General features: G+C 40.3%; 12 protein-coding genes and 1 long non-coding RNA gene across 18 annotated transcripts; 6 read left to right on the top strand and 7 right to left on the bottom strand.

The window, feature by feature from the left end:
- Nucleotides 1-128: 128 nt before the first annotated feature.
- Nucleotides 129-762, bottom strand: LOC134674382 (coiled-coil domain-containing protein 86). The gene is made up of 2 exons (XM_063532450.1): nucleotides 533-762; nucleotides 129-435 (listed from the first exon to the last, which is right to left on the bottom strand). Exons 1-2 carry the CDS (start codon nucleotides 721-723, stop codon nucleotides 135-137), a joined length of 492 nt encoding a protein of 163 aa, XP_063388520.1. The 5' UTR covers nucleotides 724-762; the 3' UTR covers nucleotides 129-134.
- A 19,025-nt stretch (nucleotides 763-19,787) lies between these two features.
- Nucleotides 19,788-26,900, bottom strand: LOC134674610 (uncharacterized). Its single transcript, XR_010099639.1, has 3 exons — nucleotides 26,427-26,900; nucleotides 23,898-24,086; nucleotides 19,788-20,582 (listed from the first exon to the last, which is right to left on the bottom strand). It is a non-coding gene; the product is annotated as an uncharacterized LOC134674610 (long non-coding RNA).
- A 308-nt stretch (nucleotides 26,901-27,208) lies between these two features.
- Nucleotides 27,209-29,745, top strand: LOC134674711 (actin-related protein 2/3 complex subunit 3). The gene is made up of 5 exons (XM_063532833.1): nucleotides 27,209-27,395; nucleotides 27,473-27,649; nucleotides 27,966-28,161; nucleotides 28,755-28,816; nucleotides 29,472-29,745. The coding sequence occupies exons 1-5, from the start codon at nucleotides 27,390-27,392 to the stop codon at nucleotides 29,565-29,567; spliced, it is 537 nt and encodes a 178-aa protein (XP_063388903.1). The 5' UTR covers nucleotides 27,209-27,389; the 3' UTR covers nucleotides 29,568-29,745.
- An 82-nt stretch (nucleotides 29,746-29,827) lies between these two features.
- On the bottom strand, nucleotides 29,828-32,884 carry LOC134674710 (short-chain specific acyl-CoA dehydrogenase, mitochondrial). Its single transcript, XM_063532832.1, has 5 exons — nucleotides 32,747-32,884; nucleotides 32,240-32,617; nucleotides 31,566-31,981; nucleotides 30,864-31,106; nucleotides 29,828-30,108 (listed from the first exon to the last, which is right to left on the bottom strand). Exons 1-5 carry the CDS (start codon nucleotides 32,781-32,783, stop codon nucleotides 29,965-29,967), a joined length of 1,218 nt encoding a protein of 405 aa, XP_063388902.1. The 5' UTR covers nucleotides 32,784-32,884; the 3' UTR covers nucleotides 29,828-29,964.
- A 357-nt stretch (nucleotides 32,885-33,241) lies between these two features.
- On the top strand, nucleotides 33,242-41,303 carry LOC134674403 (polymerase delta-interacting protein 2). The gene is made up of 6 exons (XM_063532473.1): nucleotides 33,242-33,411; nucleotides 33,483-33,762; nucleotides 35,718-35,895; nucleotides 37,536-37,699; nucleotides 38,460-38,665; nucleotides 39,042-41,303. The coding sequence occupies exons 1-6, from the start codon at nucleotides 33,323-33,325 to the stop codon at nucleotides 39,154-39,156; spliced, it is 1,032 nt and encodes a 343-aa protein (XP_063388543.1). The 5' UTR covers nucleotides 33,242-33,322; the 3' UTR covers nucleotides 39,157-41,303.
- Nucleotides 41,304-42,761: 1,458 nt separating this feature from the next.
- Nucleotides 42,762-64,017, bottom strand: LOC134674395 (5'-AMP-activated protein kinase catalytic subunit alpha-2). Its single transcript, XM_063532464.1, has 8 exons — nucleotides 63,598-64,017; nucleotides 62,553-62,662; nucleotides 61,802-61,997; nucleotides 50,199-50,498; nucleotides 48,169-48,364; nucleotides 46,229-46,355; nucleotides 45,374-45,493; nucleotides 42,762-43,870 (listed from the first exon to the last, which is right to left on the bottom strand). Exons 1-8 carry the CDS (start codon nucleotides 63,853-63,855, stop codon nucleotides 43,606-43,608), a joined length of 1,572 nt encoding a protein of 523 aa, XP_063388534.1. The 5' UTR covers nucleotides 63,856-64,017; the 3' UTR covers nucleotides 42,762-43,605.
- Nucleotides 64,018-64,437: 420 nt separating this feature from the next.
- LOC134674361 (zinc finger protein 569-like) lies at nucleotides 64,438-77,641 on the top strand. Of its 3 annotated transcripts, none has more exons than XM_063532418.1 (10): nucleotides 64,438-64,735; nucleotides 65,651-65,776; nucleotides 67,614-67,689; nucleotides 68,376-68,470; nucleotides 70,033-70,122; nucleotides 70,310-70,428; nucleotides 71,131-71,282; nucleotides 71,987-72,162; nucleotides 72,575-72,625; nucleotides 72,993-77,641. In XM_063532418.1, exons 1-10 carry the CDS (start codon nucleotides 64,700-64,702, stop codon nucleotides 73,056-73,058), a joined length of 987 nt encoding a protein of 328 aa, XP_063388488.1. In that variant the 5' UTR covers nucleotides 64,438-64,699; the 3' UTR covers nucleotides 73,059-77,641. The 3 variants fall into 3 exon arrangements, with proteins under 3 accessions (XP_063388488.1, XP_063388487.1, XP_063388486.1); XM_063532417.1 differs by having other exon boundaries at nucleotides 67,605-67,689; XM_063532416.1 differs by having other exon boundaries at nucleotides 67,566-67,689.
- A 27-nt stretch (nucleotides 77,642-77,668) lies between these two features.
- LOC134674340 (glutamate receptor 3-like) lies at nucleotides 77,669-97,935 on the bottom strand. The gene is made up of 12 exons (XM_063532388.1): nucleotides 97,758-97,935; nucleotides 97,286-97,437; nucleotides 96,313-96,547; nucleotides 95,193-95,376; nucleotides 94,585-94,760; nucleotides 93,596-93,816; nucleotides 93,173-93,281; nucleotides 80,739-80,917; nucleotides 80,123-80,227; nucleotides 79,425-79,591; nucleotides 78,272-78,471; nucleotides 77,669-77,747 (listed from the first exon to the last, which is right to left on the bottom strand). Exons 1-12 carry the CDS (start codon nucleotides 97,909-97,911, stop codon nucleotides 77,671-77,673), a joined length of 1,959 nt encoding a protein of 652 aa, XP_063388458.1. The 5' UTR covers nucleotides 97,912-97,935; the 3' UTR covers nucleotides 77,669-77,670.
- LOC134674375 (large ribosomal subunit protein uL1) lies at nucleotides 89,490-91,920 on the bottom strand. The gene is made up of 5 exons (XM_063532440.1): nucleotides 91,790-91,920; nucleotides 91,446-91,601; nucleotides 90,852-91,007; nucleotides 90,306-90,471; nucleotides 89,490-89,684 (listed from the first exon to the last, which is right to left on the bottom strand). The coding sequence occupies exons 1-5, from the start codon at nucleotides 91,792-91,794 to the stop codon at nucleotides 89,514-89,516; spliced, it is 654 nt and encodes a 217-aa protein (XP_063388510.1). The 5' UTR covers nucleotides 91,795-91,920; the 3' UTR covers nucleotides 89,490-89,513.
- A 936-nt stretch (nucleotides 97,936-98,871) lies between the features above and the next one.
- LOC134674633 (farnesol dehydrogenase-like) lies at nucleotides 98,872-106,893 on the top strand. Of its 3 annotated transcripts, XM_063532753.1 has the most exons (7): nucleotides 98,872-98,947; nucleotides 100,946-101,081; nucleotides 101,640-101,805; nucleotides 102,074-102,215; nucleotides 102,595-102,724; nucleotides 105,743-105,880; nucleotides 106,471-106,893. In XM_063532753.1, exons 2-7 carry the CDS (start codon nucleotides 100,950-100,952, stop codon nucleotides 106,513-106,515), a joined length of 753 nt encoding a protein of 250 aa, XP_063388823.1. In that variant the 5' UTR covers nucleotides 98,872-98,947; nucleotides 100,946-100,949; the 3' UTR covers nucleotides 106,516-106,893. The 3 variants fall into 3 exon arrangements, with proteins under 3 accessions (XP_063388823.1, XP_063388822.1, XP_063388824.1); XM_063532752.1 differs by lacking the exons at nucleotides 98,872-98,947; nucleotides 100,946-101,081 and adding an exon at nucleotides 100,782-100,928; XM_063532754.1 differs by lacking the exons at nucleotides 98,872-98,947; nucleotides 100,946-101,081 and adding an exon at nucleotides 101,260-101,393.
- LOC134674818 (uncharacterized) lies at nucleotides 99,635-100,737 on the top strand. Its single transcript, XM_063532969.1, has 3 exons — nucleotides 99,635-99,723; nucleotides 100,178-100,673; nucleotides 100,723-100,737. The coding sequence occupies exons 1-3, from the start codon at nucleotides 99,677-99,679 to the stop codon at nucleotides 100,735-100,737; spliced, it is 558 nt and encodes a 185-aa protein (XP_063389039.1). The 5' UTR covers nucleotides 99,635-99,676.
- A 10-nt stretch (nucleotides 106,894-106,903) lies between the features above and the next one.
- Nucleotides 106,904-120,505, bottom strand: LOC134674632 (putative tricarboxylate transport protein, mitochondrial). Its single transcript, XM_063532751.1, has 5 exons — nucleotides 120,213-120,505; nucleotides 115,633-115,759; nucleotides 111,254-111,477; nucleotides 109,771-109,935; nucleotides 106,904-108,832 (listed from the first exon to the last, which is right to left on the bottom strand). The coding sequence occupies exons 1-5, from the start codon at nucleotides 120,409-120,411 to the stop codon at nucleotides 108,594-108,596; spliced, it is 954 nt and encodes a 317-aa protein (XP_063388821.1). The 5' UTR covers nucleotides 120,412-120,505; the 3' UTR covers nucleotides 106,904-108,593.
- A 222-nt stretch (nucleotides 120,506-120,727) lies between these two features.
- On the top strand, nucleotides 120,728-135,235 carry LOC134674903 (SWI/SNF-related matrix-associated actin-dependent regulator of chromatin subfamily B member 1-A). Of its 2 annotated transcripts, XM_063533058.1 has the most exons (8): nucleotides 120,728-120,957; nucleotides 121,116-121,306; nucleotides 121,798-121,960; nucleotides 122,400-122,547; nucleotides 123,611-123,822; nucleotides 124,346-124,522; nucleotides 125,170-125,308; nucleotides 133,064-135,235. In XM_063533058.1, exons 1-8 carry the CDS (start codon nucleotides 120,877-120,879, stop codon nucleotides 133,153-133,155), a joined length of 1,203 nt encoding a protein of 400 aa, XP_063389128.1. In that variant the 5' UTR covers nucleotides 120,728-120,876; the 3' UTR covers nucleotides 133,156-135,235. The 2 variants fall into 2 exon arrangements, with proteins under 2 accessions (XP_063389128.1, XP_063389130.1); XM_063533060.1 differs by lacking the exon at nucleotides 133,064-135,235 and having other exon boundaries at nucleotides 125,170-125,353.
- Nucleotides 135,236-140,696: the final 5,461 nt, after the last annotated feature.

Raw genomic sequence — 140,696 nt, 5'->3', positions numbered from 1 at the left:
ATAAGGCACAAGGCAGTTGAGACACTTTGTACAGATCTGGGACTAGGCAGTTGACGGGTACAAAAATTGAAGACCCTCCGGCAGTTGACAGGACTGGTACGGATATGGCACTAGGCGTCCCAAGGGTTAAATATCTATTTATTAGCCTCAACTTCTTTATTAGTATCCCGTTTTTGGATGAACCTCAGCTGCTTCTTACGCATTCTCTTCAGTTTGGCAGAATTAGTGATAACTTGAACAACCTCAGCCTTTGCCTTGTTTTCGGCTGACCGCTTGATGTTCTCTCTTCTCCTTTCTTTCCTAGCTTGTTCTTTTTGTTTTAGTTCTTCTAAAACTTGCCGGGATAATTCTTTAGTCCTCTTTAGTTCTAACCTAAGGGCAGTCTTCTTTTTAAAATCTTGCGTAAGCCCTTTAGTCTTATTCACTGTAGCAAACCTGAAAGGATTCATATGGGTTATTTTTATTTTGTTAACTATTACAGGAAACATATAAATATACTAGACTAGATTATACATATATAAAGGTATTTTACCTCTCTTTCTGCGTTTTCCAAAAGCGTCCAGATTTAGGACGTCCCCTAATAGTTTCTTCATTTTGTTTCTTCTCTTTTTTTGACGAAGACTTAGAAGTTTGAGTTACAGCTGTGTCTTCAGGTTCCTTTTCTTGATTTTGTTTTAAACTGTTTACTATATTGAGGACTTGGTCCTCTACAGTTTGTGCCATTTTCAACACAAAATACACTTACTACTTGCGCAAATCGCTAACTGTAATTTCAATGAACTCACGAGAAATAAACACACGTGCAGAGTCCGGTTAATACACGACCAAATAATGTACAGCCCAATAATAGGCGTCCACTTTTTTGGATGCGTATTATTGGGTTGTACACTACTGCCCTGTTCAAAGAGTGGCTTCGTATTATTGGCACGGACCGAGCTTGTACACCCTGATAACGCTCAACCCAATAATACACGACCCAATAATACGAATCCATTTAGTGGACGCCGAATATTGGTCGCATATTATTGGCCCGTACCGATAATGTTCGACCCGGGATTGCTCAACCCAAGAATGTACAGCCCAATAATTGGCGTCCACTTTTCGCTCCACACCACAGACTATAAATATTTGACACATAGAGTGATATTCTAGGGATGGGGCGACGATTTTTAAGTTTACGATTCAGTAATGTTGCCATGCGCAAAAAATAAGCAGATAATGGTAAGGTTAAGTAGCTAACATATTATCGCACCGCACCGCGATCTTGGTGCGTCGCGCCCATAAGTAAGAGCGAGAAAGAGATATATTTTTCTTCAGCCCGCTCCAGACTATGCGCGTGAATCGCGGGCGAAGCCGCGAACGCGAGTGTGGAGTCGATTTCGCTGTCTGCGAACATCGACGCCACACTTGCGTTCGCGGCTTCGCGCCGCAATTCGCGCACGAGTGTGGAGGGGGCTTTCCAGACGGAAACAATTGTTCGATCCATGAAATGTATACTTGGTCAAGCAGATCTGGTCAGTAGAAAAAGGCGGCAAATTTGAAAAATTTAGGCGCGTAGGGATCTCTTCCCATAGAAAATTTGAATTTCGCGCCTTTTTTTATTGATAAGATTTGCAAAACCAGCTATAATTAGAATAGAATGACAGAGAAAGGTGCCTGCAATTTGCACGCACCGCGACCCTTCGCACCGGTAAGTGAGGGCGAGAAAAAGATATCTGTTTCTCGCTCTCATTCATGAGTGCGACGCACCAGGGTCGCGGTGCGGTGCGATAGTGTGTTAGCTACTTTAAATGAGTATAGTTTTCCTGGTTCTTAGGCCCCGTTCGCACGACAGCTTTTTCAACGCGCGTTAAAAAAAGCGTTTGAATGACACAAATGGATAACCATTTATGTATTCACACGACAACGGTGACGCTTTTATTCAGTGTTGTTGGATTTTTGACTTTAAGCTTTGGTCGTTAAGTCGAATTTAGAGTGCGACCAGATTCAAGCGCTTTTTTAACGCGCGTTGAAAAAGCTGTCGTGCGAATGGGGGCTTACTGACTGTCAAATTGGTTTGACCAGAGATACATATGTTTGACGAACTATAATTAAGTCTTCGTCACACAGGCGCGTTTTACGGGTGGCGCGCGAGCGGGGCGTGAGCGTTTTATATGTAAAGTAGCTATAGGTGGTCAAGCAAATCTTGTCAGTAAAAAAAGGCGTGAAATTAAAATTTTCTATGGGACGATATCCCTTCGCGCCTACATTTTTCCAATTTGCCGCCTTTTTCTACTAACAAAGAAAAGAGATATACGTTTCTCGCTCTCACTTATGGGTGCGACACTCCAAGGTCACGGTGCGGTGCGATAGTCTGTTAAGCCCCCCATTCACACTCTACCTTGTAGTTCGCCTCGTAATCCGCCTCGTTGGGTAGGATCGTGTATGGGGGTTGCGGACTACGAGCCGTCCTACAAACTCAAGTAGGATGCCATAGTACTGGTGATGGACGGCAAAACAGAGGGCCTACCGCGAACCACGTTCGACGTGTTGCCCCTCCGTCGCGCGTGTAAATTCGTACGTAAGTGTGACAGGGCAGGGGTGCTGCCTAGCACGTCCAACGTGGTTCGCGGTAGGCCCTTAGTACCGTGTGAAAAGCGCCCTCCAGACTATGCGCGTGAATCGCGGGCGAAGCCGCGAACGCGAGTGTGGAGTCTAGTTCGCTGATATGCGAAATCGACTCCAGACTCGCGTTCGCGGCTTCGCGCCGCGATTCGCGCACGAGTGTGGAGCGGGCTTAAGCTATTTCTTGCTCCGTAGTCCTGTGAGGCGGACTACAAAGTAGGATGGTGTGTGAGCTATATCTTACACCGTAGTCCTGCGAGGCGGACGACAAGGTAGGAGTGTGAATAAGGGGCTTTAGTTACGCGGCGCGCCCCGCTCACGCGCCGCCCGGAAAACGCGCCTGTGTGACGAAGCCTTTACAGAGAATTCTTATTAATAGTTTTTAACAGAAGTAGACCGTTGGATCTGACCTAAGTTTCTGAGTTACACACTCTCTTTTTGTATTATTTAACGAAGACTTCCTTATTCCTTCGGGACTGATCGAATCGGTCGATTTGATCAGTAATGAAATTGGCGTCAATCTCCAATTTTAGATTTATGGTGATATTAGAGCCCTCTTAATTGAATAAACGGGTATGTCCTTAAACCACGTCCAAGACCACCGGTGGACAGGCAGCAGCGTCCCTCAAATTCGGTGTACTCGACTGCGATCGCCAACCCGCCTGCCAAGCGTGGCGATTATGGCATTCACCCCCCAAAAAAGGGGGAGGCCTATGTTCAGCAGTGGACGTCTTATGGCTGAGATGACGATGATGATGATGAAATTGAATAAATGCCCCAGAACGAAAATACTAACCTCACAAATTGGTATTCTTGCGTCCGCACCTCATTTTATCGGTAATATCGGTCATTATCGGTCATTATCGGTGGTTGAATTCGGTGAGCCAAATTGGTATTTGCGTCCGCACCTCCTGATTCGATCGGGCAATTGAATCAGATTGGCGAAAAATTGACTAATCTGGATATGCCTTTAATTGACAAGAGTTTAAAGGATATCATACAAATACGACGGAATTAAAATAAAAGGTAACTTGCTTATACTGTTGTGTATTGCTATTGAATATAGTTCGTTTTTTTTAGCATTAGAAAGAACTCCACAGAAGCAAGCGTGCAGTCTTTATCGGGCTCTTTAATTGTTAATAATTATTATGTGTTGGATTGCTCATGATAAAATTAATCTTGATTGAATTTCTTTCAGATCAAAAATCAAGCCTCAACATCGCAATCCCTCAACTCAAAAAAAGATTCCGATTGTTGACGCCAGAGATATAATTATTTCCAAAAAGCGTGCACAAATAACAGATGCACGTGAAATATTAGCTGAACTAGCTCACAGATTAATAATATGTGTCTACAGATTAGTATAGCCGCCCGTCATACTTTTTTTTTCTATTTATTTTTAGAGCTTGTCACTGAGGTGAACATGTCGCTCCATAAAAAACTACAAATTTATACATTCTTACAACTAACTTATTCTATATACTAAAGCCTTTCGTACAAGCTGCAATAGCATCCGACGAAGGAGCAGCCAGGACACTATTGCAGCCCCCAACATAGCATTATGGCTTACGCCCGTCATACTGGGTCATACTGAACAACTTTTTCTATCGGACCAACCCCGAAATCCCAAAAAAAATATTGGCCTTTGTAGCGATGCTACATAATTTCCTATACCAAACAGGTACTTTCTCATACAATGTGACCTGTACAACATGACTGTCGCATTTCCAACAAAATAACATACACCAGAGTATGACACTTATGTAAAACTATAATGTACCTTCTCAGCTGTAGGTTGATTAGCATATCCTGCCTCCTGGTTAACTGGTTTCGAAGAAACAAGTCTAAAGAGTATGCCACTTGAACGGAACTTGTCACCCAGATTGCGCGGAGGTTGGTGAACCAAACCTGGCTTCATGCATATCAAAATGATCCTCCTAGTCTACCCTAACTGCTCAAATAGGTCACATCCTAATTTAATTAGTATTTTAGAATCATTTTCGGAATTTTTATGAAACATAAATAGTGAATATGAAGGTGTCAAAAGGTTGGAGTTTTGACAGGAGAACTGTCAGAGAGTAGACTATGCGTTTAGTTACCGCATCGGAAAGAAGGTATTCTGAATGAAACAAGGTAGAAAACGTACGATAAAAATATAATTATTAGTAATTATTATTAACCACTTAAAGTATTACAAGTATTAATGAGCATTGATATTTTTTCGAGAATCATTCGATTTAAAAAAGATTTAAGTTGGTTTGACGTTTAATGTGTTGATGTGAACCGAAACGCAACGTGTCCGGGAGGAGATGATTTCGAACTGTCACTTCACTTGGGGGGTTGGAATGGCTCGCTAGCATTGATATCGCTCCTAATCATGTAAAGGTTGAAATAAACCATTTTCGTCTCCTTCCGCCGCCTGGCTCGGCCGGGGAGAGATTGGGATGTTAAGTTGCGCGTATCGCCGAGTGTGTGTTGTGCGCGAAAAGTGCACAAGCTACCGCGTGCGTTCCACGTCATCGGCGAGCGCAAGCATGGCCGATGGCCGTGTTTCCCCGAGCGTCGTTGCGCGCCCTCGCCTTCGTTGAGCGTCATGTTGGCGCCACCATCAAGCCGTAGGGCACGGCTTTGACCCGCGAGCCGTGTGTCGGACAGCCTTGCCGCGGTCCGACGACCCCAAGGTCTCATCGCGCGGATCCTTCTTGCGGAACTTCCGAGCGCCGCGGGTTGTTCTCGCCCGGGCTTGCCAAAGCCGGAGCTTGAGGAACGCCCGTCGCCCACCGTCAGCGATCCGCCTGCTGCGTTAAATACCAGCGGGCCTGTGGATGATAGCTACGTTCGGTACCCGTGAGTGCACTAGACTTTTATCCCAGGTTTTGGCCAAAACCCCGCGTCTCGTCCTTCTCGCGATCGTAGATTAAGGTTTACTATAGTGTCACCACATAACCGCCGACAGTTTAGAGAAACCGATTGTATTCTGAGCAGCGCCCGCCCTAAAGCGGAGTGCATTGTAGTAGTTAGCGAATTGTATTAAATTGCATGTCATATATTTGGTTTTATCTTTTCGATATCCTGTCAAGTTCCCATTAACCAGGTTAGAGTAACAAGAGGACCCTTGTACTCCAATAGTCCAATGTTTTGCTGCGGATCTTATCCGAGGCATCACCTCCATTAATTATTTAAACATTTAAAACCTTATTATTTCTTATTCACTACAACACACTTTAGAATCTAATTATTTTTTATTCACGACACCTTCCCATAGAAAACGTCGACATCCACTCGATCAAAATGTATGAAACGGCCAAAAAAGCTTAAGTGATTACGAAGGTGGTCCCATTATAAATGTCATAACTGAAAAATTTGAATTTGATTAGCCTAGTAGCTAATCAGGTAGCGGTGATTGCTAAAGGGGCTTATACATAGAACACGGACCTAATGTAAAGCGCCCTCCAGACTATGCGCGTGAATCGCGGGCGAAGCCGCGAACGCGAGTGTGGAGTCTAGTTCGCTGATATGCGAAATCGACTCCAGACTCGGCTTCGCGCCGCGATTCGCGCACGAGTGTGGAGCGGGCTTAACGATGCATTTTTACAAATCGGTCGTTACAGCCGGTCGCAACGACGGACTCTAAGCCCCCATTCGCACGAGAGCTTTTTCAACGCGCGTTAAAAAGCGCTTGAATCTGTCCGCACTCTAAATTCGATTTAATGACCAAGGCTTAGGTAAGTCGAAAATCTAACAACGCGTGATAAATAGACCGTAGTTCTGTAGAAAGCGACCAACTTTTTATATTTGTCAAAGTGACTTACACCCTAACTCAGTAGCTTTGGTCTCTTTCTGCATTGATAAAAAAATTGAGTTGGTCGTTTTCTGCATAACTACGGTTTAGCGCCACCGCTGTCGTGTGAATAAATACACATGTATCTATTGGTGTCATTCAAACGCTTTTTTAACGCGCGTTGTAAAAGCGCCCGTGGGAATGGGGGCTAAAGGCGTATCCTGACCAGATCCTGACTAGTAAATTTTTCGCCAATCTGATTAAATTGCCCAATCGAATCAGGAGGTGCGGATGCAAACACCAACTTGGTTCGCCGAATTCAACCGCCGATATTGACCGATATTACCGATAAAATGAGGTGCGGACGGTTGAATACCAATTTGTGAGGACTGACGCCACACTGTGGGCTGAAATTAGGCTGTCATTGACATAGAAACCGAAGTTATTATGTTTTCTTGATTGAAATCGGTTTTGCTAGGCATTGTTATAGTAACCTATGAATTTTAGACGATTAGGTATGAAAGTTGTGGAATAAGAGTTACGAATTAAAAAAAAAAACGGGGTGCACTCCTGGGGGCCGATTTTTTAAATTCGACTACTCGATTTCGTGTATTAAATTTCGTTCAATAATATCTCTACTACTAGGCATTTAAATTCTACTAATAGAATTGAAAACGAGTGGTCAATACCACTCGATTCCCAATTTCTATCGCTAGTATTTCAAAAATTAGCATTACGCCGTTTTCCACCGATTTCCGAACGATCGAACGATCGAATTTCAAAAATCGGCCCCCTGGAGTGCCGACAGAAGTGAAAACTCAATGACTAGTCCAAAATGTCTGCAGCACTACCTATGTATAATTGACCCATCCAGGGGCGTAGCTAGAGGATATGGCGCCCGGGGCAGACACCAAATTTGCGCCCCCGCCCCCCCCCCCCCCCAAACGAAATGAACTTAAGGTGGCCACTGACAAGCCTTCCAACAGTCCAAATAGCGTGGCTGCAATCCAAAATCGGTCCGTGAATGTCAAAAACGTACAACGTTTAATATTAGGATGCCGTCCATTTGGATGAATCCATTGTAACGGCATCCATTTGGAAGGCTCGTCAGTGGCCTGCTTAACGAAACGAAAGGGTTATTTTTTGCTTTAATAAGTTTACTTTTAATGTAGACAAATACAGTGTAGGTACCTATGTTTTTTTAGTACATCGGTGGCCAACAAGCTTACGACCCACCTGATGGTAAGCGGTCACCGCATCCTATGGACGTCTACACTCCACTACACTACACTACACATGCGCGTTGCCGACCGTTTTAAAACGTATAAACTTCTTTTTTGGAGATCTCTATTCATAGGTACGCGGTTTTGGACTGATTTGAAGGACCCAAGGTGGCATCCAGGTGCTCCTGTCCAAAGGTGACAGCAGTACTCAATATATGGGATCAGTCTACCCCAGAGTAAAGTATGGCGGTGGCCTCCCTTTATTGAGCACACCGAGTTTTTTTTGATACGAGCGCAGCCTACCCAGCAAGGTGGCTACGAAATTATTGGACGTCACTGATGGAGATGTCAACACCGATCGAGGCTCCCAATTAGGGTTTGCACGACGGATCTGAAATGTATGAGAAGATCCGTGGATCCGGATCCAGATCCGGATAATTTCATACATTTCGGATCCGGATTGCAAACCTTACTCCCAATACTCCCTGACATGGGAAGGGTTGTGCCTTGAAAAATGAGGTTTTCTTAGCGGTAAACGCGCAAATTTGAGTCATGGTAGGATTGAATCGGATTAAATTGTCCTGATCCCACACCGAAACTCTGGATAGAATGCCTCGATACCTGACACAGTTATTTCTACTATTATTTTATGGGGTCACTTCCCCATCGCTATTTCAGTTCAGTCCAGTTCAGTTATCAGTGCAAATACCACGAACAATTATTAGAAGGCAGAAAAGCAAAGCAAAGCTTCACTCCAGAATTTCTTAACAAAAGTTATGTCTCGAAAACTACGAAAAATCGGCTAACATCTGGTACATGGGGTATATTCTGATAACCCACGACGAGGATTCTAAAAAAAAATTATGGGCGTCAAGGTTTGGACCAGCCTGTAGGTATACAGGGTGGCTAAAAAATAACTGCATTTTCGTTGCCAGGCAGGTTTTTGGATTATACTGAGCAACTTTTACTATTAGTCCAACCCCTAAGTCGCGAAAAAAATTTGGCTGTTTCCTACATTTTGGCTGGTCCATTTTCTATGGGAGGGTAAACTTTTTTTTCGCGATTTCGGGGTTAGTCCCGTAGTAAAAGTTGCTCAGTCCCAAAACCCAAAACCTCCCTGGCAACGGGAATTTAGTTATTTTTTAGCCATCCTTGTATAGTACTGTCGTCCGCATATCGATGAATGTCGTCGATATACAACATGTCACAGATATGCAGCAACTATTGAAGCAGCCGGCCTAGCCAAGGTTACAATCGCTATCGCTTCGACAACGAAAAGCATTATGTCTCTCTATCACTCTTCCTTATTAGTGTGACAGTGACAGTTGCGTTTCGATCGCTACAGAGCGTAAGCGATTGACATCTTGGCTACGCGGCCAGGTTCCGTCTACTACGGCTCATATGCGCCTGCCGGACAAAGGGCTAGCGATCCATTTGCATAGGTAGTCTCTTGGAGAGTCCATAAGATGGTAACTTCGACAGGAGACCCCTAACGGAAAAGACGCGCTAACACGGGACACAACTCTGAAGCACTCGGCCCGCTCGCCTTATAAAACGAAAGCATAGCAACTCCCGCCTTGATGGAAGTTTCTTGCATAGAGTATTCGCACTGCGGGATGGTGGGCGGTAGGGCGCTACCGTCGTCTGTCAAGGTCGAGTTCGAGGCAAAAAGAGTAAGAGTAAAAGATCGGCTTTCTCTTTTGCGCTGTGGGCCAGAATACCATCCGCATTTCACACTTCACAGTGGTGGTAAATATGACTGACAAAAGTTTCCCTGCTGCCTTTTAGCAAGGCGGAGAGGTACAGGTCTTTTGCTCATTTTGGCGCCCCCCCTTGGACGGCGCCCGGGGCACGTGCCCCCTCCAACCCCCCCCTAGTTACGCCTCTGGACCCATCCTCCTTACTATTGAAAAACTTTAGTTCCGAAATTGCTGGCTAGTGAGCTTAAATTTGTAGCATAGAAATTGTAAAGTTACCTTGCAGACCTCGCATCTAAATATATTTGGTCATGATATTCTGAGTTTTCACTTTTATTAGCGATTTTATCAAGATGCAGCTTTATTGAATTATATTTGAATAAAGTTAGAATGTAACTGAGATTCTCGTATTTCAGCCCGTACAAGATTAGAACATTGAGCTTCAAGTTTTCACTTCAAAAAAATGTATGGAGCAGGAACAAAAAATCATTATTACTTAGTCAAGAAACAAAACAAACCGTAATATCTTCGCAGGTGGTTATACTACGAATTATTTGTGATTTTTTGGCATACTACATATTATTATATCCGTCACGGGTGCGGCTTTTTTTAAAATCATTAATTGTTTCTATGGGAAAAGCACAAAAACCAAAGTCAACATAATATATATTAAGATTTTTTTTGACTGAAATGGGTCTTGCCCAGTATGTTTATGCTAAGTTGTAAGTTTCAGACGATTTGAGTCGAAAATACTAGTTATGATTTTTTTTCAAACAAAATGTATTTAGCCGGTACAAAAAATCAAAATATCTCACAACAGTTGACTTTGGTTTTCGTGCTTTTTCCATAGAAACAATTAATGTTTTTTTTTAAAAAGCTGCACCCGTGACGGATATATGTAATATGCCAAAAAATCACAAATAATTCGTAGTATAACCATCTGCGAGAATATTACGGTTTGTTTTGCGGTTCTTGAGTAGGTACTTAATAATGATTTCTTGTTTCTGCACCATACATTTTTTTGAAAAAAATTCGTAACTCGACAATTTTCATTCCAAAGCGTGTAAAATTCATAGAGTCGGACCAAAAAAAGTCTGCAGCGGATTTGATAGCCCACGCAGTGCAAGTGTCATTTAAACGTCATAATTTCATAGAAGTTTGACGTTTAAAATAACACTTTCACTGCGTGGGCTATCAAATCCGCTGCAGACTTGTATAGTACGATAGCTGCCTTTTAGGACAGTAAAAAAAAAAGTGGTCGGCCAAATCCTGTGTTGGCAGGTTAATGTGTCCGACCAATTTTGTGGTACCACGTAAGAGCTACAATTTACCTCATCGAAAAATAGAATGAAACAAACGGATTATAATAGCTAAAATAAGCCTGTTGACTTATGGCTTAGTCGGCCTCACCTTAGCCGGGCAGTTTTTGCAGTCCGACCACATTTATAAAGAATAATAATTTCTTTATTGAAAATATGGTTTCTTCGCAGCTTGAACTTAACTTAATAATGCTAACTGAAAAAAGTCATAAGTAAATGAGTCCATGGAGGTCTTAGAGGGCTTTAAAAAAAAAGAAAACATTCAGTTCAAATTTTATTCATAAATCTATCTACTTAATATCTAAATAACGTTTTCTAACTACCGACGTGGTTTCAGAGTAACACTTACGTTGAGATGATGTCTCACAGATGTCAAAAATAAAAAGGTTTTCATCGATTTTTGACAAGTTTTGAATCGTATATCCTACTTTTCCACTACAGATAGAATGAGGAGGCATAACTGACATTTTATCACGCCAGGTGGCGCCTCCATAGTGGAGTTGCTGTCACTGTCAAATCACATACATTGTTTCCAATAAATTGTAAACATTCTCCTTTTTTAACCGACTTCCAAATCCCAAAGGAAGAGGTTATCAATGCGGTTGTATGTTTTTTTTTCTCCACAATACTGCAATAGTGTGCGACAAATTGTGGAAATATACCTATAGGATCTCCCTTTTTTCCCAAGGACCCGATATGCATAAATCGGTGAGAAAAAGCTTTGAGTACCAAAAACTAAGGCAAATGACAAAGACCGTTTGTGTAGGCTGCAATTTAAGGAAGATAAATATTTTGGAAAGAGTAAATACACAGGTAAGCTAAGTTTTAACGAAGTAGTACATAATTTAGGGCATAATGGCTTGGCTACACATGCTGTATTCCATACGCATCATGACTTTGTGTACCTATCTGATGGGCGGGCGTGTATGAAACGCCTTCTTGTACATGCAGGTGATCTAGGTATACACCAAAGCTTAGTTTTCAATCGAACACTTGTAATATAACAGGAAAAACTGCACGTGAGCCTTCCAAAATTTTAATAAATGGTAAAATACACAAGATAACCTCACATATATTAAGTGATTATCTTTGTATCAAATCAGCCTTTTTTCCATCAACTGTAGCATTTCTCCTTCGAAGCTCGGTTAGTAGAAAAAAAATTCCCACCTTTTACCAGTGGTAACTACTGGGAATAAAAATTCCCAGTAGGTACCACCAAACCGAGTTGGTGGTAACTACTAGGATTTTTTTTTCTCAGTAGTTACCAGTGGTAAAAGGTGGGAACTAGTGGAAATAACCCTTTTATTGTTAATAATTACTGTTAATCATTATCATCTTGTTATTTCTTCGACTCGCAAAGGCGTTATGTGCCCTTCAAACCATTTTATCTTATACATTTCATCTCTTAATGTCCAGTCACAATGTGTGGCATCAAATTTGATGCAAGTGGATTCTGCCGCACACCGCCACATTGAATTTGTGAAAGCCATCCGTAACAAGCCATACGTCAACAGGTTTATTTTAGCTATTATAATCCGTTTGTTTCATTCTATTTTTCGATGAGGTAAATTGTAGCTCTCACGTGGTACTACAAAATTGGTCGGACACAGGAACCTGCCAACACAGGATTTGGCCGACCACTTTTTTTTTACTGTCCTCAAAGGCAGCTATAGTACCATACAAGTTTCATAAGATTTTTCGATAAAAAATTTTTGATGATTTTTTTATAATTTTGGTCGGACTGCAAAAACTGCCAGGTTAAGGTGAGGCCGACCAAGACATACGTTAACAGGCTTATTTTAGCTATTATAATCCGTTTGTTTCATTCTATTTTTCGATGAGGTAAATTGTAGCTCTCACGTGGTACCACAAAATTGGTCGGACACAGGAACCTGCCAACACAGGATTTGGCCGACCACTTTTTTTTTACTGTCCTTTTGAGGCAGCTATCGTACCATACAAGTTTCATACGATTTTTCGATAAAAATTTTTGATGATTTTTTAATAAATTTGGTCGGACTGCAAAAACTGCCAGGTTAAGGTGAGGCCGACCAAGACATACGTTAACAGGCTTATTTTAGCTATTATAATCCGTTTGTTTCATTCTATTTTTCGATGAGGTAAATTGTAGCTCTCACGTGGTACCACAAAATTGGTCGGACACAGGAACCTGCCAACACAGGATTTGGCCGACCACTTTTTTTTTACTGTCCTCAAAGGCAGCTATCGTACCATACAAGTTTCATACGATTTTTCGATAAAAAATTTTTGATGATTTTTTAATAAATTTGGTCGGACTGCAAAAACTGCCAGGTTAAGGTGAGGCCGACCAAGACATACGTCAACAGGCTTATTTTAGCTATTATAATCCGTTTGTTTCATTCTATTTTTCGATGAGGTAAATTGTAGCTCTCACGTGACCCAATAAATCTGGTCGGACTGCAAAAACTGCCAGGCTAAGGTGAGGCCGACCACTTTTTTTTTACTGTCCTCAAGGTCAGGTATCCTACCATACAAGTTTCATTCTATTTTTCGATGAGGTTTTTTTTGATGAATTTTTGTCCAACGTTTTTGCCATTTGTACAAAATCTGCCAGGTTAAGCCTAGGCCGACCAAGTGCGTTGGAAGCTACTAAATGTCAGGTACCTCTACAGGGTAGGTATATTCTATTTTTTGATGAGGTTTGTTTCATGCAGCCGGCCACCGGACTATTATTAAACGTCAAAACTTCTATGAAATTATGACGTATAAATAACATTTGCACTAGTTGCACTGCACTGCTTATAATGCTATCAAAATCATTGCAGAATTTTCTTGATCTAACTCTATTCATTCACCAGTCAAGCTAACATGTAGATACAGGGTCAACCAAAACAGCCAAAAACGCGAGCGCAGCGAGCCCCAAATTTTTTGTTGACAATATCGCAAGGCTGGGTATCGATCTTCACCTGGGCCTAAAAGTCTGAAGTGCCCCCGTGAGGGGAACTTTCATGTGGAGTCAAAGCCGTGCTTCAGGCTTCAGGATAAGTAGTTGAGCACAGACTCCAACCTTCGGTCGGACACTAGTTTTGTGTGAGGAGAGAGATTAAACAACGATGCTGGCGGAACCGACGCTTCTATGACGTTACAAATACAAACCCGTAACGGTTCTTGCGGCCCTCAATTTACCGGATTTTTCTTTGATTTACCGGTATTATTGATTGACATTTCGGGCTTTTACCGATCAGCATCGGTAAAACTTGGGGTTTTCCGGTAAATCCTAGGTTTTACCGTACTTCGGGCTTATGTACAATTAAACGACGCATTAACACGGCAGGTGCACTTCGCCCCCCTCATCTTGGCAATGGCCGCGTAAAGCATCATCATCAGGCCTTTTATATATTTACAGATGATTAAAATAATTAAGCAGCATCTGTGATCTAGCGACAGGACCGCTCGTGGCTATATATATATATATGACACAATTTTTGAACGGCATAATCGTCCACATTTCTGTCAAGTAATACGAGGGTCCGCACCAGGGATGTTGCGAATATTCGCATCCGCATCCGCGGAACATCCGCATTATTTTCAACATCCGCATTCGCATAAAATCGATGCGGAGCATCCGCATGATGCGGATGTCGACCAAGTAGGTAACAGGAACGTATTAGAGACGGCACCGCTGGCGTAAGTGTAAAGGCTCCAGTACACAGTGAACAAGGATGGTCCATGCCAAGCCATGCTTTGCAATGCGCAACAGTAGGCCTATATCACGTAGGTGTTCACAAAATGGTGCATCAAAAAAAAAAAAATTGCAGGCTCTGATTCATATAAATCTATAATAAACTGATAAGTCTCTTCATTGCTCCACAATGATGACATTTTGTGCTATTAACATTGAATCAAGCGGTCAAAAATTCAAGAAACTAAACAAACAATGGCGACTGTGTGAACACCACAGGCCACGGTACGCCACGATTCCTTTGAAGTGTGCCAAAAAACCGACAACTCCCCGATTGCTCACCACGGCTGATACAACTGACGGCAGTCGTCCGCCATTGCATACCATAGCATAGCCCCCTGTACACAATGGCCAGGGTGTGGCATGGCCCATCCTTCACTGTGTACTGGGGCCTTTAGGTAATTTCGTCATTATATATAACGAAATCGTCTAGATCCCGAAAAACCGGCCAAGTTATTGTTTATTAAATAAAACACACCTATGTGACGTCCCACAGGTAAAGGTACCTTATGGCGGTTGGCGCTTACGCTACTATTAACGCCGCTCCAATATTATTGCGGCGCCATGCGACGTAAGCGCCAGCCGCCATAAGGTACCTTTTGCCGTGGAACGTCACCTATATTCTTGTTCAAATACTAAACGGTTCGTTTTTTTTAAATAAAAAATACTAAATATGTAACATTTGACGTTTTTTGAGTACCAAATCTTGACATCCGCATCCGCATCCGCGGATGTGAGGCTTTAAATATCCGCATCCGCGGATGTCATAAAAAATCTGCATCCGCAACATAAGGACTGTATCGTTTATTATAAATACAGATAAAACCTGGTCTAACTGTTGACGTGTGTATTATTTTGTATTACTATGTTCTTAAGGTATAATCTGGGGGTATTTTTAAGACATATCTGATATAAGAATGTTTTACATTTATTTTATTTTAGGGACTTTATGATGATTTTAATACCTTCTAGCAAATGTAATTCGGACAAGCCTATCGAGCTTAATTTGAGACTATTTCACCGATTCCTTAGTACGATTTAAAGAAACAAAAGGTTAATATGCTGCCAAAATATGTCATCTAAGTGTCCTTTTCATGATTGCTCAATTGAACATCCACAGAATAAATGTGGTGTATTTTATCTTTACATGAAAACGACTTTTTATGCAACATTTTGGATTCCCGTCAATTTCTGACGCCAGGGAAATGACGGAAACAGCTAAAAGAATCTACCGAAATCCAAAGCCTAACGGACATTCATGGCGTTGAACCATGGCTAGAACAGGTCGATAGAAACGCTCCATGATGGTTATATTGTATACCAAAGTCGGGGTTGTCGTAAGTAACATGCCATATTTTCAAAAAGGCCACCAAGCACAGATCCAAAACTTTTTTTCCAACTAAAAGAAATGATTAGACTATGCCCAGATGTTTCGCTTTACGAATCATATGTAATTGCTGTTTACATAGTACGATTTTTTTTGTGTAATACTTATCTTGTTCGCAAACCGTAAATTTTCTTGTAGTATTTGTCCGAAATCGTTGTAGTTACTCGGGAGGATTGGGTAAATATTGTCCAAACCATATGCTTTACGTGATCTCCCAGGACGAAATGTTACTTATTATTAAAGCACTAATTAAACTATATGTGTAATTTTTTAATAAAAACATAATACCAGAAAAAACGGCTAAGTAAAGTTGTATTTATAATAAACGATACAGTCCTTACCTGGTTCGCATTAAGGCGACCCTCATCGCACATATATGTCTTATTGCTCGTTTTCGGGCCAAGTCTTGAAACCAGGACCTAACATTGGTTACGCGACCTCTTAAAAGGTGTTCTTCCACTCAACGCGGTGTGTTGCTAGGTCTTTCCATGAGTTGCAGTGCTTTATTGTTAAACGCAATCATATTACGCTTTACGCAGTCTTTAAAGCGGAGTAATGACGTCTTACGTTGCACTTGCCTAATAGCACTGTCCATTCGTTAAACATGCCCTAGCCGCCGCAAACGTCTCTGTTTGAGTAGCGCGGTATCAGATTATAAGCGCGGTGATACTAGGAAGCTTAGCAAACTCCAGCGCACTTTCGTTGGTAACCAGTAACCCTGTCTTTCCATGTTATGTTTAGTATACCATACCTACCTACTCCGAAGGCAGCGCACGTGGAAGGTGTTAATTAAGTCTTCGTTCCTGATTAGCTTACGACGTCCAGGTTTCGGCCCCCTACAAGAGTATTCTCTAAAGACACAAGTTTGGTAGACAGTTATTATGGTCTTTGTCGTAAGGTGTTTGTTATTCCATACGAGTACTCTTGCATATAGCCCTTCGGTTTGCATTATAAGAATTCAGCTGTGACCCAGTTACACCTATACAAACTCTTTAGATAGAAATAGGTTTTTTTACCTTTTATTTTAGCATAGGTTTTTTTTAACGTAGTAGTTCCCTACGGTAAGTACCCTAAAAAGGGCAGCAAAATTAAGCCTACCAAAAATAAACGAAGTATTAAACACATTGGCTGCCCACCATCCTTCACCTAAAGTGTATCTCCCACGCCCCTTACAAATTTAGTGATCCCAGCATCTGACTATACATTTATTACTGAGGTCAATAAAGAGGTAACGAGCTTTCGATTCCACTGGTGATGCTCATGGGCACACAGAGAAGATTACGTGATCCCAACGGTGATGTTCAATGTTCATGGCAGCCAACGTGTTAAAAGATTAGCCTGCCAGGCTTTCCAGTTATATTAGGCTATATTGGTGTGCATATAAGTGAAACAACGACATATGTGCAACGTCGTGTAATATTTATTTATTTTATTATTTATTTAAACTTTATTGCACAGTAAAAAATATACAGTGACAAAAGGCGGACTTAATGCTACACGGCATTCTCTACCAGTCAACCTTATATTGATAATGATAGTATATATAAATATATTTATGGAAGCATAGATTAAGTACATTTAATGTAGGCAATGACTAATGACATTCATTTATACAAATTAATAATAAAAATATCATTTAAAGTATATAATTATGGTCCTATTTTCCCGCACTAGTGCGTAAAATAGCACTTTTCGTGCGTATGTCAAAAGCTTAAAGGGCCATGTACTGTAAAACGTTGTACGATACACGTGCGAATAGGTAATTTGCAAATCGTGTGGATTTAAAACACTCCCTTCGGTCGTGTTTTAATTTATCGCCACTCGTTCGAATTTCCTCTTTTCCGCACTTGTATCGTAAATAACTATTCGCCGCCCTAGGCCCCAGGCCCTGTATAGCCGCCTCTTTCAATAGCACTTGAAAGAGGGTTCTATGAGGTTCATGTTGTTCTAACTAAACAGTGATAGTGATACGTTTCAGCATTAGAACATTATATTTTTCACCACACCTACTCGGAAAGGCTTTCTTAGCACTTCAAAAACTGATAGCAAAGTTGCATTTTATTCACATGTGAGGCAAAGTAATCAAATGCAAATTTTGAGTTGTTTTCTTATGTTTGCTGGTAGAACTGACTTTTATGATGATTTTGGATGATAAATATTTAATAGGTAACATTAATTTGGATTTGATTTTGTTTGATATTTTACATTTAATATTTGCTTCGGGTCGGTGTGGTGAAACATTTTGTGTTTCACTCGGGGGCAAATTTTGTTTAACCCTCGCGCTTTGAAACCCTCGCAACGCTCAAGATTCCATTTTTTTAACCACTCGCTACGCTATCGGTTCAATTTTGGAATCTTTCGCTTGCTCGGGTATCAATATTAGCACGAGCGATTGAACAACAACTTTGCCCCCGAGGGAAACAGATAACTGTTACTGCGGGGCGGGGGCGGGGGCGGGGGCGGGCGCGGCGGGCGGGGGCCTGACGACGGGGCTGTTGACATGAATCGCGAATATATAACATGTTATATGTTTACCATACCATAATATTAGAATGCTGCAAGTGTATATTTGCAAGTGTAAATATGCTTAACAAATTATTTAAAAATATTAATCAATAATTATCATGATAGTATTAAGGTTCAAATCTATGTAACGGCTCATACGAGTTAACATGTTTTGGTAATGTATTTAGGACGATCGACCACCTCGATGTAGACGAGTTGAATCTTAATACTATCACGATACGGGATACGGATTTAAAGGACATTGTTGCTTTAGCACGTGGCTAGGTATAATAGAGGTAGGTACGGGAGCTAAACCGCCCGTAGGTATAAAAGAAATAATGGTTTTTGTTAAAAGCTTAGGGTCTTAGGCGTAAAAATAAGGCATAGGTATATACTATAATAGTAGATGCAAATAATCCAATTAGCTCCAGGATGGTAGTGTAATATGTGGTTCGTATACTTCGTATGCGTGCATGTGCCTCCATCAATTGGTTGAACAAGACAGATTCGAACTGTCGACCTCCGTCTGTGGTGATGTGAAGAGCATCAAGCATGCCAAACCGAGAAATCTACCAAAACCAAACCAATCTACTAAAAGTTTGCAAAGCTCACCGTTTCTACTACTGTTTTAACATTGTTCTATTGATAAATTACTTGGCTATCGGCTACCATAGTATTTGCGGATTCCTGAATTCGACGCCACTTTTATTCTACACGTCGTGAAAAATATTGCGGCGTCGATTTTGGCGTCCTTTGTGTGACGTAACACAAAAAAAAACACATACATTTTCTTCATTTTGTGTTACATTCTTTCATATTTTTGTGAATATTCCATTGTGTTACCTACACTTTTTTGCAATTCACTCGTTTACGGGTTTTACTAGTGCTGCACTCTGGCAACAGAACATTGTATTCTCTATCGCCATAATTTGTGACGTTTTCAACCAAAAGGTTAACATTGTCGGTTGTCGACGAGGCTGATTTCAAATTGAAGCTTTATGGAAATAGCGCCTTATTGACAACAGAAAATAAGAACCCATTTGGTTGAAAATGATACATTTGTCCCTATTAACATAATTTAGCCATAATTTCATGAAAGCATTTTTCAGCTTTAGATGTGCATATGCAGTCATGCACATCTAAAGCTGTAAAATACAGACTTATAATTCGAAATGTAATAAGTGACTTAGGAACATATTCCGATTGATCAAACTTTAATTATTCTATGTGCGGCAATTAGCACTGTACGTAAATACATACCTATTTCGAAAATTTAACCGGCCATATGTAAGTACTTACTGCAACTACAAAACGTTGTGCGAATAGTTAAGGTGGTTCGCTTTCCATACAAAAAACAATTGCGTTATATTAAGTAATTACACACTATTAGGTACTTATGTAATTGTTTTTTTTGTATGGAAAGCGAACCACCTTAATTGCCAACGAGAGGCGATAAATTGAAACACGATCTATAGGTCAGGAAATGAATGCTCAAAAAACGTTGTAGAGGGAAATGCTAGGAACAGTTTTTGACTCCGTAACTTTGTTTGGACTATAACTAGTCTACCCCCCAGCACCGGGGCTACAGCCGGGGACTTTTGATATGTTCACCTCCTAACTAGTCCAAACAAAGTTACGTAGTCAAAAATTGTGTTCCTAGCATTTCCCTCTATAACTTCTTATTGCTTGGCCTACTAAGGGAGTTCTACTTTTCGAACATGTATGTTTGGGACTGCTTCTAACTCGACCTAGCAGAGATACTATTTTCTTGCGCATGATTGCCAGAAAACTTCTAGCTTCGCAAAACATGCCAGATGCACTACATCTACGAGGTAAGCCCAACAGCATTCTGAATGCATTGTTATACTGCACTTTTAATGCATCGTGGGCTCGCTTCGTATAGTTAACCCACAGGCCACTCGAGTAAAAGGAATGGCAATATGCTCTAAAGAGCGTTGTACCTTGACATTACTGATATTATTAACATAAAAGGTTTACATTTGCTCCATGTGAAGCTGTTGGAGGAAAGAAAATAATAAAACTCATGAACTTTCCTTTTCAATATTTTACTGACAGGTGAATAGGTTCTAAAAATGTAGTGCAATTTCCTTTACCTTCGTATTTTCACGGATACGTCCGAACGTCTCATATATGCTACTTGTATTTCAGTCAATACAAACAGTACTGAGGCGAGGTTGACTAAAGTAGCTTTTATACCTAACTATTCGTATCTTCCCCTGCAATTGGCGACTCACACGAAGACGTCAGTCGCCCGAGGCGCGCGACGCACGTCCGGCGCCGGCGACTCAGCAGAGACTCATTCTGGCTGCTTGTATCAGCTCCTGAAATTTGAGAATAATAAACCGTTAAACTCCAATGTTTTTTCTGTATCTTTTGTTTTGTAGTGTGCAATAAAGTATTTTATTATTATTATTTGTCTCTCTTATAAACTCACGGGTATATACATCCCGGTCATTTGATAGGCGTGCGTGGGGATACAGATCCAACACGTAGAGGCCCTTTGGAGAAGTTTGCTGTTATGTAATACACCTGCTAGAACCCATTCACGGGTACAAATAGATACCCGTAAATCGGTCCCAACAGGCGTAGGGGCTATTGTAAATATAGTGGAGAAAAGTGCTGCTTATAGTGATGAATTTTGGCTCGTCAAAAGATTGGGCTATTGCTGAGAGGTCCGGACACCTGCCATAACAATGTTAGTACACGTTATAGAGGCAGGTGGTGACTCGCCGCTTACTAGATGGGCCCCTGAAACTGCCGTCGTAAAGACGACCAGAGGCAACACCATTATTATTATTATAATTATATTTAGAATATTTGTTTAAAATGATTTTATCAGTGCAACATGAACTTTAATTCACTTTCATAACTTTCCTGGCTTATTTTATATAGGCCCTACATACATAGATGTCGCTAGAAATAGGTACGTAACTTTTCTGAAAACCTAAATGTTAAATGTTTTAAAATTATGCCTGCTTATATGACCTTGTATTATCGTAGTTTATATAAACTGATATGTCGTTTTTACAAACACTCCCTCAGTGGACTTGTTGTACAAAGTAGCAACAAAGGTCTTTCAAATTCTGAAAGTGTCATTACGGGATTGTCCATATGAGTATGACACCAACGAAACGGCCAAGCCGTACTGTTTGACCAAGATGTTGGCTTTATACTGTTAGAGCTTATAAAGTTAGGAATGACAGAGTAAAAGTCTTGGTACCTACTACGGGATCTGATAACTTTTTTAGTGTAAAAGCTTTATGCAACTAGTCTTGGCAACACTTTACATTAAATGTTTTCGTGGGTTGTTCTAACCTCAAAAGTAGTAAGGTTGTCTGGAAGAGATCGCTTTTTAGCGATAAGACCGCCTGTTGTTTAATCTCTTCTTCCTGTATTATTTGTATTGTTTTCTGTAATGAGGTGTGCAATAAAGAGTATTTGAATTGTATTGTAGTATACTGTAATTGAGGTAATCTGAAAAAAAAACCGGCCAAGTGCGAGTCGGGCTCGCGTTCCAAGGGTTCCGTATATTACACAATTTTTAACAATCAGTGCCGGATTAAGATATTTTGATGCTTTAAGCATTTCTAGACCATGGTGCCCCCTCTCCCTAGGGTCATCAAGATTACATTGATTTTTTTTGGTAAATTGAGAGAAGTTCAATGCCGCATTACAGCTGAGAATGGAAATCAGTCACATCATTTTATCACGAAAATTGACAGTGCCGTTGCAGTAATGTTGCAACAGAGTACCTAAAACTGCTGCAGTCGCCACCCGAATGTCACCTTTATCATATCTAAGAAAGTGATTGAAACGCGAGCGAAGCGAGCGCGAAAATTTTTCGATATAAAAACGCAATATGATAGACAGTTGTACATTTTTACTTTTAGTATGGAAATCAGTCACATCATTTTATCACGGAAGTTTTAATCATTTTTTATCATTTTATTTTCGATAAAAAAGGTTATATACAAGTTGTTTCTGTAAAATTATACATTTTTAAGTCCCATCTTTCTTAACTGACTATGCAGCATGCAAATTTTAGTGTAATATATACCTAACTTAACCTACTTAAACTAGTTTAATACAAATTAATTATCAACAACAATAGAAATAAAAATACACTGTCAATTATGAAATAATAATATATCATGTATCTATCTCAAACAAAACCACTTCAATTAACATAATTTAAAAACTAGATTGTTGATTTACAAGGTATTCATTAATAGAATAAAATGTCGAAGACAGCAGCCATTGAAAAAGTGCTCTTTTAAATTTACTATTGGGCAATTCTCTTATGTTGTTGGGTAACTTATTAAATATATTGACACACATAGCATAACAATTTTTCTTAAAAGTGGCAGTTCTTTGCATTTTATTTATGACCAGCCTGTTAGTGTTCCTAGTATTTCTTAGGAATACTTCGTTGGCTGTTTTAAACAGGTCTATATTTAACTTAACTAAGTTGACAGTACTTTGCAACAGAGTAATGTTGCTGCAGTCGTCACCCGAATGTCACCTTTGTCATACCTTAGAAAGTTATTGAAAAGGCGAGCGAAGCGAGCGCGAAAATGTTTCGATATAAAAAACGCAATTTTACTTTTAGGCCGAACCAGGCCCGAATCCTGGCATTTTGGTGCTCCCCCCTGAACGTGGTGCCCTAAGCACGTGCTTGTTTTGCTTATTGGTTAATCCGGCACTGTTAACAATGTATTTTTTATGTGAAACGTGAGTGAAATCTAACACTTTAAACTCTCGCGTTTTGTACATATATTTAATTACACAAACGGGTCTACCGCGTTTGGACGCGCGTTTTGTTGGCGTTTGTGGGTTTGTTGGGACGTCAGTCTTTCCGTGACCACAGCTAGTGCAACTCAGCTGAAACGTCGGAATTAAAGGTAAAAACAATGAAATTATATCGCGGTAGACCCGTTTGTGTAATTAAATATGTGATTGAAATCTCTTTAAAAAATCCGTAGGGGTCGGATCTAAAACTGTAATTAAGTCCGACTCACGCTTGACTGTACATTTATAATAGGTTTTCCTGTCATCTATAGGTATAGACCTATTTTATGTATTTTTTTCAAAATTTTAGACTTAGTAGTTTCGGAGATAAAGGGGGGGGGGGGGGGCGGAATGGTCATTTTTTGCCTATTTTCTTGAATAACTTCTAAACTGTTTATTCGAAAATTATAAAAAAAATATATTTGAGATCCTTACAATAAGCTCTTTAATTTGATATGTAACATGATATAATTTGATTTTTTTTTAATGTTTTCATTTACCCCCCAAAAGTGGCCCCCATGTTTAAAATTAATTTGTTTACGTTACATGTCCATATTTGGGTCACAAACTTACATATGTGTACCAAATTTCAACTTGATTGGTCCAGTAGTTCCGGAGAAAATCGGCTGTGACAGACGGACAGACAGACAGACAGACAGACTGACAGACAGACGCACGAGTGATCCTATAAGGGTTCCGTTTTTTCCTTTTGAGGTACGGAACCCTAAAAAGGACTATAATTATTAAAATCATTTAAATTAATTAAGGTAAATGTGTGGAAGACTGTCAGGTAAGACGACAAGCTCTTTCAATCCTTCAACTCTTGCACTTGTGCATTCTCTACTTACAGAAGTTTTGTAGAGCAGAATAAGCGAATCCATGTAGATGTAGTGTAGGGACGCTCGGCAGGAAGCAGGTGGGCTGTCGATCACGTGTTGCGTTCATTCAGCCCAATTCCCTAGAGTTGGAGCTGCAGCTAGGTTACTGTCCCGGCGGCATTAAGTGCCACACCATTCTCCTCGAATCTTCTTGTTTTCCTGCAGAACAGAAGAACATCTTTAAGTTCGTTTTCTTTCAGTGTGTCTTTACCGAATGTATTATATCGCGGTGCCGCATACATGAATTACATGATAAGTTCGCCTTTGTACTAATGATGTGTGTTCTTTCATGTTTTATGTTTCTTTTTGTACAAGGACTATACCAAACAAATTTAAGAATATCCACAGATGGCTCAAAAACAAATGAAGGGACCGGATGTGGTGTCTTCTCGGAGGACCTGAACATATACATCTCAAAACCCCTGGGTTACACTGGGAAGCCAATACGGGATTCCAAGCTGAATGTGTCGGAATAATGGAAGCTTGCAAAGCGATAAAAAGACGAGAAGTAAAACAAGAAAATATACTAATACTGTCAGACAGTAAATCAGTACTGCAAGCACTAGGTAGCTACAAACTTACATCGGAACTCATACTTGAATGACATCGAGGCCTCACTGAAGTGAGCAAAGAAGGCAACAAAGTAACAGTATAATGGATAAAGGGGCATAGTGGATCAAGAGGAAACGATGCAGCGGATGAACTGGCCAGGAAAGGTTCAGAAACCAGCTTCACAATAAGTTGTTGTTGTTGTTGTTGTCCTAAGGCACCCCAGAGGTGCAAAGGGCCTTCACAAGCTCGCGCCACGCCTTCCTATCTTCAGCGACCACTCTGGCCTCGCTCCAGCTCAACCCGACCGCTCGTAGTTCATTTGTGACGGACTGCTGCCAAGAGTGTCACAATAAGTACTGGACTAAAATGAACACCTGTAGGCAGACCAAAGAACAAAACTACAAGCTTACACCAAAATATTACTAAAAACACCCAGACACGTTTTACGATTACAGTGAGTTTTTTAATATTCCACTAGTAATTTAATAATTAATACAGGCGTGACATTTGTATAGTACCGATATAAATTACATTCTCATTGTTAATAATAATTTCGATATATTGCAAATTTTAACGATTAATTTTATTTATATAATTTGGATTATGTTTACAGGTATATGCACATAGAATACTAGACCAATACTAGTACTTATATGGAAAAAAAGACATGTAACAAATTGTTATCAATAAATTTTTCATTTCATTTCATTTCATTCATTTCATTTCATTTGACACCAACTACGCAAAATAGTAGGATTAATCACAGGTCATAACAGACTAATCCAGCGGTCGGCAACCTTTTAGCAGCCAAGGACCAAATAGTAGTTACCGAAGTTGATGCTGGCCGCACTTTGTTAATATTTATGACTTTATCAGACATTGTTGTTTGTCAATATTACATACAAAATAGCCTAGGAGGCACGCGGGGTGCAAGTGAGAGGTTCGCGGGCCGCTTGTTGCCGACCGCTGCACTAATCAAACACCTACATAATATGGGTAAGACAGACAGCCCCATGTGCAGAGTGTGCATGGAAGAAGAAGAAACAGTAAAGCATATTCTCCTACTCTGTAGGTAGAAGGTAGAAGTATACAGGAACCAATACCTAGGGACTCCGTGCACATTGAAGGAGGCAGTTAGCGACCTGAAGACACTGCTAGGTGTCATGGAGGAGCTGGGGCCACCCCATAAACACAATTTTTTTGCTCTTAAGTAGTAGTTTTTGATGGTGTTTGACCCATTGATCAGTGACCCAGTCTCAGTTTTTCTGATAAACAGCTGTCTTAATGGACTCACCAATATGTTTTGCAGAAACCTCCACCTTGTAGCATACACCTTGTTTTCTCAGTCAATCTCAATATAAATAAATATATTGGGACATTTTTACACAAATTGACCAAGTCCCACGGTAAGCTCAAGAAGGCTTGTGTTGTGGGCACCCAGACAACAATATAATTATTCAATATACAAATATCTGTCTCATCAAACAAATAAATTCCCTAACCAGGATTTGAACCCAGAACCATCAGCTTCACCGGTAGGGTCACTAGGCTAGGCACCCACTAGGCCAGACTGGTTGTCAAATATAACCAAGATATTCTTTTGAACAAACTGCCATGTCACTGCTGGTTTCAATCTGTGCCCTTCATAATCTACATACTTACTGCTGTCTGTCTCTCATGCAGTCTAAAAAAATTAAGTGTGGGGTACAAACTTTGTGTCGGTCGAAAGTCGAAACCCTCTTGCCTTATCTCCTGATCCACCTTTCAATACTGGTCATCACTCAAGTAATTTTCCAAATTTCTGGGAATACTTCTAGCTCGAGACAGAGGTTAAATATGTGCCATAGCGGCTCCGCCAGCACCATGCTGTACAGTCCATACGCACGAGGGAATACCATGCGGACACGAAGATTTTTTTAGCTTAAGTTGTTGAATTGCGGCACTTACCTCCAACTTCGGCTTCTCCATTAATTAATATTTTTTCAGTACCTCGTACCTCTACTGAGTCTACTGTTTCTTTTATTAGAATTCATTTTATTGTATTTGTAAACCAACAAGTGTCAATACAATACTGTCAATGTCACTGAAAGATGGCACTAGAAAAAACCGATTATTTTTAAATTGTCAAGAGCTAATGTCAGAACGTCCCTACTAATTTTGACAGCTCCCTTAAAAAAAAGAATCTCTCTGGTTTTTGGCTTCCTATTATTGGGTCGTACATTATTGGGTCGGGCTTTCTCGACCTGTACCAATAATGCGCAGCCCAATAATTGAAAGCCAAGGGACTCAAATTATTGGACGCGAATTATGGGGTCGTACATTATTGCCCTGTGAAAAGAGTGGCTTCGTATTATCGCCCCGGACCAATATTGCGCGGCCCGAGAATGCTCAACCCAGGAATGTACAGCCCAATAATACGCGTCCACCATGGACGCCTATTATTGGGCTGTACATTCTTGGGTTGAGCATTATTTGGTCGTACATTAGTGGCTCCCCACGTGCAGTGTAAATGTCACTGACTTGTCATTGGTTAGGAGTATTCAAGTCGCTGTTTTTGACGCTTATATTCTAATGTTGGCTAACTTGATTATAGTCTCGTTTTGAAACATTGGGGAACAGATTATATTCTCTTTGTTGGGGAACGTTCAAATTCTATGCATGAATGATTCATATCTGTCACTGTCAGTTCTTTCTCTGTGTGCATTCTGTGTGTGACTCAGTGTGACTGACTAAATTTTGATAGATTTGTGATTTTAGTTTAGATTATTATGCTCTTTTAAGTTATTAAGCTTGGTTAATAGTGTGTTCACGAATTTCTAAAAGGCTGTGAAATCCACCTTAAGAATTAAAACGAGAAGGTGTAGTTTTCAGCGGTCGTTTCACACAAGGAAAACCACGGAATTGTAAACAATGCCTGTATGTCGTGTTAAGATGATAGTTAATTTGCTAGTACAAGTGTGCTATTACTAGTTTACAGTGCCCTTTGCTTGCAGGCGTATCATTCAACGTTAACGGACTACACTCAGTCGATCGGCAACCTGGCGCTTCTGCCGCTGCGCACGGCCAACCGGGGACCCGCCCCGAACAACGCCAAGTTGGAACTGGACATTATCGATGAAGCACTTAATTATTTTAAGGCTAACGTGTTTTTTAGGTTCTATGAAATTAAGGTATATTATGTCAAATTGTTACTACAATATTAGCTTTTGGCTTCCAAACTAACTATGGCAAAGGAAAAGAGGCTGAAATTGAATGTATCTAAGATAATCTTACTACTCCTTATGATTACGCTTTAAAATATTGTATTGTATAACATAGGGTAAAGCCCTTATTACCAATTTAAATACCACTCTTAGGGTTGGCATCTTTAACAGTATTTTCAGCACCAATGAGGCACCAATATTGGATTAGCTTACCTTATCTGGCCAAAGAACAAATTATTAACCTGGATTTTCAACGAATACTTATAGTAAAATCTTTTTTCAGTCTGATGCAGACAGAGTGCTCATCTACTTAACTCTGTACATCTCGGAGTGCCTGAAGCGGCTCCAGAAGTGCTCCAACAAGAACCAGGGCCAGCAAGAGATGTACATGCTGGCCATATCCAAGTTTGACATTCCTGGGGAAGCGGGGTTCCCGCTCAACTCTGTGTATGCCAAGCCCTCTACTCCTCAGGAAGCTGGTGAGTGATAAACAATTTCCTAACTTTTAATTTAAAAAAATTTACAAACATTCTGAAACATGTTTGGGTATTGTTGAAAAATATTCTGCTATTTATTGTTGCTCTAACTGACACTGTTGTTAAGGTAATATAATATGATACAGGAAAATATATAATGTGTAACTGCCTAACTGGTTCTTTTTGACAATATGTGATTTAACACTTTCGCAACCGGGCAAAAAACGGCGCACTACCCCAGAAACCGGTCGTCTATATCAGCGTACAAAACAACCCGCTGGGCGGGTTCTCCGGCATCTGAGCAAACATTACGAGTGCCTACCAGCCGGGTTCTCGGTAGTCAAAGTGTTAAATTGTAAATATTAAACAGGAATTACAGGTTTATTTATTTTATTTATTTATTATACAGGTTTATTATTATCAGTTAACTTTTTTTAACCTCTCCCTGTTAATCTGTTGGGGTTTGAGGCACAAAATTATTCCACTCTCTTCAGTCTTGGGCTGTTTGAGTCACCTCACCTGAATATATAGCATTGCACTTCCCGTACTATATAGCAGAGTGAGAAAATGTATAAATGTGGTTCTGTTTATTACAGATTTGATGAGACAGTATTTACAACAACTGAGACATGAAACTGGTGCTAGAGTCTGTGAAAAGGTAAGCTTTTTTGTATATTTGACACCACTACTTATTATGAGTCGCATTTTGCAAGTTTACACCGCCAATTGAGTCTGCTCCAGGTAAAAGTTACTATTATGGTTTTGAAAAAGTTTGGTAATAGTATGTCAGCTTTTTGGTCAATAATGTCAATAAGCTTGGCCTTTTAAAGTCTGGTTTGTGAGATTTATAGTTCGTTTTTTTTAGCATTAGAAAGAAGTATAAAGAAGGTTTCAAGCGATCTTGACATGTCTTTTAATTGAAAACCGCTTTTAAAAAATCAGTAACTATTACTTATGAAAGCAGAAGAATATTTTTTTTTTTTTTTTTTTTCTTATATAATATCTGCAATCAGTCGCAAGACTATAATCAGATTGGATCAGGGAAATATATATGACGTTTCAAGAAGAATATAAATGATTGTATTAGATTCAGAATTGTTTCATGTTTGCCGTGACTTATTATTAAAACGTGTTTTCCAATTAAAAGACACATCAAGATTGTTTACCTTTTTTCTAATGCTAAAAAAACGAAGTATAGGGCCTGGTAACAATGGTGGGATATTTATACAAACCTCTGTATAATAATAACGATTCAGCTGACTGAGTCTATAAGTATATGTGACATAAAACTATCTATACTATTATTGTTCCAGGTGTTTGCCACGGAGGACGGAAAGCCCAGTAAATGGTGGCTCTGCTTTGCCAAGAGGAAATTTATGGACAAGTCCCTCTCTGGACCTGGACAGTGAAACAGGACACAAAACATTTATTCACTTGTATTTGTATTATAAGCATTTATTTTACTTATCATGATTCTTACACATTTTCCTTCTCTATAAAAGTGGACAGAAATTTAATTTATACACAAAGAATTATATTGTTTCATCATATATGTAAAAGTATTATAGTAATAAAATACTGAAAATATTTAGCCTTTGATTTGGGCATAACAAAATTCAATGTAAAATTGTAAAAGTTTAAAATAGACATTTCAATTAATTTAGATATGTTGTGCAAATTATGTATAATTACTTGACAACTTTTAAAAACAAAGTTGTCACTAAAATGGTACTTTCTGAACACATACATTATGACGTCATGGGTCTCACCACGTTTCTATGACTATTTGTTTTGAGGTAGGATAGTTCAAAGGCCATATTCTTTGATGAGCTGCCCAGCTATAACGAGCCTCTGTATCTCGGATGTTCCCTCATATATTTCGGTGATTCTGGCATCTCTGTAATGTCGCTCTGCTGGCATATCTGATACATATCCCATGCCACCAAGAATCTGAAAAGAATTGAATTATTTTTAAAACAAACAGCAACACTAACTGTCCATCAGTGGACCCTATGCCTTTTGTAATAAGGTTTACGAACTGTCAGTTAACAGTGAGGGCGATGGTAGTCATCTGCAATAATATATTACTCTTCGAAGGCCGCATAAATATGTGAGACACTCTTATGGCTCTACAAATAAGGCCCCCCCCACATCTGGCGTCTTTCGAGCGTCGGCGTCTACAATTCTATGGCCGCTGCTCGACGCAACGTCGCCGCAGCGTCGACGCAACTGCGCAGCGACGTCATTTTCCATAGCGCTGACCAGACGCCGACAGACGCCGACGCTCGAAAGACGCTAGATGTGGGGGGATCTACCTAAGATCGTGTGAGATATTTTTGCGACTATCGTTGTGTAACATATAATTGAAGGTGACTGTACCATACTGAGCTTTAATATAATGAATGAGCGAACCCTAAAACCCTTACTTACGTTTAAAAAAAATACATGATCAATTATCGTCTCTTTACAGTCCCAAAAATTCTGCATAACCAAAAATATGGTGGTAATTTTTACCATATCGATAAATGTACCCTGTACGAATATAGGGATAAGTTTAGTAGGTACTACCAATTAAGGCGTGCCCTTAGTAATTTAGTAAACAACTGGTAATTACTAATTACTTATGGTGTTAGTTAATGTAAGCGTTTAAAGCCAGTTTTTTTAGCAGGAAAAAGGGGAGGCGTTTAAAGGCTAATAAAGAATACCTGTATACACTGGTGAGACAAGAACGTCGCAGCTTCAGATGCCGCAAGTTTAGCCATGGCCGCCTCCTTAGTATACGGCTTCTTATTGTCCTTTAGCCACGCCGCGCGCCACGTCAACAGCCTCGCAGACTCGAGCTGCAGCGCCATGTCCGACAGCTTGCTTTGGATGGCTTGCAGCTTCATTATAGGCTTGCCGAATGCCATGCGTTTTGATGCGTATTCTATGGCCACGTCTAGGGATGCCTGAAAAAAATTAAATAGTCTAAGTACGCAAATTGCGGGGATTTTTCTCTGTCACTCTAATTACGCCTTCATTGCATTAAAAGAGAAAGCTCCCCGCAATTTGCGAATTTCGCGGTAGCCGCTCAGATACCTACTTAGGTACTTAGATATCTAACTATAAATGTGTCGTAAAAAACATTACCTACATCTTTAAAACAATTTAATAGTACCTACGTAGATTGTAACTATCGTAAAAATAATAACAATAGGTGTAAGTATACTGTTAGTATATTATATTGAGAATGTCTACTTTTCCTCATCTGTCAAAATTCTTATGATTTCTCGTGTATCTCGTATGTAGTTTGTTTGAAGATAAGATGACACTAACACACTAATATGCATCTCATAAATATCTGAGGCAGCGACTAATATGTAGGAAAATTAATTTCAATAAAGTAAATGAAAGTTCTAGCAACTTACTTGAGCAATACCTAAAGCCTGGGAAGCAATACCAATCCTCCCAGCATCCAAAGTCATCATGGCAATCTTGAATCCCATGCCTGGTTTGCCAAGTATATTCTCCTTCGGGATCTCACAGTCCTCAAATATTAAAGAGCATGTTGATGACCCCCGGATACCTAATTTGTCTTCCTTTTTCCCTAAATCTAAGCCCTTGGTAGGCTTTGGTACTAAAAATGCAGAAATCCCTTTGTGTTTAAGACTCTTGTCTGTGGTAGCGAACACAACTGAGGCTTTGCTCTCGTATCCATTGGTTATCCAGCATTTGGTTCCGTTTAAGACCCATTTGTCTCCACCGTCTTTGGCCATTGTTGATGCTGCACCAGCATCAGACCCATTTCCTGGCTCTGATAGAGCAAAACAGCCCACAGGATCACCTAGACACAAAAATAAATCAAATAATAATATTTATGTTACATGGATACACATATGTTGTTCCATCACACTCCGCGATTATTGCGCTATTTAGGGTTCTAGCTAAATTGGTTGTTCAATACTTACACTATAGAATTTCCAATTTAGCAAGAACCCTAAATGGCATAACAATCCCGTGTGGTGGCTGTACATGGAATGGAATTTGCTATCATTAAGTAAAGCCAATAAAATATAATGTGGATAATAAAAGTATCATTTACCAGTACAGAATGGAGTTGCAAACTCCTGCTTCTGTTTGTCATTGCCAAAGTGCACCACAGGCCCCAGATATAAGGAATTATTGACCGACATGATGACGCCCGCCGACGCACACCCTCGGGATATCTCCTCCAGCGCTATAGCATACGCCAGGTAGTCCAACCCTGCCCCGCCAAGCTCTTCTGGCGTCGCTATGGCCATGAGACCTAAGTCACCCATCTTCTTTATGGCATCTCCAGGGTATAAGTGCTCACGATCAAATTTAGCTGCGTTAGGTTTAAGTTCCCCCTCTGCAAAGTCCCGGCACGTCTTCTGGAGCATTTGGTATGTGTCGGACAGAGCTGACAGCGAAGCTATGCATCTTGAATTACGGATAGGAGCTGCAAAATAATATATAGGTAAATATGCAGAAATAATTACTAAGATTACATAAAAACAATATTTATGACTACGAAATACTACGAGTATTAAATTGTTTTTAGTATCACTTCGCGGGCAACATAACTTACCTAATGCCGGAACCGATTTGGCCAGAACACTCAACATGATCACTAATTAATTTAATTAAATGCTACGTAATTTAACTAAAAGTTAACGAAAACAAAACAATGATAAAAAGTACTTTGAACTCTTCCAAGCTGTCAATTGAATACCTTTGTCATTTGTCAGCATTTTATATTATTGCAATCGATTAAATTTAAAGACCGTAATAAATATTTCAATTTTTAGAACAATAGGCTGTAACAGAATGTATTAAGATTAAAATTTGAATGTAGTTAAATGTGACATAAAACCTTTTGTATTGAGCTGTCTATTATGGATTTTTTTTGACCATGCAACACTTGATGCGACTAATTTGATTATATTTGTATTGAAATATGCTGAATCTTTTAAAAATAAAACAATTATAATCAAAATTTGGTACGGGTAAGTAGACACTTGAAAATTAAGAAAATTTCTAAACACAATGCGACGGATAATTTTATTAATTTCTATCGTAGGCAACATTGGCTTATGTCCGTCAGCTATTTGTCAAACAAAAACATCTCGATAACACGAAAAAAATAACTAGTTACAATGATAAAATGGAGATATTATTGAGATTTGTGCCAACAAATCCATTAAGATTAACCGTTTCTAGAATTTTAGTTAACCAAGTAGCTCATTACACTAGGTAAGCCTGGTAACTTCTCATTTGTGTGCATCAAAAGATTACGTACATAACCTCTTAATTTAAATTTTTAGATTGGCTGAAGTCGGAAAACTCGAAGCTCCGAAGACTTCTGGCAAATATGACACCGGGCAGTTAATTCTACATAAGGTTTTCGGGTATAGAGGAGTGATTCTGTTCCCTTGGCTGGCGAGAGTGTACGATAGAGATGCATCCAATAAGAAGGAGAATCCTGAGACCACGGGGACAGGAGAAGCCACCGGGGATACGCTCTCTAACGTAGGCAAAGAGGTCAAGGGCAGGACTCACACCTTCTACCAGGTGCTGATAGATACAAGGGATGCACCTTACATAGTAAGTGTTTACATATTTTATCTCTATTATTAAGCATGGCTTGTACTGGTTGCCGTTCTGTTCAATCAAGTCCCCACATAGGTATCATTAGCATCATCCCTACTTTGAAAAAGAAAAATATCAACTCTTTCATAATCAGAGCTCGGAAAAAGGATAAGTGGCTATAGTTCATCATTTTTAGGGTTCCATACCCAAAGGGTAAAACTGGACCCTATTACTAAGACTTCGCTGTCCGTCCGTCCGTCCGTCTGTCACCAGGCTGTATCTCACGAACTGTGATAGCTAGACAGTTGAAATTTTCACAGATGATGTATTTCTGTTGCCGCTATAACAACAAATACTAAAAACAGAATAAAATAAAGATTTAAATGGGGCTCCCATACAACAAACGTGATTTTTGACCAAAGTTAAGCAACGTCGGGAGTGGTCAGTACTTGGATGGGTGACCGTTTTTTTTTTTGCTTTTTTTTTTGTTTTTTTTTTTTGCATTATGTTACGGAACGCTTCGTGCGCGAGTCCGACTCGCACTTGCCCGGTTTTTTACAGCTAGTACCATAGTCTTTTATGCCTTTGAACTTAATATGGAACAAATTATAATATTTGCTTTTTCAAAGTAATCCCATTACTAGTTATTAGCTCATTTGTATTTTATTTCTATTCTGAAAATTATTTATTTTTCTTAAAATTTATCTGATATTTATATAGGTGTAAGTGTAATAGACATGTATATTGTTTTTCATATCTTCATAAAAATCACGGTGTGTCTATGGGAAAACAATATATTGGTGTTTGGCTTAAATTGTAATATTAAAATGTTAATTTTTGGCTGTGCAAACAACCTACGACATGAGACCTGAGTGGAAGAAAAAGGTACCAATCAAAAGTGGATTATTATAAATGTTTGAATAACAATTGTTAACCAAAGTGCTTATTGTTGTGTATATGCAGTTTAACAGTTTTTTTAACTGATATTTTTGTTAATGTTGTGGCTTTGATGTGCTTTTGATTGGGTTATTTTCAAGATCTAACTATTGAACTAAGTTCTAGTTATTGATGAATTGAATTGTATGACTTTCTAAGCAGTATCTACAAGTAAAAATAATAGGGTCCCGTTTTTACCCTTTGGGTATGGAACACTAAAAAAACAAGATTGGAAATCTATTTTGTATTTTTCTCCCAGATGTAGATTGGTTTTCCTTTTGCTTTAGCATACATACATTACATTCTGTAATTGAAAATGATTTGTTGGACAACCACAGCTACCCTTTTTTTGACAGATTAATTACACTAATTTTTCCTTATTGCCAATGACAACTGAGACATCTAAAGGGGCCCACAGATTACCAGTTCGCCGGACGATATCAGCCTGTCAGTTAAACATATAAGCTGACAGTTCCGAACAACTGACACGCTGATATCGTCTGGCGAACTGGTAATCTGGGGGCCCTTAACAATCAATATTGCATTTTTGTAATTATGCAATTATACAGTTTTGTAAATGATTATTCTGACAGGGTAAATGTAATAGTGAATTGATTAGTTTGTACCCAAATATGAGTAGGGGGAGATCGTTTTCTATGGGTCAAAAGGTCATGATGAAGATGGTTTGATTTGATTATGTATCACATACTGTGTTTCTATTTAAATGGGGTCTCCATCAGGGGTATCAGTAACTCTGAAAGTCATCAGCGTCATCATAATTTGTATAGTCTTATACATATAAGACTATAAAAAAAGTTATGATTATATTTGAATAGATTACAAACAACTAATATGAATGATGAAGTATTCTTTATCCTTTATTCAGGCAAACACTAACTATAAGTTTACAGCTATAGCCAAGACACTTATATTGTTAATACATATGTAGTCAGTATCATAAAATTAGTACACTTGTATTACACACATTATACACTTTTCGAGTATTCCTTATTACATAGCTAAACTTTTTGCAGCGAGCCCAAACGGAGGCAGTGACGTTCCTAGGCAACCAGGAGTCGTCTCGCAGCCTCTACGCCATCCCGGGGCTGGACTACGTGGCGCACGACGACATCATGCCCTACTCGTCCGTGGAGCGCGTCCCACTGCAGCATGAGCTGTTCGACAAGTTCCTCATGCACAACCCGGACAAGGGTGAGTGAGACACCAGTGACGTTCATAGGCAACCAGGAGTCGTCTCGCAGCCTCTACGCCATCCCAGGGCTGGACTACGTGGCGCACGACGACATCATGCCCTACTCGTCCGTGGAGCGCGTCCCACTGCAGCATGAGCTGTTCGACAAGTTCCTCATGCACAACCCGGACAAGGGTGAGTGAGACACCAGTGACGTTCCTAGGCAACCAGGAGTCGTCTCGCAGCCTCTACGCCATCCCGGGGCTGGACTACGTGGCGCACGACGACATCATGCCCTACTCGTCCGTGGAGCGCGTCCCACTGCAGCATGAGCTGTTCGACAAGTTCCTCATGCACAACCCGGACAAGGGTGAGTGAGACACCAGTGACGTTCATAGGCAACCAGGAGTCGTCTCGCAGCCTCTACGCCATCCCAGGGCTGGACTACGTGGCGCACGACGACATCATGCCCTACTCGTCCGTGGAGCGCGTCCCACTGCAGCATGAGCTGTTCGACAAGTTCCTCATGCACAACCCGGACAAGGGTGAGTGAGACACCAGTGACGTTCCTAGGCAACCAGGAGTCGTCTCGCAGCCTCTACGCCATCCCGGGGCTGGACTACGTGGCGCACGACGACATCATGCCCTACTCGTCCGTGGAGCGCGTCCCACTGCAGCATGAGCTGTTTGACAAGTTCCTCATGCACAACCCGGACAAGGGTGAGTGAGACACCAGTGACGTTCCTAGGAAACCAGGAGTCGTCTCGCAGCCTCTACGCCATCCCGGGGCTGGACTACGTGGCGCACGACGACATCATGCCCTACTCGTCCGTGGAGCGCGTCCCGCTGCAGCATGAGCTGTTTGACAAGTTCCTCATGCACAACCCGGACAAGGGTGAGTGTAGACACCTCTCTCTCTCTTCCGAAGTGCCTTTCGCTTCCACTTCCCCCATATCATAGTGTTATCTACATGATTCTCGGACACTTAGCACTCAATCATATCTTTAGACACCTGAAGCTTTTATATTATAAGTGGAAATCTTTAAGGCACTTTTAAAGAAATTTACCATTTCTAGACAATGAGGGAGGAAGTGTCATCATTAGATTCATCCTACGATTTTTGGGCTCCCTAGACTTGATACTAGACTGTACTGTACTATTGTTAGGAAGAGGCATTTACATTAGTTCCTGGAAACCTACCTCGAAAACCGAAATTTACTCTCCTTAAGATTAATTAGAGTGACGGAGAAAAATGACCGCAATTGACGAACTTCGATTTTCGCGGTTGTAGCCCTGGGCACCTAGCCCTGTCCTAGCCCTGGGTCTAGGAGAAGGATACTCCAAAATAAAACCCGGAATGGAGTTTCCGTAAGGCGCGAGTAGGGTCCAACCTGAAATATGCGGCAGATTCCTGCAGCTGACCTGTCTCCACACGTATTGGCTCGCCTTTACTGTGGCATAAGACAGTGAAGCCGAGAGGGTAATGCAGGTGCTGGGCATCCCTGCGTTTCCTTAATTCCGTCCGATCTGTTCCAGCCATTAGAGATAACTATTAGAATATCACTTGTATGCAACATGGCATAAAAGAATGTCTTTATAAAGGGTTCTTTCTTTCCATTTCCTTGTATTAGTATACTTATTTAACATTCATTGTTCGCAGACCCACCCTTCATAGCGCAGGAGACGCTCCGCGCGTGGCAGAAGAAGAACCACCCATGGCTCGAACTGAGCGACGTACACCGCGAGACCACGGAGGGCGTGCGAGTCACCGTCATACCGTTCTACATGGGCAGCCGCGAGAGCCAGAACTGCGCCGTCTACTGGGTAAGTAGTCACTACGAGACCACTGAGGGCGTGCGTGTCACCGTCATACCGTTCTACATGGGCAGCCGCGAGAGTCAGAACTGCGCCGTCTACTGGGTAAGTAGTCACTACGAGACCACTGAGGGCGTGCGTGTCACCGTCATACCGTTCTACATGGGCAGCCGCGAGAGCCAGAACTGCGCCGTCTACTGGGTAAGTAGTTACTACGAGACCACTGAGGGCGTGCCTGTTACCGTCATATCGTTCTACATGGGCAGCCGCGAGAGTCAGAACTGCGCCGTCTACTGGGTAAGTAGTCAGTACGAGACCACTGAGGGCGTGCGTGTCACCGTCATACCGTTCTACATGGGCAGCCGCGAGAGCCAGAACTGCGCCGTTTATTGGGTCGGTAACACTGTGTTAGTTCGGACGAATATTCGGCACCAAGCGGCACACTCTTACCCGCCTCCCGAGGTGTTACGTTCCCATCAGTTCCAAATTGCATACAATTCAGTTCATACTACGACTGCAGTATTCTTCTCACACTTGGTTTTCCGCCGAGCCTATGTTCTGTAGGTAACCTTCGGCGCTCTCGTGCTAAGATGGCTGATATTTTTTATGCGTTTTGTCGACAAAGTCGTGTAACTTTACGAAAGCGGGGGACTTATTTCCTAAGATGCCTATAGCGAAGATCTGCGCTATTTAAGTGATAGTTATTTATCCTCCATATCAAATGAGTTTCGAATAAAATATCAAAAAGAACCTATATATCTTTGTTCAGTGGCGGTACTGCATCCGACTAGAAAACCTCGGCGCAGCGGCAGTCCAACTGCGCGAGCGGCACTGGCGCATCTTCTCGCTCTCCGGCACGCTGGAGACCGTGCGCGGCCGCGGCGTGGTCGGCCAGGAGCCCGTGCTGGCGCGCCACTCGCCCGCCTTCCAGTACTCCAGCCACGTCAGCCTGCAGGCGCCCTCCGGACACATGTGGTACGTTATACATAACGTTTGACTTACGCAGTCGCTATTGCAGCTGGGTGTACTTAAAGATTTAACGGCCTCCTAGCCTAGTCGGTAGTGAGTGACCCTGCCTACGAAGCAGGAGGTCTCGGGTTCGAATCCCGGTAAGGGCATTTATTTGTGTGTTTATCACAAATATTTGTTCCTGAGTTATGAATGTTTTCTATGTATATAAGTATATTTATATATAATTATATATATCGTCGTCTAGTACCCACAATATAAGCCTTATTGAGCTTACCGTGGGACTAGGTCGATTTGTGTAAAATTGTCCTATAATATTTATTTATTAACATAAAGGTACAGCCACACCTGCCTTGACTCAATATTGTTTTTGTTCGTGCAGGGGAACGTTCCGCATGGAGCGCGAGGACGGCTACACGTTCGACTGCCGCATCCCGCCCTTCTCCCTCGAGAGCAAACCCGACGACGCGCCCGCGCCGCCCGCGCCCTCCGCGTGACGTCACACGCCTATTTAAATGGCGACGAGGAAAACGAGGCGGTTATTAGTTGGCGACGAGGGAAGCAGAACTAAACGTTATTTAGTTTATTAACTATTGTTATTAATATTGTTTTGATCACACTAGTCGCATCGAAATCATACTGACTAAAATAACAAATACTATTCACAATAAACCGTATAATTTGTAGATATTATTTTTGGCCAAACTTGACATCTAAATTAAAGCATTAATGAAACTATTATGTTAATAACTTAAGTTTCTGTGTGCAATTGAAATTGTAGCTTGAGATTAAGTAATACATTATACAATAAATACTCTGTGATAGCATACAATTTATTATCATTTGTCACAATGTAAAATCTGAAAAGATTACATCGTCAGGTGACAAGCAAAAGTCCCTAATTACTAAAAATTAAATTAAACAAAAATCGACCTTCTTTTAGTACTAATATGGTTCATTATGGTTATGAACTTGTGGTGGTCATTAGTGAGTTTTGCTTGTCACCTGACGATATATACCAATTGTTTCTGTATATAACTTCTGCTTCCTAAATTGCGATCTAAATGGCAAGGTGGTGCAATAACATCGTTATTGTGATCGTTATTCACCATTTTAGAATTGTGGCTTGTAAACTACAGAAGCTGGAAAACGAACTTCAAAACAGCTTTAAAAATGCACCTGGTAAAACTAGATTGAAAACTATTCAGTTCAATTTGTATAAAAATATAATAACTTCGGTTCGAACCAGTTTTTCTTATCAAAACTTTGAACTGGTTAATATGTATAATTATTTTATGACATCACGAAATCCTATAAAAATAAATATAAATGTGCGTCATATGCTTCTGTTTATGGGATTTCGTGTTGACATAAAAATTTGCGATCCCGCGGACAATTAGCGAGTGACAATAAGCTGGTTGTTTTATTTGAGAAAAAAGTTTTGTACAGAATTTCCTTCCATATTCCATATGTACGATTTTTGTGCAAGAAAACTGAAATTACTTTTTTAATACAGTTGCTCAAAAAGTGCTACTTTACGTAGCTGTTTAGCGTGCGGAAAGTTGGTTATCTCGAACTAGTGCTTTTTACTTTTCCAATTTTTTTAAATTTATACTTGTTCCAATTCACGACTACTTATTGATGAGTGTTAATATTAGTTTCCTTTAAACGTCGTAATCAGCATAAAAACCTACCGTTAATGTAAGAATACGAAAAATATTACATATTTCATATTTAATTACTTACCTCTTCGTCATTATAACACGTTTATTTTTTAATATTCAATATTGAAAATTCCGTTCTTAATAAGTTGACTGAATGGAACGGAATAGCTGTCAAACGCCCATAGATATAATATACTTAAAGACGACGTCTAACCGAGCTGTCACTGTTACCACTTTTGTTTAGTGTACGATTAACAATGTTTTTCTTATTTTTTCGCAACTGTATTAAAAAACGTCGTTCGATACACGTGCGGAAATGTCATTCTTCACTCGTCCCGAGTCTTGCCACTCGCCTGCGGCTCGTGGCAAGATATCTCGGTACTCGTGAAGTAATGACATACCTTCCGCACTAGCATCGAAATGTACTATTACAGTACATATGGTCCTATTTTCCCGCACTAGTGCGTAAAATAGCACTTTTCGTGCGTATGTCAAAAGTTTAAAAGGCCATATGTACTGTAAAACGTTGTACGATACACGTGCGAATAGGTAATTTGCAACTCGTGTCGATTTAAAACACTCCCTTCGAATTTCCTCTTTTCCGCAGTTGTATCATAAATAACTATTCCCCGCCGGTGGAATCGGTGCCTCAATGATGGAGATTTTCAAGATACCTCATACATATAAGCTGATAATCTATAATGAAAAGCTCTATTTTGAATATCGTTTCTCAGTGTTCTTTAAAGTCAAAATCCGTTATTTTATGCCAAATTTTAACTGTTATCGCATTGACGTTAACATTCTAGCCAATTCTCTAGGAAAAGTAGCATGTCGCTGTCAGAAATAGTTGTATTTATATTATAATTTAATTATAGTATTTATGAACCTATTCATTGCATCCCTTTGTTTGTTCCACTTGAAACTTAGTCATCTTTTTAAAATAAATGCATAGATCTTTATTAAAATTACAGTATTGTGAACTTTTTATTATTCATATTGAATTGCCCTTGATATTGAAATAAAACATCGCAAATATTTCTAAGAAGTTTTAATGACTCACAGAAATTAACTAGTTTAATGGAAGTATACATATTATTTCATTGCACTATAGACACTTTAAGCTGTACAATACGTTATTTTGTACAATGCAATTATATTGATAGTAATAACTTAAGTGTCTAAGGCCAAGCCTATATAATTTGAGAAGACTGTACGTCAATACCTTCACATTTATTGCGCCTTAAGGCCTGTCTCCATATCGCGCGGCAAACTGTCGAACATTGGCTCGCGAGGCAGCCGCGCGCAATGGATACCGGGTTGGCTCGCGAGCTAACTCGATCTGATCGTGTTGGCTCGCGAGCCAACCCGGTATCCATTGCGCGCGGCTGCCTCGCGAGCCAATGTTCGATAGTTTGCCGCGCAACATGGAGACAGGGCTTTAGACTTTTTAAAACCATAACTTTCGCAGTCAACGAGCGAAGGCGAGAATAAATAAGGTATTTTAAATTAGAATATAAGCATAATGCGGGTTAGCTACCGTATTGTCCGTACCCCTCCAATGGTTGGCACCTTCGATCTATTTTAAATTTCCTACCACAACAGGGCCCCATTTCTCGTACGATATTAGACTAATATTATTAGTCCACGAACTGGGGCCCATTTCTCGAACGGTATTAGACTAATATTATTAGTCCACGAACTGGGGCCCATTTCTTGAACGGTATTAGACTAATATTATTAGTCCACGAACTGGAGCCCATTTCTCGAACGGTATTAGACTAATATTATTAGTCCACGAACTGTCAAATCGTATGGGTTAGCATGGCAACACACTAATATTATTAGTCTAATATCGTTCGAGAAATAGGCCTCTGTCAAATCCTATGAGTTGCCATGACAACACACTAATAATATAAGTCTAATACCGTTCGAGAAATGGGTTCCAGGTGTCAAAGAGTGGTGTTTTTTGGTAGCTAACCCAAAATATCTTATAATTCGATCAACGACTGCGACATTGCATAAGACACTTTGGCTATTGACTTACGAAATACAAAGGCACTATTATTCTGATTCCTGTCAGATTTCTTTGGCAAAAAAACTTTTGTATCTAAAATTATTTATATCACAATAATGCTCGTTTTATTTTTCATATTGATTATAGAAGATCGTGTTCTTTATATTATTGATTGAATAATTTTTGTGCCACATATGGTACAAGTTAAAAGCGCCTGGGAACATCACCTAACCATCAAATAACATTATCCTACAATCCCAATTAAATATACAATTACATTTAAAGAAAACCAAAACAAACATTATACAAAGGTATAATACTGAATGAACTTTATGGAATTATTAATATATACAGCATAGGACAGGGTATTCAAAATACCCTTGGTTAGACTACAATTTCATTTACATTATTTATGTAAGAAAAATTTGCTGTTGCCATAATACATAATTTATTTCGTGAGATGTTCCAAATTTGGAACATTGGGTCCAGACTAGGCTATTATCTTGCTAGCTATGATAATCCACACTATGATCCAAAAAGCAATGCACGATTAAAATATAATTTTATTCTATATTAAGAAGATTCGTCATAACTGCAACTATGGTTGGTATTCCACCTATCCAATTTCTTTGTCCAATGTGTATTGCGTCTCACATTTTGCTTTAATGAGAAAGTGAGACGCACTGATATTGGTAATAGAAATTGGACAGGTGGAATACCACCCTAAGTTATTATTTGTAGCTGTTTGACAGGTGAAGTGTATGAAGTTGAAAAAAACTGTTTGTCCAACAAAGAATAGGTCATAACCGAAACCAAAGAGAATTTGAAATAGAGAGTTACTGTCATGGTAAATTATGTAGCTACAGTACATTTATTGCCATCTTTCGACAGATGATTAAAACTGTTAGAACGCCATTTGAGTAGGCTGAAGGTAGGGAATGCAAATCGGTTATTTTTTGTATGGAAATAACCGCGGTTTCGGTTAATAACCGATCATTTCCATACAAAAAATAACCGAAAATAACCGATTTGCATTCCCTAGCTGAAGGTTATGGGATCGCTCGAAAAGATTGCACCATACCTTTGGCCTATAGTCGAGTAGATGGCGATAATATTAATATTTAATAAGTTAACACATATCAGTGAAAGAATAAGGATCAAAGTCAAATGGCGTACTAACAGTTTTATTCTGTCGAAAGATGGCAGTAAATTTACAGTGGCTACATAATTTACTTTGACAATCCGTCACTCTATTCTCTTTGCCGAAACTATCTAGCTAGCTGAATAATAAGCGCCGCACACATCTCAAAGAACTCCATAGTGTGGTGTCCCTGCGGCTGCAGATTCTGGAGGCTCGCAGAAGGCGGCGCCATCGGAGGTGGGGGCGCCATGGGGGAAGCCAAGTCCTCCTCGGAATCCTCCTTCTCGCCGGAGAGGGATTTGAAGTCGAGGAGGTAAGACTTGTAGTCCACTTGGTAGAGCTGGAGCGACATCTTGACGTGTTTGGTTGTCATTTTGTTTAGTGTGCGGACCCTGGAAATATGTATTGCTGGTTAGGTATAGCCACGAATAGGCTTTGGAGCCTTATATAGCCCTTAACCCTTTAACCGCCAGAGTCTGATATATAAGACATTACATATCCAGCTCATTTCGCCACAGTCTGATAAATAAGACAAAGAACTGATTTGGTTTTACAGCACATTTATAACTCCCGTAACTATGCCAACCTTACTCTACGTGGTACAATTACTGTCGGTGGGCGACACGAGCACGCTCGATCAAAAATTGCTGGCGGTTAAAAGGTTAATAATAGGTGTAGCCACAAACATGACATCCTCCAGACTGAGCATAGTAGCGCTACCCCCTCTGCCACAAATATACGGTAGTTTTACTCCATTTCCGAGTCAAAATGTCTGTGTGTGACGCCCGTCTTTGAACGGACCAATCACGGTACGGGACTCGCTCACCTCGTCCCCTGCACCCCAGTATTTTTGGCAGCATCAGTTTCATGAAATAATAGCTCTAAACTTCGTCTAGAGGATTCCTAGTCTATGGGTATAGCAAAGGTATAGTTATACGCAACTCATAAAAATATGTAAATAAAAGGGTTATTTTTCCTTAGCCTATTTGAGTGTCATGTTCTCACGCTCAGTGTTGACACGCTTCTTTAGGCACTGGTCCCACCGCGAGCTAGTAAGCTATGAGCTATCGGCTATAAACACGAACAAAAGATAAGCACTCCCGTGTAAATAAAAGAGACACGGCGATATTTATAGTTACTCGCCCAGCGGTGAGCTATAAATATCGCCGTGTCTCTTTTATTTACACGGGAGTGCTTATCTTTTGTTCGTGTTTATAGCCGATAGCTCATAGCTTACTAGCTCGCGGTGGGACCAGTGCCTTACTGGCATCCACTGGATGGCTATGTTAGCCCACCTATCCGGATGCATGCGATAGACGCGGCCGGCCCAGTCCCAGAGCCTGCCGGTTTTTTGCCAACGTCATGGCTCCTCTACACGATGGGCCAACGCCGGCCTCCACTCCAAGGGACGCATTTATGCGTTAGAGGGAGCAAGTGATGTGTAGAGGAGCCATCAGCAAGGAGTAATAGGGTTAGAAACTGTCAAAAGATTTGCATAGATGGCGCCATCTTGCCCCTTTTTCTATGAGATTTGGCTTAAAGAGCTGGCATCCAGTGTATTAAAAAAACAAAAATTTTACACAATTCTAGGGATAGCCAGGGCAAGCTGTGATGGCGCCATCTGCTTAACCTTTTCGACGCCGTGTCAAACACAAAAGCTGTCACTCGGGCGCCACGTCACCCAAGTGTCAAAACTGAAATTGAACTTTATGCATATGCACGTAGATCTATGTTGATCTGTGGTCTGTAACTGATCAATCGGTCTTTGGCGTTGACCCTGCGGTGCGGATATATCGGTCATTGGCGTGCAAAAGGTTAATACTTCGACCGGCCAACCCCATTATATCAAGAAAACCGGGTAGGTACGTGCGAGTCGGAGTTTATGAGTTGATTACCTGACGTGGTAGGGGTTGATGACCTTCCACTCGTAGTCGAGCGCCTTCATGGCGCGGAACACCTCGAGCATGATATCGTTGGGCTTGCTCTGAGAACGGATGCCCAAGTGCCATTTAGCTCTGTAAAAAAGGAATAAATAGGAGTAAGAAAATGGCAGGGTGGTTTTTTGCTTTCGTAGGCCAGCTGTAAAACGAAGTTATCTGCTAGGCGTTCATAAAGGCCCTAACGCTGATCCGTGACCCTCGGTTACACAAGAAAGACTACGTTCTATGAACAGTTCGAGCTCGCAACGTTGTACAATATAAATATACTAGCTTTTGCCGGCGACTTCGTGACAGCAGCTAAAGTAGGTATATCGCCTGGATAATGCCAATAGCAATCATTCAATTTGCGCATTGCTTACTTCAATTATTAGGTAATTCATTAACTGTTTCAATTCCACCCCCTTTTGCACTTTCTTCAGCCATGATTTCTGACATAAAAACTATCCTATGTCCTTCCCCGGGACTCGAACAATCTCTATACCAAATTTCAACTAAATCGGTTCAGCGGCTTAAGCGTGAAGAGGTAACAGGCAGACAGACACACTTTCGCATTATTTTATAATGTTAATAATATATTAGTATGGATATTATACGTATATAGCTTTTTTTTTTCGATGTGCCGCGCGCACAGTTGTTGTGAGCAAGGATCCCGCTAAGGATACGGGCGAGCCTTGCTCATATGCATATCTGTCGTCAGTTTTCCCTTAGTCGCCTTATACGACACCCACGGGACGAGATGAGGTGGTGCTATTCTTTTCTGATGCCGGCACCACACGGCACTATGTATATAGTATGGATTATACGAGGTACCTCTTGACGGGCGTGCCGCGGGCCTTGTCCTGCTGCGGCTGCACCGGCGAGGTCTTGTCCCGCAGCGGAGCGATCCTCTCCGGGTGCGGTCGGCCGCTCTCCGTCACCGCGGCTGGCGGCGAGTTGCCTACGGACGTATACACAATGTTTAGCGCTTTTTAAACTCGTGCCGGCCACCATACAAAATCATAGCCAAGGAAGTTAGAATCTTGTTGTATTTTCAATTAGGTTGAATTTCATTTGTTCGAAAAATTTACGAGAAAACTTAGTATTTAATTAAGGTTGACATTCCATCGAAACTGAGTGTACATCCTAACATCCATTGGGCGGCACGAGGTAGAGTTTTTTCGTCATTATTGTGTACGCAAATATAATCATCATAATATCAATGTAAGGAATCGTTGAGAATGTTAAGATTCTTGTAGATAGCATGTGAGTAGAGGTACATAATAAATAATAGTAGTAGGAACAGAAGGTTCACTCGCTAACAAAACGCGTCTATTGCGAGAGATATAAGCGCAAGCGTCCGTTCCGTAGCGGTGCGCGGCAACTACTACTGCTAGACACCAAAATTGGTGTGACCGCATGTACTTATAGCCACGCGACGAAATCGCGGAGTGAGCCACGCCTGGTAGAGGGCGTTTTAAAAGCTTGAAGTGTCAATGTCAAGTTATCATATACGCCACACGGTGGCATATACTCACTGGCGACATAGAAGTCCTTGATCTCAGCTTTGGCAGCCTCGTCAGCAATCCTCTTGTTGTCTATGACGAGGTGGTAGGCGATGGCGAGCTGGTCGTGGGGGTCACCACTTAACAGCGCGTTGTGGACTTCGTGCTCTAATAATAATGATACTCACTGGCAACATAGAAGTCCTTGATCTCTGCTTTGGCAGCCTCGTCAGCAATCCTCTTGTTGTCTATGACCAGGTGGTAGGCGATGGCGAGCTGGTCGTGGGGGTCACCACCGAACAGCGCGTTGTGGACTCCGTGCTCTTATAATAATGATACTCACTGGCAACATAGAAGTCCTTGATCTCAGCTTTGGCAGCCTCGTCAGCAATCCTCTTGTTGTCTATGACGAGGTGGTAGGCGATGGCAAGCTGGTCGTGGGGGTCACCACCGAAAAGCGCGTTGTGGACTTCGTGCTCTAATAATAATGACACTCACTGGCAACATAGAAGTCCTTGATCTCAGCTTTGGCAGCCTCGTCAGCAATCCTCTTGTTGTCTATGACGAGGTGGTAGGCGATGGCGAGCTGGTCGGGGGGTCACCACTCAACAGCGCGTTGTGGACTTCGTGCTCTAATAATAATGACACTCACTGGCAACATAGAAGTCCTTGATCTCAGCTTTGGCAGCCTCGTCAGCAATCCTCTTGTTGTCTATGACGAGGTGGTAGGCGATGGCGAGCTGGTCGTGGGGGTCACCACTTAACAGCGCGTTGTTGACTTCGTGCTCTAATAATAATGATACTCACTGGCAACATAGAAGTCCTTGATCTCAGCTTTGGCAGCCTCGTCAGCAATCCTCTTGTTGTCTATGACGAGGTGTTAGGCGATGGCGAGCTGGTCGTGTGGGTCACCGCTCAGGAGCGCGTTGTGGACTTCGTGCTCTAATAATAATGACACTCACTGGCAACATAAAAGTCCTTGATCTCAGCTTTGGCAGCCTCGTCAGCAATCCTCTTGTTGTCTATGACGAGGTGGTAGGCGATGGCGAGCTAGTCGTGGGGGTCACCACTTAACAGCGCGTTGTGGACTTCGTGCTCTAATAATGATACTCACTGGCAACATAGAAGTCCTTGATCTCAGCTTTGGCAGCCTCGTCAGCAATCCTCTTGTTGTCTATGACGAGGTGGTAGGCGATGGCGAGCTGGTCGTGGGGGTCACCACTTAACAGCGCGTTGTGGTCTTCGTGCTCTAATAATAATGACACTCACTGGCAACATAGAAGTCCTTGATCTCAGCTTTGGCAGCCTCGTCAGCAATCCTCTTGTTGTCTATGACGAGGTGGTAGGCGATGGCGAGCTGGTCGTGGGGGTCACCACTTAACAGCGCGTTGTGCACTTCGTGCTCTTTCACGCCGAACTTGTCACACACTTCGCTTATAGCTTCTGTGTCGATTACGCTGCTGTCCTATGGAGCGAAACTGGGGTTTAGAAATTTAATACATATTAGGTTCTAAGATATGACTGACTACCACACTTAGGGCCGGTTGCACCAAACTGTTCGTATCGTTAAAGAGTTCGCTAAGTTTTTATGTATGGAAAGTTTCATGGTAAAGCGCCGGGGCGCGCCGGCTGACGTTGATCAGTCTGTCAAATGTGGTTGGTGCAACTGGCCCTTATTCAGGTACAGTCGCCATCAGATATATCGGCACGGCCAAGGTGATCACAAATATATGAACAAGCATTCTAACACATATTAACTCACATTTATAGACGGGTCTAACACGAATTTATGTGAGTTAATATGTGTTCAAAACGCGAAAGTTTTAAGCATTCTGACGCCTTGACAATAGAGGCGTGCTCAGATATTCGTGAGCACCTTGGCCGCTCCGATATATCTAGTGCCGACAGTACTCCAGAATGGGACATATACCGGAAGGTACTTAGTGACTTTCGGGAGACGACTGAGAAGACTTTCGGTTACTAAAAGCTACGGTCAATTTAGTACAAAGTTGGTACAAAATCAAATATGATCAGGTGGTAAATTAGTAATTGGCCTGATGACAGTAAGAAAGAATCATGGAAATAATGGTTTCAAAGAAACGTATATGTTGATATGATTCTAAAATATGGCCCAATCTCAGTATAAACTGACGGATTATTAATATATTCAATAAAATAAAATTGCGAAATTCTCCACTCGGCCATTTTGACTGAAACACCAATCAGAGGCGACGTAAGAGTTGACGTCATCAATGCATGACATATTTCTTAGAGCAACATAGACAACCTCATTGACTGTAATCCATTACGTACTCGCCAAAGAGTTTGGAGGTTCAAAAAAAATATTGTTTCGCCACTAAACATTTATTACGTCCAAAAAATATTTATTTGTTATTATATAAATAAAATGCTAAATAATACGATATTTCACAAAAAAACTTTTTTAATTATTTGGCTGAATGGAACTATCATTGCCATGTTGGCTGTCGTAACTAGAAAAAATTAAAAATTAAAAAGTAAAACCGGGCTCGGTAATCACTCGGTAATTCACTCAAAATTTACATGTATCTAAATAATTCATCTTAAATTGCAACCGTGTGAGAGTCTTTGTATAAAATGACTTATTGTGAACAATTTTTGTAATGTATTTATCATCCCTAATCGTAATATATGGTGCTGAATTAACAATATCATTCGGATTCAAGGGAAATTCGTAACTGTAAGTATGTAAGCAATGTCTACCACCATAATGTATGACGTCACAAATGGCGTGCGAGGCGTTTTCGCGCGAGGTTTAAACTAGCTATAATAAAATGCAATTATTTATGTTAAATCTTATGGGTATAGCTGAAATATTGTGTTTTTCGGAACCAATACAAGTGTACCGACAATATTAAAAGGGATTTCAAAATTTGTCATCAGGCCAATTAGAAAAGGTATCTGGGATATAGAGTGCTTAGTTCAAGCAATTACGCTACCTACTACGTGCAAAATCGCATCTACCCACCGCAGATGATACAGTTTGAGCAATTTTAAACCTTAACCTAATAGAATACTGCCTACTTCAGTGTATCCCACCTGTTCAACCGGCGACGGGAACAGATACCCGGGCAGATCCTTCTGGAACCACTCGTGCTTCTTCACGTCCTCGATGCTGGCCCTCTTCATAGGGTCCACCTGCAGCATGGTGCACAGCAGGCTGACCACACTCTTGTTCAGGTACTCCGGGATGGGGAAGATAGTTTGAGCAATTTTAAACCTTAACCTAATAAAATACTGCCTACTTTAGTGTATCCCACCTGTTCAACCGGCGACGGGAACAGATACCCGGGCAGATCCTTCTGGAACCACTCGTGTTTCTTCACGTCCTCGATGCTGGCCCTCTTCATAGGGTCCACCTGCAGCATGGTGCACAGCAGGCTGACCACACTCTTGTTCAGGTACTCCGGGATGGGGAAGATCCCGGACTTGATCTTCCGGAAGAGCGTTGGGACGTGCTCGTCGTCGAAGGGCAGGGTGCCGCAGAGGAGGGCGTAGAGGATGACGCCGCAGGACCACACGTCGACTTCCGGGCCGGCGTAAAGCTTGCCAGATATCACCTGTAGGAATAAGTGCTCATTTAGCGCCACTTGCACCATTCCACTAACTCGGGGTTAACCGGTTAATACTGGAGTTACCATGGTTACCAGTACAATTTGACAATTTGTTAACAGTTTAACCGCTTAACCTCGGGTTAGTGGAATGGTGCAAGTGGCGCTTAGAAGATGCAAGAACTCGCATGCGAGTTTCATTACATTGCGGTTTTCATCGTTCGGTTGGATTGGACGTAATCAACAGTCCGCAATGTAACTGAAATCGCATGCGAGTTCGCGCGCCGTCTAGATCAGCCCTAAAACTCTCGTGAGACTCTAACATTTAACCTTTTGAACGCCGCGCGTATCGTGCGCGCCGCGTCATCGTGAACCTTCAGGCCTGTCTCCATATTGCGCGGCAAACGCGGTTGGCTCGCGAGCCAACCCGGTAACCATTGCGCGCGGCTGCCTCGCGAGCCAATGTTCGATAGTTTGCCGCGCGATATAGAGACAGGCCTTTCCTGGAACGCACAAAGGTTGATATTGGGCTGTAGCCGCGCGCGTCAGTTGACGACATTGGCGGTCAAAAGGTAAAAATTTATATCGGGTTGATCACGCAATTTAGGTTAAATTTCGCTTGACATGTATCTGATGTATCCTTACGAGTAGTCCTATCGAAAATTAGCGTAAAGGACAAGAGACACATCAAGCGAAATTCGACCGTATTTGTAATTTGTATAGGGTAATACGCCAGTAACTGCATGGCCACTGTTAGTAATTGGCCACCCTAAACTAAAAATGAATTCTGTTCACCTATAAACGGAATTCATTTTAGTATAAGGTTTCAATAACTTGGCCAAGCCTTAAATATACGAAAATGAATTCTGTTTATAGGTGAATAGAATTCATTTTTAGTTTAGGGTGGCCAATTAATTACAGTGGCCAGTTTTTTTTTTTTTACTGGCGAATTACCCTATATTTTTACGAACCCTTACCCTATATATATATATATTATGTGTTCCGTACTCCACATCGAAGATCTTCATTGAGAGAGTAACGCGATCGTTGACCGATCGATGCCGCTAGCGTCTATGCAGTCGCTCCGCTCCACGCCGTGACGTAGTTCCGCTTCCCGTCCCTGCCAACCATTGCTCGCTTCCCGCTAATCGCCGCCGCCATGTCATTGTTTCGTCGACCGTCTCGACCGATGGTCCGCAAATATTTTTTGCGTAGGTATATTTTTGCAGCATGGTGCTTTAACATTTCAGATCCAAAGCTCGGTCGATTAAATAGTGAGATATGGCAGAGATCGCCACTATTAGTCTTTTGGCGGTCTCGCGATCGAAGTCATCGAACGGTGCTTTTCGATTCTACCCACTTTTTTCTTGCTAAATTAATTTTCACATTCCATGCTGCTAAAATCGTTACCGTTAACTCGCATTTTCGAGATCGAAGTAGGAAGTGCGTCAGTGGTTTTTGTTAACAAGTGGTAACAAGTCGCTCCGCATCGGAGAGGGAACGCGCGGTCATCGTGCCTGCGGCGGCGGGGGCGGCGCGGCGGCGGCGGCCTGCGCGCGCCGCTGCCGGGTGCCGCGCTTCGCCGATAAGGAGGTTTGGATTGTCTCGAACCATCCGGTGAGCCAGTTTAAGATATTCTAATTTTATTGGCGTTCAGAAGTTACTTCGTCACTCGCGGAGGGTTCTCAGGCAGTAGCCTGGGAGTACCTCGTGTTGTTAGTTGCGGCGCGCCCGGGGCGCCCCGTCCCCCGGCGCGGGGGCGCGGGCCCGGCGCCCGCCCCCGCCCGCGCGCGCCGCGTTTTCTGCTGTCGTCCAAGGTGACTCCGAGACACCGCGACGCTGCGGGCCACGGGGGACGCCTCCAGTCCGCAGGACTCGGAGAGACGTCACACGCCCGCTCCTGCAGCTGCGGGCGCATCGCGGGTGGATCGCGCCAAGGTGAAGGCGGACCGCGACTGCTCGAGCGGAAGGAAGGTAAGTTACGTGTAAGCAGTGGAAATGCTACGAGTACAGCGACGATCGCCGCGTTAGTTGCCGCCCGTCATGACGTCGCTGGTGACCTACGCGCCGGTGGTGGCCACCACGATGGCACCGCCGAGGGCAACAGCATCACCGTGAATGCGTGCAGCTACGAGCCTAGCCATCGGCGCCTCCCGTGCCGATAACGTCCGTCACGCGCACCGGCGCCTGTCGAGCTGGCCGCCACAACGGCGCCTCTCGCCTCACGCACCTGAGCCTGGCGACGGTGGCCGCCATGATGGCGCCGCCCGCTCGATGACGCCGCCTGCCCCCCGAGCTGGCCGCCACGATGGCGCCTCTCGCATTACGCATCGACGCGGCGGCGGCAGCTGCCACAATGGTGCTGCCCGCCACGATGATGCCGCCCGCCACGATGGCACCACCACCTGCGCACTGGCGCCTCTCGCGCTGGCCGCCACAATGGCGCCTCTCGCCTCACACCAGTGCCTCCCGAGCCAGACGGCGACCGCCTCATGCACCGGTGCCTCCCGAGCTGGCCGCCACGATGGCGCCTCTCGCTTCACGCACCGGCGCCTCCCGAGCCGGTGGCGGCGGCCGCCACGATGGAGCCGCCCGCCTCACGCGACAACGCCTCTAGAGCGGGCCGCCACTATGGGTCCTCGCCCCACGCACCAGCGCTTCCCGAACCAGTGGCGGCCGCCATGAGCTGCCCGGCCTCAGGCACCGGTGCCCCCCCCTCCCCGAGCCGGCCACCACGATGGCGCCCCTAGCTTCACGCACCGGCGCCTCCCGAGCGGCGGCGGTTGCCACAATCACGCCGATGCTGTCCACCGATGCTGCAACTACGACGATGTCGTCCCTTGCTCGCTGGGCGCCACAGTATCAGTTTTGTCCTGTCCACATGGTTCCATTGAGATACGCAGGCGCCTATAGCTATGGTGCAGGTATAGGTATGGTATGGTACAGCACGAACAGACCGCTAAGCTCTTGGTTTCGGTTAAAGAATCCTCCGGCGATGGCAGACAAGGTCGTAAAGAGCCCCGTCCTAGCGCGGCTCGACTGCCCGGAGTTGAAAGCGGTAAGATATGTCGATACTCAGAGGAAAATACGTCGTGTTCCCGGGCTTCATAAAGGTGCTGATCGACTTCGCTGTGTCGCTTCGAAGTTCCTACGACTTCTCGAGGCCATGGAGTGGTCCAACCGGAGAGCAGCTAGCGACAAGGCCCTGTGCGACCGCTCGAAACCGAGGTGAAAGGCATCGAAAAGGTATGCAGACTTCACATAATTATCTCTGCTTGCTCGCGCTCTCCAGCTTAAGTTCCGTCTTACAAAGACGAACTCGTGCGAAAAGCCCATAATAAACAAAATGGGACGAATAAACCCGCTGCGCCTGAACAAGCTTGAGTTTCCGGTGCTAAGAGAAAGGGGCCAGGAGGACTCCAGCAGTTTCCATCTGTCTGTATTCGACTTTATCGAAACAGTTTTGTTACGCAAAGCGCCAAAATCGATTTTAGACTTGATTTCATCAGTTCGATTTCCTTAAAAGCATGCTACTAACTCGATGCCCTATACTAACTCGATATAGGGTGTCTCTTCGGATAAAGCGAATTAGACCATCACGCTCCTAGACATCACGTGGGACACGGCACAACACCCCGATTGAAAGTTTTCATTTTCGCGACATACAGGCCTGCCTTGCTGCAGAGTTTCTCGCAGAAATGAGACTCAATGCCTTCTGTTCAGTCTCAAATTCGCAAACTTTAGTTCATGGAGGAAGGTGAAGCCTTCGCAGTCCCCAGCAACACGGAGCTGCCGAAAGCCTCGCACCACTTTCTTCCTCATCTTATGCAAGCAGTCCGTTACAATCTCCAATATTGGTAGACAATGTGCGAAGAGACAACATGCAACCGCACCGGTACAGTATACATAAAACGACGGCGACACTACATCCCTTCCGTTACTACGGCTGTCGCAAAAAAAAAAAAAAAAAAAAAAAAAAAAAAAAAAAAAAAAAAAAAAAAAAAAAAAAAAAAAAAAAAAAAAAAAAAAAAAAAAAAAAAAAAAAAAAAAAAAAAAAAAAAAAAAAAAAAAAAAAAAAAAAAAAAAAAAAAAAAAAAAAAAAAAAAAAAAAAACTGCTGATGCCAGCAGGTCGTTGCTTGCTACTTGCCAGGTCGGTACAACCCCCGAGGGCGACGGTTTATCAAGAAGTCACTGCGCGCCCGAGTGGCAGCTGCGCCCAGCAGCCGCCGAGACTGTCTTCGCCTGACAGGCGCCTTGTTGGCCGGCCTCCGCTTTCGAGAGCCCTCGCACTGTGCCACGGTATTTCTTAACAGACTCATTGAACTGCTACCACGACGTTTGGCAGCTGCCTGTGAGACTTGGCATGGATGTCTCCACCTCCCAGCCTAGTCTGTGTACTGCGACGGCGTGATAAGGAGAGTCTTAAAGCAGCAGAGCTGTGGTAAGCTTGCAATTTACTGGCGGTCCTAGTGAACACAACGTCAGACCGCCCTCTCTTACGAGTCAACGACCTTAAGAATGAGGCGTAGCTCCTGTCAGATAGGACGCTCCAACACCGAGCTGGCGGGATCAGGAGTGAAGTCCGCTACTGGCGTGACTGGCGCATGCATATAACATGCCAAGGTCTAACGCTACGTAGCGAACGAAACGCAACTGTCACTGTCTCGGTAATATGGAAGAACCGGATATTCCCGATTCCGGTACTGTGTATAGAAAACCAGTAACGGGAGCCCCTAGATCGTCCCCTTGTCTAGGCGGCATGTACGGCCACAATGTAGAAATGGTCTTTATGGTGCATCAAAATAAGATCAACTGCCAGGTACCTCTATCCAGTGAAGTAGCGAGCTATCTCAGACGTCTATTTCTATTATCCATGTTAGCTTTCAGAACGATACTCGTTCATAAGCCTCTCACAAGTGCTGTATATGAACCACTATCGGACACTATGCCTTCTTCCAACGCCATTAATAGCGAGACCAGCGCCTCCCAAAGCACCAGCTTGGGACGCGAGACATCTACTTGCCCTAATTTAAATAGCCCTACAACGTTAGGTACGTTAGAAGAAGTACGATAGAAGAGCTGCCGCACTTTTGCTGTTAGCATCAGGCCGCAGGGTCAATGACCTTACACTGTAGCCCGGGCAATTACATAGATAACTTTAACGCTATTATTTTGTGTCCGAAATTCGGCTCTAAACCAGCCCATACAACCATTTCCAGTCGCCGTTACGACGCGGTGTAGACACATCTTGTGTCGACACCGTCTGTTTCGGTCACAATTCCAGTCGCAGAGTCGTCGCCGTGTCGACACAGTTACCAGAAATGGGGAAGGGTCGACACATGACACAAAGTGACATAAAGTGTGGTCGCCGTGTGCACACATTGTTTCGGGTTTGCGACTACTTTATGCCAAAATCATTCGTTCATTCGTTCATTTTGTTCCTGTCAAATGGAAACTGTCAGATGGAAAAATGCTTAAATAAAAATAAGTGACATTAATACGCCATCTCTAAAACGGATTACAAGACGTAATTATATATTGTTTGCATTTATATTACAATAGGACTTAAATTATTATGGGGAATTAAACTGCTCGAGTGATTTGATAAACTAAGTGTAATATAATCAACGCGCCACCACATTGTTTTAGTTTAGCCGGAAATGAAATTGTTTACTTCTCAGTGCCTGTGTTCATAACTATATTATTTGATGCATTTTTAGTACTTCGATGCGTATACTATACTTAAATAACAGAAATAATGCTTTACATACTACGAAACTTGTTAATTATGATGTATAAATATGGTTTAAGGCTGAGAAATATTGCAGTCACAAAGTAGTCGCAAATGTTTCGACTTTGTGTCGACTCTGTGTAGACACATGACACGCGCTGTCAAAAGTAATAACAAAGTTACCGGATTTGCAAAATGGCTCCTTGTGTTCATTTGTTTTCAGATATTCTCAAAGTGTAAAAATGCCGTGGTCAGAGATGGGCATTAATAGATTAACTGTTTATTCGACTAATGGAATAAAAAAAGTTAATCCTCAAATTTTAAACGCGATTAGTTTAGTCGACCTAACATAGATTGAAATAGAGTTAATCTGAATATTAATCGAATAAATTATCGATTAAATCTCGGTTGGAAGTTGACAGGGGGCCATTTTTGTACGTAAAAATAATAGAAATGTCTTGCATGCAGATGGTAGCCAAACACTTTGTCATAAAAGTCGTCATGAGTGTCGTTTTATAGGTTTTAGGGGGCGCAGATTTCGAAAACGATGACCATTTTGGATTCCAAGATGGCGGCCATGCACTATGTCATAAAAGTCGTCATGGGTGTCGTTTTATAGGTTTTAGGGGGCGCAGATTTCGAAAATGATGACCATTTTGGATTCCAAGATGGCGGCCATGCACTATGTCATAATAGTCGTCATGGGTGTCGTTTTATGGGTTTTAGGGGACGCAAATTTCGAAAATGATGACCATTTTGGATTCCAAGATGGCGGCCATGCACTATGTCATAAAAGTCGTCATGGATGTCGTTTTATAGGTTTTAAGGGGCGCAGAATTAGAAAATGATGACTATTTTGGATTCCAAAATGGCGGCTATGCACTATGTCATAAAAGTCGTCATGGGTGTCGTTTTATAGGTTTTAGGAGGCGCAGATTTCGAAAATGATGACCATTTTGGATTTCAAGATGGCGGCCATGCAGTATGTCATAAAAGTCGTCATGGATGTCGTTTTATAGGTTTTAGGGGGCGCAGATTTCGAAAATGATGACTATTTTGGATTCCAATATGGCGGCCATGCACTATGTCATAAAAGTCGTCATGGATGTCGTTTTATAGGTTTTAGGGGGCGCAGATTTCGAAAATGATGACCATTTTGGATTCCAAGATGGCGGCCATGCACTATGTCATAAAAGTCGTCATGGATGTCGTTTTATAGGTTTTAAGGGGCGCAGATTTAGAAAATGATGACTATTTTGGATTCCAAAATGGCGGCCATGCACTATGTCATAAAAGTCGTCATGGGTGTCGTTTTATAGGTTTTAGGGGGCGCAGATTTCGAAAATGATGACCATTTTGGATTTCAAGATGGCGGCCATGCAGTATGTCATAAAAGTCGTCATGGATGTCGTTTTATAGGTTTTAGGGGGCGCAGATTTCGAAAATGATGACTATTTTGAATTCCAATATGGCGGCCATGCACTATGTCATAAAAGTCGTCATGGATGTCGTTTTATAGGTTTTAGGGGGCGCAGATTTCGAAAATGATGACCATTTTGGAATCCAAAATGGCGGCCATGCACTAAGTCATAAAAGTTGTCATGGGTGTCGTTTTATAGGTTTTAGGGGGCCCTGATTTCGAAAATGATGACCTTTTTGGAATCCAAGATGGCGGCCATGCACTATGTTAAAAGTCGTCATGGATGTCGTTTTATTGGTCATGGTCATCATTTTCGAAATCTGCACACCTGTTTCAAATAAGGTATCGGTAGATGCATCCTAGTAAGTCAACAACATCTATATCTACTATCGAAGTCGAAATGTACTTATGTAGTAGTACGAAATGTAATCTGAAAGGAATCAAGTGATATATATTCCTGTACCTAATGAAGAATCGACATTGATTTCTATTACTAGTAATTGTAGTATTCGAAAAATTGGTTCCTGATTCCTCAAATGGAATTGTACTTAGTAATTCGGTATTGTTAGATTACAAAGTAATCTAGGAATCGGTAATCCGATTACAAAGTAATTTCAAGTAATCGTGGAATCAGGAATCAATTACGAAATGCCCATCTCAGACTAAGTAGCACTGCATTCAATTGATCTGTTTGGCAAACCGCGAGTTCACAGTTCGAGGCGAACTACTTACTATATGTATGGGTTTTAGGGTGTGCAGAATTCGAAAATGATGACCATTTTGGAAACCAAGACGTCTGCCGTGCACGTTGGTCATGGTCATCATTTTCGAATTCTACTCTTCCTAACACCTATCAATCAATATCCATGACGGCTTATATGACAAAGTGCACGGCAGACATCTTGGAATCCAAACTGGTCATCATTTTCGAATTCTGCACTCCCTAAAACCTATAAATCGACATCCGTGACGACGCAAGTTATCTTTATTTTCAGATCTAACAAATTGCTACTGAATACAAAGGACAAAAAAGAAGCGAGGAGGTAATGAAACAAGCAAAACTACAGATGATTCCTCGACGCAATTGGGTGATTCTTAAATTGTGTCCAGATTGTTTTGTCATAAAAGTTTTTATTTTTCACATATTACTCTCACAAGTTCCGTGACATTTCGATCTTGTAATTTTTTAAGTAAATGTTTTTGTTTATCTACGAGGATCTCACTAGAATAATATAATCAAGGTATGTTTATATTTGATGATTGAAATAGTAACGCAAAAAAAATATATTTGTGTCTTATATTCCTGCCGAAGACTTTTATTTTACCTTTTCCTTCTACACAAGTTTGGCCAAGTAATAAGAATTTAGGGCTCTCAATTTTATTTTGACTTCTACAACAGTAAAGCTACGAGGCCATGTTTGGTATCGTTTTCGCGCGTATAAATTCGCAGTACCAAATTTAGTTATGGTATCACATTGACACCATTCCGAAGTAAAATCATATAAACTTATTAAAATACTTTCTTTTAAACTCCTCTTCACGCTTAAACTGCTGAACAATTTTAATTTTAATTTGGTACACATACATTTTGAGTCCCGAGACAGGACATAATAAGTTATCTCAAAAAACATCCTTTAAAGGTGTGAAATGAGGTGTAGGGGGGAATTCAGAATTGATTTCTTGAAGTTAATACTGTTTAAGTTTAGGTTTGAAGTCATGTTTTTTTATCATTTTTAACTAAATCAAAGATGTAGACCATCCCAAATTTCATATAAATCGAATCAGCGGTTATTGATTTCTCGTACAAATTTCCACGCTACTTTTCACACCTTCAAAAGATGATTTTGGTTATAAGATCTATCCTATGTCCTGTTCCGGGACGCAAACTATTTCTATACCAAATTTCAACGAAAGCGGTTCAGCGGTTAAGCGTCAAGAGGAGTTTCAAAAAACCGGCCGAGTGCGAGTCGGGCTCGCGTATTAAGGGTTCCGTACATTAAGTCCGACTCGCGCTTGACTGCACATTTCTAATAGGTTTTCCTGTCATCTATAGGTAAAGAACTATTTTGTGTATTCAGACGGACAGACATACAGACGCACGAGTGATCTTATAAGGATTCCGTTTTTTGCTTTTGAGGTACGGAACCCTAAAAATATTTTTTTTAATTTTGTGGAATGGTGCCAATGTGATACCTTAAATGGATTCAGCAAACCAGATTTATACGAAAACGATACCATACACGGCCTAGCACCTTCACTGATGTAGATATATCAAGATAAAATTGAGAGCCCTAAATAAACTTTCAAGAGCGGATATCTCAAAACATTCAACATATCGAAAAAATTGACGAATAAACTTGTAATAACAAATTAAATTAACTTTCATTTTGTATAAGTGGCCATGTCGCTAAGATGCATAGTTTCCGAGATATCATCGAAAAACCGGAAAATGGGACCTTCAAAGCCCCCTCTCTTCCCCCCGCTCAAGGGCTACGGCCGGGGACTTTTGATATGTTCACCTCCTAACTTGTCTAAACCAAGTTACGGAGTCAAAAATTGTGTTCTGAGCAACACAACTTTTTGGAGCATTCGTTGGCTGACCTAAGTAGCTTATTGCATTTCTTTAAAAATTTTTCTGTAAAAGGTTGACGGGTGTTGGGTGTTTATATGGTTTTGGACGTTTTGGTCGATTATTATCATTTGCATCGCCCATGATGACTTACTAGAATTACGAGCATACGAGACACTAATAGTAGTTTGACAAACCTTGGTTTTCAAGAGGTATTTTAAATTGACATTTGCTGTCACAAATTTGCTGTCAGATTTAGTCGCAAACCGCACGCAAAGTGCACACAAATGTGTCGACACCTTGTTACGGAAAAGTGTACACACGGCGACGACACTTTGTTTCGAAACAATTCTAGACACATTGTGTGGACTCTGTTACGACACATCTGACATTTAGTTACCACTTTGATGATTCTGCGACTGGAATGGTTATATGGGAGATAACGTGTCTTACCGACTGGACTCTTAGAAGCTCCGGAATAAAGTATAGACCCAGTATAAGTAGGTAGTCTGGGTACGTCACCTTGCGAGAATTACACAAAATGTTAGGGGACACTTCGCTTATTTCTTTCAGCCACAGTCTCATCCAAGCCGGCCTCGCCTACGATTGCTTTCGATCCACGTTGTACTTAATAACTAAATTGGCTGGAAAGCTATTTACTTAGCGATATTTTCGCTTATGTTAATTGGGAACATGACTCGCCGAGATTCTGCGGATCGGATGCGATTTTCGAATGAGAAATCTCTTAACCAGTTTAACGTCAGATTCGAACCTGAGATTACAATTTCAATTCTCAATTTCCTGTAATTCACATTATAACGAGTCACTGTGATTTCATGGGTTGCAATATGGTGTATACATATTTATTCTTTCTCTGAGTTCTATGACAGTAGGTGTAGCCCTATCGCTTGCGCGCCCGCTAACTCGCCACCAGGAGATAATAAACAGGTCTCAATGAAGATCTTCGATGTGGAGTACGGAACACATAATATACAAATTTTACCTTCCAATAAAATTGGTATTATGTTTCCTTCCACATCGAAGATCTGAGTAATGCCTTCCTGGCAGGCTACTAGGCTACTTTTATGCCGACGGTACTTCTCCTCAACAATGACATGGCGGCGGCGATTAGCGGGAAGCGAGCAATGGTTGGCAGGGACGGGAAGCGGAACTACGTCACGGCGTGGAGCGGAGCGACTGCATAGACGCTAGCGGCATCGATCGGTCAACGATCGCGTTACTCTCTCAATGAAGATCTTCGATGTGGAAGGAAACATAATACCAATTTTATTGGAAGGTAAAATTTGTATATTTTTATAGTTCGTTTCTTTTAGCATTAGAAAGAACTTGCAAGAAGGTAAGCGATCTTAAAACGTCTTTTAATTGAAAAGCGCTTTTTAAAATAAAAAACTATTACTTATGAAAGCAGAAGAAAATAAATGATCGTATTAGATTCATAATTGTTACATATTTGCCGTAACTTATTTTTAAAATGTGTTTTTCAATTAAAAGACACATCAAGATTGTTTACCTTATTTCTAATGCTAAAAAAAACGAACTATAAAACTATAACAAAACAAGTGTTACATGCCTCAGGAGCAGCATAGTTTGGTGAGCCACAGGAAGTCCTCAAAAACTCTCCATCCATCATCATATTAGACAGACCGAAGTCCGCAATCTTGACGTGCATGTTGTGGTCAAGCAGCAGGTTCTCTGGCTTGAGGTCCCGGTGCACGATCATGTGTCTGTGGCAGTAGTCCACACCAGAGATTATCTGTTGGAAGAACCTGCAAAGAAAATTTAGCAAAACGTAACTCAGTGGTTCCCAAAGTTGACAGGGCTCCGATCCACCTTCTGGTTCGTCGCGCGGCGCGTTCGAGCGCGCCAATGATCGAGTTGGCTCGCGCGGCAGCCCGGTATCCATTGCGCGCGGCTGCCGCGCGACCCAATGTTCGATAGCTTGCCGCGCGATATGGAGACGGGCCTTTACAAAAACTGCCAACTTTGGGACCCACCCTGTCTTTAAAAAGGGGGCTTACAATATTATTGGTAACCCTCAGATTTCCTAGTAGTTTCAGGGCGCACTCAATTTTTGCGACCCATAGTTGCTGGGAAATGCTGACGTAACTTCTAGTCTTCTAACATGTGCTTACTTACATAGACCAATGAGTTCTGTGCTTCTGGACTCAGATCACAATTTTGTACAGATGATAATTTACAAAAATCAATTCTATGATTGAGCACCCTCCTTGAGGCTATTGACCACATTCATTGTCTAATAGTTGATCCTAAGTTGGATCTTTTCTATTAGTTTTATCCATCCATACATTACGAGCACGTACCTGCGAGCTTCATGCTCCTGCAGCTTGCCGCGTTTTACTATGTAGTCAAACAACTCCCCGCCCGACACATACTCCATTATCATAAAGATGTCCGTCGGAGTAGAGATCACCTGGAATAAGGCAATCAAATAAATATCTCGTAATACTAGTGGCTCTGTGAGCTGTAGACCTCGCGAGCAGAGCTTAAAACTGAGTTAAATAAAAAAATAAAATAACAAACAACAATTGATATGAAATTTAAGTGTAAAAAATACAAAAAGTTATATCCCAGCATATAATTACTGGGGATCGAACCCAGACCTTCCGTGCAAACAAAAAAAAGCGAACGTTTGCAAAATGCACCATGATAGTTCTTACATGAGGTGACGAAATTTAGCTACTCATTCTCAAGTACAAACTGAATATCTCCAAAACCAGCGAAATAAAATTTCTGAATTTTTGTCCATTTAATCTGTAAACATGTCTTAAAAAGAATACACTCTTATGATACCGATACGACTATTTGTTTAAGCGCGAACTATCACAACTCTTCCATTTTGAAAAATTTCCAAAAACCGGCTCGACAAAAAAAAAATCGTTTCATAGAATTCGGTGACAAAATTTCACGAGAATCGGTTTAGAATTGCAACCTGTAGAGGAGAACATACGGACATACAAAAGCAAAATGCCCGAGTCAAAACGTAGACCTTCGCTTCGCTGCCGTCAATGAATGGCAATTTACTTACCTAACAAATTCTACAAAGTCTATATAGTTCTGAATTTATTTAAAGCGGTGAATATAATATAAATCTAAATAAAGAAACAAAACATTTAGCAAATAAGCATAAGGGCTGATTTAGACGGCGCGTGACCTTGCATGATTTTAGTTACATTGCGGACTGTTGGTTACATCCAATTCAACTGACCAATCAAAACCCGCAATGGTATGAAACTCGCATGCGAGTTCTCGCATCGTCTAAATCGGGCTTAGTGGTAAATAAATAAACTACATTAACACATTCAACCCCACCATAAAATTTTGATACAATATAAAGTGAACACATACCTGATACAATTTAATAATATGCGGATGCCGGAACAACTTAAGATTTTGTATCTCACGACGGATTTTTCCGACAACATCGAGCGACTTGATCTTCTGTCGGTTCAGAATCTTCACGGCCACCTTATGCTTGGTGAGCTGGTGTTCGCCGATCTTCACTTTCCCGAAGGTGCCGACCCCGAGCGTGGCGCCCAGGGTGTAGTGCCCGATCTTCACGATCGGCTGCACCCCGCTGGCCACTGGCTTGTCAGGCTTCTCCATTTTAAACTGTTACGTGATATTAACCTTACATGGATCCACTTTAATTTTCTAGTTAGATCACGATAGTTACACGCATTAACACGGAAATCTGGTTTTGAAATTGAAACGTAATTACATTACTCACAAATATAACCAGGAAACACGAGATAGATTAATAATTTTTGACAGTCTTCAGAAATGTCAACAAATGTGTGCCAAGATGAAACGGTATTTAAGAAGATGGTTCTGCATATGCTTATTTTAATTATATGAACATGATCCAGTGTTGTGACCATTAAATATTCAGTCAGCAATAGATATTGCTGTACTAGAGTATTGTGTATTGCTGTACTTGTACTACATAGTACAAGTACCTAAAAATAATTAATAGTTCGAAAAGAAATGAGCGTATAATATATTAAGCAATTTTTACATTATTTAGATCGAAAATAAAGTTTTTATACAAGTTTTAGGATCCCTAAAAGTCATTTCGGTAGTTGCCATATAGATGCGTTCTCGAATAAAATTAACACCGTTTAAGACTTTTGTAATGTAGTCGTTCAGATATATCAGTTTTTTTGGGTTTATTTACTTTAATGTAATGCTTTTCTGAAAATAAAGTGAAGGGATAATCTAAATCTGGATAAAATTTATTGATTTTCAATAAAAAATACTATTTTAAACTTAAGTGCTTTATAGGCTGGCAACTCCTGCGTCGCCGTCCAGCGCAGCGCCCCGCCCCCTTCATTCCCCGCACGGCTCGCGCTACCATAGCCTACTTTTTGAGGAGCTGTCGTAAAATATCAATATTTTCGGATTTTTATGTGTTATTTACTTGATTTCTGTGAAACTTTACATCTTCACGATGGACAAGTGTGGAATATGCGATAAGCCCGCTGTTGTAAGTGTTTCTTTGCCAATTCTATGCGATCTTTTGTGTTATTCCATTAGTTCTTTTTTTGTTTTCTTTAGATTGTTATAAAAATAACGCCTTTAGAAGAGCTTTCTGCTCGTTTGATTTCACCGTTATCGCTTATAAGTGAGTTTTAACAGTTTTGCGGAGTTGAAATCACATATAATGCAATTCTCTGTGACCATGAAAGCAAAAAAAAACAGCTCGACAGCTCGAGCCTGCCGCGCATTTTTTTTTATTTCTTTTCCTGACCTGGCCGTGTGTTTTTTTACGTCTGGCTCAGCTCCGTATAAAAAACAACTGGCTTGTTTTTTTCTGAACACGAGTAGGTAGTGACTTGCTGCAGTTGATATTAACCAAAATTGGTTTGTTTTTTTAACAAAAACAAGCCCAGTGTTTTTCCTACATTGTTTATTATTGATCTAGATTTTGTACGTTTTTAAGACTAGAAAGTTTTATCTGTTTTTATTTTATTACTTTTGTTATCATTTTACACTCAAATTGCAGTATTTTAGGTACTTTTTAATATGCTTTTATTTCGTTTCATCAGTCTCAATGTCTGCAATCAAAAGCTGGAAGTTAAATTTGACCCAATTTCCGGATCCCAATTAAGTTAAAATTTATAATACCTAAGTAAATAACTTTGGTGACCATGCGATATTGTTGTTACCGTCTAGGCCAGCTGATCTGATGATTGAAACTGGTGGAAGGGAGGGTTGTATAGAAACTCAGTATTAAAATGCTACAACCAGATTGAGTTACAATTAACTTGATAAGTCCAAAGAAAAGAATGATAAAAGCTTATATTACTAATATATATTTATAAAAACAATGTTACACTACGGCACAACAAGTTAAAGAAATAAAACAACACCCAATAATCTGCTTAATGATATATTGCAGCAATTGTTTGAGACCGGCAAGGATGGTGTGTACGCCTGCTTCAAGTGCCAGCCGCTGGTGCCCGAGGTGACCATAGAGGATGATGTTGCAGTGGAGGAGGCGTCAGACCCACTGGACGTCTCTGAGGTAACAACTAGAGTAATAGGAAGAAAAGTCTAAAAGATTTTCAGAGAGAGTAATGGCAAAGGAAGTTAGATTAACATGATTCTAAAAAAATAATTTGTTATAAAACACATCACTCACAATAAAATTCAAAAACTTCTATTGAGTATGGTCTGAGGGTGGTATTCTATCTGTCCAATATCTTGGTCCAATGTTGTTGCGTCTCATTCTCTCATTAAGCAAAATGTGAGACAAAATACACATTGGACAAAGACATTGGACAGGTAGAACACCACCCTGAAAAGTTAGCTATGTCCTTCATCATTTCTAAGAGTTTTAATATTTAGTAACAAACAACCTGTATAATGTTAAGATATTTCCTTAACTCAACCTGATAGCAAAAACTCATAAATGACACCTAATTACAAAAACATATTAAACAAAATCACCAAGAGATTCTGAATAATTATGCTGTGCTACACCAAACCACACTGTTTACTTTGTTATGTCTATAATTATAAATAACTGACTAAATCAAAGTCAGCAAAAATCTAAATAAATGTGCTTACTTTTTTAAACCTATTAGCAACAAGGTTGATTTTTGTTTATTTTTTTTGTAATTAGTGGGTTTTTGTTGTCACCTGACAATATAATATTAGAATTAGATATTTGATTTTAAGTATGCAAACCCATCAAATTCTTGTAAACCCATCCTATTACTGGCTGCAGGGAGTCATTCCCATTCGTTTTAAAGAAAAGAGATGCTATAAACAGAGCTCGAAAAGGGTGAGCTATTTTCCTTAAAATATGATGTAAGACATGTCAAATGATAAGGTGAATAGCTCACTCTGTCCAACGTCTGGTCATAAAACAAGAGAAAATAATGGAGTAAAATGGGAATTACTTTCTTATAGCCTCATGTCTCATGTGTTGTCTAGTAGTATAAATAGAGCAATTCGTTCGACAACATGAACTCGCCAAAATGAACTAAATAATATCTATTTCAACAGTACCTGGAATAAAGTTTTGGACCTTAGCAATCTTTGTATAGCTAAGTCAACAATTAGTACAATGTCACAGTACTAAGGGCACTGGCCGCGTAGCCAAGATGCCGATCGCTTACGCTCCGTAGCGATCGAAACGCAACTGTCACTGTCGCACTAATATGGAAGAGTGATAGAGAGACATAATGCTTTTCGTTGTCGAAGCGATAGCGATTGTAACCTTGGCTAGGCCGGCTGTAAAGATATTATATAAAATTTCGTATCCATATCGATCTAAAGTTGCGTCCAGATTTGGTATGACTACTGAACTCGCGATCTCGCGAAACTTTCCAACTTCACGAGCAATATGCTCGCGAACTGGCTAGTTAACTTTTCTGCCTTAACCCTTTGACTTCTAAGGCCGCCCATTCATGTGCACGAAGAACCGCGCTATGACGTGGTGTACACGTCGTGCCTACACAACCGGGTCCTAGCGGTCAAAGAGTTAATTCTAAGGCAGACTTCATATTTAATGCGTATCCGCACGCTGCTCCCGTTTGTGAACGGGATATAGCTATATACGTGCAAAGCACTGTCTCGCTTTACAACTCTTACAAGACGGCGCGGCAGGCGAATCCGCATCAGACGGTCTAGCATGAGTTGCGTTCACGCGCGCGACTACATACATTAAGCGCGACTTCAAGTATGGACTTGCGCGCGAGAACGCAACTTATGCTATACCGCCAGTAATAAGCGTAAGATACGAGATTTTCAACGGTAGTGCTAGCGAGTTTTGGTTGTCCGGGCGAAATGGGAATCACTCGTTGCAGGAGGGCAATGGCTCACTGTTGTGTGGCATTTGCCACAAGACGTTTCAGAAGAACACGCAGCTGCAGAACCACCTGCGGAACCATCGAGCCGAGAGGAGGTTCGTCTGCACCTACTGCAATAAAGGTAACTAACTAACTATTTTGGCTCAGCGATCCAAAGAAAATCTTGGCCTCCGAAACGAGAGCGTGCCACCTGTCCCGATCCTGCCAACTTCCTGCCAGTTACTGTTACGAAGCTGTCACACTGTCTTCCCAGCGATACCTGGGCCGACCCACCAGACGGCTACCAGTCCTTCGTCCCAAGAACGCCTTCTTAATAGCCCGATCCTCTCCCATTCTGAGTAGGTGACCGAACCAGCGAAGTCTGGGCTTTCATTTCGCCGACGATATTGGGTTCGGCCACTAACTCCTCGAACTCTGCATTTCGGCAATAAAGGTATGTTGGCTATGATGTGTTTAACTTGGAAATTGTAAACCCGAAACACGGAGAGGATACAGCATTTCATTATGGAGTTGCTTAACTTTGGTCAAAAATCACGTTTGTTGTATGGGAGCCCCATTTAAATCTTTATTTTATTCTGTTTTTAGTATTTGTTGTTATAGCGGCAACGGAAATACATCATCTGTGAAAATTTCAACTGTCTAGCTATCACGGTTCGTGAGATACAGCCTGGTGACAGACGGACGGACGGACGGACGGACGGACGGACGGACAGCGAAGTCTTAGTAATAGGGTCCCGTTTTACCCTTTGGGTACGGAACCCTAAAAAGTTGGTAAAGGGTAACATTTGTTTCTTTTTCCGTCCCCAGCATTCTCGCAGTCGAACAACCTGCGCGCGCACCTCCGCATACACACCAACGAGCGCCCTTACAAATGCAACGAGTGTGGGAAGGCCTTTACGCAGGTAACTTTTTTATTTTTGTAAAAAAAAGAGTAGGAACGTTTTTAGTTCACTAGGAAAGAAAAGTTCACTTTTTTATTTGGTTTCGCGGTAGGCCCTCTGATATTTTGACGGTTATAGAATTGGTGTGGACGGGATATGGGTGCCTTTTTAAATACAATAGCCAATTTTTAGGGTTCCGTACCTCAAAAGGAAAAAACGGAACCCTTATAGGATCACTCGTGCATCTGTCTGTCTGTCCGACCATTCCCCCCGCCCCTTTATCTCTGAAACTACTGGGTTTAAAATTTTGAAAGAAATACACATAATAGTACTTTACCTATGACAGGAAAACCTATTAGAAATGTACAGTCAAGCGTGAGTCGGACTTATGTACGGAGCCCTTGGAACGCGAGTCCGATTCGCACTTGACCGGTTTTTTTATGTATTCGGGGTTTGCATAGAATCTAAAGCTAAGATTACGGTTTGTTTAGATAAATAAGATAAGAGAATCCGGAAACAGCCTGTGGACAACAGATGTTGCGAAAAAAAAGGTTGACCTTTCTTTTGATCCAGGGAAAGTTGTAGTATTGTTTAAACTGCATATTGTTTCTTTAAATAAACGATCAAGGAACGTATTTTTTATTTAATAACTACTTTTTTTATAAGCCTACTTCGGTGTCCCACTGCTGGGCAAAGGCCTCCCCTCGTTTCTCCACTCGACCCTATCATCGGAATTTTCCCGCCATTATGGGGTAGAATGCGTCCAAGTCGTCCCACCATCTCCTTTTCGGTCTGCCTGAACCCCGGCCTGCACCGTCTATGGTGTTCCGAGGGTCCCACCCAGTAATCATTTTGGCCCACTTTTCCGGGTGCATGCGGCAGACATGTTCAGCCCAGTCCCACTTAAGCTTAACTCTAGTTCTGGAGCGTGTTTCTGATTCGATTAGTTCTACGAACACCTAATTACTAGTAAACTAAATTCTGAACCAGTAGTCTAAACTGTAAACATCTTAGATCTGAGCTAAAAGCACGAAGAAAACTTGAGGCTAAGTAAAATAACAATAACAGCTCCTAAATATATTTTAATTTTAACTAACATTCAATGTAATTCGCAAGGCTATAGATTTCTTTAGCAAAATATATTTGCAACCAAAATGGATTGAGTAATGTGATAGTTGTAATAGTCATGGTCCACTTACTATGTTGTTGCCTAAATTTTAAACAACGCTGAGATATTTTATCCTCGTAAGGCAAACCATGCAATTTTTTTCTAATTATTATTTGGATCTTGTACTTGTATAGTAAATTGTGATGTAGGGTAATTCGCCAGTAACTGGCCACTTAGTGACTGGCCGCCCTAAACTAAAAATGAATTTTATTCACCTATAAACAGAATTCATTTTAGCATAAGTTTCAATAACTGCCCAGCTTTGAATAACTGGCCACCTTATACTAAAATGAATTATATTTATAAGAGAATAGAATTCATTTTTAGTTTAGGGCCGCCAGTTACTAAAAGTGGCCAGTTATCCTATTTTATTCGTTTGAAAAACAATGTAATAAAAAAATCTACTGATTCGTAGGTGACCAACCTGAACAACCACGTGCGCCTGCACACGGGCGAGCGGCCCTTCGTGTGTCCGGAGCCCGGCTGCAACAAGGCCTATGCACAGGTAACATCTACTATTAAAACAAAATACTCCTAGTTGGTACTTGGTAGTGACTTTGCCTACTGAGTTAATGCGGGCCAAAGAACCAAATTTATCTACATCTGCGGCCCGAAACTGAAGTTTTTATTAATATTATAAAAAGTTCTTGTTCTTGTATATATGAGATTGAAATTACACAATTTGTTCACAGGTTACGAACCTGAACCAGCATCGCAAGCGGCACCTGGGCGGGCGCACCGTGGAGAGTACTTATGACTGCACCATCTGCGGCCAGCAGTTCCAGCAGCGCAACCACATGTACACACACAGGTACACAGTACCGTCTTTACCATAAGGGTATCGGGGCCCGTGCCCAGGGCCCCCATCCTCGGGGGGCCCCAAGGATAGACAGTAACAGTATATTTGATTACCCATAATAAACATAGATCATAGTAGAAAATTTTTAGTTTAATTAGCTTGCTTTACTTTCCAAAAGGTCTTCAAATTCTTATGTGCCCAGGTGCCCTAGCATAGTTTAAGACGGCCCTGCACACATTTTACATATGATGGAGTACATATACTTGGTCAAGCAGATCTTGTCAGTAGAAAAAGGCGGCAAATTTGAAAAATGTAGGCGCGAAGGGATAGCGTCTCATAGAAAATTTAAATTTCGCGCCTTTTTCTACTGACAAGATTTGCTTGACCATCTATATGTGGAGGGTGAAAGACGAAGTGGAGGCGTATAGACGAGTGAGGATATAAGGGCAACCCTTCTTGCATGGCACTATGCTTCTTGAAGAGCAGAGGCGAGTGGAACTCTACGCGAAGCGTGACGAGTTAAAGGCCCGACCACTTGCGGTCATCAACTACAATTATGTCGGAGAGGGGTCAACTTCAGTGCTTGAATGTGGCCGTACATTTGTTATTAAGTATGTGAAGTTTTAGCTCAATCGAATAACGGGAAGTGGGTAAAGCCTAAGCCTAAAGCTTGTGACATTTGACTGTTTCTAATATGAATGGTGTTGTCTCCAGACGCGAGGCGCACTACGGCGCGCGCAGCCCGGCTTGCGCGGCGGCGCGGCACTCGTGCAAGCTGTGCGAGCGCCGCTTCAGCACCGAGCGGCAGCTCGTCGCGCACGTAGCCCAGCACGTGCCCGACCAGCACGACCGGCAGGAAGATGAGAGTTAGTACTTTTTCTGAATCATCGTAATATGCTGCGATATATCGCCCTATGACCATTACGGGTCGGCCACGACATCGAGCGACTTGCGACGGCGGGAGCGATAATCATAGGTTGGAGCGTGACACAACGATCGGACCTTTCGCTCCAACCTATGGTTATCGCTCCCGCCGTCGTAAGTCGCTCGACCGAGCCGTTATACCTAGTCAGTTACAACCCAATATCATCCTTCGTGTATTCCGACTATCCGACAAGGTTCACGATGACACGCCGCGCACGATAGGTGAGCCGTTCAAAGGTTTAGTAAAGCGCGCCGGCAATGGATATTCGTACAACAATGCCGGCCTAGGCCGTGACCTTGAGTCTGTCGGACGTTGACATTAAGCTAATTAGTAGTTTTTAGGTTGTTTCCACGCAGTTTTAGAGAAAAGCATTGGTTTGAATCTGATTTTAGTTCTAGTGCTTGGTTAACTTTTTCTTCTATTTGTCGAGTTTGTTGTCCCAAATAACAAAGAACTACGAGAACCTGAGACTAATGTGAATACATTTTATATGACACCCGACACTACTTTATTAGAATGTATTAAGGTTCATTTTCTGCTGTTATCTTCGTGGATTATGGCGACTGTGGCGGTCAAAGAGATAAGGAGTGGTACCGAGCGGTCAGCTAAAGCATCACTTTATGTAACAATGAGTACATTTTCCAGACGAAGGCACATTCGCGTGCGTGTTCTCGTCGTGCGGCGCGCGGCTGTCGTCGCCGCGCGCGCACACCGAGCACCTGCTGCGCGCGCACCAGCTGCGCCTGCACGCGGCGCGGCCACAACAGTCTGCGCCTGCGCTAGTGGCGGACCAGCCGCCCAAGCGGGGACGCCCGCCCAAGGTAACGGTAATGCTTGGACCGTACGATATACTTTCAGTTCGGAATTTAAACGGGATAAAGGGGGCCGGAAGACCTAGAATTGCGATGACGATCAAAATTGAATAGTGGATCGGACCGGTTAGCTTGTTAGTATGAAATAGGGGATAATATGCGATGCCTCCGCGTAGAGGGCGCCACGCATACGTCGGCGTGCGTACGTTGTGTGGGAGCGTGGCACATACTGAGGGCCTCCCGCCGCCTATTATCATTTAAGACGAACTACTGGAAAATGACTCAGACCCTCAGTAAAAATTTCGTATCGTATATCGAGTCGACCTCGTATTTGTTAAATCGAGTCGCCTTCTGTACGAGATTTCAAATAAAATACATCATGATACAATTATATTATAATCATTATTTCACCTTGTTCCAGATTATCAAAGTGGGGTCAATGGTTAACTTCAAAGATTCAATATTTAACGATGTAAGTATCCTACAACTACAATACCACTATCGAGGAATGATATTATAACTAAAGATAGGTTATAGGCGTTCCAAAATTTAAGTGCTTATCTTGTACAATTTGTACAAGTTGCCTTTAGTCGCGCCTAGGCAAGTGAGAGATGTGCACGTGTTAACGTGCACATCTTATGTGACAATGACAAGCTTATGTTTAACAACGAGTATGACAAAGATGAATGGAATGCGAATATTAATCATAACAGATTACTTCGTTATAGAAATAAATATGGAAGTATTTTTTGTGCTCCTTAACCTATCTATACTTATATAATATCATTGCTATCAACTAATATATCATATATTAACTCGTTGGTATTATTTAATTCCAGGTAAAAATCATAAAGCAGGAATCTCAATTTCTGCCCAAACTAAAAGTGCAGAGTTTATTCCAGTGAACTAAAAATAAGTGTAACACAGTGGACATCGTTCTAGTGAGTTGACAGACCACTGGTTGATCTGTAACTCAGTGTACGTCAACTAGTAACACGATGGACTTGTTTTGGACGTGAAATTAGCGTTAAGAGTTACATATAAAAATTATGGACCTTGTTAATGTAACTTTGAATCTAATAGGATGATATCAGCGTTAAGTCGAAGTCAGAAGTGCTTTAAAATTCGGTGTTTGCCCGTTTACATATGTAGTGCATAGTTATTTTCCATCGTATTTTCACGGAAACGTACGAACATGTCGTGCTATTTCAGTCAGTCTCGGTACAAAAAGTACCGACGTTGACTGAAGTAGCATGACAAATACGAACGTTCCCGAGAAAATACAGTCGCCATCAGATATATCGGAGCGGCCAAGGTGCTCACAAATATCTGAGCACGCCTCTATTGTCAAGGCGTTAAGAGTGCGTGTTCAGATATTGTGAACAGCTTGGCCGCTCCGATAGATCTGATGGCGACTGTACAATGGAAAACAATTATGCACTACATCTGTACATATGAACGGTATACATTTTTTTTGTTGATTTTTTTTATATGGCCTTCCGTTTTATAATTACGTTAATAAATATATAGAAACTGTAGTAAAATCGTACAGTTTTAAGATTTGTATTACCCATGTATGGTATAACAAATATAAATTGCGCTAGCATAATTTGAATAAAAATCGATTTCTTGCCTCTAATGTTGTAAAAAAATTATGTATGTTGGTGTTTTTGCCGCAATACTAATGGCATTGACTGTACGTTCACAGCAAAAGGCCCGTGATAATTGTCTCTGACTGTACTTGAGTACTGATGGAAAGTTTCCAAAAAGCAAAATGTTACACATGGATAATGTTTCACAAATGTTTGTATAGCAAACGGAAATTACCTAAATAGATTCGTTATTTATTTATTTACTAAAAATCTCCAGAATGCTCCAGATATTTCCGGGATTTTCCCCAACTTTTTGGAAACTTTCCGCTACGTGCATACGTGTACAGCCCCCGTAGCACGGTCGCGTTTTTATCGCTTGTCACCTTGCCTCTCTCGTTCTAATAAGTACGTAAATGCGAAAGGGACGCGCATAGTGATATGCGATAAAAATGAAACCGTGCTGCGCCCGCAGGTCAATTCACAAGAGCTGGCGCGAATGGAACGAATGAATGAAATCCAAGCAAAGAATGAAATACAATGAGTTTCGTTCATTGTACTCGCGCCAGTTTTCGTGAAACGACCTGTAATTTTGACCGTAATCGTTAGCATTATTTTATACTACACGTACTAATGCTTTTAACCGAGTCAACGGGTCAGTTTTTATTTTTAAAAATAGGCCGAAGCGAATGCAATAATACGAAATACACTTAATAATAGTTTATTATTATATAATAAGTGTTCAGTGCAGCACCCGATAAAGTAAACATTTGTTTTTATAAATATTTTATGAATTCATGATCAAGGATTCTATTTCTTATTTTGTAACTTTTTTAATGCACCTTAGATAAATATTTTTAATTATGTGAAGTGTTATCAACAAGTTTGAGATTTGATTAGTCATTGTAGAAGCCTAGATGCACTGTTGTATTAACATTAAGGGTGCAATTTAAATGAAAATTATGGAATTATAATAATGGTACAGTCTGCATCAAATATTTAGACAGTAGTTTAAACTTTTTTATTGGGCAATATATTTTTGACAGTACAATATATGTAACATAACATTGTCATGTTCATACATTTTAAATTTTATAACATTTTCGGTGCAGCGGAGTGGTGTTAACGGAATTCGTATACAATTTCAACCCTAATTATTAATTAGCGTTAATTACGGTAATATTAACCTTAATTTAACCTGTCTGTGAAGCCGATAGTCCTGGGTTCGAATCCCAGTAAGGGCATTTATTTATGTGATGACACAGATATTTGTTCCTGAGTCATGGTTGTTTTCTATGTATTTAAGTATTTATATATTATATACAGGGTGATTCAGGAGACGTGAGCAGGACTAAGACTGCGCCTTTTGTAAGTTATAAGCAACTGTTTCGTATCAGTATTAGTAAGATTAACGTTAATTTTCTACTCGTGTTGAAAAAAAAAATTAATAAATTTATTTACGACATGCATAGTCACCCTAAAATTAGAATACTAAACTACTGATATTCTGTGTCAAATTGAATGTCATCACTGTCATCACGGTCTGGTTACTTTTGAAAACTCGTATCTCACTCAAGTTTGACAGTTTATTTCTTCGTAATCAAATGCTGTCATTACGGTTAAAGAGGTTTTATGGTTATTAATTGGGTCTTGTAGGGTAACCATGATTGTAGATAATTAAATTTGCCCTCACCAAAAAGTTAAAAAATAGGAAAAATTGTGGTTGTTTCACCTAAATACGACGGTGATCGGTCAATTATCAGTTACTGAGTGTGCAGGATTAGTCCTGCTCACGTCTCATGAATCACCCTGTATATAGTTGTCTGAGTACCCACAACACAAGTCTTCTTGAGCTTACTGTGGGACTTAGTCAATCTGTGTAAGAATGTCCTATAATATTTATTTATTTATTTACCATTTCAGTAGGAATTATCTATCAATATTCTATACCATTTCCGTTAACACCACTCCGCTGCACAAAAAATGCTATATAATTTACGATATCCGGACTCAAGTCAATATGTTGTTGCGACTCTCATATTTTCATTTGTTGCCGACTGTACTCTTATTGAAAATTTAACAATGTCTTTATCTAAAAATTAATGTGATTTAATGTAAAGCGATTAATACGTTGTTTAAAGTAACTTTAAGAGTGAAATAAGTTAACAAAATGGATAAAAATTCAGTAATAGCTACTTGGCTGAATCAAGTATATATTTCGGTTGCACTCCATTAGGCATCTCTTTCGCACTTAAGGAAAGCAATATATGGTTTCTGAAAAGAAACTGGTACTTTATAATCTTTATATGTTAGCAAGAGAGGTTGAGACAGATTTTATAAAATATATGCTTTGGAAGGATTAGGTTCATCCTCCATCTAATCTACACAAACGTTTTTTGAACGATTTTAGGCACTGTCAACCTAATGTCAACAACAACTTATTTTATAGCACAGACAAAACATCCTCCAGACTGAGCGTAGTCGCGCGACCCCCTCTGCCACGCATACGGTAATTTTACTCCATGATCGAGTCGAAAGCGTCTTTGTGTAACGTCCGTGTCTTTGAACGGACCAATCACGGCACGGGACTTCGCTCACCTCGTCCCGCGCGCCCCCGTATTTTTGGTATCGTCGGTTTCATGAAATAATTGCTTTAAACTCGGGGTATCGTGGGGTCGTACAATTCGTTTTTCGTCAAGTTCTTAAATTAGTCCTATTCTGCTTTCGTCACTCATTCTACATTGAAAGCCACCGACGATTGTGACGAATGTTGAAGGTCTAATTTAAGAACTTGACGAAAAACGAATGGGACGACCCAAGACAATACCAAACTCGGTCTAGAGGATTCCTAGTCTATGTTTTATAGAGTCGCCTTTCCTTTGTTCAGTTAAATAAACATTTTACATACGAGATTAAAACATTAACAAGTTTGATTAAATACACCTATGTATTATGAAAATGTAAATATTTTTCCTAGCCCTAAAGTCCGTTTTTTTAGCATTAGAAAGAACTTCGCAGAAGTAAGCTTGTGGTTCCAAATCCAACACTTGTAGCGGTAATCATTTGAAGTAAATTATATGTATTGACCATGCTACATTAGATAATTCAATAATTATTAACAATTAAAGAGCCTGATAAAAACTGCACGCTTGCTTCTGTGGAGTTCTTTCTAATGCTAAAAAAACGAACTATAAATGTTAAGGCGGGATTCCACCGGTGTGCGGCACTAACATTTTTGTATTGAATATGCTTGTGCCCGCACACTGGTGGAATCTCGCCTTTATATCCTGCATAAGCATAGAAAAAAAGTAAGAATACGCATAAAGTGGAGTAAGTATAGCGAGCCGCAAAGGTGCATACCCACTTGATAAATGAATTCCATTCATAAAGTATGCACTTTTGCAATCTGGTTTGACAGCTTAACTAGATGGTGTAGACGGTGTCAACTTATGATAGCCGCAATTTTTCTCTTAGGGCCTCCCCACATCTAGCGTCTTTCGAGCGTCGGCGTCTACAACTCTATGGCCGCTGCTCGACGCAACGTCGACGCAACTGCGCAGCGACGTCATTTTCCATAGCGCTCACGCTCGAAAGACGCTAGATGTGGGGGGGCCCAAACATTGAATCTTTGATACTATAGCGCCATCTAGCTGTCAAACAGGTATTATATACAATTTATTTGTATTTGCCCCACTCTGTGCATGTTCTTATCTATGTGAATAAGGCAATAGTTAGGTTAGGCTAAGGTGCAAATGTTCCTATGAGTGTAAGAGTATCTGTGTAGCATATGACATGTGTACAGTCGACCATTTATAGCTCTAGCCTTGTTAAGTGTCAGTATTTCGGAGATTTTTCTATTAACATACAAGTACGGTATCAAAATATACATATTTCAATTACTCTGTGTCTTATTACTCATATATTCATCTTAGATAATTATATTTTCGGTGATTTCTTCAGTTGCGGTGTCCACAGATTTTGAGTCGCAGTTTTCTCTTTTCATTTCTGAAAACATAGATGTAATTTAGCCCAGACAGGCTGTGACCTTTTTAGGGTTCCGTATTTTGTATGTGGATCGACTCACATGGCCATTTAGTGAAGATTTTTTACTTAGTTAAAAAGGCTATTCTTGTGGTTACTAGTGGAGTAGGTCTTTTACCTCGTCGCCAAACTAATAACTCCAGCTTGGCCTCCAGTATCGGCAATGATGGTGCTCTATCAAACGGCTGTGAACAAGTCTTAAGTGTGCAAACTGAGTGGACTCTTCAGCGGGGTGTCGGGCGCGGGGTCAATGATAAACAGTGGCGTAGCTAGGGGAGGCCTGGCGCCAGACCCCTTCGGGCACAGTGAGAGAAAAGGGCCTCGCAGATGCGACTTCGCCCACGGCTAGATTCGTTCACGCTACGGCACTGATGTTAAACACATGCAAACTCTCGTATGAGTGCCCTCTAGGTACATGCTGTACTACAAATCCCTGCACGCCCCGCTAGTCGTTCACCACTAGGCGGTACACTATGCTGTGGGATTACCTCGTCGCTTAACCAATATCTCCAGTCCAAATATTGGTAGCGTCAATGCATAAAATGCCAGCAATACGCGGAAGGCGGGCGCGACGTCGCTCAGTCGTACGGCGTTGAACATGGCAGCACTAGCGCCACAGCGGGGCCGCTCCGGAACTAGTCGCCGCGCCGAGCGGCTCTGCACTCCCACTTCCATTATGCGGTTAGCACTGCAGTACAGAAGATATTTTAATTCTAGGGAGTTTGTGTATTTTTTAGCGTCCTTTACCTGCCCTACAGAGCCACGACTTAACCGAATGCCTACATGGAGAACGTGACTAAAACGTGTACTAGATATTTCGCGTACCTACCTACTCTAGTGTTCGATATTAAACTTTCGTGAGACATATTTTAAAATACTCTAGTGTTCGTGATAGTAATATTTTCAAGTATGAAAACGAATAGATAATAGTTATTTGTTTTACAAGGGGGCAAAGTTGTTGTTTAACCGCTCGTGCTAATATTGATACCCGAGCAAGCGAAAGATTCCAGAATTGAACCACGAGCGTAGCGAGTGGTTCGAAAAATGGAATCTTGAGCGTTGCAAGGGTTTCAAAGCACGAGGGTTAAACAAAATTTGCCCCCGAGTGAAACACAACATTTTTCACCACACCAACCCGAAGCAAATATTAAATGTAAAATATCAAACAAAATCAAATCCAAATGAATGTTATTAAATATCTATCATCCAAAATCATCATTTAAAAGTCAGTTCTGCCAGCAAACATAAGAAAACAACTCAAAATTTGCATTTGATTACTTTGCCTCACATGTGAATAAAATGCAACTTTGCTATCAGATTTTGAAGTGCAAAGTAACCCTTTCCAAACTGGTGTGGTGAAAATGTTATTTCAGGCCCAAATTAGATGGCGCTGCAATCGTGTATATGTTCCAAATTCCAAACACCGCGCGGTCAGGCCTATAACCGCGAAAATCGAAGTTCGCAAATTGCGGGCATTTTTCTCTGTCACTCTAATTACGCTTTCACTGGAGTAAACGAGAAAGATCCCCGCAATTTGCGAATTTCGGTTTTCGCGGTAGCCGCTCTGGTAATCTGTGGGCCCAAAGGGATCTGTGGAGGGGTTAAGGGGGGTAGGGATCTTCTAAAGAGAAGGTAACCTACCCGATCCTAAGCATCTCCTTGATAGGCGTGATCTGCGAGAAGGCCACGAAGGGCGACGTGGTGGACATGTACTTGATGAAGCCGAGGTTGCATTTCTCGTCCTCTAGGAACGTCTTCTGGATTTGGTCGAAGCCCGCCGTCTGTTCCACGTGGAACGCGAACATGCCCTGGATAGACGAATGATCATAACATCACATTCTGTACTTGGTATTTTGGGATATACTAAAATTATGCCTACTTACGCAGCGTACTACGTCACGTAGGCGAACAACACGCGAACGCGAAGCGAAGCGATGCGGCGCGGGGTGAATCAATCCTTTGATACCTATAGAAGTGTCCTACGTGGGCGATCTCGTTGCGAACGCCTTGGGCCCGCCGCGCCGCGTCGCGTTCGCGAGTTGTTCGCGTACGTAAGACGCAGTGTTAGTCATCTCAGTAGTGCAGTAATAGTAAAGTATGCTTCCTTAAAATAGGGTAAAATCCATTTAAAATATGGCGATAGTCCATTTTTAAGGAAAGTTACCATGGCTGCCATAAAATAAGCCAATACTTATAAGTCTTTTTTCACACTGATGCGGATACGCACGCTGATCGGGTGTGTGACCGAGGCAGCGCAGTTCATTGCAATGTCCTGCTCGCACACCAGACCAGTGTATTGATACTTGAAGCTTTATACATTGAACTGGACACCTACGTACCTCTCTAACTTTGCGTATGCCGTCTTCAACACTGAGGAAACCTTTTTTCCCCTGCGAATTAATTTTACGATCTGCCAGAAGACGATGAATTGGGCGTGACTCGTGCTGAAAAATAACGTAAATTGTTAATTCAAGTAGTAACTCTATCAATCAGATGATAGAGTCGAAAGTGGTAGACCACTTTCTTGGCTGACCAATCGACCATACCTATCTCGATTTTAGAGCATTGTGATACAACTTTTTTACAGGTTCTTGGGATTTACAAGAAGTACCGTAATTGGTCATGAATTCTATTCACCTATTAACAGAATTCATTTTAGTATATAAGGCGGCTAGTTATTGAAACATATTATACTAAAATGAATTCTGTTTATATATGAATAGAATTCATTTTTAGTTTAGGGTGGCTAGTAATTTTCGATTAATTGTAACATAGGCCAATACAGTCGTGGCTTACGGCTCCTCTACACGATGGGCCAGCGCTGGCCACTGCAAGGGACGCATTTATGCGGTAGAGGGAGCTAGTGATATTGCTATCTCATTCCACCGCAGCATGGCTGCGTCTTTTGGAGTGGCCAGCGCTGGCCCATCGAGTAGAGGAGCCATTATACTTTACCCCGAACATCTGCCACGCATACACGACGTCCTGCGAGCCGCACGCCACCGGCGACGTCAGCAAGGTCTCAACGCTGTTGATGTCGTTGGTGGGAGACTGCAGGAGCGCCACCACGTTGGCGGAGTACGCAGTGTACAAGAACATGAACGCCATCAGTCCTAGCAATAGGATCTGCCGGCCTGTGGATGGAATATTGATGATTTTCCTAAAATACCTAAACATGTAAAACTCGCCCGCGGGCCGTAAACCTCTCACTTGCGGCCCGCGAGCCTCACTTTGCTTAACCCGGCGATAAATATTGCACATCGGAATTTCGGCTTCGTAAAGTGTCGTCTCTTTCTCTCTCGTTGTCTCCAATATTCCCTTTCTAAAGACCGATGTGCAATATTTATCGCCGGGTACTCTTCAGAGTACTCGCAAACCACGTGACTGACAAGCCTACGTCATCATGCGACAGCGCTAATAAGGGCCCCCCCACATCTGGCGTCTTTCGAGCGTCGGCGTCTACAATAAAATTATATGGCCGACGTCGACGCAACTGCGCAGCGACGTCATTTTCCATAGCGCTGGACCGACGCCGACGCTCGCGACGCCAGATGTAGGGGGGCCCTAAAATGCAATAGCGCTATATATATAAATGTTATTGTGACGTATGCTTGTGTCACTTTGGGAAGAGAAGACCATATTTTATTAGACTATGGAAATTATTTATCAATTTATCATTGATTTATTTTATTTCAACTGTATACAATAACATTTTTTTCTAACTTGGTAATTTAACACGTCATGCTCCGTGGAAACCCCACTGTCTGTTTTGTGATTTATTGAAACGTAATGCTGATGTACACAATATGTACTGAATTAGTACATACTTAGAAAAATTTGTACCTCAATAGATCGAGAGTACAATTAACTCAATTCGGACTTGCTGTAGAGCATCTCCCCAGCAACCCCAAAATTTAATTAAAGAAAATTCACGTAAATACTTACTTTTTAGCAAAAAAGACGCCTAAAAAAAATTGTACTGCAGTTTTTAATGTTGATCGAGTTAGCCATGGCTAGTTAAATTAACTAATTGTCGCCAGGACGCAAGCGCCTCCAGCCGACTTCTCATAGCTCCTCTACACGATGGGCCAACGCCGGCCACTCCAAGGGACGCATTTATGCGTTAGAGGGAGCAAGTGATATTGCTATCTCATTCTACTGCATGGCTGCGTCCCTTGGAGTGGCTGGCGTTGGCCCATCGTGTAGAGGAGCCATCAAACGTACGAAACTTTGTGTTTTTATTTAGGTACAATGAGATACACACGTTTTATTTATGTTATGAACTTGGTTTCTGGTGAGAGTTCAATTTTTTTCTTGGCAACCAGCAATGGGGGTGTAGTTGCATTGATCATAAACGTACGTACTTATTTTTAGTCGTACCTTCGTGTTTTTTACATGACATTATTGAAGTATCTTGATAACGTTAAAACGAAGATTAGGTACTTTTATTTTTATTGCTAGGTACTTATAGGAGTTACAATTCATAAAACCATATTTTTATATCATTTTTAATTGTTTAACGTAAAATATGTTATACAAGGAAACATAATAAACAAATCGATTGAAAACTATTTTTAAGTTATCTTATTGACAAAATATCATCATCTAAACATATATAAACATTGATTGACTTTTTGCATTTTTAATAAAATTAACTCTTGATGTAAATAAGTATGTTTGATTGAAATGGTTTACCAAAATTTGTTTTATGTACCTTTGTCTTGAGATCATCATAGCAGTACCAGTAAGGTCCCGTTTTACAATGAGCTGTAAAATGACCAAGTCCTGTTGCAACTGTTGGAGGTACAAATTCAATAATTGACGCTAGGTCGTATCGTCTGTTGCTTTGCAGAACTAATGTTTTTGGCAGTTCTTTTATAGTCACTGTATTAACGACTTCAAATATAATATGATCCGATAAATTATAGGTCATCGCAACTGTGCCAAAACATTGTTCGTTATTACACTTTGTATATTCATTGCTCAACATAGAGTTTGCTGATGATTCTAAGCCAGCAAGACTCTCCTCCAAGTATAGGATATTCAACGGTAAAATTGGTAACATTCTTTCTGTTCTCTTGTCACAAGTATTGCATGTTTTTAAAATTCTTGCACTACAATATTCACTAAAGAGAATCGACTCAAAAATCTTGGTCACATTACACTGACAATCATAAATTTTGAGATTACCCTGGTAAGAAATTTTGTCACAAAAATTTATAAGAATATCTGACCTTAATCGTAATACATCAACATCCAAGTCATTCAGAGATACTGCTTTAACCAACATAGAAAAAGTCGATTTTATACGGTCGACATGTTGAGCAAAAACATTATTCTCTTTATAAAGTACGGCAAATGCTTGTAGAACAGCATCAAACGCGCATGTATTTTGCAAAATTATATCTTTCATTCCTGATCTACTAATATTTCCGTTTGGAATCAAATGTACATACTTTCTATTACTCTTTGGTTTAATTGTTTCGATTAAAGGTTTCGATTTATTAGTATTGTTTTTGTTTCGCCAGTTTTCCTCGTTTTTTGGTTTAGCTATGAATATAGAATTATCCCCGAAAGATTTATCAGTTTCATCAAAGCTTTTTTGTGATTTTTCTTGTGAATCATTAGTACAATCAAGGGAACCATTTGCTGTCTGAAAAATATCAGGATAAGAGCATTTCGCGGCCTTTAATTCTCCAGATAAATAATCAGTATGAACCATAATAAATCTATCCACACGCAAAAGACCGCTTCTTGAATTGAGTAGTAGCTGTTTAATGTTTTTAAAATAACTTCCAACGTTGCTGCTACTAGCATTGTCAGTCGATTCCTTGAAAAAAGGCAACATTAGATTAGTCCAAAGGGGCAGTCTATATATAAGTTTCTTAAAGCTTTCTATAAATATAGGAAAAAAATAAACATTTTCAAAATTAGTGTCTTCACACAGATCACTGTGCACTTTTTCTCTGTTTATAATATGTTCGAAATCGGCAATAACTGTGTTCTGAAGAAGTAATTCGTCATCATTTTCTTCAAATATCGAACCCTCGTTGTCTGATTCTATTACTTCTTCTGGTTGTTCCATTTCTTCAAGAATGTTTTCAATTTCTTCAGTTGTGCCAAGCAACTTTTCTTTAGCTATTTCACATCTCGTTATCTGGCCATTTTTTGTACATCGATCAAATCTGTTAACTGCAACTATTATAACATTTAGTATGATTTCTTTCGCCGTCGCATAAATATTACACGATTTAAGCTTTAACAATTGCCGTATGTAAAATTTCTTCACACGCATGTCAACATTTTTGAAACATTTAAGTCTGTATAAAGTTTTTATAAAATGTGACGAATCAAGGCGCATTATACACTTTGGACTAACTTTCGTTAGCCCTTCTAAAAGTGAAAAACAGTGATTTATGTAAGCTTTTGTCGTATTAAAGGTAGTGAACACTTTAACACAAGCACCGATCAAAGCGCTGGAGTCATCGGTAATCACTTCCTTAGGTTTTGGCATAGATTGTATCCATGTTTTTAGCCATAAATATATGTTGTCTAGTGTTTGAGTAGCTGAAATCATCTGAGCGATTGGTATAGACGTGTTTTTAATTTTAAGAAGTACAACGTATAAGAACAGATGTTTTGACTGGTAACAGCGTTTCGGGTCGATTGGAGGCCGTATTTTTTTAAATAATGATCCAGTTGCGTCTAGGCTCAGTGAAGTATAATTTGTATGTGAAAATGTTTCATAAAATGTTCGCTGCAACTTCGTCCAATAATAGACAAAGAAGGGGTTGAGGGAAACATTCCGAATTACAGTATCAAATGGTGGCGTAAAACTCATTATCCATAACGCCATCGTCACAACTCTGTGATAATATGTGGAAGTATTAGTCCGGCTCCTTATATTTTGAAGAGTTTTAGGTGTAGGAATGAAAGGCGGTTCCTGTGTATCATCATCACCAAGGACACTATTCATTAATTTGTTTCGAAATACTATTGGATATTCATTTTCCAAGCTAGCAGCAAGTTTTTCTTTAGTGCATTTTGTGGTAGCGCTACTATGCTCAGTCTGCAGGATGTCTTGTCTGTGACCCGTGACAAGAACTAGACAAATATATTTACATATTTACCTATAGTTGGTCAAGCAAATCTTGTCACTAGTAAAAGGCGCGAAATTCAGTTTTTCTTTGGGACGATAACCCTTGGCGCCTACATTTTTAAATTTGCCGCCTTTTTCTTTTGACAAGATTTACTTGACCACTTTACTTATAGGCTGTTGTTGTTGTTGGCAAAAAGAGTAGAAATTAAAAAGTGGCAATACTGAAGTGTCGTCCCTTTCAAATCAATGTATAATTGTATATTAGAAAACGGGACGACACTACAGTATTGCCACTTTTTAATTTGTACTCTTTTTTGTCAGACTGTATAATAGTTTTCCTTAATTACTTACATTCATACTTACACCCACAGATACAACATGAATGTATGTCGCGGGTACTGTTCTGTTTATGTGGGTATTAATATCACTGCAGTGTAAAATTTGTCAACTACCCTCAATTAGTGTTTTAACCGAATCATCATTCACTCCTCCGTTACGATCGCGTATGGTGTTCGTACATTCTCAAAAATGAAGCGTGGAAAAAGATTATCCGTTTCTTTAGAGGAACAAAAGTGTGTTTTCTTACAACACAGTGAACAATTCCGTGATGTGACTAGTTTGCCAAGTTCTGGAAGTGATGTTTACAAGACAATAAGTCGTAAGTTAAGTGCTCAAATATCACCTAAGGCTTTGTACCTTTCCGCTAAAAGAAATTTCAATTTATTTTTTAGTGAGATGGACATTAATAAAAATATTAATCATGAACTATCTATCGGTAAAAGTAACGGTTGTTCCGAAGATTCTTCAAGTGTGGATAGCAATAGTGGTGAGTCAACACTTTCTGATAGTAACAGTGATTGTGATGACAATATAGTAGAATTTGAAATGGAACTATGCGAATGGGAAAAGATCAAACCGCAGCTACATAATGACATCAAAGACAGTTCTGGTCGCCGCAGTTTAAAAAAGAGATTGCCGTCAGGAGTTTGGAGCGACTGTATAAGAAAACAAATTTGGGAAAAAACTAAAAATAGGTGCACATGGGTATTCAAAAATAATTATACTAATGGTGACAGTGTAAAAATAAATGGTTACTGTCAAGAATGCAGTGGTAAAATTTTTATCTACACCGATAATCGTGATAGTAATTCGATTTCTGTAAAGTGTATTCTGCAAAATGTAGATTCAGAATTGATCCACAAGAAAAAAGTTAGAATAACAAAATGCACTAAAGAAAAACTTGCTGCTAGCTTGGAAAATGAATATCCAATAGTATTTCGAAATAAATTAATGAATAGTGTCCTTGGTGATGATGATACACAGGAACCGCCTTTCATTCCTACACTTAAAACTCTTCAAAATATAAGGAGCCGGACTAATACTTCCACATATTATCACAGAGTTGTGACGATGGCGTTATGGATAATGAGTTTTACGCCACCATTTGATACTGTAATTCGGAATGTTTCCCTCAACCCCTTCTTTGTCTATTATTGGACGAAGTTGCAGCGAACATTTTATGAAACATTTTCACATACAAATTATACTTCACTGAGCCTAGACGCAACTGGATCATTATTTAAAAAAATACGGCCTCCAATCGACCCGAAACGCTGTTACCAGTCAAAACATCTGTTCTTATACGTTGTACTTCTTAAAATTAAAAACACGTCTATACCAATCGCTCAGATGATTTCAGCTACTCAAACACTAGACAACATATATTTATGGCTAAAAACATGGATACAATCTATGCCAAAACCTAAGGAAGTGATTACCGATGACTCCAGCGCTTTGATCGGTGCTTGTGTTAAAGTGTTCACTACCTTTAATACGACAAAAGCTTACATAAATCACTGTTTTTCACTTTTAGAAGGGCTAACGAAAGTTAGTCCAAAGTGTATAATGCGCCTTGATTCGTCACATTTTATAAAAACTTTATACAGACTTAAATGTTTCAAAAATGTTGACATGCGTGTGAAGAAATTTTACATACGGCAATTGTTAAAGCTTAAATCGTGTAATATTTATGCGACGGCGAAAGAAATCATACTAAATGTTATAATAGTTGCAGTTAACAGATTTGATCGATGTACAAAAAATGGCCAGATAACGAGATGTGAAATAGCTAAAGAAAAGTTGCTTGGCACAACTGAAGAAATTGAAAACATTCTTGAAGAAATGGAACAACCAGAAGAAGTAATAGAATCAGACAACGAGGGTTCGATATTTGAAGAAAATGATGACGAATTACTTCTTCAGAACACAGTTATTGCCGATTTCGAACATATTATAAACAGAGAAAAAGTGCACAGTGATCTGTGTGAAGACACTAATTTTGAAAATGTTTATTTTTTTCCTATATTTATAGAAAGCTTTAAGAAACTTATATATAGACTGCCCCTTTGGACTAATCTAATGTTGCCTTTTTTCAAGGAATCGACTGACAATGCTAGTAGCAGCAACGTTGAAAGTTATTTTAAAGACTGCGGTCTTTTGCGTGTGGATAGATTTATTATGGTTCATACTGATTATTTATCTGGAGAATTAAAGGCCGCGAAACGCTCTTATCCTGATATTTTTCAGACAGCAAATGGTTCCCTTGATTGTACTAATGATTCACAAGAAAAATCACAAAAAAGCTTTGATGAAACTGATAAATCTTTCGGGGATAATTCTATATTCATAGCTAAACCAAAAAACGAGGAAAACTGGCGAAACAAAAACAATACTAATAAATCGAAACCTTTAATCGAAACAATTAAACCAAAGAGTAATAGAAAGTATGTACATTTGATTCCAAACGGAAATATTAGTAGATCAGGAATGAAAGATATAATTTTGCAAAATACATGCGCGTTTGATGCTGTTCTACAAGCATTTGCCGTACTTTATAAAGAGAATAATGTTTTTGCTCAACATGTCGACCGTATAAAATCGACTTTTTCTATGTTGGTTAAAGCAGTATCTCTGAATGACTTGGATGTTGATGTATTACGATTAAGGTCAGATATTCTTATAAATTTTTGTGACAAAATTTCTTACCAGGGTAATCTCAAAATTTATGATTGTCAGTGTAATGTGACCAAGATTTTTGAGTCGATTCTCTTTAGTGAATATTGTAGTGCAAGAATTTTAAAAACATGCAATACTTGTGACAAGAGAACAGAAAGAATGTTACCAATTTTACCGTTGAATATCCTATACTTGGAGGAGAGTCTTGCTGGCTTAGAATCATCAGCAAACTCTATGTTGAGCAATGAATATACAAAGTGTAATAACGAACAATGTTTTGGCACAGTTGCGATGACCTATAATTTATCGGATCATATTATATTTGAAGTCGTTAATACAGTGACTATAAAAGAACTGCCAAAAACATTAGTTCTGCAAAGCAACAGACGATACGACCTAGCGTCAATTATTGAATTTGTACCTCCAACAGTTGCAACAGGACTTGGTCATTTTACAGCTCATTGTAAAACGGGACCTTACTGGTACTGCTATGATGATCTCAAGACAAAGGTACATAAAACAAATTTTGGTAAACCATTTCAATCAAACATACTTATTTACATCAAGAGTTAATTTTATTAAAAATGCAAAAAGTCAATCAATGTTTATATATGTTTAGATGATGATATTTTGTCAATAAGATAACTTAAAAATAGTTTTCAATCGATTTGTTTATTATGTTTCCTTGTATAACATATTTTACGTTAAACAATTAAAAATGATATAAAAATATGGTTTTATGAATTGTAACTCCTATAAGTACCTAGCAATAAAAATAAAAGTACCTAATCTTCGTTTTAACGTTATCAAGATACTTCAATAATGTCATGTAAAAAACACGAAGGTACGACTAAAAATAAGTACGTACGTTTATGATCAATGCAACTACACCCCCATTGCTGGTTGCCAAGAAAAAAATTGAACTCTCACCAGAAACCAAGTTCATAACATAAATAAAACGTGTGTATCTCATTGTACCTAAATAAAAACACAAAGTTTCGTACGTTTGATGGCTCCTCTACACGATGGGCCAACGCCAGCCACTCCAAGGGACGCAGCCATGCAGTAGAATGAGATAGCAATATCACTTGCTCCCTCTAACGCATAAATGCGTCCCTTGGAGTGGCCGGCGTTGGCCCATCGTGTAGAGGAGCTATGAGAAGTCGGCTGGAGGCGCTTGCGTCCTGGCGACAATTAGTTAATTTAACTAGCCATGGCTTACTCGATCAACATTAAAAACTGCAGTACAATTTTTTTTAGGCGTCTTTTTTGCTAAAAAGTAAGTATTTACGTGAATATTCTTTAATTAAATTTTGGGGTTGCTGGGGAGATGCTCTACAGCAAGTCCGAATTGAGTTAATTGTACTCTCGATCTATTGAGGTACAAATTTTTCTAAGTATGTACTAATTCAGTACATATTGTGTACATCAGCATTACGTTTCAATAAATCACAAAACAGACAGTGGGGTTTCCACGGAGCATGACGTAATTTAACTATGATACGGTTCATGCGGTAAGAGACGGCAGTGCGTACTTGCGAAGTGGTTGACATTTTAAATACAGATAGTCAGGGTAGTAAAAAAACAATAAATTTAGTAGTCCAGTATATTATAGCTTAGTACAATCTCTGGGGCGGGCCCATGGTGGATTTCATGTGCAGCGAGCGCACGTTCTGCCAGTGCTTCTTGAGCAGCGACACGAGGAAGTTGATGGAGAGATGCACGTTCTGTGCCAGCTCGTCCGGGGTCATGTCCACGTGTCCAACTGCCACAGACAGACACAGGACCTGGAAAACGATGTTTTATTCAGTATTCTTTTTGGTAAGTATTGATAGGTGGTGATAGAATGAATGATCAGTGAAAGTTGGTCATCAAAGTATTTTCATTAGATAATACATGCAATTTTAAACATCATTTCGATTTTTTTCTATTGTTATGAACTGCCATTACTAACCCTTTGTACAAAGCTGTCAAAACTTTGAAGGACTTGGGACAAAATAATACAAAAATGGGACGAGTGCGAGTGATACTTGCCCACCGAGGGTTCCGTACTTTATAGTATTTGTTGTTATAGCGGAAACAACTCACAGTTCATGAGATACAGCCTGGACAGCCTGGTGACAGACAGTGGATTCTTAGTAATAGGGTCCTATTTTTACCCTGTGGGTACAGAACCCTAAAACGTGCACATGTATTTACAATTTCAATTCTAACTCGATGTTAACAAATTTTAAAATATTTTACAATGGCTATCTGATAATAAGGCACAAGACCTATGATTAAACATATTAAGTCCCATCTATGCAAAATATAATATTTGACAGGCTTTAAGGATTGTAAAAATAATAACTGTTCCGTGAACAAAGTTTTGTACGGAATACTAAAAATATGTAAAACAAAAATATTACCTTCTTCATCTGGAACTTGATGGTGGCCTTGACCTCATCGATCTTCTGCGTCATGGACTCCTGGTGGGAGAGCAGACCAGGGAACTTGCCCGCCTTGTTGAGACCGGGGCCCAGCAGACGCGGGATCTGTTTGATCAGGGATTCAGATGCCAGGAAAGCATCGTATCTGGAAATAAGTTGAAGAAAATAAAAATCTGTAAAAACCGACATATGACATGAAAAAGAACATTGCCATAGGGCCACTTGCACCATTCACAAACCCAGGGTTAACATGGCTAAACCAGGAGTTGCCACGGTTTCCAGTATAATTTTACACTGGGTTAATGGTTTAACCGGTTAACCCCAGGTTAGTTGGATGGTGTAAGTGGCGCTTACTTTCTTAAATTGCATGAAAATATTATAGAGCGTCATGGCACTATGGGAAATGGGGTAGCTGCGCAGTTGAAACAATGTTGCGTTGAGCATCTGCCGTAGAGTTGACTAAACACCAACGCTCGGGAGACGCTAGTGTGGGGTGGCTCTAAGGTCAATAGATAAACAACTTACTTCTTAGCTAGTTTCTTGACAAGCTTCTTGTTCTTGTTGAGCTTCTTCAAAGCTTCGGCATCCATGCACGGCACATCCAAGTTCTTTGCCTCGTCGCAGTGCTGCTGATCTCCCAGAATGCACACCTGCATCTTGGGGCGGGGGATGTACTTCAGTCTGCAATTGATCACTGCTTTTAGCGAATAGTACCAAGTTATAGGAATTTGATTTAAGTATTTAGGGGTATCAGATAAAGTTTGTCATCAAAGTATTTTCATTAGATAATACATGCAATTTTAGACATCATCTAGTTGCATTGAGCGATTCGTTTTTTGTTTTGGGTCAAAAACTTTTGGCAAATGGAATAGACACATTGTTCAGTAAATTAGACCAAACCAGACAGTGGGACTCGAAAATTTCACTAATTTAATGATAAGTAATCGCTGGCTTACCACTCCTTTATAACCTTAAAAGTTAGTCGGAGAGCCGAAGCTCGCCTACCCGATATTTAAAGACTCTGGGTAGAGTCCCGTCAGCAATAAGCCAACTCCCTGTATTTAACCACTCTGGTGGCCGCATGGCGACCACAAAAATGTTTAGTACAGGTAAACGTACTTGACGGTGCCAGAGAAACGCTTGTCCTTCTGGGGGTCATAGTTCTTCAGACCGATCTGGATTTCAACTGTCTCCAGGAAGCGGCGCTTCTTGTCCTTTGACGCCTGAAGCACGGCGTTGACGCACTCATAGAGCGTATCACGGGATACTTTCGACCTAAAATAAGTAAAAATAAGGTTAGCATCGGACACTTTATAGGTTATGTCGCCAACGTGTTACATACATGCTAGTAATTTGTCGTCTACATTGTTGATTTAACAATACTACAGTTTCCGATCAGTTGTTAACGAGTTCTAATAATTATAATCCTTGTTAATAGTATTTAAAGAAATAAGCAAACTTACGACATCGTCGATGAATAAACCACTCCTCACGAAAGTGACAACCGAAAGAAAGAACGTGTAATGGCGGAACCGAAGTGGGAGGCGGGGAGCAGTGCTGCCAGATTAAATTTTCTAAAATCTGTAGGTCGACAGCGACAGTAGGAATATGAGAAAAATATTTATTGGTCAACAAATCCGGCTATTCCAGCCGAAAATTACAAGGTCATCAAAAGTTAGTAACAATGCGAAATTTTTTTGAAATAATTTGAAATACTTGGAGAACCAAGAGAAATTTCATTAAATTTACTTTTCAAAAGTTTTATTCAGTGTCGCTGTTTCGCAGAAAAGTAACTTCCGTTTTTTTTTAACTGTTGTTCCGTACTTCCGTAGATTCAACAATAATCTCTGTAGGTCCACGCACAAAGCCTAAATACCGTAGATCTACGGATTGTTTCGTAGATCTGGCAATGTTGGCGAGGAGCGCATGCAAGGCCCCTACCTTTTCTGTTCTCTTTGACGGCGCAGCAACTAGTATCATTTCTCTCTCCTCGCTCTTTTAAAATGCCATTTGTCAAAAAAGGACAACCATACTGTTGACAAGGTGAACTTCAAATCAAGTGTTGCCTTTTTTGATGCATCCAGGCTGTGTATATGTGCGTAAAAACGTGTATATGTGCTCTTTTAGGGATGTCAAAAGTCGATTTTAATCATGTTATATATCGATAAATGCTACACAGTGGAACGAAATAGCAATTAATTGAAGCTTCAATATCTTCGTTAAACATAAACATTATTGAAATGCTAATGGATAATGAATATATTATAATATAATAATATAATTCAATTATTGCGGAACACCTATTTTAGGAGGTATTTATGTATTTCAATTAAATATCTGAACTTTCCCTTGGTTCCCTGCTGGGGCGTGACTATAAAATTGTGATCTGATAACCGCAATAAAGAATAAAAGCGTTTTTGGTCATTTTAGGTATCGTTAAGCCTTTGAAGTAAAATTAAAATTGCAAGAAATGTCGATAGTTTATCGATATGACTTTATCGACATGGCTACAGCAACGTGGGCCTCATTGTTAATCGTACACTAAACAAAAGTGGCAACAGTGACAGCTCGCTGAGACACCGTCTATATATATTATGTCTATGGTTGGGCCTTGGGCCCTTGTCTATGAGCGCATGCGTGTCAATATTTTTTTATACACCGGATTTGATCTTTTTTGCCAGATAGCAAATTAAACGTGTTTATGTTGGTAGTAATGGAAAATGTACTCTTTTAATACCGTTAACGTCGAAGCATATTATCATAAACGGATATCATTATAAAAATAAGTAGGTGTATTATATAATTATATTATGGCTTAAAATTTACTGTTATGAATATGAACTTACTGGCTATCGAAAGCGGATCAGCTGCAGTTCCTTGTTGAAATACTAAACACAGCGTATCAAAAAATCCATCTGACGTTTTTTGTAGCCATGACTTGCTGTTGTAATTCTTCTGTAGGTAGGTAAATAACATCTTTTAAAGTAAGGACGCTATACACGATGAATCTCATACAGTGACCTGCCATTTCCTATCTCTATCGCATGCGCGTAATTATAAATATATATTGCTGTCCCGCTCATGCTGCCGGGGGTTAATGCCACTGTGCGAACGGGACAGCAGTATAATTATGCGCGTGCGATTTACATATATGACTGGTCAATGTACGAAATTCTTCGCGCTTAGCGTTCTTACATTAGTATGAGTTTAGTTAGTTTATAATACCTATTTAATGAATTCATTGGTATGTTTTCTAGAAAACAACTTACCATACGATCCTCTCCAAAAGAAGACAAAAATAAAGTAAAGGATGATATAATGATCAGAAGTACAGTTGAAATCCAAACACCAACGTCAAAAGGTAGAACGTAGATGTTAGTCACCGACGCAAGCGCTGGCTTCTTGAACACAAACATAGCTTCAATCTTCGAAGGGGCCAGGAAGTAGTTCACGTATTTTACACGTTCTTTTTGTGCTATCATACAGGAACCTGTGGGAGTTCAAGCCCATATTCATTTTTAGAAAATAGGTCTATAGTATTTTATACAATCGTGATATAATAGAGAGCTTTTCAGTCGAGTACCGTGTTTAGGCAACGAAGCTTGCTGAGTTGCCTAAGTCAGGTACGAGATTGAAAAGCGTGATTATATCACTATTGTATACAATACTTTTTCTACGAGTCAGCAAAAATAATACTTTAAAAGAATCATACAAACAACCAAACCAAAAGTATAGGTACAGCTAATTGTAAGATACGCGAGCAGCCGCGATACCTGCCCCGGCCGTCAACGACACCTTCTCGTAAGCGTAACTCATGAGGCCCTGGTACTTTCTCCGCGCTACATTCAATTTTTAGACAGTTGTTTTCTCGATTTTGGCCACCGTAGCCTATGGAGACTAACAAGCAACACTAAGTGGTTTTCGTAGTCTATGGATGTTGCCATATTAAGGGTGTCACATGCGCGTTTCTGACTTATGAACCAATTGTTTCTACTATACAACCTAATAAATAATTAATTTGAGCTATGGTTTTGTTTCGTCCTCTTGATCACGGCGAGCTGTGATTGGCCAATTTCATTATAGTTGACCAAACTGTATCGAAATGAATATTATAGTTGAGCTGGGAGCCCATACATTAAAAATACCCAATTGAAGTTTGGTATGTATAAGAAATCTTAATTCAAGAATTAGTCGACGAGTAGAAAAAAATATTAATAAAATACCTACCTACGAACCGAAATAAATAAATATTCGTAACCTGCTAAATCAGCCCGTCCATCTTGCATTTCACGTACGATCCCATCCCACTGACCATCTGGTTGCAGGTAGCCCCATGAGGTAGTCCGATTCAGTACCTTGGTTCCATTCACCCATTCTACTAGGTGCGTACACATATAATATACTAGTTTTGTCATTGTGTCCCGTTCCCGGTGTCTGAAAGAATATTATGAGCGATTATTTGTAATGTGATTTTACTTTGTTATTGTATAATTTACGAGTATCTATGGCCTTTGTATAAGAGTATAAGTACTTAAGTAAATGTGCTAAGTTGGTAATGGGGGAAATACAAAGGACGCGGACGCCAGCGCACGACGTGGTGAAAATATGCACGGCTTAATTTGACGTGGCTATAAGTATAGGCCAATATTTGATGCTGGTGAGTGGTTAGGAATGAAGACGGTGCCTTGTTTTTGTCTGCTGCAGTATTATGGCTTATGGCTTCTCTACACGTTGGGCCAACGCCGGCCACTCCAAGGGACGCATTTATGCGTTAGAGGGAGCAAGTGATATAGCTATCTCATTCTACCGCATGGCTGCGTCCGTTGGAGTGGCCGGCGTTGGCCCATCGTGTAGAGGAGCCATTACAGATAGTCGGGCAAGTCCTCCAAAGTTCGGTTGTGCAGTAAGACGGTAGGTACGACAACATCCGCGCCCCGCAGATCGCGTCGTCGCACCGCCGCCGGCGCCGGCCGCGGCCGGTCGAAGCCGACCGGCGTCCACACGCCGAAGTCCTCCCATATCAGGGGGAGGTGGGCTTTTATTTTATACACTGCAAAGAGGTGACAGATCTTTAAGTACTGTAAAGTATTAAAACTAATATCACACTTTGCTGAGTAGGTGTTTTGTAAATAAAATAGGGTGATTGTGAACAAAACATGGGTATGCCGTATGGAAATCTAAAGTTACAATTACTACTAAGTACATATTAAATTTACTTACGTATTTATTTATCATGTATACCTAATTACATTAATTACCTATGATTCAATACTCCATGCAAGTATTAACATTATCTAAGTAGGTACCTATACTTTATGCAAATAAATACGTTTAACCATGTGCTGCATGAGCACGCTATGCATCTTTATTTTGGCATCGTGATAATCTAGAATATCTAGATTATATAATTAAGAATCCACTACTGAATATTTATAGCAGTGTGGAATTATTCGTAATTATTTTTAATGGACTGTACAAATGTACATGTTATAAATTAATGAATTTCATTATTTTATGAACTACTTATACTTACCTACCCAAACTACCAAAGTTTTTACAAAAGAAGAAGACAAGGTTTAGTTTTAGATCTCTCACCCTTTTGTTTAATGGCCGATGCTGATTTACTGATCTTGTTTTGATACGACCTCGACGATCGCTAATGCCGGCTACATACGTAACGATAAATCGTAGCGATTAAACTGTGCAGTCCGATTTGCGCTGTTTTATCTGCCGTGTGTATGACAAATCGTTGTCGATTATCGTAACGATTTGTCATACACACGGTGGATAAAACCGGACTGCACAGTTTAATCGCTACGATTTATAGTTACGTGTGTAGCCTAGGTAACGCTAATTGCGATCGTCCGTCGTATCAAAATCGTAACAAATTTGTTAAATCAGAGTTTGAAGATTTTCCCATTTGAAGTCGGTTTAAATTTTTTTTTAATATTTAGTTTTTTATTTTATAATGATACAGGAATCTTACCTGAATATAAAAGTACGCAGTTACTTCGTTGAAATGCAACGTAGACCTCCGTGCTTATATCAATGTACAGGTTAGCGAACCGATCTTCAATGGCTCGTTTCTCATCAATGTAATCATTCGCTATGGTATTTATATCGTTACAGCGATCATTCGATAAGGAGCTTAGATCATTATTGCGATTATTGGTAAACAGTAGCCATCGACTGGGACTCTTGATCAATCCATCCTTGATTGCCTTGATAGATAGAAATTGAGCTTGATTAAGTAGGTATAGTTAGTTATGTCACTGAATACCTAGGCACTAGAGTTATACCAAAAAGTCTGCAGAGGTTTTGATAGCCCACGCAGTGCAAGTGTTATTTTAAACGTCAAACTTCTATCATGACGTACAAATAACTATGGCTATCAGAATCGCTGCAGACTTTTCTTGGTGTAACTCTGCCTAAAAAGACTAATCGATAAAAAACCTACTTGGAAAGTAAAATTCCTAAGGGAATATCACAATCAACCCGCTTCGTAGCTAAACAATGGGCTACTTTCACTATGGGAATAAAAACTAAATTAAGTACCTGGGAGCCGATTTTTGAATTTCGACCACTCGATTTCGTGTATTTCGTTAAATAATATCTCCGCTACTATAGGCATTTAAATTCTACTAATAGAATTCAAATCGAGTGGTCAATACCAATAGATTCCAAATTTTGATCGCTCGTATTTCAAAAATTAGCATTTCGCCGTTTTACACCGATTTTCGAGTGACGAAATCGAGCGATCGAAATTCAAAAATCGGCCCCCTGGGCATTTCACTTAATTGAACACCTTTAACGGCCGGTTAGCAATCGTTACAAAACTGACGGTCAAAGTCAAATCTCATACATTTTGTCAGGAAGGTAACGGTTAGACGTTACTGAAACACGTCTTAAGTCGCGCTTAACTTGTACAAGTTAAATGAAAATGCCCAAATTTTCTCTACCTTGTACAACAGGTCCCGCGCAGATTCACCGTGTAAGTCGACCAGGTGAACGACATCACCAGTTTCCTTAGATAGCGTGTTTTGAATGTTAGGGGCTATTTTAAATTGTTTGTGATCAGCAGCTAGCATTTTACACATTTGAACATGTTCTTCTGAAATACAAGACGAAACCAATTGGGTACTACTCTAGCTTTTCAGTGCTAATGACACATATGGTGCGTCATGCGGCTGCGAACGTTTTATTAATATTCATATTGATTTTATTTGTATTAGCTAAACAGATAGGCGTATTTATTCTAATTTTAATCACAGGATATGAATTCGACCCATATCTAATCCACAAATTGTTTAAACTAATCTTATTTACTATATTTTTTATTTATTGGAATTTCTGTTCGTTTGATTGAGTGTAGATCAAACGAACAAAAATAGTAAATTATTAAGACAAACTAAAGGAGATTAAATAATTTACTTTTACTCAGTTGCATATGCGAGACAATAGTCGATGACCTCCCTTCGCCTTGCAGAAAACCTTTAAGGAATTCGACGCGTCGACTCAAATCATGAGATTGTGCTTTTGAAACACAAAAGAATGTCAAAATGAAAATCAATTGGAAATGCGCCATCTTTGGACGCAAGCGAGCGATTTATGATAGGTGCTAGAGTTAAGATTATATTTAAGTAAACGAGGGTGAAGTATTCACTATTAGTTTGTTTATGTTGTGCTGTGAATGTACATTTTGAACTCTGGACCCGTAGTTACTGTTTCAAATTGTAGATCATTTTATATTAGACGGTTAAACCGTTTAAAATGATAAAACACTGTCTTGATAATTATTCTCGAAAAGTACCTATGAAGCCAACTTCAATTTTTAATCAAAAAAGAGCGTAGCAAATTTTATAATGTTCGTTTTTGTCGACAGTAGTAATTTGCGGTTGAATTTTTTATTTTGCCTTGCCGGAATCAGTTCTAACCCAGTAATTTTCTTTTTGCACACTATAATCTAATGCAGCATTAGGTCGATTAGGTAATGCGAAAGAAAGGTCGATGGAATAGTTAACAGAGGTAATTGATTGTTTTGTGATTTAATAAGGCCAAAGAATGCTTATTAAATAAAAAAATCATAGCGTGATTAGCTTTCATTAATTTACTCGATGAGATTAAGATAAAAACTTAAACAGTTGAAAATCATCTTGTAGTTTTACATGTTTACCTACCCGACAAGGGCGTCGCCAAGGTGACAAGGGGGGGGGGAGCTGTGACTGCCTCCCTCCAAGAGAATAAAATTTGTACTAAATGTGGCATACATTCCTCCTCCCCCTCTTCCTGGCTATCGGCCATATCTAAACAAGGTAGCTAAAAACGCGAAACAGTATCCCCAATACTTAAACTGTAACAGTATGTCGTTGGAACGCCATAAACAAACGTTTAGGATACAATATCTAATTACAATCATGTCAATGCCACAGTATTGCGAGCTTTATGGCTTGATACAGAAGGGTCAGTTTCATCTGTTGGAGCAGTCAAGGTTTGCTGAGCAGGTCTAACTTTCGACAGGTTTCCCTCCACAATGAGTATAGTAATACTTCGCTGACGGTGCTCCGGACTGCGCGTGCGCCTGCTGTTGTTGGTTATTGCGCGTAAATTTCTATCTTTACTGAGTGAGTGTTATTATGATTCTATTTTTTGACCCTTTAGGGAAATAGGGAAGGAAGCTTAAAAGATCCGGCAGTGGGTTGCTCTAAAAAACCTACAGTTCGAAAATAATAATTAAACCTTATTTTGTTTACTATGCGGAAAAGCTTACCTGGTAGGTTATTGCGGAAAAAGCTGCTGGCCCTGAGTTCAAATTCCGGTTAGGTAGGGCTTATTGAACTTTATATTTGTAAGTAAAGGCTGTATAGGTATGTATTGCAGGCACCATACGATCTATTTAATGCCAGGCCGTAGTTTGGAGAGCCCTTCTATATGCTGGTTTAGATTTCACAGTAGGCAATACAATTCACAGATATAATACATAGGCAATTAGGTACTTATGTTATGGCACTTACCGGCCGGCCGGCCTATTAAATTTTTGTTTGTTAGATTGAATGAAATCGATCATATCTTATTAAAAACATCGTTCATGTTGCACAACGTTAAAGGTCTTAAGGTTGACGCTTTTACAGTTGATGTAAATATTACAATTGACTATAAATAGGTAGGTACGAATTTTAGATCCATTTTTATTATGCTTCAGTTAATACAAACAAAAGGAAATAAAATAATAAAATAAAGTAAATATAATGTAAAAATGGGAAATTAAAAATAAATCTTAGCGCGAACGCGCGGTTTACCTACTAAGCAACACATTTGGATCTTAATCGTTCCGAAAGACGGCCGTCTTTCCTATGGGAAATTTTGTAACTGGACTGTGCTCAGTTTGTTTACGATTTGGGTACTTACATTTTTACTAATCAACACCACAAAATGTTGTACTTATCGCATCGCCATTAGTGGTACCATTAGGGAATTAATTTCTATATTTTATATTTGCTCATGTTCCTAATCACAATGTATTAGAGCTAGCTAATTCATTATTTGTCCTAGCTGTTTGTTGAGATAATTTCAATTAAATAGAATAAATTACAAATGAGTGTATCGATAAAGTGTAGCCGTTCGACTCAATCGTCATATTTTCATCAGGGTTTATGGTGGCGCTTTCATAAACTAACTCTAGGTAAACTAACTCTAGGTAAATAACTAGGTACAAGGCTAGTCTAGAGAAAGACAGCTTAAAAATTCCGTGCCGATTTCGTTTTATACCGACAGTATTGGTTGGCATATTACTTGTCTATAACAACAAATAGCAAGATAGAATATTTCCATCTCATGATTTCTAATGTTCACAGGATAATGGAGCGCTGGGTCGGCAAGACAGCCGTGGTGACAGGCGCTAGTGCGGGGATCGGGGCGGCGGTGTGCGTCGCACTAGCTGACGCTGGGATGAAGGTCGTCGGGCTCGCGAGGAGAGCGCCGTTAGTTGAGGTTGGTGATGTTCTCAGGATAATGGAGCGCTGGGTCGGCAAGACCGCGGTGATGAAAGGCGCTAGTGCGGGGATCGGGGCGGCGGCGGTGTGCGGCGCTGTAGCTGACGCTGGGATGAAGGTCGTCGGGCTCGCGAGGAGAGCGCCGTTAGTTGAGGTTGGTGATGTTCTCAGGTTAATGGAGCGCTGGGCCGGCAAGACCGCGGTGGTGACAGGCGCTAGTGCGGGGATCGGAGCGGCGGTGTGCGGCGCGCTAGCTGACGCTGGGATGAGGGTCGTCGGACTCGCGAGGAGAGCGCTGTTAGTTGACGTTGGTGATGTTCTCAGGATAATGGAGCGCTGGGCCGGCAAGACCGCGGTGGTGACAGGCGCTAGTGCGGGAATCAGGGCGGCGGTGTGTGGCGCGCTAGCTGACGCTGGGATGAGGGTCGTCGGACTCGCGAGGAGAGCGCCGTTAGTTGAGGTTGGTGATGTTCTCAGGATAATGGAGCGCTGGGCCGGCAAGACCGCGGTGGTGACAGGCGCTAGTGCGGGGATCGGGGCGGCTGTGTGCGGCACTGTAACTGACGCTGGGATGAAGGTCGTCGGGCTCGCGAGGAGAGCGCCGTTAGTTGAGGTTGGTGATGTTCTCAGGATAATGGAGCGCTGGGCCGGCAAGACCGCGGTGGTGACAGGCGCTAGTGCGGGGATCGGGGCGGCGGTGTGCGTCGCGCTAGCTGACGCCGGGATGAAGGTCGTCGGGCTCGCGAGGAGAGCGCCGTTAGTTGAGGTTGGTGATGTTCTCAGGATAATGGAGCGCTGGGCCCGCAAAACCGCGGTGGTGACAGGTGCTAGTGCGGGGATCGAGGCGGCGGTGTGCGTCGCACTCGCACTAGCTGACGCTGGGATGGAGGTCGTCGGGCTCGCGAGGAGAGCGCCGTTAGTTGAGGTTGGTGATGTTCTCAGGATAATGGAGCGCTGGGCCGGCAAGACCGCGGTGGTGACAGGCGCAAGTGTGGGGATCGGGGCGGCGGTGTGCGGCGCGCTAGCTGACGCTGGGATGAGGGTCGTCGGGCTCGCGAGGAGGGCGCCGTTAGTTGAGGTTGGTGATGTTCTCAGGATAATGGAGCGCTGGGCCGGCAAGACCGCGGTGGTGACATGGCTGATGCGTCCCTTGGAGTGGCCGGCGCTGACCCATCGTGTAGAGGAGCCATGACGTGTACCTACTGGTACAAATTGTGATGTCAGCGCACTCGAGATCCAAGGTGTAAGGGGCGTGTGGTTGAGGAAAGTCTCTTTTACTGTGTGCTTTCTAGTCTGATTATGAGATTAAATATATTTCCCGCAGAAACTGCAGTCGCGAGTCACGGGCAAGGGGAGTATAGTGGGCAGACAGTGCGACGTGTCGCAGCAGAGCGAGGTTGCGGCTGTGTTCCAGTGGATGGACGACACGCTCGGCGGGGTGGATGTGCTCGTTAATAATGCTGGCGTCTTCTTTCCTGGGGGTATGACTGGTGAGTGACAAGGATAGCGATTAACTTGCGTCACGTCACGGCCAAAGCACCGTTGGTTCGGCCTTCTCGTGGGTGGACAACTCTCGGCGTGATTGTCGAAATAATGCTCGATCATCAATCATCGGTTGTCAATGATGTGTGATGATAATAAATAAAAGGAAGTGCGAAACATATTTAAATTAGGGGTACTAGGGGCACATATGTTTAAATACGTAGTTCTAAATGTCTTTCGTTATCATCTTTCTCAACACATGTAGGTATTTTCCAGACTTAAGTCCGAAGCCAACGCCAGAAGAAAATCTGTTGAAATGCATTGACGTCAATGTGAAAGGTGTGGTGATGTGCACGCGCCGCGCTATCTCCTCCATGCGCCGACGCGGCGTCGCCGGACATATTGTCAACATTAACAGGTCAGTTTAATAAATAAGCAACTGAAACACATACTTATTATAAAATTGAGGTGGCACCCACTTCACTTCAGAGGTTAAAATTTTTAGGTACAGTCGCCATCAGATATATATCGGAGCGGCCAAGGTGTTCACAATAACTGAACGCGCACTCTAACGCCTTGACAATAGAGGCGTGTTCAGATATTTGTGAACACCTTGGCTGCTCCGATATATCTGATGGCGACTGTACGTAATAACCTCCGTTAGAGCTTCAATCAATCGAGATTAATTGATGGGCCGCGACAGGAAATTTAATCATTCGCTCTCTAGCGCTAGCGTTTGAAGATTATGCACCTACCCGTCCTCTGTCCCGTTTTTTCATGGAGTCCTATAATTTCAGTATTGCGGGCCACTACATTCCCTTCGATTCGATGTTCAACGTGTACCCGGGGAGCAAGCACGCAGTCACCGGCATCACCGCGTCTCTTGACAACGAGCTCTGTGACTTCGGCAGTAAGATCAAGACAACGGTAAGTATTGAACTCTTTGACCCGCAATCTACTAGGTTTATACTTTGGTTGCTAGACGACTCAGAATACCTATATATAAAAGTCAGAAACAGGATAGAGGTATTCACTAGAGATGCACCGGATATCCGGTTACTATCCGGCCATTATTTTACTATCTGGCCGGATACCGGCAGTGGCGGATTTGCAGTCTTTGCCGCCCTAGGCCCCAGGCCTTGTAGCCGCCCCTTTCTCAGCATCAGCACCCATCATATTGACTACATTTAGATCAGGCAACGAAAAGGTATAGAGGGAAATGTTTGGGACACATTTTTAACTTAGTAACTTTTTTGGGCTCGTTAGGAGGTGAACATATCAAAAGTCTCCTTGACCGGGGAAGGGGGGTTTGGTTTGAAGGTCACATTTTTCGGTTTTTCGCTTATTATATTTCAGAAACTATACGTCCTTGTGACATGATCATAGGAACATAGGTTTTACGAAAAAAATAAGCAATTTAAGTACTTATTAATTTTAAGTGACAGTTTTACCAATAACATTGACTTTTGTGTAGGTACCTTGTAGGTAAACATAGGTAAACATTCAAAAAATCAAAAAAAGAAACAAGAAAAACATTTTTTTGCCTATTTTCTTGAATAACTGCTAAACTATTTATCTTAAAATTATAAAAAAGGTATTTGAGATTCTTACAATGAGCTCTTTGGTTTGATATGTAACACGATATAGTTTGAAAAACTTTTTTTTAATTTTCTCATTTACATTCATCATTGAGTCACAAACTTACATATGTGTGCCAAATTTCAACATAATTGGTCCAGCAGTTTCGGAGAAAATAGGCTGTGACAGACGGACAGCCAGACGCACGAGTGATCCTATAAGGGTTCCGTTTTCTTCCGGTACGGAACCCTATAAACGGGGAACAAGGCGCGAAGGCGTCAACAATTTGCGAAATCGACGCCACACTCGCGTTCGCGGCTTCACGCTGCGATTCGCGCACTAGTGTGGAAGGCCTTCAAGATATCGTAAAAATTGTAGCTTGTAGCAAATTTAACCAACTTTCATTTTGTATAATGATCATGTCGTTAGAACGCATAGTTTCCGAGATATAAGCGAAAAACTAAGATATAAGTCAAAAATTGTGTATCAAGCATTTCCTCTATAGGTACCTTTTTTTGAGAATTCGTTGCCTAGCCTAATTTTGAGTTATTTTTAGTTATCATCAGCGAATTTTTTGTCACAATTTGCCGCCCCTAATATCTCGCCGCCCTAGGCCCGGGCCTACTGCGCCTTATGGGAAATCCGCCACTGGATACCGGATAGTAACATTGCTTGATTTCGGAGTAAATTGGATATAAGAAACAGACCTGTCATAATCGTACTTGTTTATTATTTTAAAACAATTTAATCATTCCACTGACTTGCACGCGCACTCATTTCGAACCTAGAAATGAGTCTGCGTGAACGTTTACTAGTAAACAGGTCAAACCTGCAGAATGCGCACCTGAAAAACCGAAATGTAGGTATAGTTCCGCTGGCCGAATATTTGGCGGCCGGATACCAGATATTCGGCCGATGGTCAGGATTCTCTGTCTGTGGGGGCTAGAAACCTTTAAGGCCCAGGTTGCCAAATAAATGTTCGTATCCGTTAACAGAGATGTGACTTATTTGAAATACTTGTATTTAAAATGCAAATACAAAATGCAAACAATTTTGTATTTAAATACCTTTTGAAGAAAACTATTTTGTATTTTATTTGAAATAGTTTTTGGGACCTATTTTCAAAATGCAAAATACTTTATAGTAGGTAGGTAATATAGGTAGGAGTTACAATCTCTTCTGATGTTAAAATCCTGGCGACTCTCTCATTCTTTTAACATGGAACAACTGTTGAATCTGTTTAGTAACGTCGCACATGACCACAAGCATAGCGAGTGGTTAAAAAAGTGGAATCTTGAGTGTTGCGAGGTTTTCAAGGCACGAGAGGAGAACAAACTTTTCTGCCCTGGTGAAGTGAAACACAAACGAGACGTTTTCATTACACTAACGAGAGGCATTAATACTAGCTGTAAAACATTACAAATTAATGCTTTAAAAGTTGGCCGTTAAAAACCATCATCCATACCTACATCCTACCGGTTAATTAATATGAGCACTCAACTAGAAATTTGTACTTTAGATAGAGGATTGATTTCAAAGAATAAAGAGTCTTTTCAACTCGGAAATTCCGAGTAATACTTTTTAATTCAGACTAGGTATTCACTACTCAGAGTACCTTTTATCGCAAAGTATTTGTATTTTCAAAATACCTATTTCGTATTTTGTATTTAAATACTTTTTATAAAGTATTTTTCACATCTCTGTCCGTTAATACAAATCGGTACTTCCTGGCAGGCTTTTACCACAGCAGAAATAATCGAATCCAACCCACATTCACAGCCATTAGAGTACCTATATGTGACGTCCCAAGGGTAAAGATAATACCTTATGACGGTTGGCGCTTACGCCATTATTTACGCCGCTCTAATATTGAGTTATTGCGGCGCTATGCGACGTAAGCGTCAGCCGCCATAAGGTACCTTTTGCCGTGGAACGTCACATATAGGCTAATTAGCCGTAATTGTATGGCCTGCATAGTGTATATGTACATAGGTACCATATGCTCAACATTCGCACACATGTTTTTATAGCAGAGGTAGATAACTGATGCAGGAAAATACAGTAGACGATAAGAACTTCATCAAAAATCATCATCATCATCTCAGCCATAAGACGTTCACTGTTATCTCAGCCATAAGACGTTCACTGCTGAACATAGGCCTCCATACGTGCCGGTTGGAAGCGACCCGCATCCAGCGTCTTCCGGCGACCTTAACAACGTCGTCTGTCCATCTTGTGGGTGGACGTCCTACGCTGCGCTTGCTAGTCCGTAAGAACGATAAGATAAGAACTTAACGATATTTAATTTTACAGCGCTATCTAGCTGTAATTATCCCTGAATAAATATGAAATATGTTCTTATTTCAGAGTATATCCCCGGGGCTGGTAGCCACGGACATGGTGATCGCCGAATTGGACGGCGCCCCGCTGACAGCGCCGGCGCTGCGCCCCGAAGACGTCGCCGAGGCCGTGCGCTATGTTGTATCCACCCCGCCCTCCGTCAACGTGAGTCTAATGCTCTGGTTTCCTAGGATAGCGGTGCCGTCATATAGCGGCATTCTCCATACAAACACTACGACATCCATATTTAGCCGTATATTATTTAGTATGGAGACGGCCGCTATATGACGGCACCCTAAGCTCGGTTTTCCTAGGATAGCGGTATCCTAGGAAAACCGAGCTTAGGCCCCCATTCGCACGACAGCTTTCGTGTGCATACATATGTGGCTATCCATTTGTGCCATTCGAACGCTTTTTTAACGCGCGTTGAAAAAGCTGCCGTGCGAATAGGGCCTAAGGGCCACCCTAGCGTCGGCGTCTACTTAACTCTATGGCTGCTGCTCGACGCAACGTTGGCGCAATTGCGCGGCGACGCCATTTTCCATAACGCTGACTAGACGCCGACGCTCAAGGGACGCTAGTTTGGGGTGGCCCTATCTTGTAGAATGTAGATTAATTCTTCAGGACATATTTCCAAAGATCTTGCATGAACTATAGGGGTAGCTGTTAATTGTTTATTTTTGTATGTTTTAATATATTTTAGTTTGTAGTAAGTATACAAATATTATACATACATGATACATGTTTTGTTACAGATTAACGAGTTAACCATCACGCCTGTGGGAGGAAAACGGCTTTGAAACGAACGGAAACGGATCCCGAATGGATAAATAAATCTTGGTCTTCTGTTATTATATAATATCAAATAATTATAATGTCTGCACCCAAATATTTTGATTGTTTTATACTCGAGGGTAAATAAACTTGTCCACGGATTAACGCCATATTACAACCTATAACGATAAGTTCAGTGATAATACCTACATATGTGACGTTCCACGGCAAAAGGTACCTTATAGCGGCTGGCGCTTACGTCTCATAGCAATAATATTGGAGCGGCGTTAATAATAAAGTAAGCGCCAACCGCCATAAGGTACCTTTACCCGTCGGACGTCACATATATTGAGATGATCTCTAAGAAAATTTCATAAATGGAGAATAACAATCATTTAAAATAACTACAGTCCGTTTTATTTCACAATTTTTATTTCATAAAAACGAAAATAAATAAATAATAGCAACATGTCAACATTATGAAAACAATAGTATAATATAAATTATTTGCAATTAAAAGCAGATATCAATGGAATGTCCGAATAAGACCCCTTGAGGCTTGAGGTGCCAATAGATATTCTGATAAAAGGGGGATTGTTCGCAAATTTCGTGCTCTAGAGGTCTTAAAGGATCAGAAATTAAGGAGTACAAAAAGAAATGCATTGGTAATAATAAATGGTTTAAATACTAAACGATTCTGGTTTCGTTATGTAGTCGTTGAATTCATCATTTGTACTTGCCTAAGTTGCCTATAACTATTTATCTTAGGAAACTGCTCCGTTAAAAAATATAAAAAACCTGTTGTTATATAAACATCACAATACATATAAATTCGGATACATTCTGCAAATGTATGTCATTTCGTTTTAAACAAAAATTATCACAAGCCATGATTCTGCATAAAATTTAAAAAAATAACTCATAAAATACATTTCATTGTAATAAACCTCACTACCGCGTAATCTAAGACTTTTATAAAACAAAGAAACAACAAAAAATACAAGAAACAAGAAACCCTGTTTGAAAGTCATGAGTAATAAATACGGTCAACACCATAAACTGTTTACATCTGTAATTCTGTACACCTACAAAAATATACTTTCGATGATTTTACAAAAAAATAACACTTATTATACGCGATTACATTTCACTTACACCTGTCAAGCGCATGAACATTTGTACAACTACGAAGATAATGAGTAATAACTTCATGTTTTGTCATAAAATATAGTAAAAAATACAATACTGTATCAAAATAATTTATTGTGTAAAAAAAACTCCAAATTGACAAGTTATACTTAGTCGTTATGGCTGGCATTCCATTCGGAAGATAAAAAAGATAATATTGTATTTTTCAATATACGCGTTAGAACTTATCATTTACCACATTTAGCTATTCCTTTAGCATATTCGATAAGACTAAGTCCTCTTCATATGTGACAGTGAATATTTCTAAGTTATAATTGTCATAAACGGGCGGACAGCTAAAATACCGCCGAAGGCACTAGTGCTATATCCTACAACGATTCATCAATTCCTAACGGTCTTTTCTCGTAAGCAAGCCAATATCTTAATAAAAATTGTCATGAGAAATATCTTTATCATATTCAACATGTTTTCAAAAATAAATATGGTCATGTTATAGAATTAAGTCTTGTCATATTTGTCACAACAATTATTATTTAAGTTTTAAGTCAAAAGACCCGTAGCTCAGTAAGCCTTACTTTCCATAAATATATCAACAACAACAAGTGCAAGCTACTAACCACCCGTTTATAAGAGGCTCCAATCGAACTAACGAGTTAATGGAGAATCATTAGTCTCGCATTGAGCTCTTTAGACTAAAAACCTGTACTGTATCACTTTTATAAGTTACAACAATGATGTTTTATTTAAATTGTAAAATGATCACTATCAAAGCAACGATATAAAATAAGTCTGCCTTGATTTGCTCTTTAAAAAATTATACTAACATAACAATATCATTTATCTTTCACTTATATAATTAAACTGATGACAGAACACAGACGGACTCTATTAGTCCTATAGAATCGCTAACACGCATTGATGTAACTTATACAAGCGTTCCCCACACTATAACCCCTTACTTCCACACATAGTTAAACACATCCATGATACTGTCATAGATAGTGAACGTGATAGCTACATCGAACACCACTCTGCTCAGGCGAGGTACCGTGCCCTTATAGAAGGCGAGGGGGCCTTCTGACTTCCAGGTCTTGATGAAACAGTCCCACGTGCTGCGGTATTTGGAGGCTTCGAGGCCCTGCATGCGGGTTTTGACGACGTCGATGGGTGTGTTGCCGAATACGGATGCGGCTCCTGTCAACAAGAATATAGATTAAATATTCGACGTAGTTACGTAATGTGCTTATGATACAGGGTGTCGTAATGGAGCACCAGATGTACTGTAAATAATATTATGGTAAAACACACAAATAATCTTAGAGAGTGATTGGCGAAGAGAGCCTACCCTTGATTTGTTCCCAAAATTATAACACTTATAACTTTCAATTATTACGAAATGCAAGTTTCTATAAATACGAGTATTGCATAAGTCTTGTTTAACATTTGTTGAGCACAAACATGAGTCGTGCATTTGGGCCATCTTATCAGCTGCCATGTCAACTATAAGATAACCAAATAGACGATATGATTTAAATCTGCTTACGCTTTTACTCGTAGATAAAGCATTGTGTAGGTATTTGCTACTTCGTAATGACAATAGGGTTGTGTTCCACCTACCCAATTTCTTTGAGAGAGTGAGACGTACATATTGGACAGGTGGAATACCACTCTTACGAAAAAAGCGTTTTGCGTGATTTTCTAGGTAAAAGAATAACATTGGTAGTAGATATCTAATTCCATGGTTATAAGACAGTAACGCCTTAGTGTAAGGCCTGAGTGGACGCTCGAGTTGAGCGTGCAGCGGGGCGGGGCGTGCGGCGTGCATGTTAAACAAATGCAAACGTATAGCAGCGGCCTTAGTGCACTGCACGCTGCTCAAATCACCTGTGAGCCCGACGCCACGCTGCACGCCCCGCCCAACGCTCCGCTTCGAGCGTCCACTCAGGCCTTACACTTAGCGTCAACCGACTACAAGTTACATTTTACTTTAGGATTTACAGGTTTCAATCTGTCAACTTTGCCCGGCAGTGGGTTACTTCTAGATGACAGCTTAGGACCGAGAGTGGGGTACTCGAAGAGAGGCCTATGCTAAGCAGTGAATAAAAGGCTGAAATGTTGATAATGGTACTTACCGGCGATACCACCGAAGAGTCCCACGATGTATTTAGGCACGGGCTTGTCGCGGTCGCCACCCTTATACCAGTCTCGCAGAGACTCCATCACGAAGAACCGTATGGCTTGGTTACTACCCTGCTTCATTATAGTCGCTGTGACGCCCTTGTACACTCCGCCGACACCTGAAGATGAACATTATGGAATTAGGTCAGATGAGCTTGAATCCATCTGGTGAATTTACGGATTTTGGATTTGAAAACACAAAAAACCGGGCAAGTGCGAGTCGGACTCGCGCACGAAGGGTTCCGTACCATAATGCAAAAAAAAAAAACAAAAAAAAAAAGCAAAAAAAACGGTCACCCATACAAGTCCTCCCGACGTTGCTTAACTTTGATCAAAAATCAGGTTTGTTGTATGGGAGCCCCATTTACATCTTTATTTTATTCTGTTTTTAGTATTTGTTGTTATAGCGGCAACAGAAATACATCATCTGTGAAAATTTCAACTGTCTAGCTATGACGGTTCGTGAGATACAGCCTGGTGACAGACGGACGGACGGACGGACGGCCGGACGGACGGACAGCGAAGTCTTAGTAATAGGGTCCCGTTTTACCCTTTGGGTACGGAACCCTAAAAATGAAGAAAAAATCTGGTTTAATTTGGTTGAAAAGCTAATGAATAGATACGCAAAGTGGTAAAATGGGGATGATTATTTCCCATTCACGATAGCGAAGTGGGTTGTCGTTAGTACACTGTTGTAAGTTTTTCTAAAATATTATGCTAAGGTTTGGTTAGAGTAAAGTGTCCCCCAATCCCTAACTCTTACTTGGTTTCGAGTGTTCCATATGAAAATAAAATACTTCTTTGTATACCAATCTTCTTCTCTAACAATAGTCCTCACGCCGTGGAAGAAGCCCTTGAACCTGGGCTTCTCCATCCGCATGTCGTTGATGAACTTGACCTTGACGGTCTCCATGGGGGTCACCGCGAACACGGCCTCGGCCACACCAGCTTATTATCACATATACCAACCTTCTTCTCTAACAATAGTCCTCACGCCGTGGAAGAAGCCTTTGAACCTCGGCTTCTCCATCCGCATGTCGTTGATGAACTTGACCTTGACGGTCTCCATGGGGGTCACCGCGAACACGGCCTCGGCCACACCAGCTTATTATCACATATACCAACCTTCTTCTCTAACAATAGTCCTCACGCCGTGGAAGAAGCCTTTGAACCTCGGCTTCTCCATCCGCATGTCGTTGATGAACTTGACCTTGACGGTCTCCATGGGGGTCACCGCGAACACGGCCTCGGCCACACCAGCTTATTATCACATATACCAACCTTCTTCTCTAACAATAGTCCTCACGCCGTGGAAGAAGCCTTTGAACCTCGGCTTCTCCATCCGCATGTCGTTGATGAACTTGACCTTGACGGTCTCCATGGGGGTCACCGCGAACACGCCCTCGGCCGCACCAGCTTATTATCACATATACCAACCTTCTTCTCTAACAATAGTCCTCACGCCGTGGAAGAAGCCTTTGAACCTGGGCTTCTCCATCCGCATGTCGTTGATGAACTTGACCTTGACGGTCTCCATGGGGGTCACCGCGAACACGGCCTCGGCCACGCCGGCAGCCAACCCGCACGCCAGTTTTCCGGTGTTGCTCAGGGTACCATTGTCGTTTACCATGTATAGTTTAGCTTGCTCGAATACGCCAAATCTGGGGGGGAATAAATATTTTTTAAATGTTTTTTTTTTCTTTTTTAAAGCCTATATGGTGTCCCACTGCTGGGCAAAGGCCTCGCCCCTAGACCTCCAATCCTCCCGATTAAGTGCAGCATGTAAAAGATTATTCCGGTAAAATCTTGATAACGAAAGTTGCTCTTTTAATATCTGGCTGCGTAGCCAAGATGCCAATCGTTTACGCTCCGTAGCGAACGAAACACAACTATGTCACTGTCTCATTAATAAGAGTGATAGAGAGACACAAAGCGTTACGTTGTCGTAGAGCAAGCGATTGTCACCTTGGCTAGGTACATTGGTAAGACCATTTTAGAAAAGCTGTAAACTCGAAAAATTCAAGCGCGAAGTATTAATATTACCAACATAAGTTTTCCGGATTTTACTCACGAATGCTAACAAGCCGATTTACGATTTCGTTCCTGTGTCAGAAACTCAACTTCCTCGTGGTTCCCTAAAATTCTGAGAAAGACATGAGTATAAATGGTAATTACGCTTAATTATGATTACTAAGACACAGTTACCGTTACCCCCTTATTCATAAACGCACTACAAAACTCAATTAGCTAATAATCGTTTGTCCTTATCTGTCATTTTGACTTATGTATTCGTATGAAAGGGATAAAACATAATTTAATTAAATCAGTCCCGTAAAGTTTTATGAATAAGGGAGTTATTCATAAAACTCAGCATATAGTTCGTTTTTTAAAAAGCGTTTTTCAATTAAAAGACATGTCAAGATCGCTTACCTTCTTGCAAGTTCTTTCTAATGCTCAGGGGTCGGACAAAAAGTGCGGATGACGTAAAAATGACGTAATCTTGCACACAGGATGATGTTTGAGTTTGTATTTAAACTTCCGTGTCACGTACCTCCAAAAACGGAAAATTGCCACAATATTCGAGTAAAGATGACATTTAGAGCGTTTTCTTATACATTAGTAAATATAAATTTTAGCTAAATATAATCGTGAAGATACAATAGCTAAACAATAACGAAGTCAATTTATTGTTCATCTGATTGACAATGTGTCAGTCAAAAACGTACTTACTCATTTCAAGTGGCGATATCGTTTAATAAAGAGGTTGATAAATGATAAGTGATACTTAATTGTTTATGAAAATCAAAAATACTATTTGAAATCATCCTATAAGTGGTTTGACGTCATCCGCACTTTTTGTAGTAATGCTAAAAAAACGAACTATAGAAGTACAAAATTTGTTGAAACTACAAGTTTCTTTTTCGTTGTAAATGAATCGTTTTGCATCAATTGGTACTGTCGGGCAAAATATTTAACATGTTATTTTACAGCATAATATTTGCTTTGTGACTTTTGTGAGTAAACGTGAGTATACAATTAGCCGGATTTTGTCACGGTTGCCAGCAAAGAGTAAAGTATGTTGCCAGGGACGACAGAAGTTGGCATATTGGCGATAATTATACAAATGTTTTGTATAAACAGTATGTTACTCGAACTCGTGAATATTTTATATCTCATTGGAATATTTTGAGTCATGTAACGATGACTGCAGCTATCTTTATTTCAGAGCATTTTGTAGCCGTCATTCCCTGGAAATGGATACAGGATACATTTATCCCAGGATTCATCCCTTAGAGGGTTGGGTGTTGGTTGCAATTTATTATGAGAGAGGGCTGATTTAGACGGCGCGCGTACTCGCGATTTTAGTTACATTGCGGCTACTTTCAATTCAACCGATTAAAAACCGCAATATAATGAAATCCGCAAGCGAGTTCTCACACCGTCTATATGGGCCCTAGCCCCTTAGGTAGTAAGGAAAAGGTGAGGATAGTTTAACAAGTGACACGCGGCCACCGGAAGCATCTGTGAATGTCAGTCAATATCATCAGATATCACGCGTCGTCGGGTAACCTCCATTGTGACATAATGAACTTGTTATCGTAATGCTGATAGCGATACTTTGCTGAAACACGATGCGGTGCGAATTGGACGCCTTGGACCGCGTGTTCCAGTGACGTTGGAATGATTAATTAAGGAGTAACGATGAGAAGCGCGTTTTATTGCTTTTCCTTAGAAGCATTCTTACGTTATGGCCGTGGTAGCTCATACAGCTATCCACCCTCACTTAGCAATCAAAGGGTTAAAGTCGACCATTATTTAGTCAGCAAGACTCCGCTGGCTTGGGCAATTAGAGAGGATGCCAGCAGTTATGGAAATTATGGGCTTTAAAGGGAAGGGAAAAGAATTTTAATATTTCATGTTATCGAGTACTTCGCCTTATAATAAGGTTCAATAAGTTCGAGTTAAAGAGGTTCCAATGTATTTAGAACACATTAGCTGCTTCGATATATCAGACAAGTCATGCTATGCGGTCAGATGGCAGATATGCCTACCAATCAATCCAATTTCGAGATAATATTATACACACGTCGACGGCGTGCGATATTTCTTGTTGCACGGTACGGGCGAATGGCAAGGACACAGCTGGGCAGCTGGAGTAATTATAACAGCGTTGTACACATAAGTAATAGTGGGTAACTTCCGATATAAAAACGGGCTAGTTGTTATAGGTATGTATTATGTATTGGAAACTTTCGAATGACCGTTTTTTAAAGTTGGTAAATAGCGCCTTGATTTACCGCTCGCTGTGCCGTCGGTCGCTTGCGTTTAGTCCGCGGCTTTAATGTAATGGCTCCTATACACGATGGGCCATCATACTGGCCCACTAAGATGGGATGGGGATGGTAGAGGGTAATGGTGTCGAATGGCTTATGGAGTGTCTGTTTTTCGTCCGCATATCAAAGGTATTAGTGGGCCAGCGATGGAGCGTACGCATCTACGCGTGGCCCATTCCATAGTCCTCTCAACCATCGCATGGCCACCTCTCTGGTCCAGCGTTGGGACATCGTGACGTAGAGGAGCCATAACCATCGCGTGGCCATTTCCCTGGTTCAGCGCTACGCCATCGTGTAGAGCCATAATATCAAATAACTATAAGTTCCTGAACTAGTTTTAGTCCCAAAACTCAGCTATACCTATATATACCTTCTACTAACAACCGTACAAATTATTTTCCAATTTTTATTTTTATTTCCCCTGAGATAAGTGGTAGAGCTATAATTAAAATTCCCATTAAGCTATTTAACTACACTGATGTAATGATGATTTATTTGTTCAGTTTGTAGGACGAATTGGCCAATCGCCACTGGAGGTGTGTCGGGTACGTCAATAGCACTACCCAATTGGAATACTTATTCGTGCGTCTACGTCACTAGTCTATTTCCACACACGCCAAACATTCACTGCTCTCCAATTAATTTTTGGAATATGATGATTTATTTGTTCAGTTTGTAGGACGAATTGGCCAATCGCCACTGGAGGTGTGTCGGGTACGTCAATAGCACTACCCAATTGGAATACTTATTCGTGCGTCTACGTCACTAGTCTATTTCCACACACGCCAAACATTCACTGCTCTCCAATTAATTTTTGGAATAAGCAGAGTCGTCTTTGGGCCAATTTTTCAATTTCAGATTTCTATAACAAATATTTTTTTGTATTTAAAGAATAGTGGAAATCTTGCCAGTTTTTCGAGATTTCAGTTCAGATTTTTTCTAATTCCTAAATAGCGATCCCAAATAATCAGTAATCACCCCATTGACCTAGTTGCCGTCGGCAGCGTAGTGATGTTGGTCCCGAGATCGATTTCCGGCAGTCAAATATTCATGTATGTTTCTTTACACACGAAACGCCACTTTCGTCTTGGTACTTTTAACATTCGCAAATATTTTTCGGCGGGGAAATAGGTAAATGCCACGAGTAGATAACATATCGGTCTATCAATAAAATCAGATAATGGAGTTGTTGTAACCTCAATGGTTCGCAATGTAACTAAAATCGCATGCGAGTTCGCGCGCCGTCTAAATGAGCCCTAAGGATATGTCAAGAGACTATGTTTCTGTCCTTCGGACATCCGATATCGGAAAGGCGCTTCCGATAAATTCAGCCATGTCGGAGCCCCCCGTCAGCTGTCGGTCCGATAATATTTGTTTGTGTGCGTAGGTGTAGGAGGCGCGGATCTGACTATAGGATCCTAGATCCGATATCGGATAGGTCAATGTGTAAACGCTCTTAACTAACAACATGTAGGGTCTCACCTGACGGCAGACTTGGGTATGGAGCCGTAAAGCAGCACGCTGAGCCCCCTGTACAGCCCGAAGAAGCCATGGCCCTGCACGGTCTTCTTTACACAGTCTCCGATGCCTGTGTACTTCTTGGTGCCACCTGGAAATACAACATGGTTACTCTCAGTTTATGTAACTCTAGTTTGTGTGAGGTAGGGTCGACACAGAACGAACAGCCTCACGAGACAGACGCGCGGGGACGACGCAGCAACCGATAATTAATACGTATAGACGATAGGATAGAACCGACCACAGTGGCCACTTTCATAGCCGAAAGTCGGGTAAATCCGCTCATACTCTCCAGAATGGAGGATATCGAAAGAGACCCACTATCCCGAGGCGGCTCATACTGTGTAAATGCGGTGGATCTTGTGTCGGATTAATCAATAAGCAAAGTAATGTCAGATATAGGTAATTTTACCGTATTTATTCAAGACTAAAGAAATTAGTACTCGGACCAGCGCACGGCCGCGTGGGAGGGGAGCGCGCGAGTAAAAGTAACATGACTGTACCTACTTCATTTTCAATGATGAAATTATGACGCGCTAAGGTACAAGGCTATGGAAGGTAGAGATTACTTCTACACTCCATATACAAGGCTCCACTCCAAAAACAAAACACTATATTATACAAATTGACAGCTCATACGCATGACGTTCGATTGATAACTGAATTGTGTGAAAATAAAGAATATCTCCCAACCTTGTACGTTACATAACTTTTTTTCTCCAATTTATTTTCAAAATCTGGTTAAAGTTCATCGGGTTACTCAGACCTACCCAGTGTACACACAAATATTACACGTACACTCGTGTCACTCACGCGTATCGCACGAGTTTGTCATATTTATAATTCGTAGCATATCAGTCACCGGGTCAAGAGCAAGTTTACGGAGTTCAACGACCTCGACAGGCATTAAACAGCCATGATTGATTACGGTATACTATTATGGCTCCTCTTCACGTTGGGCCAACGCCAACGCCAACGAGGGACGCATTTATGCGTTAGAGGGAGCAAGTGATATTGCTATCTCATTCTACCGCATGGCTGCGTCCCTCGTTGGCGTTGGCATTGGCCCAACGTGAAGAGGAGCCTTTAAATGTCGTTGTGAACTCGATCTACGTTTTCAGAATTACGTAGAGAAAGGGACACGTGCGAGCGAGTAATTAATGAGAACACCGTGTAGTGGTTTTATATTTAAAGTTTTATTCTATCAATTTGTTTTAGTGGGACAATTCAGACGAACGTTTCTAATGAATAACTAAGAGTGTCTATATATACTAAATAAGCAGTGAAGTAAAGATAGAGTGACAGCAATTTAAAATTTTGAACACTGTATTTCTCGATTACCCAAGGATGTAATTATTGATGTAATTGAAGCACTATAAACTTTGAAATTAACTGTAATTTAGAAATGAATTAATCATTTTAAACAGCTTTTAACCTTTTGCACAGCTTTTTAGAATGATTTTTTCATGTCCTTATCAGATATAACTTTATCTTGTGAATAAAAATACAGTGAAACCTGGTTAATTGGCACCTGGATAAATGGAAAACCTCAATAATTGCAACCAAAAGTCCGGTCCCGGTCCCTAGAGACCAAAAGGCCTCTATAATTGAAATTTTGGAACCTCTATAATTGCAATCTAGATTTTTGGGGTTTTCGTAATTTTGCCTCTGTAATTGACCACATCGCAACTTAAGACCTCTATAATTGACACTGTGCTAAAAAAATCCGTTATTTTTGCTCTTGTTTTTACCTCTATTATTGAAACGAGTCTTACTTCTTACCTCTGTAATTGAAATAATGTAGTTGTAGACAGCATAAACAATATTTTAATAGCAATGATCATTTTATTTATATCTCCATCCAGAATTCAATTTATTTATTGGGTATCTATAAACAGCCTGTAGTAGGTGAAATAGTTTTGATCAATAAAAAACAAAGTATGTTTTTTACATTCTAATAAAACTTTCTTCTACAATTCAAGGGATTTTTTTAAACCCAAATGATAAGAAAAGAAAGTGGTAATTAATGTAGTGTAAAAGTGCAAGTATAGACAGAAGCAATATATAGACCTGAAACACAAAACGTAAGCGTATAAAATCTACTTTAAATGTTTATTTGCACCTCCATAAAAGAAATCTGTCAGAACGCAACCTCTATTAATGAAAACCTCTATAATTGACACAACGATTTTTTGAACCTCGTTAATTGGCACGACCTGCTTAAATGAAAAACCTGGTTAATTGACATAAACTGGCCGGTCCCTTGAGATTGCAATTATCCAGGTTCCACTGTATTGTTATTGTTATCTTAATATAGGTAGATTAGGACTAGTCTACAAAAATAATATTTGATAGATAAATTATTACTTTAATGATAGTGTAATTTTAATTTTTATATGCAGTGAGACATGTTTAACCCGTGTGAAATGAAAAAAACCGGACAAGTGCGAGTCAGACTCGGCCGCCGAGAGTTCCGTACTTTTTAGTATTTGTTGTTATAGCGGCAACATAAATACCTACATCATCTGTGAAAATTTCAACTGTCTAGCTATCAAGGTACATGACAAGAACAAGATACAGCCTGGTGACAGACAGACAGGCAAATGTTCTGTTTTTTAACCCTTTGGGTACGGAACCCTAAAAAAACAAATCAGGTGAACAAAACACATACTTACCTACTTCACTGGTTTATCATAAAAGTGTCACTATTTTTGATAACTTGATAAGAGTATCCAAGATATTTTATTATTCAAAAGATTTATTTAGCATCTTAAATCTTACAAAATCATTGATTGATCTGAGCTGATTGTAAGAATAAAAAATCAATTATGTTGTAACAATTAATATAAATAGTGTAGTGAAAAAAAAGTTGTGTGAAAAGGATCTTCAAAAAAAAAATTCATAGAAATAACTTAGGTTGGATCCTTTTAATTAGCATTGGGACACCTATATTATGAGAGAGATACATAATAATATAATGATTGTTAATAGATAGCTCTAACTTAGTTTTATTTAATTAAATATTTATGTAGATAGTTGTATTTATTGTTAATTTAGTTTTTTATCATATGTTAATAGAAGCACTTGTCAACTGATTGATAAAAGATGTATTTACACGGAATGAAGTGAGCCGGTAGATAAGAGTAGGTACAGTATTGATCTTCTGATTATACATGCCAAGATAACAACTCTTAGGATGATGTAATTTCAAAGTTATCAAGCATGTTTGAGTTTGCCGTAGCTACAGTTGTATTCAGAATAAGAGTAAACTGAGTGCATATAAATAGAAATGAGTGAATAACAGCACAACAACCAAGCAGGTTCCGGGTTCGAATCCTGGAAAGGCCATTTATTTGTGTTCATGATGTAATCTAAGCATGTATTTATCTATATATGTAAGAAGCTTTACTTAGTTTGGGGATAGGTGAATACATGTGAGATTGGCCCCAAAAATTATAGTTTTTCACCTATGTAAATAAATACAACTTTAATTCAAAACAAAATATAAATATGATAATCTATTAAAAATGCCTGCAAGACTCAGTTCACTTTAATTCTGAAGACTGACATAACATTTGCATGTAATTATAATTTTCCTGAAACACTATATTTTTCTACTACTTATAATAATTGGAACAGTTATTTTGCAATCACACCAAAATGACACTGAGTACCTAGTAATAAACTTACATGGTCAACATTAACTACATATAACATTTTTTTTTCTACTTATCACTATAACTACTAGCCAGATATCTTTCTTAAAAAGCTATTAATGTTACTGCTCAGAATAGTTCTAGAAAATGGATGAATAAAATACCTAATTAAAATAATGAATACAAAAACGGAACATTACCCACTACAAACAACATTGCCTTAACAAATTGAACCTTAACATGAAGTCGTAAAGGTACATGATAATTATTATATTGTCATGGCTAGGGTTTCTAATGAGATTCTAATTAGTACACAATTGTTAAAGAAAAATTTCCTTTTGAATGTTGCCCACAGAAAACAGGCGATAGGTCTGTGAAAAACCACTCTATAAGTAGATTTACTTAATTTATATTTTTGTTACGGCATCGGCATAGTTACTAGTTAAATATGCATGGATTTAGATAATAAACAAGACAGACGTAACCTTGAGAGTATGAGCGTCGTTTGTGTTGTAGGTTTTCTGACACGCAAATAATATTAAGAGCAAAGTCCACATTTATGTGGAGTCGAGTACTATCGCGTAGGAGTAGAAAAAAGTGATCGATGGAAATATTTTTAGCGGTTGCCATTGGATAGAAACACAAATAGAAATATACTAGGTATGTGGATTTCCGTCGTTAGTCGGAGTGGCGGTAAATTGAAACTAATGACCATTTATCTCTATTTCTAGAATCGTCGTTAATACCACAAGAAACATAATATCCACAGATGGATAGATATAAATAGGTCAATCAACAATGTTTACTATTACGTTATCGAAGGTTATAATCACATTGAATTGATGAATGAAGGTGAACCCGTTAATAACGTGACCGGTTATCACTAACCTTTTTCGTCTAATTGTAGTTGTGTTTTCACGTATTCGGTTGGGAATGTAATACAAATTTCAATGCCACCAGTGATGCCGCCGGCAACGACTCCCTTCATTCCCACTGATCCTGGGCCCCCAGCTGCAGCCGCTGCGCCACTTTCCGACATCCATGGCCTTTGGAATGGATTCTTAAAACTTCCCGTCCTGTTAGACATGGTTCTAACTGAAAACACTTCAATCGGTTCTCACAACGGCTGCAACACCCTCCCCATACAACAGCGTAACACTGACTGATGTTTTTTTTTTAATTTCATTTACTTGATTAGGGATTGATTTGATTGCTTTTAGCTTTTAATACAACATCATTCATTTAATGAACGTGAACGAATGATTTCTGGATTTTTTCAGTATGGTATCCCCACATAGGATAGTTTGAGGCATTGTGTAAAACGATCGATGTCGATGTCAACTGGCAGTAAAAAAACGGTAATTACTGTTCAACGGTACAACCCTAGCCGTTTGACGACGCCATTTTGACAGGCGGGACGGGACGGGAGATAGCATTCTTCAGAAATCGAATTTTGTGTTCGATTTTAAGATATGTTTAGATTTATTTGTTGGACTTAGTATTATTTAGTGTCTTACTGAGCTGAGCTGGAATAAATTAAACAAACTCCAACATGGCTTTACGAACGTACGGCGATAAGCCGATAAGTTTCCAGATTGAAGAAGGAGGAGAATTTTATTGTGTTGGCTCAGAGGTGATTATTTGGTTATTTTCTTATTGTTTATTTATATTGCAAATAATAATATAACCATAAAGTTGTTGTGTTGTGAATAATCGCATATCACCAAAACATTACTTATATCTTTGGTTTAATGCCTTCTTGGTAATAAGGTATACATATTTTGTTTTTAGGTCGGCAATTACCTGCGGTTGTTCCGTGGGTCTCTATATAAAAAGTACCCTGGCATGGTCAGGAGGACCCTGACCAATGAAGAAAGGAAGCGTCTGGTAGACAATGGGCTGGGCCAGCATGTTCTATCAAGTTCTGTGTCTCTGCTGAAAGCATCAGAAGTAGAAGATATTATAGAAGGGAATGATGATAAGTAAGTAATACTTAAGGAGTTCTTGTGGATAGAGAATAGATGTCCATTGATTTGTTGATCATAGTTGAATACAGGATTTGCACCTATAGTTCGTTTTTTGCATTAGAAAGAACTTGAAAGAAGGTAAGCAATGTTGACATGTATTTAATTGAAAAACACTTTTTAACAATCAATAACTATTACTTATGAAAGCAGAAGAATATACATGATTGTACAAGATTCATAATTGTTACATATTTGCCGTAACTTATTTTTAATGAGTTTTTCAATTTAAAAGACTCATCAAAATTTTTTACCTTATTTCTAATGCTAAAGAAAAACGAACTATACAACTATAATACAAGTAAATTGGTAAAGCCGGAGACTGTGAAAGAATCTCTTGAATGTGAGTGTGAGCGTATATCTGTTTGTTGTGAGAACCCCTGCAAGAAGCCTCTTCCAAAAATGGACTTGTTACTGCTGAAGTGCTGATGTTAATTCTTTATTTGCAGATACAAAGCAGTATCAGTCAGTCAGGAGCTAGCGACGCCTCGGGAGAGTAAGAGTAAGAAGCCACATAATCCGTCATGGATGCCTGTAATGCCAAACTCCTCACACTTGGATGCAGTGCCTCAGGCCACTCAGATTAGCAGGACCAGGGTTCACAACAAGAAGGTAACATATATTAAGCTCACAAAAATGGTCAGGAGAAATTTAAAGAATTTTAGCAATGTATTCTTGTTACCGTTGCAATTGCCGGCAAATGTGGTTGCATATGCCAGTCCTGGATTTGTGAATATTTTTCCTGTCGCTCATATCGGTGAAGGGGGGAGGCTAGTCATGAGCGATATCTATGTATGCTCGATATATTGTTTAAATTTGATTTTGTTTGAATTTAAATATGTAAGTTAATTTGAATAATGTACCTTTTTAGGTACATAAGTTAGGTAGAAAAGTCTCTTGATTCACTAACGTTTTCGTATTCCGGCCGCATTCCTGCCAAACGGCCAAAATTCCTGACGTCTGGTAACCCTATTACTGTGAGGCTAGGTTTATCTGTGAAAAAATTGTCATATAATAATTATTAATTTATTTGTATCTGTTTATGCTTTAGGTGCGCACCTTCCCTCTATGTTTTGACGACACAGACATGACGGCGATGTTGGAGAACGCCTCGCAGAAGCAGATCCTCGTGCCCATCCGCCTCGACATGGAGATTGAAGGCCAGAAGCTCCGGGACACTTTCACTTGGAACAAGAACGGTGAGCATAGCATAGCTCTCTTGAAAGGGTCTCCACGGAAGACCAGCGTCGGGGACCTCAAAGGTTCCTTGACATGATGCTGAGTGGAGACCATTTCAGAAACGCTGTATAACCAATTAATGTCAGTGTTATTAGTTAAGTTTAAATTAAGCGTTTTTGAATAAAGCATCTTCTATTCTATTCTATTCATAGCTTTGCGGCCTGTGGATATCTTGACAACAAAGTCTTAACACTTACGTATAGTATTGCTGAATGAAACATTTTAATTCCAGCGTGCTCATGTCGCTGTCAGTATTAAGTACCCGAAGTTCTACCTTATTAGACTGTGGCGAAATGAGCTGGATATTGCCAGTGGCGGATTTGCAGTGTGCCGCTCTAGGCCCCAGGTACTGTTGTCACAATTTGCCGCCCTTAATATCTTGCCGCCCTAGGCCCGGGGCTACTTGGCCTTAGGGCAAATCCGCCACTGGATATTGCATGTGTTATATATCAGACTACGGCCGTTAAAAGGTTAAGGATTCATTTCATTTAATTTGTAGAGTACATTGCCATCGCTTTAAGGTCTCCACCGCATAATTTGCACATACTTACAACCATTCATATTAGTCTATTTAAGATCTGGTAGCACCTTGGAGGATATAACCAACGGAGACGCCATGTCTAAAATTTTCGGTACAAAATAGTCTGCCGTTTTTTGCGGGGGAGGGGCACATCAAATGTATAGGTACGTCATGTCAGATAAACGTCAGTCCATACATATGGTTGACATGAGGTTGACCATTGGCCGCCTATTTTCGACAGAGGGGAACGCCTGTTAATGGCGGCTCCATTGTTAATTACTCCGAGGGTAGCACTAATTACATTCAATGGTTTTTGATAACGGAGTTGCACCATGCTAATCTTTGATGCCAAGTGTTATATTAAATATGGAGTTTACAAGGACATGTATGCATTCTTACTGCCAAGTTTGTGTAAAGTTAATGTGGTGGAAGTTGCAAAAAAACTCATGAAAAAAAAATGCACGTAAATAGTGTGTATAAATAACGAAAACCTCCTATTCTAGAATCAATCATAACCCCAGAGCAATTCGCGGAAGTCCTCTGCGACGATCTCGAACTGAACCCGAGCACATTCGTGCCCGCCGTCGCGTCGTCAATCCGACAGCAGATCGACGCGTTCCCGAGCGAGCCCCCAGCCATATTGGAGGAGCAGAGCGACCAGCGGGTTGTAATTAAGCTGAACATACACGTTGGGAACACTTCGCTTGTTGATCAGGTTAGTGACCACACGTCCATCTGACAGCAGATGCGTTCTCGAGCGAGCCACCAATAGCCACACAGAGTCGGCCGCGGCACGTCTACACTGGCCGTTTTGTGCGCGGGGAAATTGCCTCACGCGTATGCTCGCTGTGTGGACCCAGCTAATGAGTTAGTTAAACTGACTGAGTTAAATGAGGAGTTAATCAAGGGACTTCAATTTGGTCCGCAACAACTTCAGATTATGACTTAAAATTCATATACTTATGGCGTTATTAGTAAATGTTTGTTAATTTTAGCAAATCTTCATAAAATTTCTGTTTGTTTTAAAGAGATAACAGGTTTGTAAGAAGTTGCAAAGTTTCATGAATAAATTTATCGCATGTAAATTCTGTTCTTAATGTTCACACATATTTAGGGTTAGAGCCCAGTTCAGAACGCTGTACGCCTCTAAACGCAATGACTGTAACCTGTTTGTGAGCCCATATAAATAAAAAAAATAAAAAAATAAGGGGGGTATTATAATTATTCTGTGTTGCCAGGTGGAGTGGGACATGTCAGAGAAGGAGAACAACCCGGAAGCATTTGCGACCAAGCTCTGCGCTGAACTAGGCCTGGGCGGGGAGTTTGTGACAGGCATCGCTTACTCGGTCCGCGGTCAGCTTGGCTGGCATCAGCGGACCTTCGCCTTCAGCGAGGCACCTCTCCCTGTTGTTGAGGTAATCGAGGCTGCACCTTAACCTATCCTACCTTAGTCTCTTAACCGATCGTCTGTCTAAGCACTGATCAGTGCGCTCGAATTAAAATCCTTTGTTTAATACAATAGGTTTAAATTCGTTCGCTTATCAGTGCTTAGACATACGAAGGGTTAAGGAGCTTTCATACTGAAAAGAGAACCTAAATGTGTTCACAACAAAATTATGTGCAGAACTTGGACTACGCAATATTACCAGAAATTGCCGAAAAAGATTATCAGACTCAAGATTTTTTTTAATACAATACAACATTTACAGTAATAAAACGACGAACACAGTCCGTGTAGCAATAAACAATGTCTTGTAGTTAAAAATAAAAACAATTTCACCAACTCTCAAAAAAAAGCATACCATCGAGTTTTTCAGATGACCATAACTGACATTTTATTTAACTATACATGGCGTACGCACATTATTGGCATATGCAAGGGTGGTCAATGTGTATTACGTCTCACATTTTGCTTTAATGAGAGAGTGAGACGCACTGACATTGGACAAAGAAATTGGACAGCTGGAATACCACCCTAAGCTACTTGTACCGACACTATCTCAGGCCCAAATCCTGTCAGGATTTCCATAGCAATGGATTTGAACGTGTAATATGTTCACAGACGCCGTACCGCCAGCCCTCGGAGGCGGAGGCCTGGGCCCCGTTCCTGGAGACCCTCACGGACGCAGAGATGGAGAAGAAGATCCGCGACCAGGACCGCAACACGCGCCGCATGCGCCGCCTCGCCAACACCACGCCTGGTTGGTAACACACACACACACACACACATCACACACACAGACACTTGTCAGCTTGGCTAGGCCTACTGATTCGGTACAGTAGAGTTACTCGGGGGTAGGGTTGCCATATGGAAGAATTAAATGTCCTGATAAAAATCCGGACATCACCCTAAAAATCCGGACATTTCTTGTAGCAGGGATTTGGCGTAGCTTGAACGACGCCCCGGCGGCGCGCTGCTCTCTGCGGTGTACAGTACACCGTGTACTGTATCGAGGAATTCGTGGATCTACTTTTCCCTTTCCCTTCGCCCGATCCCGTAGCCTCCCCGGGCGCGCATTTTATTTTAATAAGGTCATTCCTAAAAATCCGGACACATGCCAAGTCCGGCCGCAATCCGGAGAAAGGGTTAAAAATCCGGACATGACCGGACAAGTCCGGACGTATGGCAACACTACTTGGGGGAGTTATCGGGCTTAGCCTCAAAATTGTATATCAATGGATAAAAAAACAAGACATAATATTTAATTATGATCCACAATTTATTTGTATTTGTCTAGATTGAAAAGTCACAAATTTATTAACAATGTGTTTATCACAATACGATATTAATATTATCAAGCATTGACTTTTATTCGCTCAATGTTATTCTTTTATTTATGAATAAATGTTTTTTTAAAGTTTGGCAGCGTTAAATTTAGCAATGTAGTTATTATTAACGTGATACTTTATACTATCCTTCAAATATATATTTATAAAATTAGATATACAAAATTTGATCATCTTTAATAACGACTGTTTTATATAAATTCCCATATTTTATATGATTATATCCCTAAGTGTTTTCATAAATGGTACCGTAAAATCAGATAACACAACTTACAACTTTGGTCCGAATTCAAGTTACAGTAAAATGTTTATGAGTATTTTTCAAATTACGTGGAGTATATAACATAGAAAGAGCATGAATGTATCAAAGCTCCAAAATTAACCTTTTGGACGCCAATGACCGATATATCCGCACCGCAGGTCTAACGCCAAAGATTGTTTAATCACGTCACGTGTGTCACGCGGACACCACGTCACGGAAGTGTCAAAACTGAATTTGGTCCTTATGCATATGCACGTAAGGTCTATGGTCTATGTTGCTCTGTGGTCCATGACCGATTAATCAGTTTTGGTGTTGAACCTGCGGTGCGGATATATCGGTCATTGGCATACAAAAGGTTAAGAATCAACGTTAAAAACTGGACCATAGTTGTAGTTAAGGACTATAGTTACCCGATTTTACGGTATTGAATTTTAAAATATTTTTAACTACAGTGTTTATTGTATTTGTGTAATACATTTATGAACTTTACAATATTTTTCGTTACGATAGGTACTTAATGAACGTTAATAGGTATTAAGGTGGGGGGTTTTGGGTATTTATAATTAATTTATATTAGTATTTTACAATTTCTGACTTAACACTAAATATGTGACATTCCACGGGTAAATTTACCTTACGCCGGTTGGCGCTTACATGTAGTGCATAATTGTGACATTCTACGAAAAAAGGTACCTTATGGCGGCTGGCGCTTACGTGGCATAGCGCCGCAATAATATTGGAGCGGCGTTAATAATAGCCTAAGCGCCAACCGCCATAAGGTACCTTTACCCGTGGGACGTTACAATTATTTTCTATCGTATTTTCACGGACACGTATGGTTGTGTCTTGCTATTTCAGTCAGTCTCGGTACAAAAATTACTGAGGTTTACTGAAGTAGCATGACAAACACGAACGTTTCCGAGAAAATACGATGGAAAACAATTATGCACTACATTAGTACGTCGCGTAGCAATAATAGCGTAAGCACCAACTGCCATTCGGTACCTTTACCCGTGGAACGTCACATTTACTAGTATAGTAAATAAGCACTTGGAACCATAGACCAGGAATCCTCTAGACCGACTTTAGAGCAATTATTTCATGCAACCGATGATGCCAAAAATGCGGGGGTGCGCGGGGCGAGGTGAGCGAAGTCCCGTGCCGTGATTGGTCCGTTCAAAGACACGGACGCCACACAAAGACACTTTCGACTCGAACATGGAATAAAATTACCGTATGCGTGGCAGAGGGGGTAGCGCGACTATGCTCAGTCTGGAGGATATTTTGTCCGTGCTTGGAACACACATATTGGCTGAAATTGGAATATTTACCAAAGACGAACACGGAAGCTTTACACTGCCTAAATGTAATTTCGTTTTAATTTCTACATGAATTGGGAACCAAATAAATAATGCGTGTTTCAAGGTAATGTTGTGCAGTTAAAATAAATGAGAATGCATCTAACCCCCTTATTCATAAAAGTCTACTAAAGTTGACAAGCCGATAATCGTTTGTCCCTTTCCATCACACCGATACGTCGGAAAGGGACAAACGATTATTATCGGCTCGTCAACTTTAGTAGACGTTTATGAATAAGGGGGTAAAAACTTAGTCACATAAACCTAGCGCCCGCCATACAATCGAAGTTACTCTCTTATTTAAAAACCGGCCAAGTGCGAGTCGGACACGCGCGCACGAAGGGTACTATTGCGCAAAAAACGGGAAAAAAATCACTTTAGTTGTATGGGAGCCTCACTTAAATATTAATTTATTCTGTTTTTCGTATTTGTTGTTATAGCTACCGTTTTTACCCTTCGGGTACGGAGCCCTAAATAACTTGAACACTCAAGTAAAATTTATCTATGAGTGGTGAAAGCCTGACCATTTATTTTTATTTTTTATTTTTATTCTATTTAGTAATTAAAACTTAAATCTATCATTACAGCACCTCTAGCACATCTTGCATCCGCGACTTAGACCGCGACTCGAGTCGCCATTCCCGCGGCTGTCAAATCTGTCGATTTCCGTAGCATAACTTGTACCCGCGACTGCAACAGCCGCGTAGAAAACTCAAAGTCGCGGCGCGACTCGTCAGTGTTACCCGGCGAAATCAAAGTCTAAACAAATCGATATTTGCAAGTGGCAACACTGAATCGGAAACCAGGGATGCGCTAAATCATTCGTTCTTTGGTGGTAAAAAATCTAGTTTTTTGTCGATGGTTAAGTTTTTCCTGTCAAAGTCAAGGAACTTTCAAATTTTGTCAACATTTAATTACGGGAAAAAATATGAAAAAATGTAAGTAATAGAGCCTTATATACTTAATATTCCTTAAAATATATATTGTTTAAAAATTTCTGTTTAATAAACCTTTTAAATAAAATATTTTTGTAAGTAACTATAATAATTGAATTGCTATTATTGGTTTTGTTCTCATATTCCTGTTGTAAATAGTGTTTTTTTTTTTCAGAATAAGTTCAGCATTATCCTAGACACAATTGATATCCCAGCACCCAAAGGAAAATATTATTAACAAGAACGTGCCAACGGGACCCGAAGTGGAGATTCAGGAAAAGAAACACACTAGGCAAGCTTGTAGGTTTCAAACGCGGAGCTGTCCCCTTTTCTAAATTAACTAAGATGTGAGAAGCGCTTTAGCTTTAAGAACACCACCAAGGAAGTGAACTATTAATAATAACCCTAATGGTTATGGAGTACCTATCTAAGCTGCCACAGTAACTCTCAAATAAGTTTCATATAGTTTTTCTTGTGCCAATAATGGATGGCATGTGTGTGTAATGTGTACCTAACTGTTTATGATTTGACAAATTGATATGAAAAGCTTATTTTATAGTCCTCGATGAAGTCATGACCATATTTTATTGTCTTGTTTACAAACCAATTTTCTTTCCAGGGTGATATTTAATTGTCCTACGCCGCATGTCGAAGAAAAAGGAAGTGAGAAAATACTTTTCAAGGGTAATAAATAAGATTCTTACAATTTCTCTATAGTGGTTCTAGATGTTAATATATATTAGGTTTAATAATAAGAAATATATAAGGCAAAGCAATATACTATTAATTTAAATATTGTTTTTTTTCTCCTGTATTTTTACCTGAAAAGAAACAAAAATAAAGTAGGTAGGTAAGTACTTAGAACTCCTAGAAGCCATTATTAATTAGCTCCCCAAGGCCCACTTCATACCTAATGTTGACAGCAACGTATCATAGCATGATCGTATCAGGCCCTGTCAAACATGAAGTGAAACATCTAGAACACGGGTATGATCTAGAGGAGTTTCAATATGGTAGACCATATGATAACCGTACCTATGCTACCTACGCAGACTATGACATGAGCGTAACGACTCCTTCAAAATATTATTGGTCGGCTCGGTCCAGTCACGTCACGGTATGGTGTTGGCAGGGGACGGAATGGTTTAGTGGGTGTTGACTGATAATATTTCATACAAAGCATGATTTTGAGCCGGACATGATCCTGTTATAGCCACGTATTACATCATTCTGTTACAGTACGATGCAGCGGGCACAGGCCACATGTAGGTATGTTTTGTTGAAGTCGAGGAAGGTTCCAAACGGTACCTAAATAGTAAGAGATTGTTGAAATTAGACATCTAACCGTGATCCTAAATATTACTACTAAGACTATGGCTTACTTAATAAGTTGGATAGTTTGTTTTGAACATTTGTATCTACCCACCTCATCGGCTTCATTTATGTACAAGCAAGCGGGCTCCGTTGTTAGGTTGATGAAAGTTTTGTGTAAGGAAGTCTTAGGATTACTTTTACAAACTTACGAACCTGAATTGAAATTTAAAAATCCTACATATGTACCTAATTACTTAATTGAGTACCTACAAGCTAGCTGTTTGAAATTAAAGTTGTAAACATGATGGGTGTGTTGTGGTACTTGTAGGTATCACCGTGCATAATCGATATAAGAGTGCGTAAAGCGCATTTAGTGATTGTTCCATACTTCCTTATTCCTCAGGGCAATTAATCAAAATATTATTACGTAATATATGAAAGTTGTTTTTAAGTTATAATTATCACGAGTTTAGTTAAAAAAGTACAAGCAAACCACCCGCGAGAGCGAGTCGCGTTATAAAGTCGCGTAGACTTGGACTCGCGGATTGACATAAAGACGCGAGAATATTTTGTCTCAAAATAGGCAGTTGTGCTACGGATTTTAGTTCAGTCGCGATCGTTGTCATTTTCTGACAGTGACATCTGATCGCGAGTTTGTCGCGGCTCTCGCGCGTGAGTTGTGCTGCCAACACGCGACAAGCCGCCAAGTCGCGCCGATCTGTCACTTCTCACGCCTGTCGCGGCCAGTTGTGCTAGAGGTGCAGGTTTTACCTAATGCGATAGATATATGATCATTGTCTAGCTAGAGGACGCTGTTATTTTCATGTATTAGGTGAAAAATTAGTACCAGTGAAATTCCGCAAAATGGCGCGTGATCATAATATATTCCTGGTCGAGCTTTACCATTTTCGGTGCTAGAAATTGTAATAAAAAAAAAAAAGTTTTTACATTTTTACAGAAATTTTACATAAAAAAACGGATATACTAGATATTTTTTTATTCATTACTCCAATAAGTGACATTCATTACAGTAAACATACCGGTCAAAATCATAACCCTTCTTTTGCGTTGCCGTAGTCGGGTAAAAACCAAGGCACTGTGAAACTAAGAAATAAGAATACAAGAAAAACAAAGACAAATTAAACATTAGATTTGGGCGACGACATGACAGCGTGGCTTCGTTGCGTCATCTGACTTGGTGTATGATATACGTTTATGTTGGGATCTCTTTGACGTAAAGTTTTAAGTCATATCATGTTTTGTTTGTCATATTATCATTAGTCATAATTCTGAAACCGTTAACTTTTCAGGATTTTCGTAAGGTTATCCTATAGATAGATTAGGTTAGGTTTGTTTTAAGGCAATCCTGAAAAGTTACGCGTTTCTGAGAAAAACAAATTATGAATAACGAAAATACGGACAAACAATACATTATTTATGACTTAAAACTTTTTGGGAAACAATAGAGACCCGTTTATGTTACGTAAATGTTCGTGCCAAGTTTCATATAATTAAAGCATGTCGATTTAAATGAGACCATAACTTCTGTTGTATGGGAGCGTCATTCTGGCGGTGGGTTCGTGTAACTCTAGCTAATTCATAATATGTCGATTCTGTCGGTACACTTCACGCAATAAATTTGTGAAGTATGCAGAGGCCTTATATTAAAATCTTTAGATAAATTAACATTTAATTGATTACTCAAGAGAAAATCTTTTATATAGACTTTTATATAGTAATGGAATGTAATTATAAAACATTAAAAAATCCGGCTTTATTTATTTGTCGAATATAGGACTGAAGAACTTTCTAATCATAGTTATTAAACAATATTTGTTTTTGAATGTACCTATTTACAAACGATATATTTAAGAAAAACTTTTTAGCTGTTGAAGTGTTTAACATTGACCATGGAAAATTTTGTTTGCGTACCTATTCAAATTCCTTTCAAAGACATTTACTTTACGGAGAGTTTTAATGTAAACTTTAAGTACAAGTCATAAGTAAAGGTTACGAAGTACAAGTCATTCAGAGGGCATCAATGACCTTGAAAGTTAACGATGGTAATAAAAAAATGGTCTGGACAAATAGTATATAAATTACCAATACATTGCGTTTTACACACTTTAAAGTGTAATAAAAACAAAGTATAAGTTATTTTTAAACGTTGCTGAACAAATTTTGGTCAGTTTGAGGAGTACAGCCTACTGTATAATTTATTGCTCCTGTTACAGGAAACACCCGGTATAAAATCGGAAATAATTTGAATTGATTACTGAACTATTTCTTGAATGTTAAAACTAAATATTTACTTAACTACTTAGTCTACCTACCCGGTTTTCGTCTTCATTTCAAAAGAAATTTCTTTATATGAGATGAAGCATCATTTCAAAATCGTTGAGTAGAATCAGCAGTTGATCTCATATTTATTGTGACTAGATTGATGCCGGCTGCATGAACTCTTATTTATTATAACTTATTAAAATTAGATAATTATACATTTAACATATATATTATTTACTCACATTTATAGACGACCTATCGCGAATTTATTTTATTACGTTTATTTACCGATTTTTCGACGCAGGTTTCACTGTTTCTATAAATGTGAGTTAATATGTTTTCAACACGCGAAAGTTTTTAATATTAAATATTATCAAATAAGAATAATGATGCCTTTTATAAGTACAATTGCAAGGAGACTATGACATTAAACATTGCAAGAAAATATCAACAATTCAAATGTTAGGAATGAAACAAATTTTCTGAGTACATGTGATATTTTCTTGTCATTTTTACTGTCTTTTTTTAAATTAATAATTAAACGTAAGTGGACTGCTAAAATTTCTATCACATTAAAGTTTAAAAAAAATTATATATCGTTTTATTTCAAATATCGCAAAATTTCTTCGAACTTGCTCTGGGTGATTAAATTGACACAATCTGCTTACCACTATTATTAAATACTATTAAATATTATTCTAAAATTGTAGTAAAGTTTATTTTATTTAGCATGGTAGCTTTTCATAGTTTTTTATTAAGATCACATCAACCGACTGAAGTCAAAGGATTTTGAAGCTTATATACAATTGTTATAATTCATATTTAAATGACAGCGACAATTTAAAGAAACTTCTAAAATCTGTATTCTAGCGCTAAATAAAGCACATATTCGAACTGACTTTGCTATGGGTTATTACGACGGCGCTGCCATTTAAAAATGTAACCTAACTCCTTAATATAAAGTTCAAATTCCTTTGACACAGTTGATGTTACAATAGTGGTATTTTTCTGTGGCAGATGTGTCATTGGGGCGCGCCGTGAACCGCCTGATCCGCGCCGACGAAGCCCTCTTCCAGTCCACGCCGGAAAAGAGGAGGAAAAAGATTTAATCGCCCAGTGCCGAGCTCGGGCGAATGGTGACAAGCTAGTCAAGACCTCGCCAATATGGGAATATTACGCAAAACTGCGTAGGGGGCGCCACTAGTACAAATAGAGGGCCTACCGCGAAACACGGAAATCGTAATTTCGTTATCTGCCTCGCTATCACTCTTGCGTATTCGAGCGGTAGAGTGGCAGATAGATTTTGATTTTCTGTTTCCCGGCAGGCCCTCTGTAAACAAACCACCTTGATGCATCAAAGTCATAGTGAAAACTTGTCAAAAAGCTGTTTAAGGCATAGTATGTATAAGTTGGTTTACTATATATATGGCTTATATGTGCTAGTGCTGCTCTCTGGCGGAGATCATTGCAGTTATATCCCCTATTACACTGTTTGGCATACTTGTCACGCCACTCGTTCGTAAAATTGATTTAAACCCTCAACTCACGAGGGTTTTAAACTGGGAAAATGCTTTTAATATTCTTTAGGATATAATTAAGTGTCTGAGACACTGAAATTATAAAAGCCGGTCAAATTGTACCGCTTTTTTGTTTGGTATACCTGCCAATTTAGGTATACCTAGTTTTTTAGCAAACTAGGTATACCTAAATTGGCAGGTTTGCCAACACCAATGCCATTGACGTTGGCAAACTCATACCATAATGCCGCTCGTAAGAATACCATAAAAGTGTAGCAGTTAAGAGAGAGACCAATGAAACGAATGATAAATGAATGGAACTACACATGCATGCAAGTAAAATGTACCTATACAAGTATACAGTGGATTCTAAATAAAAATCTAAGTTTAAAAAGTCGCTGGAGCATTCCATGAAGTTGTCTACCGTTGTCCCGTACAAACGCGAATTTTCTGAAGACTTGTAGGTACAGGAAAACTAAAGAGAAAAATAAAGTACTAATAGGTACACGAAATAAAATGCCTTCTTAGGGCCACTAACCCAGGGTTAAACTGTTAAACTTTGAACCCAGTATTAATTGGACTGTTAACCATGGTAAGTCCAGGTTTAACCGTTTAACCCCGGGTTAGTGGGATGGTGCAAATGGCGCTTACGGGACAGGCCGTTGTTTGCTTCCGCTGACGGTTTGGTGTTACGAATTTGTTTCCTAAAATACGATACGTATGCAGTGTTTGTCCAACCCATACAATGAGAAGTGAATGTGTATATCGTACTGGGGGCCGATTTTTGAATTAAGACCGCTCGATTACGTGTATTTCGTTCAATAATACCTCCACTACATTTAAATTCTACTAATAGAATACAAATACAAATTTCTATCGCCTGTATTTTAAAAATGAGCATAACGCCGTTTTCCACCGATTTTTGAGTGACGAAATAGAGCGATCGAAATTCAAAAACCGGGCAAGTGCGAGTCGGACTCGCGCACGAAGGGTTCCGTACCATGAAGCAAAAAAAAAAACGGAAAAAATGCAAAAAGAAAACGGCCACCCATCCAAGTACTGACCACGCCCGACGTTGCTTAACTTTGGTCAAAAATCACGTTTGCTGTATGGGAGCCCCACTTAAATCTTTATTTTATTCTGTTTTTAGTATTTGTTGTTATAGCGGCAACAGAAATACATCATCTGTGAAAATTTTAACTGTCTAGCTATCACGGTTCGTGAGATACAGCCTGGTGACAGACAGACGGACGGTTGCTCGTAAAAGTTGCTCAGGGGGTCGATTTTTAGGGTCCCGTTTTACCCTTTGGGTACGGAACCCTAAAAATCGACCCCCTGAGCAACTTTTACTATGACACCAATCCCCATTTCTCTGCTGTACGGAGACGTCCAAGGATCTCAATAACGAACGGATTTAACCAAGAATTCCGTAACCTTTGGAGGGTTAAAAGGGAAAGGTAGTTTTCCTCGCGCGACATGTATTGCAGGCTCGCTTGTGCTAGCCTCACGCATTTAAATATAGCTGTATCGTAATAAATAAACGAGTGTAACCATACTACATAGAACTTTATTTTTACTTTGTCATTGTGTTTCCATAGTTAATATTCCATTTATTGTAATCTATTAGCGTTTAAGAATTCATGTCGTATAATAAAATGAATATAATACTGAAGTTTTAGTTTCATTTGTGAAATGTGATGTGACGAAAATATCGGTCTATTCGACTCTGCAAGGCGACGTTCGTGGCATGCCCACCTTATGCTCTAGTTTCCTAGGATAGCGGTGCCGTCATATAGCGGCCGTCTCCATACAAATTTACATACATCCATATTTAGCCGTATTATTTAGTATGGAGACGGCTGCTATATGACGGCACCGCTATCCTATGAAAACAGATCTTTAACGGCTCGGCCACGACACTGCGCAATTGGCGACGGCGGCGGCCGCGGCGGCAACCATAGGTTGAAACGAAAGGTCCGATTGCTGCGTCTCGCTCCAACCTATGGTTGCCGCCGCCGCCGCCGCCAGTCGCGCAATGTCGTGGCCGAGCCGTAAGACGATAGCGGACGACCGCTTATCCAAACAATACCTACTTGTCCAAATTTTGCTCGCTGGTGACATTATAAGACGTGACGTCAAACTTCTATAAGATTATGACGTTTAAATAACACTTGCACTGTTTGGGCTATCAAAATCGTCGCTATCTTAGCTTGGTCTAACTCGAAACACATATTTTAATCAAATTCGTTCAGTTTTAGATTAAATACATACATGGTGTTTGGTACATCGTTTGCCAAATTAAAACGGCAGATAGGTTGAGTCATTTGCTATCTTCTCAGGCCTAGAAATTTTTAATTTGGTGCAAAAAATTTTTTTCACCTCTGACAGTTTTTCGTAAATCTCTAATTTTTACTTGCCTAGTAGTAAAAAAAAACATGGCCAATTTTGTTTTTCTAGGCATGAGAAGATAGCAAATGACTCAAGCTATCTGCCGCTTTAATTTGGCAAACGATGTACCAAACACCCTGTATATGAGAATTGTATATATTTTATTGACAGTTCCCTATCCATCCATCAACTAGTTTAATTCTGTATACGATTTAAACAGGGTCTAAGGTTATCCACAAAATTGTTATTTACGATACAAGTGCGATAAAGAGGAAATACGAAACGAGTTGCGATAAATTCACGACCGAAGGGAGTATTTTAAATCTACACGAGTTGCGAATTACTTATTCGGACGTGTATCGTACAACGTTTTACAGTACATCAGCATTTCTCAAAAAGTGTGTGCATTTCGATCACCTCTTAGATTTCTATAAAAATTGGTATGCGGGTAAAGTACATGAAGCTAAACCACTTTCACCATATTTCCCAAAATGTCCCAGAAAGTTTGTATGAAACATTCCTTTTTTGTTACCAAATGTGTAAGAAAATCTGGTTTTGTTATCAAATGTGTAAGGAAAGCTGAAAGGAAACCAATTTTTATAGAAATCTAAGAGTGATCGAAATGTACAAACCTTTTGAGAAATGCTCACATATAGCCCTTTAAACTTTTGACATACGCACGAAAAGTGCTGTTTCACGCACTAGTGCCGGAAAGTAGGACAACGCGACCACCGGATTGAAAGTCGCACGCTCTTACCGCCCACCAGCGCTTTTCAGAGATGGTTTTCGTTGGTTTGCTTACTCCATTCGATGATTAGAATATTCTGCGAATATCTCACTTCGTTCGAGCGCGAAAATACCAAATGTCGCACCAATAAAAGTCTGCAGCGGATTTGATAGCCCACGCAGTGTAAGTGTTATTAATACGTCATAATTTCATAGAAGTTTCACGTTTAAAATAAAATGACACTGCATGGGCTATTAAAATCGCTGCAGACTTTTTACGGTCTAACTCTATCTCTTGAGGCAACGTATTATGTAGTGGTAACGTAAAAATTAAAAAGTTCGTAGCAAGTCGTAGCACCCGCTACAGCTACGCGGCCCGTAGCGCTACGAGATGGCACTGGCAGATAAGACAAGCGATAGCGATGATGTGTGGAATCTACAGGCATATTAGATCTGGAATCTGGATGATCTAATTCGTGGCTTGTTATTAAAATCAGAATACGCATGCATAGTAGATTGTTAACCAAGGGATGAATGGTAGCCATATCAGTTGGGCATAAAGGGTCTACGGTTTACCGCGAGTATTCAAAATGGAAATTTTGTTATCTACCGCTTCGCTCATGCGTATTCGAGCGAATTTCGATTTTCTTGGTAGGCCTTTTTCATCACTTGATTGAGTAAGAAAAGGGGTTACATTATCATATTGTGAAACTCATATCATTGATTAACCCATTCGCGCCTTTTTCACTCGCTTGTAAAATTTGTTTTCGAATGAGAAGGTAGAGCGAGCTGTAAAATTACATGGACACTATAAATGAATTCATTCACTGCGGACACTAATAGGTACAAATTTAATCATTGACATTTCTTTTATAATTTATTTAAGCCTTTATAAGGCAGAGGGAATATATTTCCCACCTGATATTGAACTTTATTTTAAAGTGATAGGGTTCAGTTTTGCATAATTCCTGACAGCCGTATGCCTTATAAAAGGTTAATATTTGATTTATAATATTATAAATTAATACCTGTCATGATCGGTAGGTACCTAGTTATAGTGGTTAAGAAAATTGAAGGGATGTTTACAAAAACAACATAACTGCTTAGAGCGGTTGACACTTTTTTAAGAACATTGTTAATCGTTTCAGGTGTCAACCAGTGTAGTCAGTTATGTTGTTTTTGTAAACATCCCTTCAATTATATCCAGCAGTGGACTTCTATTAGATGGTCAAGCAAATCTTGTCAGTAGAAAAAGTCGCGAATTTCAGATTTTCTATGAGAACAAATCCCTTCGCGCCTACCTTTTCAAATTTGCCGCCTTTTTCTACAGACAAGAGCTTGACCAGCTATATCTGATATGATGATGATGGCGCAAAGAAAAACAGAACAAAAGCGTTTAACTCGAACTTGGACAAATCCCCTCAAACGCATCATTTCTCTCGTCGGGTGTCAAACCCCAAACTTTATGTGGATGTTTTCGTTTATAAATACGCCCTGAGAGATTTATCGGTCGCAGACAGCGTTGCCTTCGCTTGCAAAGTGCTGGCGAGTGCTGAGGCCCATTGAGATCAAATTATTTTCAATCTTAGGCCTTTCGAGCTTCGCTGATAGATCTTATCACGGCGTGATTCAGGAAATGAATTAGAGATTCACTAGATATGAAATAGTAACGATATGTGACGTTCCACGGCAAAAGGTACCTTATGGCGGTTGGCGCTTATTATCAGCTATTATTTACGCCACTCCAATATTATTGCGGCCATAAGGTACCTTTTGCCGTGGAACGTCACATATCTTTACTATTTCATATCTAGTGAATCTCTAAGGACCGCTTGCAACATTCCACTAACCCGGAGTTAACCGGTTAAACCTGGAGTTACCATGGTTGCCAGTACAATTATTTGACACTGGGTTGACGTTTAAACCGCTTAATCCCGGGTTAGTGGGATTGTACAAGTAGGCCTAATACATTTCCCGAATCGCGCCCAGTCTCAGTGCATCTCGCACGTAGGTACAATCAGCATCAAAATTAGCGGATCAAACTAACGGGTTTAGGATCTCATATAAGTTTGACGTTTAAAATAACACTTGTATGTGTTAACAAAATCGTTGCAGACTTATCTTAGTCAAACTCTGAATTTTGGTATTGAGATCTGTTTGAGGTCCCGCGGGCAAAAGCTCCGGTACCAGTCCGGATGGATAACTGTGATTCCTTAAAAAATATGCTGTTTTGAAAACAGTATTTTCACTGGCTTTCCATTCGCCTACAATTCTGCAAGCGATCAGAAGAACAATATAGACGTTGGATGTAAGACGGATTCGAGTTTCGAATTGCGAAAAACAGGTTGGACGCATGCGCGGATTCGACCAATGTCGTGGTGCGTGACTGTCTCGCTCGAGATCGCTAGGGTTGCGCCGTGCGCTTGTCGATAGGGGATGAGGGATGAAAAAATTATTGGTTATGTTGTAACCGGCTCGCTAGTGCGGTAAAAGAAAACCAGGTTCTTTACAGTAAACAATATAATATGAAAATATGTACAATAAAATAAACTAATTTCTGTCAGTACTTGAACCTAAACCAAATAAATATCGTCACTGGCCTTAACGTTGTTGAATCCCATGCATTCTTAGTCGAACCGTACGATCAACTGTGGCTGCGGGTGCAGGAATCAGCTTTAGCAATGTAGGCTTCACGCAGCAAGGTCCACAGAGAGGAAAGCTTCAGCAGCAATTATTCAAATAATAAGCAGCAACAGTAGTAGCTCTTCAATTTAAAAGTAGAAGAAAGGGCTGGAACAATCGTACGTTCTTAGACTTGTAGTCGAAACCTAACCCAAGCCTTATTCCGTTACAAGAACCAGTGACGTGCATTACGTACAAATAAGACTTGGATTAGGTTTAATTTCAACATAAACCTAAACTTAATGCTATATATACAATTATACAAACTTTACCTGCATTAGTGGCAGCCCTAGTATTAAACTTTATCACTAATTATAATCATACAGTCGCATTAAAATAATAATTACAGAATTGTGCCATATCTGACAACATTTCCAAAGGAAAATTTTACGAAGAAAAACAAAAGACGGCGATACCCTTAGTTTTTTTATTTACAACCGGCCAGTGTGCGCGGTGACTGTACATGCAGGTTTGCCATGTTACAATGTAACCTAGGTCTGATAGATTTGCAGTAGTCAGGCCAACCGTATCGTTAAAAGTTTTTGAGCATAAGCGATGAATATAGTAGGTCATAATGCTAAAAGTAATGTTTTGGAAATTATTTTTTACAGTAGGTAATCAAATAAAACAAACTCCATCGATTTTTTTAAACTATATACCTACTATAACCACCGATTCCTGTCTAATCGCAATAAGTCTTTGACAGACATTAGATTTCACAAATCGGCTGTGTGCAATTGGGTTTAGTTGTGGTTACAAAGATTATGTATAAGATTAAGAAATGCAGTAAGTTATAACCACACGAAACCCCTCATTAGAATGAGAGGTTAGATATGATATTTAAAATTAAATTTGCTCTTGTTCAAAATTGATTAAATGTTAGCATAAAAATAATAATTTTAACTATAAGACCTATCTACATATTACTAAACATTTTTTATAAGCCCCAGTTTATCAAAATAAAAGAAGATTTTGGTTAAAACAGAAAAAAATGCCGTTCAACATTGGAAACTCAAGTCGACAGGGCGCCACCCTATCGGTAGATTTCCACATCGCTCAGTGCGATAACATGTTCGGGCGAAGCAGCGGGAACGTGGGCCTTCGCCCTCTCCCGCCGTCGCGGAATTCAAATTTCGAATGGCCAATTTAAAAAAATTATGTACATAGACAATTAAAACTTTTGGCAAAGTTTTTAAAGTTGAAATCGAGTGTGTGAAGTTTAATCGGAAACAGTTTCATCGTGTTTTGGTTAAGTTTATTTAGAAGAACAAATTATGTGAAAGTTGCGTGTGAAATGACTTGGCAGTTGGGGGGTTATGGGATTTCTTCTTTATAAG

The sequence above is a fragment of the Cydia fagiglandana genome, chromosome 20 (assembly GCF_963556715.1).
Source record: "Cydia fagiglandana chromosome 20, ilCydFagi1.1, whole genome shotgun sequence".
Lineage (NCBI taxonomy): Eukaryota > Metazoa > Arthropoda > Insecta > Lepidoptera > Tortricidae > Cydia > Cydia fagiglandana.
Note: the sequence above shows the minus strand (reverse complement) of the source record. Positions and strands in the feature narration are given on the sequence as shown.

Coding starts and splice junctions, on each gene's coding strand:
- LOC134674382 (XM_063532450.1), bottom strand. CDS start 723: ATGGCACAAACTGTAGAGGACCAAGTCCTCAATATAGTAAACAGTTTA. Junction 436..532: donor TGGAAAACGCAGAAAGAGAG/GTAAAATACCTT, acceptor GAATCCTTTCAG/GTTTGCTACAGTGAATAAGA.
- LOC134674711 (XM_063532833.1), top strand. Junction 27,650..27,965: donor TTAGGTTCTATGAAATTAAG/GTATATTATGTC, acceptor ATCTTTTTTCAG/TCTGATGCAGACAGAGTGCT. Junction 28,817..29,471: donor GTGCTAGAGTCTGTGAAAAG/GTAAGCTTTTTT, acceptor TTATTGTTCCAG/GTGTTTGCCACGGAGGACGG.
- LOC134674710 (XM_063532832.1), bottom strand. CDS start 32,783: ATGTTGAGTGTTCTGGCCAAATCGGTTCCGGCATTAG. Junction 31,107..31,565: donor AGGCTTTAGGTATTGCTCAA/GTAAGTTGCTAG, acceptor AATTTTTTTCAG/GCATCCCTAGACGTGGCCAT. Junction 30,109..30,863: donor TGTCTCACCAGTGTATACAG/GTATTCTTTATT, acceptor AATTCTTTTCAG/ATTCTTGGTGGCATGGGATA.
- LOC134674403 (XM_063532473.1), top strand. CDS start 33,323: ATGGAGATATTATTGAGATTTGTGCCAACAAATCCATTAAGATTAACC. Junction 33,412..33,482: donor CAAGTAGCTCATTACACTAG/GTAAGCCTGGTA, acceptor TTAAATTTTTAG/ATTGGCTGAAGTCGGAAAAC. Junction 38,666..39,041: donor GCGCCCTCCGGACACATGTG/GTACGTTATACA, acceptor TTGTTCGTGCAG/GGGAACGTTCCGCATGGAGC.
- LOC134674395 (XM_063532464.1), bottom strand. CDS start 63,855: ATGGAGAAGCCTGACAAGCCAGTGGCCAGCGGGGTGCAGCCGATCGTG. Junction 61,998..62,552: donor CAGGAGCATGAAGCTCGCAG/GTACGTGCTCGT, acceptor TTTTCTTTGCAG/GTTCTTCCAACAGATAATCT. Junction 46,356..48,168: donor CAAGGACTTCTATGTTGCCA/GTGAGTGTCATT, acceptor ATACGTCCGTAG/GCAACTCGCCGCCAGCCGCG.
- LOC134674361 (XM_063532416.1), top strand. CDS start 64,700: ATGGACAAGTGTGGAATATGCGATAAGCCCGCTGTT. Junction 70,123..70,309: donor GCAACAAGGCCTATGCACAG/GTAACATCTACT, acceptor ATTTGTTCACAG/GTTACGAACCTGAACCAGCA. Junction 72,626..72,992: donor AAGATTCAATATTTAACGAT/GTAAGTATCCTA, acceptor ATTTAATTCCAG/GTAAAAATCATAAAGCAGGA.
- LOC134674375 (XM_063532440.1), bottom strand. Junction 91,008..91,445: donor CGTTTCTCTGGCACCGTCAA/GTACGTTTACCT, acceptor GATCAATTGCAG/ACTGAAGTACATCCCCCGCC. Junction 89,685..90,305: donor TCAAGTTCCAGATGAAGAAG/GTAATATTTTTG, acceptor ATCGTTTTCCAG/GTCCTGTGTCTGTCTGTGGC.
- LOC134674340 (XM_063532388.1), bottom strand. CDS start 97,911: ATGGCGCATTTCCAATTGATTTTCATTTTGACATTCTTTTGTGTTTCA. Junction 97,438..97,757: donor GCATATGCAACTGAGTAAAA/GTAAATTATTTA, acceptor CTTGTATTTCAG/AAGAACATGTTCAAATGTGT. Junction 80,918..93,172: donor TGATCCGCTTTCGATAGCCA/GTAAGTTCATAT, acceptor TTCCATCCACAG/GCCGGCAGATCCTATTGCTA.
- LOC134674818 (XM_063532969.1), top strand. CDS start 99,677: ATGGGAAATTTTGTAACTGGACTGTGCTCAGTTTGTTTACGATTTGG. Junction 99,724..100,177: donor TCAGTTTGTTTACGATTTGG/GTACTTACATTT, acceptor TAATGTTCACAG/GATAATGGAGCGCTGGGTCG.
- LOC134674633 (XM_063532753.1), top strand. CDS start 100,950: ATGGAGCGCTGGGCCGGCAAGACCGCGGTGGTGACAGGCGCTAGTGCG. Junction 101,806..102,073: donor CTTTCCTGGGGGTATGACTG/GTGAGTGACAAG, acceptor GGTATTTTCCAG/ACTTAAGTCCGAAGCCAACG. Junction 102,216..102,594: donor CATATTGTCAACATTAACAG/GTCAGTTTAATA, acceptor CTATAATTTCAG/TATTGCGGGCCACTACATTC.
- LOC134674632 (XM_063532751.1), bottom strand. CDS start 120,411: ATGTCTAACAGGACGGGAAGTTTTAAGAATCCATTCCAAAGGCCATGG. Junction 115,760..120,212: donor ACTACAATTAGACGAAAAAG/GTTAGTGATAAC, acceptor TTGTATTTCCAG/GTGGCACCAAGAAGTACACA. Junction 111,478..115,632: donor ATACCCAAGTCTGCCGTCAG/GTGAGACCCTAC, acceptor ATTCCCCCCCAG/ATTTGGCGTATTCGAGCAAG.
- LOC134674903 (XM_063533058.1), top strand. CDS start 120,877: ATGGCTTTACGAACGTACGGCGATAAGCCGATAAGTTTCCAGATTGAA. Junction 122,548..123,610: donor TTTCACTTGGAACAAGAACG/GTGAGCATAGCA, acceptor CTCCTATTCTAG/AATCAATCATAACCCCAGAG. Junction 125,309..133,063: donor CCTCGCCAACACCACGCCTG/GTTGGTAACACA, acceptor TTTCTGTGGCAG/ATGTGTCATTGGGGCGCGCC.